The following is a 124,107-nucleotide window of genomic DNA, read 5'->3' as shown; positions in this document are numbered from 1 at the left end:
CACCAGCAGATGACCCCTATTGATTTTGAGGTCTGTATGTCAAAGGTCAAGGTCACAGTGACCCTGAATAGTAAAACGGTTTCCGGATGATAACTCGAGAACACTTGGGCCTAGGATCATGAAAGTTGATTGGGAGGTTGGTAATGACCATTGGATGACCCCTATTGATTTTGAGGTCAGTATGTTAAAGGTCAAGGTCACAGTGACCCTGAACAGTAAAACAGTTTCCGGATGATAACTCAAGAACGCTTAGGCCTAGGGTCACGAAAGTTGATAGGGAGGTTGATCATGACCAGCAGGTGACCCCTATTGATTTTGAGGTCAGTATGTCAAAGGTCAAGGTCACAGTAACCAGGAACAGTAAAATGGTTTCCAGGCAATAACTCAAGAACGCTTTGGCCTAGTGTCAAGAAAATTCATTGTTAGGTTGGACATGACCAGCAGATGACCCCTATTGATTTTGAGGTCATTAGGTCAGAGGTCAAGGTCACATTGGCTAGGAACAGTTAAATGGTTTCTGATCTTCTTGTCCAAAACCATAGGGCCTAGGGCTTTGATATTTGGTATGTAGCAAAATCTAGTGGTCCTCTACCAAGATTATTCAGATTATTTCCCTGGGGTCAAATATGGCCCCACCCCTAGGGTCACATGGTTTATATAGACTTATATAGGAAAAAAATTTGAAAATCTTGTCCAAACCACAAAGTCTGTGGCTTTGGTATTTTGTAATGTAGCATCATTTAGTGGTTCTCTACCAAGTTTGTTCAAGTTATCCCTCTTGGGTCAAATATGGCCCTGCCTCAGAGGTCAAATGGTTCATATAGACTTATATAGGGAAAAACTTAGAATCTTCATGTCCATAACTTACATCTTTCAAATTTGGACCACATGTATAGTTTTGAGTGGCAAGATGAACCTTGACATGAGTTGACCTTGATCTTGACCTAGTGACCTACTTTCACATTTCTGTACCTACAGCCTTCAAATTTGGACCACATGCATAGGTTTGTGTACTGAAAAAAACTTTGACCTTGTTATTGACCTAGTGACCTACTGACACATTTTTGAAGGTACAGGCTTCAGATTCGGACCACATGCATAGTTTTTTGTTCCAAAATAAAATTTGACCTTGATTTTGACCTAGTGACCTACTTTCACATTTCTCAAGCTACAGCCTTCAAATTTTGACCACAAGCATAGTTTTGTGTACTGAAATGAACTTTGATCTTGAGATTGACCTACTGACCTACTTTCACATTTCTGAAGGTACAGGCTTCAAATTTGGACCACTTGCATAGTTTTGTGTTCTGAAATAAAATTTGACCTTGATTTTGACCTAGTGACCTACTTTCACATTTCTCAAGCTACAGCCTTCAAATTTGAACCACTTGCATAGTTTTGTGTACCGAAATGAACTTTGATCATGAGATTGACCTAGTGACCTATTTTCACATTTTTGAAGGTACATGCTTCAAATTTGGACTGCATGCATATTTTTGTGGTCTGAATTGAAATTTTACATTGATTTTTATCTATTACCTACTTTCACATTTCTCAAGCTACAGCCACCAAATTTGAAGCACATGCTTAGTTCTGTCTACTGAAATGAACTTTACCTTGAAATTGATCTAGTGACCTGCTTTCACATTTCTCAAGCCACCGCTTTCAAATTTGGACCACATACACATTGTTTTGTACCTAAATGAAATTTGACCTTGATTTTGACCTTGAGCTAGTATTGAAATTTGGAACATTCAAAAATGGCTCAGTGGATGGCGCCAAGATCAATCTGTAATCTCTTGTTAGGTTAATAGGTTAAAGGTCAAGGTCAGATTAAACAAGAATGGTAGAATTTTTGTTTACAGTGAGCATATAATTTCTGTTCCTTGTGCAATTACTGAATGCATCAAGGGGGGCATTTTGTGTTTGACGAGCTCTTGTTCTCATAAAGCTTATCATCATGGTTTCGACTTGCTTTAATGCCTTGTCAGCATCAAAGGTCAACAGTATGTTCCCAAAATCATTATTTTCTCAGGCAATCGTTATTGATAAACTTTCTTCGCTAAGGCAAATGACACCATTTGAGACATCCTAGCTGGACCTTACTCTTAAATCAGGAGCCAAATCATTAATGTGGTAACCTTATGCGATCCTTAAAATGCAGACAACATATCTACATACACATCATGTAAAGACATAAATGAGGCATACCCTTCTCAATTCTACTGTAATTATATATAAATTACACACATTCAACTAAGAAATGGTATCAGGAAACTAAACTGAAAGTTAAATATTGAAGGCAATTAGGGTAGGGGTATCCCTGTGACCTTGACCTGTGAGCCACACCCCAAAATCAATACGAGCTTCCTCGAGCGATAACGAGTAATTGTGTAAAGTTCACAAGCTTTAGATATATATTCTTTCTTACTTCAAGAGACTGGAACAAAAAATACCAGAAATTAAATCTGGTCCCTGTGAACTTTCAGCAATTTACCCTAAAGTCAGTAAGCATCTTCCTCTAGTGATGCGTAATCACTATAAAATTTGAAAAGTACGGCTTGACTTTATGACTTGCAGTCTGGGAAACCATTTCTAGTCTTGAGGTGACTGTGACCTTTGACATACAGACCCCCAAAACAATGGAGATCCTCCTCAAGTGGTGCTTGGTCATCAGGTAAAGTTTCAAAGCTGTAGGTTATATACTTTCTGGCATAGACCCCAGAAACATAAAAATGTTGACACAGATGGATGGGCATTGCCACAACACAACAACTTTATCTTTTTTTTAATGGGCATATCAAAAACAATCTGGTTTTGGTAAGAATTTTATTTGCAGTATATAGAAATATAAAATCACATAAACAACATAAAGAAACTGAAGAGTAACCTTGATTCAGAGTAAGCGAGTACAGCTGAAACCTCGGTATCTCCAATTACAAAGGATCGAGCATTTTACTTTGAGATAACAGAAAGTCAACTTAAAAAGATATTTTGAGCACATGTTTTTGGGGCAGGAGATACCTGGAATTTTTACATGAGAGAGTTTGAGATAACGAGTTTCAACTGTACATATATCTAGAAAATGTTACAACAAAATTATGCTTTGTTAGAGAACTGTGTAAATATCTCACTAAAACTGATAATCTCCTCACCTCTGCAAACAGGGGAGGTTAGAATTTTATATTTATACTGGTATACATATAAGTAAGAATTCCTAATTGTTGTGTACAGGGATTTATTACACATGTGCTCACATATACTACCTCTCTATCTCCTGGGATAATCAAACTTTTGACATCTGTAACCATAAGTTTATAACTTATGCATGCATAAGTGTTCTTCACAGAATTATTGAATTTCACAATGAAAAATATCGAGTACATTTTTTACCTGTTGGGCTATCCATTTGGTAAAATTTAGGTAAACTGATGAAAAAAAAAATGAATATAAAATTTGTTTTACCTGCCAGATCAACAATCTTTCACATATAAACAATGTATAGTTGGAAACTATATTATTTTAAGTCAAATTTCGGTTATCTTAAAGTAAAACTCATCATCCCTTGGAATTTTCAAAAGCATCTTTCATTTTTACTGTACCCAGGTCACTTGTGAACTTACTGCATCTGATAACACCACCTCTTGACAGATATAAAAAATGTTTATTTCAGTTTGAGATCATAATACCTGTCTCGGAGTAAATACCAGATGCAATATTTTCTTGACTGACGAAAGTAAAATAAATAAAAATCAATAAAAAATAGTCATCAATGAATATTAATTACTTCATAGTATGTTAGACAAAAACACTGACTACAATATCCAGGTATGTTACCATGTATTCAATTCATACAATATAAATATTTCTGTCTAAAATTTATGTACAAATACAACTAAAATACAGTCAGTTTGTTCGCTTGAACTTTACTTTGTTCGAGTTAGCAGTAGTTCGAGTCATAGAACAATATACATTATAGAGGGATCTTGCCAGGGCCTGATGGTTTGTTTTGGGTTTAACACCGTTTTTCAACAGTATTTCAGTTATTTAACGGTGGGCAGTTAACCTAACCAATGTTCCTGGATTCTGTACCAGTACAAACCTGTTCTCCGCAAGTAACTGCCAACTTCCCCACATGAATCAGAGATAGAGGACGAATGATTTCAGACACAATGTCTTTTATCAAATCATCACGGAGAACATACGCCCTGCCTGGGATCAAATTCACGACCCTGCAATTCGTAGATCAGCACTCTCCCTATTGAGCTAAGTGGGCGGGCTGTCTGATGGTGAGTTAGAGCAAAGAGAGGTATTCGATTTATCCAAGTTCAAGAGAACAAAGTTTGACTGTTGGTTTAAAATCAAATGAATAAAGTGATATTAAAAATATTGGACAGTTCTGACTAAAATAACTGTAATACAACAATAGATCAACTTGTCTAAGTGGTCACAAGTATTAAGCAGCCATCTGCCTTCAGCAGCTAATAAGCTTACTTCCCATACTGACTTCTTTCTGGTATCAACTTGTCTGCAGCAACCACCTGCCTTATGCAGCCACTTGTCTTAAACAGCCAGATTGTGTTTCTACCTTGACTGCCTGCTTAGTACAGGTTTGACCGTTTATTATGCAGGTATTGTTGCGTTTCCACAGAGCTATTAAAATTGCACCAACTGATAAACAAAATTGCACAATTCATGTAATATTTACATTAATGCGAGTATATCATACAATAATATCCATAGGCAATCTATAAAAATTTACCTACAAGAAGACCACAGTATCTTAATGGAATGTAAATGATTAAATTCCAGAGCTTTACCAGGACATCATTCTCTGTTCCAACAATGTGATGTTGACTGGTAAATTTGTAGCTAATTTAACCAAACAGCTATCAATGTATATAAATAAGAAAACGTAATGAGAAACAATTGGTATATAATGAATGTTACATATCACACTGAAAACTATAAGCGGTTAACAATGGTGGCATAAAAGAAAATAAGTTATATCAATTCAAGCTCTGTAGTAAGTTCAACTTATGACAACTCCTTTCTGTAAAGTTCACATTTTCCTTTGTAATACCGCATCTTACAACCTGGGACACAAAAATCTTAGCACATACAAAATTTACTATATTCCATTAAAAATATACGCTCTTCTTTTCTATGGCACAAACTAACTGTTGCAATACAAAACACATTTCATACAGTAAAGAGTTTATAACTAAACACTGACAGACAAAACACTGACACAATAGATACTTGACCAGAAATAACCACAGGCACCCGATTTTTTTGGCTATGCATCTGCATCACAGATTACATGCACACCCATATGTATCGTAGCATGTCATGCACTGCCACTCAACCTACCTATATAAAAGCTGAAAAGTCCATAAATCTTCTGTTCGAAAAATAACTGACAGGAAATATTTTGTCGACTAACTATCACAGTCTGACTGAAATATATCATTTTTATCTAATTTCAAATCAACTATATTTTTTCTGTGGTGACACACAAATTGTTCAAAAAAAGAACAGAGAAATCAATTATCTTTTATTATTTTCTAATCAAAATTAATTCCCTTACACACCCCATGGCACAAATCAAAACATTGTACATATTTTTAGCCCACCATCATCAGATGGTGGGCTATTCAATTCACTCTGCGATTCTGTTGATACTTTTTGTATGACTGAATGTGTAAATATCTGTGTGTTACAGTTTTGTCACGATCCCCAACTATATTTGTTACATCAAGGCTAAAGCATCCAGTAAAGATGATAATCTTATTCCTAAACAACAAGTGGTAAGTCGCCATATAAGCTATAATTGTGTCATGTGACGTTAAACCAAACAACAAAAATAAGAATAACTGTACCATGATACCTCCAGTTGTGGATTGGAAACATCTTTAGGTCAAGATTGCTTCCAAAAACAAGGTTCCAAGGATTTTGTTTGTTTGTTTTGGGTTTAACGCCGTTTTTCAACAGTATTTCAGTCGTGTAACGGCGGGCAGTTAACCTAACCAGTGTTCCTGGATTCTGTACCAGTACAAACCTGTTCTCCGCAAGTAACTGCCAACTTCCCCACATGAATCAGAGGTGGAGGACTAATGATTTCAGACACAATGTCGTTTATCAAAAAGTCACAGAGAACATACGCCCCGCCCGAGGATCGAACTCACGACCCTCCGATCCGTAGACCAACGCTCTTACCTACTGAGCTAAGCGGGCGGGCAGGTTCCAAGGAAGGGATTTTAACCACAACTTATAGAAAATTAAAAGTTCCGACTGTATTTAACCTATTATTCTAAGAGCCGCATAACTGGAATAATGTTCCAGACTATAATAGTGACATCATATAAAATGAAGTCATCAACTTGTAGATATAGTCTGAGAAATGAATTCATTTAAAAAACAAGAGCTGTCGGAGGACAGCAACGCTCGATTATTCAACAGCCTTGTCAATTGAATGAATACAAAAGTCGAAAAAGGGGCATAATTTTGTAAAATGCAAAATAGAGGTATTGAACCTCTGTACTGCATGTCATATCATGACAGTGAACAAGTGTGTGAAGTTTCAATCCTTTCCAATTTGTGGATACTGAGATACCAGCTTACATACAAAAACTTAACCAAAAACTGCTAAGTCAAAGGGGCATAATTTTGTAAAAATGCAAAGTAGAGTTATGGGACCTTCACAGTGCATGTTAGATCATGACAGTGAACAAGTGTGTGAAGTTTCAATCCAATCCAATTAGTGGATACTGAGATATCAGATTACATACAAAAATTTAACCAAAAACTGCTAAGTCGAAAAAGGGGCATAATTTTGAAAAAAAAAGAGTAGAGTTACGGGACTTGCTTAGTGCATGTCAGATCATGACAGTGAACAAGTATGTGAAGTTTCAATCCATTCCCATTAGTAAGTACTGAGATACCAGCTTACATACAAAACCTTAACCAAAAATTTCTAAGTTGAAAAAGGGGCATAATTTTGTAAAAAAAGCAAAATAGAGTTATGGAACCTGTGCAATGTAGGTCAGTTTGTCACAGTGAATAAGTGTGTGAAGTTTCAATCCATTCCCACAAGTGATTACTGAGATACCAGCTTACATACAAAACCTTAACCAAAATCGGGACGCGGACGCCAATGCAGACGCCGACGCATGGGCGAGTCCAATAGCTCTACTATTCTATGAATAGTCGAGCTAATAAACTGACAAAAATGTCTAAAGCAGTGAAGCAAAGGTAAATAAAGAAGAGATTAATATACATGTATCGTTATTGTCTTTGTTGTGATAAAAGTACAAAAATGCATTATACTGTCTAAACCAGTTTTCATTTTCCAATTAAGTGTGATAGTCCAAAGGGAAATAATTACAGACAGTACTTGATTATACTAAGACATCAGTTGTCTTTCTTTAATATAAAGGACATAGAATTAAGTTTAAAGAAACTGAGGTTCTATCTTAAGATGTAGTAAGGTAATGTAGTCAACCAACAGAGGGAGACGAGATACGTTAAAAAGAATTTCTCACATCGGTATTTAATCTGAAATATTCTTGTCTCATTGGGCAGAAAACGGTGTGTAGCTATGCCACAAGACTATCTAACGGAGATTCTTGTTTGAAACAGATCTGATCTCTACATGCAAACAGGTAGTTGAGCGTCCGGTATAACAATGAAGCTGTATGACATTGCTGGAATGCTGACAGTAGATGTGGTTGTCACGGGACGTAGTAAGTCTGGTAACGTCTTATCATCTACCAGCTGTAATGTAACTCCATTGAGATCCACATAGCTGAAACCATGTAAAACAATGTATACACTGTAATATAACTTTGGAAAATTCATGAAAATCTGTATACTGGTGCTTACAAACCATTATTTGGCTACAATATCTACCTTGACTATACAAAGTATATAGAGAGCTATCCTACTCGCCCAGGCATCTGCGTCCACACCTTCGTTAAAGCTTTGATGCAATTTTGCTTAATCTCTGTTATTACTTGATAGATTTACTTGAAACTTCATACAGTTACTCCATCATCATCACTCACATCATATAATACAAGAACCATAACTCTGGCAATAATATTTCAAGAAGTATTTGCCCTTTTACTTAAAATTTTAGGTTAAAGTTTTGGTGCACTTTCACTCTATCTCTGTTCTTACAAAATGGATTTGATTAAAACTTAGAAAAACTGTTCCACATCATCACCCACATCGTATAACACAAACGTGCCCATCTCTGGCGCCAATTTGTCATGAATTATGCCCACATTTTATGCAGAAAAAATAGAGGTTGTATTTGGTGAAGTGTAAGTCAATTTTAGTAGTAACAGTAGTACTATCATGTCACAGCAGTGTGATTTTGATGTGATTTTACAGTAAGCAAATGTGACAAGAGAAATCTCTTAGAAAATACATTACCCCTACTTTTCTCTTCATTTTATATCAGTTTTATCATAACTCTTTAGAATAAAGTAACTAAAGGATTTGTTCTCTGAAATGGGTCTAGCTATGTTTGGCAGCTCTTTAAAAATTGTCAGTTTTATAAGGAACATAATAGGGAATACTAATTAGGTGTATGTGACCTAAAAAAAAACTTGTGTCAAATCTCTGACAAATCATTGGTGTAAGTATTCTAAAATAGTATTTGTTCCATATCATTAGATTAAATTGAAATTAACTTACTGTGATAATATGCTGTTCTCCTTTCCAAGCATATTGTACACATCAAACTTTGTGCTGCTTGAGAACTTTGGGAATTCAATACTGACAGGAGACTGGTCAAGGTTCATCACATACACTGTCAGACTGCCAGCAGAATAACCTGACCTGAAATATAGGAGTAATAATAATAATAATAAATAATAACAATAGGAACGAATACTGAAATCAATATTCGAATATTCGGTTTGCCTTATTCAAATATTCGGTTGTTTTAATGGAAGCTTTAAATTCTTACTGAACCCGCCGACTCTAGCATTTTATTTCACAATTCTGTCAGTATAATGATAAACAAATTTTCCTAATTCTGTATTTTAGCTTCTAAATGATACAAAAAAATCAAAACGATTATAATTTAGACTGTCGCATTTTAATCTAAAAATAGCAGGTCGTCCCATTTAAGCACTTGTCGCTGCCATTTTGAAAGTTTTCGGCATATAAAAAGAAAGTAAGGCAGACTTAAATTTCTTTCAACATGATCTTTTGCATCAAACATATGTTATTTCTTGATTTTATTATAAACTACTTAAATATTTATTTCGAATTTGGCCGATTGCGGATGAAAACCGATTCTGCAAACGGTCTGAAATGTCATACAAAATATTGTAAAAAGATCGACAATATCTACATGTTTGGTATGGTTTTCGAAAAAAAAAAAATCTAAAACTTGTTACATAAGACAGGTGCCAATTAAAATGAACAAAAGATAAACAAGAGCTGTCCGTAAGACAGCCAAGCTCGACTATTCGAAATATTGTCACAGAAGCAGGAAATTATTACCCAAAATGTTAAATATCAAAAGAGTTTTAAGTTCGAAACGGGACATAATTTGACTAAAATGCATATCAGAGTTATGGGACTTGATGCTATCAACTAGTTTAATAACCCCGAAGAAACATGTTAAGTTTCAATTCCATATCTGCATTAGTTTTGGAGATAGTAACTTGCATGTAAAACTTTAACCAGAATTTTCTAAGTCCAAAAGGGGGCATAATTTGCTCAAAATACATGTTAAGAGTTATGGAACTTGACCCAGTGAGGTTGGTAACTGACCTAGAAAAAAAATAAATAAGTTTCAAAGCTATATGCCTTTTGGTAATAGCTGTATGTACTTGCACGCAAAACTTTAACCAGGATTTTCTAAGTCCAAAAGGGGGCATAATTTGCCCAAAATACAAGTCAGAGTTATGGGACTTGATTCTATCAACTAGTTTTATAACCCCGAAGACACATGTGAAGTTTCAATTTAATATCTGCATTAGTTTTGGAGATAGTAACTTGCATGTAAAACTTTAACCAGGATTTCTAAGTCCAAAAGGGGGCATAATTTGCTCAAAATACATGTCAGAGTTATGGGACTTGGCCCAGTGAGGTAGGTAATTGATCTAGAAAAAGAAAAAATAAGTTTCAAATCAATATGCCTTTTAGTAATAGCTGTATGTACTTGCACGCAAAACTTTAACCAGAATTTTCTAAGTCCAAAAGGGGGCATAATTTGGCCAAAATACATGTCAGAGTTATGGGACTTGACCCAGTGAGGTAGGTAATTGATCTAGAAAAAGAAAAAATAAGTTTCAAATCTATATGCCTTTTAGTAATAGCTGTATGTACTTGCACGCAAAACTTTAACCAAAATTTTCTAAGTACAAAAGGGGCATAATTTGGCCAAAATGAAGGTCAGAGTTATGGGACTTGGTGCTATCAACTAGTTTTATAACCCCGAAGACACATGTCAAGTTTCAATTCAATATCTGCATTAGTTTTGGAGATAGTAACTTGCATGTAAAACTTTAACCAGAATTTTCTAAGTCCAAAAGGGGGCATAATTTGCTCAAAATACATGTTAGAGTTATGGAACTTGACCCAGTGAGGTTGGTAATTGACCTAGAAAAAGAATAAATAAGTTTCAAAGCTATATGCCTTTAAATGATAGCTGTATGTACTTGCATGCAAAAACTTAACCAAGGTGTGACGCCGACGCCGACGCCGACGCCGACGCCAGGGTGAGTAGAATAGCTAGACTATTCTTTGAATAGTCGAGCTAAAAAGGTATCACATTTATGCCCAGTGCAAACTGTTAATCCGTAACGATGACCCCAGCTAATTATGCTTTGCAATTTTCTTATTAATTGGACATCTTTTGACATGAATCTGACACATTTACACCTGTTGCAAACTGTTAATCCGTAACGGTGGCCCCTGCCAATTATGCATTGCCATATCTTGTTAACTGGAGAGCTTTTGACGTGCAATAGCATTTATGTATTGCCCAAAATCAGTGATTACAATAATTAACGAATATATTCGATTTTGATTTTATATTCGAATATTCGACCAATTTTCAAATATTCGAATATTCGTTCCCATCCCTAGATAATAATAATAATGATAATGATAATAATAAAGACTTTATTTAACAAGGCAGCATACTTGCCGAAGCAATCTTCCGTATGGGCCTGATACATTTTACATTATTTACAACAACATAATACATTTTACATATTACACCATGACCAAAGAACAAAACAGACACATTTTACAAAACCAGAAGTACAGGAAATTTCCATAAGGGTCTTAACATAATAACATAATACATTCTACATATTAACAACATGAACAAAGAACAAAACTGATACATTTTACATAATCAACAGTACAGAACAAAAACAATTTATTTTAATTATCAGTTTGTCCAACCAGGAAACTTCCATTTGATATAATATTCCTTTGAATTCTGCACTAGATGCGTGTGTGTGTGTTCTGGTTTAACGTCATAAGACAAGGATGCCCCCATATACTGCACCATCGTCTAAATTGCAATGTTTTTAGTAAGAGTGGGCCATAATTCCAGAAAAAATACCACCAGACAAAAGTCTATTATTTATGGTCATCTTTACATGAAGGTCCTTCAACTGTGAAACTGCCAAGCATATCCTTTCAATAGTGTTTTCTGGGTGGGAGATTATATGAATACTACTGGTACATCAGTACACCACAGGTATGATCAGTAAACAAGTGTTTCTGGATGCCAACAAGTACTTGGTTGTTCTCTGCTATTAACTGGAGGACATATAACTTCTGGCACACTGTCTTTTGTCAAATGGCCACAAGGAGTTTACTGCTTTGCCCAGTGACTGAGCTTGAACCCGCTGGATTGTTAAGAATTGTGATCTACGCAACAAGGTAAACTATTACGAATACTTTGTTACTTACTTCCTAGTTTCTGTACAGTGGGCATATGCTCTCACTTTCCCTCTACTATCAGGGGAGGTAACTCTCAGCACTTTGTTCCCAACAAGTAGCTTGTACAGCAGTGTCAACCAGTAGTCCTGAAACAATACGATAGCAGAGTAATCAGGGTGGACAATCCACTTGACTTTTGAATACCATACACACAGGAAAAATGTCCCAATTTACTTCATGGTATAAAACACAAATTAACATGGTTATTTGTATAAACAGTACTGTCTGTTTGGTTCGAAATAGTACACACCTGAGGGACACATGTACAGCTTGTGTGCGTGTGCGTGCGTGTGTGTCTGGTTTAACGTCTTTTTCAACAATTTATCAGTCATATAAACGATGTTGTCTACTTGTAGCAGTGAGCACAATGCCCAACTTAATGTTGCTGCCTCACTGGAATATCATGCTATAGACATGTGACATGATACTCCACCCAGTCACATTATACTGACACAGGGCTGACCAGTTCTAGCACTATCCTGAGTGCCAAGCGAGCAAGCTATTAGTACCATTTTTACGTCAAACCCATGGCCTCCCACACTCGAAGCGGGCACTCTACCACTAGGCTACCGAGGCAGTACATGTATAGCTTAGCACAGTATGATTGTGTACTACCACTAAAAGAACTTGAAGTGTTTTTGTAATTAATTACTGTTATACCTGCCATTTAATTGTGAAACATTATGAAGCACTATAAACATTGTACATTTATATATCTAGTCAAATTAAACTCATTCAATGAGGATTTTCTTCATTTAAAGCTAGTACCTAACAAGGCAATATTTTAGTGAAATATGCACATTTTATTCCTTTAAATAAAAACAAAACTTATTTATATTTACAGGGTTTGGATCACATGTCTCATGATCTAAAAGAGAATAGTGACCTCCGTAGAATGTCTGTCTGATTAGAGCATCAATACCATCTCTCGCTGACATTCCTAGCTTGTCCAACCACCTACATATACATAAAGATATAACTGTACATTTACGAAAAACACAAGTAGTATCAAGATTTGGAGTGCAAAGTGGTTTCTGTAGAATGTCTGTCTGACCAGAGCATCAATACTATCTCTCGCCGACATTCCTAGCTTGTCTAACCACCTACATACATGTATATATAGAAATATAATTTTATAAAACAAGAGGGTCACTGACCCTAAAGCGCTCACCTGTGTACAAGGCTTCAAGTGTGTTTGTATAAGTACAGAGTTAGGTTTCTTCTATGTTAGCCTATATTATATACATGTCATACACACTTTTGAACCTAGGGTAATAATTTAAACAATTATGGTAGACATTACAAATCTGATATGACAAGCTAAATATCACAAGGTTCTAGTAGCTATTATTGATTCAGAGAAGAAAGTGACCACGCCCCCTGGCAGCCATGTTTTTTGATGAATCGGAATTATTTGAACAATCTTGGTAGAGGGTCACACAAGAACCATTTGTGCAAAATTATTTTAAAATCGGGCCAGCAGTCTCACATAAAAAAGACTTTTAAAGTTTCCACTATATACATATAGGGAAAAGTGACCACGCCCTCTAGCGGCCATGTTTTTTGACCAATCGGTACAATCTGAACAATCTTGGGAGAGGGTGACGTAAGTACCCTTTGAGTGAAATTATTTCAAAATCGGATCATCGGTTTAGGAGGAGATGTTGTTTGAAGGTTTTTCTATTTTTAGCAGCCCCTATGTGCAACCAAGCAAAACCGTTTGAACAACTTTGGTAGAGGACCACCCAAGGAACATCATGGCCAAGTTTCATCAAAATCCATTCAGTGCTTTTGGAGGAGATATCGTTTAAATACAAATTTTGACGACAGACATGACACACGCACGGACACACACAAGGACGACGGATGACGGACACAGCATGATGACAATACCTCACCATGAGCACTTTGTGCTCAGGTGAGCTAAAAATATAAAGTTACAGGGCAAGGAGGTCAAGGAATGAAAAGTGGCTTCTATAAAAGGTCTGTCTCATAACAGCATGAAAACCACTTGTCAAAGACATTCTTAAGTTGTCCAAACATATACAATGAATGTTGAAAACTCATTATCTCGAAATCACTTATCTTAAAATTCCTGTTATCTTGACAACATTGCACAAACGTGCACAAAATTTCATATCAAGTCGAATTTTGGTTAGCTCGAAGTAAAAAGCTTGATCCCTTGGAGTTCGAGTTATTGAATTTCAACTGCATTTATAAAGTCAAATTTCTACATTACCATAACACATTCAACTCAAGTGTTTTGGGGTAAGGAGAGTGGGTTGTCTGATATAATAATCAATTGAATCAACATATGTACATTATAACACGGCAAAACTGTACCCCGGTACACCGGCAAATCAATGTCACCAACAAGTTTACCAAATAGGGAACTGTTTAATCATTCCGTCACTAATTTGAAATTATATATTTAGAAGATTGGCCACTTAATGATTATGTTGTATGTTATGAAGTAATTCTTGCTTATAAACTTACCAAATTTACTTACTGAAACTTTGACCTCAACTTCAAACAACAGCATATGGAAATAGCAGATAATTCAGCAAAACATTTGGGTACAAAAAGTTGATTGACTCTTACTGTATTAATTCCAGTATAACAGGACTATGTCATCAATCACATCATGAAAATGGATATCCTTTGAATTCACACATAAAAGTATGACAATTGAACTATTGAGCTACGAACTAGGGAATTGTGCAGAAAGTAGATTTAATGTGAACACAATTTATGACAAGACTTAAGGCTTTGCATGAATCAATGACATTCACTGTGGCAAAGATACTGACGACAAACCATTTCATAACCACAGACCAAAAACATCAAGGGTAATTACCTTTCATTTATGGAGGTGCATGGGGTGTCCCGCCCAATGAAATTTTGATTCTGGGTCAAAAAGCCAATTTTTACTAATTCTGAATGACAAAGAGAGTAAGGAGGTTACAAAGTAAAAAATAGCACACCTTCAAACAGCAGAACAAGAGACCATGATGGTCCTGAATCGCTCACCTATCCCCACGTGACCCAGTTTTGAACTGAGTATGACATCGTTATTCTATTATTTGACATAGTGACCTAGTTTTTGAGCTCATTTGACGCAGTTTTAGACTTGACCTAGATATCATCAAGATAAAAATTCTGACCAATTTTCATGAAGATCCATTGAAAAATATGCCCTCTAGAGAGGTCACAACGTTTTTCAATTATTTGACCTAATGACCTAGTTTTTGAAAGCATGTGACACAGTTCTGAACTTGACCTAGATATCATCAAGGTGAACATTCTCACCAATTTTCATGAAAATCTCATGGAAAATATGGCCTTTAGAGAGGCCACAAGGTTTTTCTATTATTTGACCTAATGACCTAGTTTTTGACCGCATGTGACCCAGTTACAAACTTTATCTAGATATCATCAAGGTGAACATTCAGACCAATTTTCCTGAAGTTCCATTGAAAATATGGCCTCTAGAGAGGTCAAAATGTTTTATTAATTTTAGACCTAATGACCTAGTTTTTGAGTCACAGCTGACCCAGTTTTGAACTTACCTAGATATCATCAAGATGAACATTCTGACCAAAATTTCATACAGATCCCTGCAAAATATGGCCTCTAGACAGGTCACAATGTTTTTTTATTATTTGACCTACTGACCTAGTTTTTGACCGCATGTGACCCAGTTACAAACTTTATCTAGATATCATCAAGGTGAACATTCAGACCAATTTTCCTGAAGTTCCATTAAAAAATATGGCCTCTAGAGAGGTCAAAAGGTTTATCTAATTTTAGACCTACTGACCTAGTTTTTGATCACAGCTGACCCAGTTTCAAACTTGACCTAGATATCATCAAGATGAACATTCAGACCAACTTTCATACAGATCCCATGAAAAGTATGGCCTCTAGAGAGGTCACAAGGTTTTTTTATTATTTGACCTACTAACCGTTTTTTTTTTAGGGCACGTGATCCAGTTTCAAACTTGACCTAGATACATCAAGGTGAACATTTTGACCAATTTTCATGAAGATCCATTCAAGGGTATGGCCTCTAGAGAGGTCACAAGGTTTTTCTATTTCAAGACCTATGATCAGACCTACTGACCTAGTTTTTGATTGCATTGATCCAGTTTCAAATTTGACATATATATCATCAAGATAAACATTCAGACCAACTTCATACAGATCCTGAAAAATTAGGCCTCTAAGTGGTCACAGTTTTTTCATTATTTGACCTACTGATCTACTTTTGAAGGCATCGTGAACCACTTCTAACTTGGGCCTAGATATACATACAAGATGAAACATTTCATCAACCAAAATTTCATACAGATCCATAAAAATATGCCTATTAGAGAGGTCACAAGGTATTCTCATTATTCGACCTACTGACCTAGTTTTTGACGGCACTGACCCACTTTCAAAACTTGATCCTAGAAATCATCAAGATGAACATTCCGACCAATTTACAAAAATCCCATGAAAAGTATGGTCTCTAGAGAGTCACAAGGTTTTCTATTATTCGACCTACTGACTAGTTTTTAGACGGCACGTACCCACTTCAAACTTACTAGTATCACAAGAGAACATTCAGACCAACTTTCATACAGATCCCATGAAAAGTATGGCCTCTAGAGAGGTCACAAGGTTTTTTTATTATTTGACCTACTAACCGTTTTGTTAGGGCACGTGATCCAGTTCAATCTTGACCTAGATACTCAAGGTGAACATTTGACCATTTCATGAGATCCATTAAGGTATGCCTCTAGAGAGGTCACAAGTTTCCTATTTTCAAGACCTACTGATCAAGACCTATGACTAGTTTTTGATTGCAGTTAAGTTTCAACTGACCTATAATCATCAAGATAAACATTTGACCAACTTTCATACAGATCCATAAAAAATGGCCTCTAGAGTGGTCACAACGTTTTTTCATTATTTACCTACTGACTTTTTTTTGAAGCACGTGACCACTTTCTAACTTACCTAGATATATCAAGATGAACATCAGACCAACTTTTAAAAGATCCCATAGAAATATGGCCTTTAGAGAGGTCAAAGTTTTTCTATTATGCGACTCACTGACCTAGATTATTGACGGCACGTGACCACTTTCAAACACCTAAATCTTGATAAATTCCGACACTTCATACAGATCCATGAAAGTTGTCCCTCGTAATCAACAAGGTTTTTTCTATTAGTTGACCACACCTATTTTGAAGGCACGTGACCACTTTTCAACTTACCTATATCACCAAGTGACATTCTGACCAATTTCATTAAGATCTCATGAAAATGGCCCAGAGACACAAAGTTTTTCATTAAATGACCAAGCTTTTTACTGCATACCCAGTTCGAACTACCTAATACATCAAGATGAACTTCGTACCAACTTCATACAGATCCATGAAAATATGCTTAAGATCACAAGTTTCATATTATTACTACTGACATAATTTTTAGACATGACCAGTTTCGAACTTGACCTAAAAATCTATCAAGTGAACGTATTGACCATTTCATAAGATCATGAAAATGTATGGCCTCTAGAGAGGTCACAAGGTTTTTCTATTATTTGACCTACTGACCTATTTTTGCGCACTGACCCAGTTTCGAACTTGACCTAGAAATTTACCAAGATGAACTTCTGACCAATTTCATAAGATCTGCTGAAAATATGCCTCTAGAGTGTCACAAGCAAAACGTTGAGACACGCACGACGACGGGAAACGCGATGCGCTGATCACAAAAGCTCACCTTGTCACTATGTGACAGGTGAGCTAAAAAAATAGCAGCACCTTCAAACAAGCAGGAAAAAAAGTAGGAAAAAGTAGGAACCCTGGAAAGCCTGCTTGATGGATTGAACAGTTACTGAGCACACGCAAAACAGACTATGTTTACCTTTGATCATCTTGTATGATCTTGACTCTTGAGCTATAGGTTTGGTTATTGTGTACAACATGTTGTGCTGATATGGTGAATCTTTGTGCAAAGTTATTACAATATCAATTTTTCATGGCAAAGTTGTTAATCAAACAATTACATAAAACCTTTGACCTCCTACTGTGACCTTGACCTTTGAGCAATGGGTCTGAGATTGGCATATGGCACATCACCTCTATTTGAGAAAGATTTCTGCCAAGTAATATTAAAATCCCTTGATGCATGATTGAGATATAGAGCAGACATAAAAATACAGCCAGACTGACAGAATGATGGACAGAAAAATGCAATCATGGTCCCTGAAACCAGTTTTAGGAGTGTAGGGGACTAATAAATTTACTCACATAAATCCTGCCACATATCTATCAGATAGCCCAGGAGCCCCTCCCCTCCATGCTGAGCTTGTCTCCCCTAGCCACACCTTGGCACGGGACCCTGCTGCCCTGGTCAGGTTCACGCCGGTTTGAATCTCATCATACAGTATATTGAGGATATCAGGATTGTAGAAATCTTCAAGTTTGGCTACTGCTCCATCTTCATAGTACCTGAATAAATACAAAACTGCATGTCAGACGGTTCAAGAAAAACTGAATACCATTCTGATGCTCTACCAACTGAGCTACCAGGGCATTGATATGTTTTGCCCTTAAACTGTGAATGAAGTCTAAAACTGTGACATCAAGTTACAAGGGTTGTTCCAGAAGTAATGTCACTATGCCCTTGGCGCATAATTTCATTGTTGTATTTTTATAACAAGACATTGAAAGCATTTTGGTCCAGAAGTTCAAGAGAACCTTGCTTACATGCAGAATTTTAAACAAAATGTCTACTTGCTTACATGCAAAATATTAAACAAATGTCTAAGTCAACAAGAGGACCATGATGGTCCTGAATTGCTCACCTGTCCCCACATGACCCAGTTTTGAACTGAGTATGATGTCGTTTTTTCTATTATTTGACATAGTGACCTAGTTATTGAGCTCATGTGACCCAGTTTTGAACCTGACCTAGATATCATCAAGATAAAAATTCTGACCAATTTTCACGAAGATCCATTGAAAAAAATGGTCTCTAGAGAGGTCACAAGGTTTTTTATTATTTGACCTTCTGACCTAGTTATTGACAACACATGACCCAGTTTCGACTTTAACCTAGATATCATCAAGGTGAACATTCTGACTAATTTTCATGAAGATCCATTCAAAAGTATGGCCTCTAGAGAGGTCACAAGGTTTTCCTATTTTTAGACCTACTGACCTAGTTTTTGATCGCAGCTGACCCAGTTTCGAACTTGACCTAGATATCATCAAGATGAACATTCTGACCAACTTTCATACAGATGCCATGAAAAATATGGCCTCTAGAGAGGTCACAAGGTTTTTTTATTATTTGACCTGCTGACCTAGTTATTGATGGCACGTGACCCAGTTTCGAACTTGACCTAGATATCATCAAGGTGAACATTCTGACCAATTTTCATGAAGATCCATTCGAAAGTATGACCTCTAGAGAGGTCACAAGGTTTTTCTATTTTTAGACCTACTGATGTAGTTTTTGAACACAGTTGACCCAGTTTCGAACTTGACCTAGATATCATCAAGATGAACATTCAGACCAATTTTCATACAGATCCCATGAAAAATATGGCCTCTAGAGAGGTCACAAGGTTTTTTTATTATTTGACCTACTGACCTAGTTATTGATGGCACGTGACCCACTTTTAAACTTGATCTAGATATCATCAAGATGAACATTCTGACCAATTTTTATGAAGATCCATTCATAAGTATGGCCTGTAGAGAGGTCACAAGGTTTTTCTATTTTTAGACCTACTGACCTAGTTTTTGACCGCACTAACCCAGTTTCGAACATGACCCAGATATCATCAAGATAAACATTCTGACCAACTTTCATACAGATCCCATGAAAAGTATGGCCTCTAGAGAGGTCACAAGGTTTTTCTATTATTTGACCTACTGACATAGTTTTTGATGGCACATGACCCAGTTTCGAACTTGACCTAGATATCATTAAGGTGAACACTCTGACCAATTTTCATGAAGATCTTGTGAAAAATATGGCCTCTAGAGAGGTCACAAGGTTTTTCTATTTTTAGCCCTACTGACCTAGTTTTGGAACGCACTTGACCCAGTTTCGAACTTGCCCTAGATATCATCAAGATAAACATTCTGACCAACTTTGATAAAGATCCCATGAAAAATGTGACCTCTAGAGTGGTCACAAGCAAAAGTTTACGGACGCACGCACGGACAACGGACGCCACACAATCACAAAAGCTCACCTTGTCACTTTGTGACGGGTGAGCTAAAAAGGGTATAATGTTGAAAAAGTAAAAGTTGGGAGTTGTGTAACTTGTCTTATGAGATCATCTCACAATACAGAACAGTTACATGTGTGAAATTTGAATGCATTTTGCTGGTAGTTTTTTGGAAATCTCCATAATATATGCAAAACTTCTGTAGGGTGTATGCTATCAACAACACCGATGCCAACAAAAGGGTAACAACAAAAGCTCTATAAATACTTACTGAGGTTCCACTGTGCATAATGGTATCATAATATTAACTGAAGATCTACTGTGTACAATGGCATCATACTTACTGAGGTTCCACTGTGCATAATGTATCATAATATTAACTGAAGATCCACTGTGTACAATGGTATCATACTAACTGAGGTTCCACTGTGCACAATGGTATCATACTTACTGATATTTCACTGTGTATAATGGTATCATACTTACTGAGGTTCCACTGTGTACAATGTTATCATACTTACTGATATTTCACTGTGTATAATGGTATCATAATTACTGATATTTCACTGTGTATAATGGTATCATACTTACTGAGGATCCACTGTGTACAATGGTATCATACTTACTGATATTTCACTGTGTATAGTGGTATCATACTTACTGATATTCCACTGTGTATAATGGTATCATACTGATATTCCACTGTGTATAATGGTATCATACTTACTGATATTCCACTGTGTGTAATAGATCATACTTACTGATATTCCACTGTGTATAATGGTATCATACTTACTGATATTCCACTGTGTGTAATAGATCATACTTACTGATATTCAACTGTGTATAATGGTATCATACTTACTGATATTCCACTGTGCATAATGGTATCATACTTACTGATATTCCACTGTGTATAATATAGATCATACTTACTGATATTCCACTGTGTATAATTGTATCATACTTACTGATATTCCACTTTGTACAATGGTATCATACTTACTGATATTCCACTGGGTACAATCGTATCATACTAACTGAGGATCCACTGTGTACAATGGTATCATACTAACTGAGGATCCACTGTGTACAATGGTATCATACTAACTGAGGATCCACTGTGTACAATGGTATCATACTTACTGATGAAATGTTGCTGCTGTTACCGCTTCTCCCCCACCAGAGCTCAGGAAGCTGAAATACAGAGTAAACTATAGTAACATGACCTTATAATGCACAAAACTAGATTGATCAATACATTATTCTCTCTTTTAAATAAGGAGTTCAACTAGAATATAAATATATGAATAATTTTATATTTCCCTTCTAAATTATCAAAAAGCAAATTTTACAGAATATCACAATTAACAAAAATTTCTGAAAGTACATGGAAGTTCTTTTATATAAGAAAACTACAAAACACTCAACTTAACCTGTCTTATGAATAAACACTGATATAGACTTGCATAATGATAATGTTGATGCTATATTTATAAAATATTCACAAACAAATGACTATACAGTTAAAACTCGGTGTCTTGAATTCCATAGGATCTAGTGTGTTACTATAAGATAACCAAAATTTGACATTAAATGATGTTTTGTGCATGTGTTTTCGGGATGGGACGTGAAAATGTCTTCGAGACAGCTGGAATTTTGAGATAAGCGAGTTCGAGATATCGAGTTGCAACTGTATATTAAGTGTTAGTTGTGGGTTACTTCCCTTGTTAAACGGATGCTTTTAACAGATGCCATATAGTGAAATAATTAATATTCATACAGCATTAATTCTCAAATAAATTACTTTCATAAGAGTTTTGGTTCTTAAGACTTTCACTTACTCTTTCTGATATTTATCATTGTGTTTAAAAGTTTCATTACAATCTTTTCAAAAAAGCCATTTATAGTCGGGGGTTTTCCCAGACATAACAAAGCCTTTCATTCATTTCTTGTGTTACTCTCCTGTAATTTTCATGACATTTAATAAAATATGTTTTACAAAGTGGCTAATAACCAAATTTTTAGTTAATGTACATGTAAATTACAAAATAAAGTTACCTATCCCCAACCCCCATACTCTAAAATGCCATGCAACTGCTTTGTTGCCAATTCACAAACATAGTTCAAAAAGCTATCTTAATCACCTTTCAAAATATTTATCTGTACGCTTTTTATTTAACTGTGTAACAGATGGCCCCAGTAACTCTGTATTTACAAACTGTGAATAATCTCCCAACATTTTGTGCAATGTTAAAAAATCCTTTGCAAGCTGCTCGGCTTCCACCCGATACCCTATCTTATGATAATATGCATTTGGCTCTGAAAAAGAATAAAACAACCTTTTCTGTTTCTATGAGTAAAACCTAATACTCCAGCTGAAGAAAAAATTCCCATTTTTGTTTGGAAAATATAACTTCCAGTACCCCTCAACCCTGAGGCACCAAGACCAAAGCCTGATGGTTCACAAGTGTCAATCTCTGATGAACGAAGTTGAACCATTCACAAGTGCAGTCCTCCACTACACACTGAGGAACCAAGACCAACATTTCATTGTTGTCAGTCCTGCATCATGCCAAGGAAAATGCCTGAGAATCCAATTCAAGCTATTCATAAGTGTCAGTCCTCCTCCACCTCAAAGAACCAAGACCAATGGTTCACCAGTGTCAGTTCTCCACCATACTGACAAACCCCAAGGCCAACTGTTCACAAGTGTCAGTTCTCCGCCATCTCAAGGAACAAAGACCAATGGTTCACCAGTGTCAGTCCTCCACCAGCCTGAGAAACCAAGGCCAACTGTTCATAAGTGTCAGTTCTCTGCCACCTCGAGGAACAAAGACCAATGGTTTATCAGTGTCAGTCCTCCACCAGCCTGAGGAACCAAGACCAAAGGTTCACAAGTACAGTCCTCCACCACTCTGAGCAGCTAAAACCAAAAGTTCACAGATGTCAGTCCTTAAACACGCCAAGGAACTTTGACCAACTATTCACAAGTGCAGTCCTCCACCACCCGGAGGAACTAAGACCAATAGTTCACTGATGACAATCCTGAGATTCCTCCAACACCCCGAGGAACCATGACCAACTATTCACAAGAGCAGTCCTCCACCACCCGGAGGAACTAAGACCAATAGTTCACTGATGACAATCCTGAGATTCCTCCAACACCCCGAGGAACCATGACCAACTATTCACAAGTGCAGTCCTCCACCACCCTGAGGAACTAAGACCAATAGCACACTGATGACAATCCTGAGATTCCTCCAACACCCCGAGGACCCATGACCAACTATTCACAAGTGCAGTCCTCCACCACCCGGAGGAACTAAGACCAATAGTTCACTGATGACAATCCTGAGATTCCTCCAACACCCCGAGGAACCATGACCAACTGTTCACAAGTGCAGTCCTCCACCACCCTGAGGAACTAAGACCAATAGTTCACTGATGACAATCCTGAGATTCCTCCAACACCCCGAGGAACCATGACCAACTGTTCACAAGTGCAGTCCTCCACCACCCTGAGGAACTAAGACCAATAGTTCACTGATGACAATCCTGAGATTCCTCCAACACCCCGAGGAACCATGACCAACTGTTCACAAGTGCAGTCCTCCGCCACCCTGAGGAACTAAGACCAATAGTTCACTGATGACAATCCTGAGATTCCTCCAACAACCCAAGAAACCATGATTAACTGTCTCCACCACCTTCGGAACAAAGACCAATGGTTCACTGGTACGAATCATGTGATTCCTCCAACACCCCCAGGAACCATGACCGACTGTTCACAAGAGCAGTCCTCCATCGCCCTGAGGAACCATGACCAACTGTTACAAGTGCACTCCTCCACCACAGAGGAACCATGACCAACTGTTCACAAGAGCAGTCCTCCATTGCCCTGAGGAACCATGACCAACTGTTACAAGTGCACTCCTCCACCACTGAGGAACCATGACCAACTGTTACAAGTGCACTCCTCCACCACTGAGGAACCATGACCAACTGTTCAAAGTGCAGTCCTCCACCACCCTGAGAAACCATGACCAACTGTTACAAGTGCACTCCTCCACCACTGAGGAACCATGACCAACTGTTCAAACTGCAGTCCTCCACCACCCTGAGGAACAAAGACAAATGGTCCACTGGTGTCAGTCCTTAAACGCCCTGAGGAACTATGACCAACTATTAACAAGTGCAGTTCTCCATCAATGGTTCACTGGTGTCAATCCTGAGGCTCCTCCAACACCTTGAGGAACCATGACCAACTGTTCACAAGTGCAGGCCTATATTGCACTGAAGAACAAAGACCAACAGTTCACCTGGGCAATTTCTGCAGTCTGTATCTTTCATGTATAAGTTTTTGCTGAAAAGATTGGGAGGGGAAAGGATTTTTAGTATATGATAAATATCTATACAACAGATATAATGGTAAGGCCATATGAAATTAACTCCTAGTTTATCAATCATATTTGTCAAATGTTTTTCTTTTTCCATAATTATGCAGGAAAATTTTTTATAAGAAAGTCAAGAAAGTAACCCAACAAGGCAAGATACTCCCACTTGCAAGTGGAAACGGCCATGGCATGTAAAAAAGCCAAACATTTTGTTGCATTAAAGTCTGACAATCTAGACATTAATTTCACATGACCTAAATGCTAGAATGGAGTTCTTTGATACAGAAGCAACACAAGAGAAAATAACCTGTAGAAAAATCCTTTTCTCCAATAGGAAGCCATGGCTGCTATAGAGGGTCCTAAAATCTCACAGTCACTAAAGGAAGGATAACCTCTTGCAAGTTTCCTAAGATATACAAAATCTTTGGCCAACTGTTCTGGTTGTACCGGCTTGTTTATCGTAGGATCTGCATACTCATCTGGTTCTTTGTAAGAAGAAACAACAGCTGTTCTTAATACAAACATACAAAATACAAACCCCTACCCATGCCCGCCTCCATTTCCAACCCACATGATGTCATGTCATGAACTTGGTTTTTAACTGTCAGTACCATATGACCCAGATCTTTGACAAATGGGTCATCTATTGACCATGGGATATCATCCTGTAAAGTTAAGACTACCGTAGGCTCATGGATTCTCCAGTTACTGATTGGAAACCAATTGGTCTACTGACAGACAGACTGATCGGCATGACAAAACCACATACCACTTCTTCTTCAAAGGTAGGCATAATTACACACTTGAGCTAGCTATGCAATATCTATTATGCTGCATTACAGAATTAATTACATGTATTTTGTTTCATTTCAGAAGATGCTTCAGTCTGGAGTTCATACAAACGTAAGTTGGTGATTATCCTTATACCAGCTGATGAGAAGTGACTGTTCACTGTTTTACCTATATCTAACTCTGGTTTTATTAAATGGAGCCTTAATACTTGCCTAGACTTGAGAGATTATTTTGGGCAAAGTTCTGTGAAAATCAAGCAATCAAACAACAGTTAGATCTAGTTAAGGATGACAAACTAGGAGTTCAATCTATATAGCCACAACCAGTGGAGTGAAATATAGCTTAAGATTGAGCTGGGTAGGGACCAAGGACTTCATGTGAAGAAGTTGTTCATGAAAGTGTTTGTAAGTACAATACTAGTATATTAAGCACATGCTCAGCTTCCATCCGATACCCTTTCTTATTGTATGTGTTCAGATATATAAAAAAAAAAAAAAGAGCACAGACAACCTATTTTCATTTCCATTGAGTCTTGTGCCAAAGAAATAAATCCCAGTTTTGTTTGGAATATAGATTACAAGTACACCACCCATGAGCCTGAGAACCCAAGACAAACTGTTTTAGGACATCTGATGTTTCACTCTAGACAGTTTCCATAGTTTTTACCTAACTTTAATGAAAATGAGATTTTTTATAAATTTGTTGAAGACAATTCCATACTGTTTAGGAACCAGATTCTGGACAGGACCAGTTTCTGCACAGTCAAGTAAAATAACTGCTTTATTTTAGCATTATTTATGAAATAGTTAAACATCAATCATTCATGTTCCATTTTGTTATATACAATGAAACATTTTTGCAAAATAAGTATTGAATGACTTATCACCTGATCTACCAAAGCATTGTGCAAGCAAAACAATTTTAACTTGTTGAAGTACCAAGTGAGGTAAAAAGAATCAACAATATTTCTTTCATACTTATGGCAAAGTTGCTTTTTAATTTCATGGTATACTATTAATTTTTTATACACAGTTCCAAGGATTTTGGGCTATTTCAATGCAATAACTATTTGAATTACCGACTATTTGTGTAGTTCAAAATTTGTAGTATAGGGAGTTGGCTTCTATGGCTTACATTGGTGCTTTTAAGTCGGATTACCATTTATATATTGTGTTGGAAAGATTTAAGACTAAAGAAACTTATTTGCTTCTTGAAAATAACTGTCCATTATCCTTGAAATATATGCCTGGTTTCTGGCTTACCCTACAGAGAAAGTTATCACATTTAATGACCTCACTGGAGCCAGTAGAAAAAGTAATTTTTTGTTACTATATCTGAGTGGTCAAATTTTTGGTTGTAATAGGAGCTGAAGTTTATGTGGTGTAAGTCTGAATTTTACTCAATGATGTCTATAAAACTAATGAGCGAAAAAAAGTTCGTCTCGTTATTGGTTCCCTACCAATAATTAAAGTAAGATTGGAGGGAAGAGAGTAGTATCATAAGAATAAAAGAGAAATATCTACAACACCAACACAATGGGAAGGTCATATAAATCAACTCCTAGTTCATCATCCCCATTTCTAAAATCACTTTTTTTTCTCAATTTATTTAATTTTTTTCTGTTTTTACTAAACTTTTAAACATCTTTTTGGATCTGTCTTACCACTGGCCGAAGCAAATAATTAAATCATAAGCCTTAAAATTATGACAATCTAGGAACCAAATTTATATGGCCTAAATATCATAACAGAGCTATCAGATGTACCATACAACAGAAGGTATTAACCTGTAGAAAAATCCTTTCCTCCAATAGTCTGTCATAGAGGCTAATGAAGGCCCAATTATCTGACAGTCCTTAAATGAAGGGTGACTTCTTGCAAGTTTCTTAACACGTGCAAAATCTTTGGCCAACTGTTCTGGTGGCACAAGCTTGTGTTTAATTACAACACCGGTGTACTCGTCGGGCTCTATATAGAAAGAAATAATAAACGGATGGGAGACCAGTGTCCTTGACAGATTTTTTTCATCCAGTTCATACATACATGCAACACGAGTGATGAGCTCCAATTACTCAGATGAGTCTACAGTTGCTAATATATAACATTGCAAAATCATTTGGTTTAAGTTCAGGAGGCGCGTGTCATGCTTGTACAATTACAGTTGGTAACGATCCTTAAACATGCTGATTAGAAGAGGCTGCTCATGGTTTTACCTATTTCTAGCTCTGGCTTTAAACAATCAGGTAGAAATATTTGCACAGACTTAAGAAATTTTGAGATAAGGCTTAACACTAAATCACTACTTGTATCTTGGGGCAATTGTAAAAGAGACAAATGACAAGATTGCATAATAACACTGGTCTTAAACCAGCTAAATCAGCCCTCCCTGTACCAGGAGTTAAAACATCCGCATAAAGATACACACACAATTCTGTCTAAAGTCATGTAATTTCAGCTTGTACTGCTATAGGGAAGCTGTTAGTTGTTCACAGGGAACTGAAGTCCAGCAAATTGACAGACATTACATACAAGACATACAGATGAAAAAGATTTCTTAGCCCCAATCCCCAAAATCCCAAATCATAACCAGCTTTATTCAAATTTACTCATGACAGAAAAACAAAATTCAAATTAATCTTTCTTAATTTGATAAAATGTAACTGTAAATATCCTATGTTTAAGTGTTGCCGATGTGCCTTGTATCAGGTGCCGCTAACACAACCAAAAATTGTCAGTTCAAACCCAGCTAGAGTCTTACCACATAATGAGGCACATGGTCCTGAAATTTTGCTGAAGATAAATTACATTAATTATTTAAACTTTGCTATAAATTAACTCAAAGAAATCATAATGAACTGAAAAGAGTAACAAAACTGTAACAGTAATGAAGAACCAACCATTTCCCAATTCCCAGCCACCCATCTTGTATCCTGACTGTACTGTATAGTTTATGAGCTCTATGGCATTGGTTGCATCCCAGGCACCACTTGGTTTGCGTAGTAATGAGTTCAAGTCAAAGATTAAATCCCAACCTACACTTGATACGAACTTGTGTATCTGGTCATAAAATGAAGCTGAAAATTAAAAGAACATGTTAAGGTCCATGGTTATGAAATTTGAGTTTTCAGACTGGTCTGAAAAAGCAACCTTGCCATTGGTCAATTTCAGACCAGTCTAAAAAAGCAACCTTGCCATTGGTCAATTTCATGTCTGAGCTCATAGCAAGAGCTGTCAAGACAGCACACTCAACTTTTCTCAGTGCTTGGCTCTGAATAAGAGCTTTGCCAGTAAAAACTTTTTAAAACTTTAACCAAAACATTTTAAGTTAAAAAGGGGCATAACTCTGTCAAAATTCAAATCAGAGTTATGTGAACTGTTCTCCTGGTGTAGACTTTGATAGTAAATAACTAAAATTTAAGTTTCAAGTTAATATCTTTTAATAGCAACAGAGATATTTGACTTTAATAAAAACTTTAACCAGTGTTGACGCCGCCACTGACGGCAGGGCGAGTGCAATAGCTCTACTTTTCTTCGAAAAGTTGAGCTAGAAAAGTGTTGTTAGCCTTGAAAATTTAGTCAGCCAAAAAGACTACAGTAAAGACTTCTGCAGCTTTCTGCACCAGTTCCATAGCAGTGTTTTAGTATATAAATTAATTTATTTTAGCTCGATCGTGATGAAAGCTTCAAGCTTATATGGACCACTCAAGAGTTCGCTTCCTGGAAAAGCCAGTACTGGTGACATATGAGAAGTGTGGTTGTGACCCCAGTGGGACTCGAACCCACAACTCCTGCCTTGAGCGTCCAACACCATAACTACTTCCCCTCAAAAACAGTATTTGCCAGTTACTTTTTAAATATTTACATTATAAATGTACTATTCATAAGAATTCAACATGTGGAAATAGACCATTCCTTGAATTTGTTATCAATTGATTAAATTGAAGGTATATTTTTGTTTTTGTTCAGTTTAACGTCACACCAACACAATTATAGGTTGTATGGTGACTTTCCAGCTTTTTGTGGTGGAGGAAGAAACCAGGTGCCTCTCCATGCATTATTTCATCAATGGGCGGGCACCTGGCGCGTAAAATCACTGACCTTCTGTAAGCAAGCTGGAGGGCTTCTTCACATGAATACTTCTACACCCCAAGTTAATTGAAAGTAAAGTATATACACTAATTGAATTACATAAACTCCTACCAGTCATAGTAAAGTTGGTGAAAGGCTCGTCATAATAGCCAACATCTCTTTTCCTCCTCCGCTGGATTTCCATCTCCATAACATTTGCTGCAGCATTTCCTATTTTTAATTTTTGTTGACTTCTGGTTGAGTCTTCATTTTTCAGACTTTTGTAACTGGTTTTACTTGTTGACAATTTGTCATTTCTGAAATTTATTAAGTGTATGAAAACACCAAAAGAACTGGCAGTAATCAGCATTCATTCAACTAACAAAACATCTACCAATATAAGAAAAGAAAATTTTTGAGATGATGTGACAAAACTGGTCTGAATAATTCTGTTTTTCTTTTGGGGGGGGGTTTAACGCTGTTTTTCAACAGTATTTCAGTCATATAACGGCGGGCAGTTAACCTAACCAGTGTTTCTGGATTCTGTACCAGTACAAACCTGTTCTCTGCAAGTAACTGCCAACTTCTCTACACGAATCAGAGGTGGAGGACTAATGATTTTAGACGCAATGTCGTTTATCAAATAGTCACGGAGAACATATGCCCTGCCCGAGGATCGAACTCACGACCCCGCGATCTGTAGACCAACACTCTTACCTACTGAGCTAAGTGGGCAGGTCTGAATAACTCTGAATTCTGAATGTTTTAACCCTTATCATGCTGAACACAACTGATTCTGTCTTTGAGACCAGTGTAGATCATGATCAGCCTGCACATCCATGCAGTCTGATCATGATCTGCACTGTTTGCCATTCAGTCAGTATCTTTTTGGTATGCACCTCTTTTTAACAGTTAATGGTACTGTCCATATTGAAAGATAGACAAGTTCATTATAGAAATTTAGCAAGGTAAGGGTTAACATGCATATTTTAAAATGGCAAAACAGTACTCAGTATCAAATATGTGTCGCTGTAAATTAACTACCCTCTACAGGGCTGATGAATCGGAACAAGAAAACCAAAGATGAGGGACATTTTACTGACAAAAACCTAAAAGCCTCCTGTAAAATCATTACAGAAACCAACTTGTCTTGTCAGATTATCATGCAACAATACACCTTTCCTCTTGGTTTAATGTAATGAGAAAATGTGATGTTAACCCTAACCCTGCTAAATTTCTATAATGAACTTGCCCATCTTTCAATTTGGACAGTATCATTAACTGTTAGAAGGGATGATTACCAAAAAGATACTGGTTGAACAGCGAACAGTGCAGATCATGATCAGACTGCATGGATGATCTTGATCTACACTGGTCGCATGGCAAAACCAATATTGTCCAGCATGGTAAGGGTAAAGAAATTTTTAAAAATAGTCTAAAAAGGAAGAAAATGTTGTAGAACATTTTTAATAGTGTCGAATATATTATAATACTAACACAAAAATGAGGAAGTCTGCACCAGTGCCTCCAACTCTCATGTAGCTTGGAGCTAACCCTGCAGCTAGGGTCTTTACCCTCGTTGAGCTAAAACAGAAGACAAAATGACATGATAATGAATGGTTGTAAATAAACCATAGTTTATTAGAGCTGTAGACCTTACTAGAGCTGTTGCAATAACTAGAGCTACAGAGCTTATTATAGCTGTGGCACTTACTATAGCTGTGGCGCTTACTAGAGCTTTAGAGCTTACTAGAACTTAGAGCTTACTAAAACTGTAGACCTTTCTGGACCTGTAGAGTTTATTAGAGCTGTAATGCTTATTGGTGATAACAGAATTTACCTGTTGAGCTTATTATAACCACTGAACATATTACAGCTGTAGAGCTTACTAGAGCTGTCGACTTTACTTGAACTGTTGAGCTTACTAAAGCTTTAGAGCTAAATACAGCTGTACTTGAGCTGCAGAACGTATGACCTAGAGCTTATTTAGAGCTGTTGAGTTTATTACAGCTGTACAGCTCACTACAGCTGTAGACCTTTCTATAACTGTTGAGTTTAACAGAACAGTAGAGCTTATTACACCATTAGAGTTTATTATAATAAGCTTTTTAGAGTTTTCACAGTTTACTAAAGTTGTAGACCTAACGTGACCTGTCAAGCTTACTAAGTGATTCCAAACCTTATGAGTGATTTTATCATTTACTTTAATATCTTCACATATTGACAGTTTTTTTCTTTTTATATTTGTTCTTCAGAATTTGCCACTTATTGTGGCATGATGAACTTTTTTGTATACTGGACCGAGACTTTATTCTATGTTATCAAGATAATTAAATGACATTACCCATAATGCCATGAGTTCCACTTACAAAATCAAATAACTGTGCTACTTCCACCCTCATGTATGTAGTAAACATGTGGGCATCATTTTGTTTTAAATTATTCATGCAGCTTCCTCAGCTTTTACAAAATGTATTTTATTGATCTGACTTGAAGCAAATGCCTCAGCTTAATGGCAATTGTTTTGAATAATGTATGACAATGTAAGTTCCATAGAATTTTAAAAGGCATTTATTATGAACACAGCCAGAATAATATTGTTCTCAAGTATGTGCAGGGGCAGTTCAAGGATTTTGGGGGTTAGTGGGGAATGAACGTTTGGTGCTTTTTAAGTTTATTTTTGCATGATATAGTAAGATGTTAAACTCTTTTGCTCTGGTCATTCCCTCTGGTATTAAAAAGTACTTAAAAGTACTAAATGAAGACATGTGAATGAAGTGAGCTAAAGTTATTGAGCTGTTAGCTTTCATTTGCAGGAATATCTTTCCCCCTGCAAAATGATTGTACCTAATGACAACAAAAATTAAAAGGGTCACTTAAGGTAGTTCGCGGGTTTCCTACGAAAATTTCGAAGTATGAGATATAAGACTGATATTAAGTCTGTATGTACTAACATATCCTGTCTTTCATTTGGAGAAAAAAGAAAATCGTTCCGAGTCCACATTTCCTTTGAAGAGCGCCACCTAGCGGCACATGTATTTTTCAAGGGAAAACGCTGTTTTTCTGTAATAATCGCATTAAAATTAATGTTATTACACTTTTTCAAACTCAGAGATATATTTAAATTCAATGTTATTGTTTACATGTCGCATTTTGTAAATTATTTCATTTAGAAAATGCTTAAATAAAGAGATATCCGTAGTAAGGGTGGGCAAAAATGGCGAAAATATTCAATGTGTTTCTTGGCCGTTTAGCCGAAATAAAATAAAACGGAACGGTCAAAATTCTTGATTTTCAAATATATTCTTCTTAAATCAGTTCTGAACAAGAAAATAAAATAAAAATAGGGGGTCTTCACGGCAGATTTTTTGTAAATTTACTTTTTACTTGTTTTGGTAATGTAAATATTGTGACGTTGATACGTCATTTATGGTGTTAACGTCACACAAACGTTTTGTTCATTATGTCCTTTAAAGATACGTTTTTGTATAAACAGGATGATGAAAGTACACAAAAATGAAATATTTTTACTAAATAGATTCACATTATTTACAGTTTTAAGTAATTTACAATCTAAGTACATCATCTAGAAATATACTTCTATGTAAGTTCAACAATTTCCTTAAAGACGCTAATTTTTTTGTTTATATTATTATGTAAAATGTCATTTAACAAGAGCTGTCCGTAAGACAGCCAAGCTCGACTATTCGAAATATTGTCACAGAAGCAGAAAATTATTACCCAAAATGTCAAATATCAAAAGAGTTTTAAGTTAGAAAGGGGACATAATTTGACCAAAATACATATCAGAGTTATGGGACTTGATGTTATCAACTAGTTTTATAACCCCGAAGAAACATGTTAAGTTTCAATTCAATACCTGCATTAGTTTTGGGGATAGTAACTTGCATGTAAAACTTTAACCAGAATTTTCTGAGTCAAAAAGGGGGAATAATTTGCTCAAAATACATGTTAAGAGTTATGGAACTTGACCCAGTGAGGTTGGTAATTGACCTAGAAAAAGAATAAATAGGTTTCAAAGCTATATGCCTTTTGGTAATAGCTGCATGTACTTGCACGCAAAACTTTAACCAGGATTTTCTAAGTCCAAAAGGGGGCATAATTTGCCCAAAATACATGTCAGAGTTATGGGACTTGGTGCTATCAACTAGTTTTATAACCCCGAAGACACATGTGAAGTTTCAATTTAATATCTGTAGTAGTTTTGGAGATAGTTACTTGCATGTAAAACTTTAACCAGGATTTTCTAAGTCCAAAAGGGGGCATTATTTGCCCAAAATACATGTCAGAGTTATGGGACTTGACCCAGTGAGGTAGGTAATTTATCTAGAAAAAGAAAAAATAAGTTTCAAATCTATATACCTTTTAGTAATAGCTGTATGTACTTGCACACAAAACTTTAACCAGAATTTTCTAAGTCCAAAAGGGGACATAATTTGGCCAAAATACATGTCAGAGTTATGGGACTTGACCCAGTGAGGTAGGTAATTGATCTAGAAAAAGAAAAAATAAGTTTCAAATCTATATGCCTTTTAGTAATAGCTGTATGTACTTGCACACAAAACTTTAACCAGAATTTTCTAAGTCCAAAAGGGGGCATAATTTGGCCAAAATACATGTCAGAGTTATGGGACTTGACCCAGTGAGGTAGGTAATTGATCTAGAAAAAGAAAAAATAAGTTTCAAATCTATATGCCTTTTAGTAATAGCTGTATGTACTTGCACGCAAAACTTTAACCAGAATTTTCTAAGTCCAAAAGGGGGCATAATTTGGCCAAAATGAAGGTCAGAGTTATGGGACTTGGTGCTATCAACTAGTTTTATAACCCCGAAGGCACATGTGAAGTTTCAATTCAATATCTACATTAGTTTTGGAGATAGTAACTTGCATGTAAAACTTTAACCAGAATTTTCTAAGTCCAAAAGGGGGCATAATTTGCTCAAAATACATGTTAGAGTTATGGAACTTGACCCAGTGAGGTTGGTAATTGACCTAGAAAAAGAATAAATAAGTTTCAAAGCTATATGCCTTTAAATGATAGCTGTATGTACTTGCATGCAAAAACTTAACCAAGGTGTGACGCTGACGCCGATGCCGACGCCAGGGTGAGTAGAATAGCTAGACTATTCTTCGAATAGTCGAGCTAAAAATGATGACCACGGACACCCTTGTTGTTTCTGTCAGGGTATTAAAATTTCAGCCTGTCTCAAATTCTATAAGACTAGCTGTCTGCAAGAACAGAGTCTATATTCACATGGATTTCTGAATACTGGCGTCGTAATTAGCATTGCGTGCAACCAATACGCATCTGCTAAATTGTTTTATCCATTTTTGAAACAGTTTTAGAGCTAACTTAATGCATGAAGACTTCACTGTTATCAATCCATGGTACAGTTTAAGCCGTGGATCTCCAACGCAATGATCACAGTAATTCATTAAGGAATATATCCAGTCGGTGGTTACTTGTAGACTTCACTATAATCATTTTAATTATGATACATTTGTAATCCATGATATGCAAAACTGTGAAAATAAAATTAACAGAAAAATCTGACAAGGCACTTCAAAACGCATAAATGTAAAATCCCATTTGATGCTTGCATACCGTAACTTCTGTTCACTTTGTGCTCAATGTCACGGACATTCTTTATGCGATGTTGCTCATTGTAGTCTGTCATAGCTGGAGCGGTCTTCTGCGTCTTCTGCGCATGTCCTGAACAGATTATCAGTCGGAGCGCACGGCAAAAATACGCAAATTATTGTACGACAGCATGCATTTAGTGTATAATATGTATAATATACTGACAAAAGGTTAGGGTTAGTATTACAATGGTCACAAAATATATACATTAAAGATAATTTTCATTCAAATTGCTTGAATCCGGTTTATACCGGGGTCTGTAATTTATACAGGCGTTCTAGGTCTGCAGTGAGTTGCAGTCCTGAAATATCTGAATTTATTCGCATCTGCGTCAAAATGCACTTTTACACTAAATACCAGTCAAATATTTTGTTTTCAGCATTCTGGCGAAAACATTTCAAAGTACATGTAAATGGTGGTTTTATTTATTTCTTAGTTTTATCCGTCTTTTAAAATTTTTGAAACACCAAAAGAAATGCACGAGATGAAATCATAGTGGTTATTTTTTTTGATATTACATTCAGCACTGGAATACCATACTTCGATTTTGGAATAAAACCTTCATCAAATAAGAATGATCCCAATTTGCCGCCAAAATTCTATAATCGAAACTTTTGTATGTACAACAGTGAACCATGTCGAAAGTGCGCTTCCTTGAAAATATCTGAAAGAAACAGCGGGTCTGAACAATGAACGCATGCCTCTAAACCTTTCGCAAGAGCAGCCTCAGTTAAACCACCCTTCTTCCATCATTCCATCCTAAAATATCGTCTGCGTCGACTGTATCTGTTTTATATTATTTTCTGAATGTTTTGAAGCGAAATAAATTAGAGTTTTATTTTTGTTCTGTCATTTCGAAGCAAGTTTTCCCTCAATACAGTTTGCATTGTGCATTCACGTTGACGTTATAAATTTAATGCACTAAGCGGCACCAAAATGAGCTTTATTCAAGTAACGGTTTCAAGTTCACAGACTGAAGTACATTTTTACCGTAAGAGGCATTATCTCATTTATCCATCATCTGCTTAAGATTCCATGATTTTATTTATTGAAAATATTCAATATAGGTTTAAAAAGCAATAAATATAATACACAATTAGAATTATAATGAAAATCAAAACCTCTAAATAAAGTTACATCTCATAACAAAAAGAAAACATAATGATGATTTAGCCACCCTTCAAAATGTTCCTTTTCGTTAAAAATGTATTTCATTTTTGTCTGGAAAACAGTTTCACCACATACGTATCTTGTATCTTCGTTGTTAGCTAGTCACTTGAAATATTGAAAAACAATAAGGAATGTCGTTCAGTTTCGCACTTAAACATTTCATACAAAAGGTAAAATGAGCCGCGCCATGAGAAAACAAACATAATGGTTTTACATCTGCGCAGTCTGGTCAGGATCCATGCTGTTCGCTAACAGTTTCTCTAATTGCAATAGGCTTTGAAAGCGAACAACATGGAGTCTTGACTGGCAGAGAGACGGCAAAGGCAAAACAATATGTCTCTCCCACCTATGGGGGAGACATAATGATACATTGCATTTGTATATTGTGCAGGGAGAAAATGTAAAAAGATGCATAAACAAGAGGACCATGATGGTCCTGAATCGCTCACCTCTTCCCACATGACCCAGTTTTGAGAATGACGTCGTTTTTTCTATTATTTGACATAGTGACCTAGTTTTTGAGCTCATGTGACCCAGTTTTGAACTTGACCTTGATATTATCAAGATAAAAATTCTGACCAATTTTCATGAAGATCCATTGAAAAATATGGTCTCTAGAGAGGTCACAAGGTTTTTCTATTATTTGACCCATTGACCTAGTTTTCGAAGGAACGTGACCCTGTTTTGAATTTTAACTAGATATCATCAAGGTGAACATTCTCACTAATTTTCATGAAGATCTCATGAAAAATATGGCCTCTAGAGAGGTCACAAGGTTTTTCTATTTTTATACCTACTGGCCTAGTTTTTGACCGCACATGACCCAGTTTCGAAACTGACCTAGATATCATCAAGATGAACATTCAGATCAATTTTCATGAAGATCCATTGAAAAATATGGCCTCTAGAGAGGTCAAAAGATTTTTCTAATTTTAGACCTACTGACCTAGTTTTTGACCGCAGTTGACCCAGTTTCAAACTTGACCTAGATATCATCAAGATGAACATTCAGACCAACTTTCATACAGGTCCCATGAAAAATATGGCCTCTAGAGAGGTCACAAGGTTTTTTTTACTATTTGACCTACTGACCTAGTTTTTTAAGGCACGTGACCCAGTTTCAAACCTGACCTAGATATCATCAAGGTGAACATTCTGACCAATTTTCATGAAGATCCATTCAAGGGTATGGCCTCTAGAGAGGTCACAAGGTTTTTCTATTTTTAGACCTACTGACCTAGTTTTTGACCGCACATGACTCTGTTTCGAACTTGACCTAGATATCATCAAGATAAGCATTCAGACCAACTTTCATACAGATCCCATGAAAAATATGGCCTTTAGAGAGGTCACAAGGTTTTTCAATTATTTGACCTACTGACCTAGTTTTTGAGGGCACGTGACCCACTTTCGAACTTGACCTAGATATCATCAAGATGAACATTCAGACCAACTTTCATACAGATCCCATGAAAAATATGGCCTCTAGAGAGGTCACAAGGTTTTTCTATTATTTGACCTACTGACCTAGTTTTTAAAGGCACGTGACCCACTTTCGAACTTGACCTAGATATCATCAAGGTGAACACTCTGACCAATTTTCATGAAGATCTCATGAAATATATGGCCTCTAGAGAGGTCACAAGGTTTTTCTATTTTTAGACCTACTGACCTAGTTTTTGACCGCACGTGACCCAGTTTCGAACTTGACCTAGATATCATCAAGATGAACATTCAGACCAACTTTCATACAGATCCCATGAAAAATATGGCCTTTAGAGAGGTCACAAGGTTTTTCTATTATTTGACCTACTGACCTAGTTTTTGAAGGCACGTGACCCAGTTTCGAACTTGACCTAGATATCATCAAGATGAACATTCAACCAACTTTCATACAGATCCCATGAAAAATATGGCCTTTTTAGAAGGTCACAAGGTTTTTCTATTATTTGACCTACTGACCTAGTTTTTGATGGCACGTGACCCAGTTTCGATCTTGACCTAGATATCATCAAGGTGAACGTTCTAACCAATTTTCATGAAGATCTTTTGAAATATATGGCCTCTAGTGAGGTCACAAGGTTTTTCTATTTTTAGACCTACTGACCTAGTTTTTGATGGCACGTGACCCAGTTTCGAACTTGACCTAGATATCATCAAGGTGAACATTCTGACCAATTTCATGAAGATCTTGTGAAATATATGGCCTCTAGAGAGGTCACAAGGTTTTTCTATTTTTAGACCTACTGACCTAGTTTTTGATGGCACGTGACCCAGTTTCGAACTTGACCTAGATATCATCAAGATGAACATTCTGACCAACTTTCATAAAGATCCCATGAAAAATGTGACCTCTAGAGTGGTCACAAGCAAAAGTTTACGGACTGACGCACGCACGCACGCACGCACGGACGGACGACGGACGCTGCGCGATCACAAAAGCTCACCTTGTCACTTTGTGACAGGTGAGCTAAAAATGTTGTCCAAAACTGTATAAGATCTCCAAATTTCATTGCTGTATCTTAAAAGAGTTTGTCAAAATCAAGGTCACTGATAGTCAGTTTTGAGATGTGTGTTCAAAACTGTACAAGTGGTCCAAATTTTATGGCATTATCTTAAAAAAGAAGAAAGTAGGTCAGTAGGTCAAAGTCATAGTCAAGGGACCATGTAATCAATAAGGGTCATCAACTAATTATACTTAACAGCATATTAAATATACTGGAAAATTATTGATTGACAGAAGTTTTTTCCGATGTAACACTACTAATATTTGAAATAAAGGGCTATAACTTCATGAAAAATAATTCAAATGGAACATGCTTCACACATGCATAACTACATTTGGTACTGATGATAATAACAAGGTTTGATAAAAGTCTAGCTGAGACTGAGAAATAGCGGGGACAAATTTTTTCCATATAAATAATTATGAAGAAAAAATTAATAAAGGGCCAAAACTATGTGAAAAATAATTCAAATGGAACATGCTTTGCACATGCACAACTTGACTTGGTACAAATGACAATTACAAGGTTTGATAAAAATCTGGCAAATAAGGACCGAGAAATAGTGCGGACAAATTTTTTCCATTTACAAGAAAAAATTAATAAAGGGCCATAACCAAGTGAAAAATCATCCAAATGGAACCCGTTTGCACATGCACAACAAGGCTTGGTACTGATAATAATTTCAAGGTTTGATGGAATCTGGCAAATAATTGCTGAGAAATAGCGTTGACAAATTTTTTCCATGTATACATATAAAGAAAAAATTAATAAAGGGTCATAACTAAGTGAAAAATCATCCAAATTGAACCTGCTTCACACATGCACAACTAAGCTTGGTACTGATAATAATTACAAGATTTGATGGAAATCTGACATAAAATTGCTGAGAAACAAGTCTGTCTACAGACGGACCGACCGACGGACATACGGACCAGAATCCAGTATAGCCAATACAGAACCTAGGGTTAACTTTAGTGTTAGAGGTTTACAATGCACTCTAAACTTATAATGGTGATATAGAGAACTGGCACAATGTTCTCTTTAAACAGCATTCAAGAGAGCCTGGCTTCTCCCACTGACTGCTCTGGGTCATTGGGCAAGGCACTTTATCGTGACTGCCTCAGTTAACCCAGCTGTAAATGGGTACCAGCATGTTGTTGCGGGTAAGGTATACATGATTTTAATTGTTCTTAAAAATTGGGTCACTCAAAAGCTCTATCAAAGCTCTACAGAGCTTAATAATATGTTCTTTGTTTCACAAGTTGCACTGGAGTGCCTCAAGGGTCTTTTTAGGCTCCATATTATTTCTGATGTTTGTGAATGATATTCCTTATCAAGTCAGTTCCACTGTAAAGATGTTTGCGGACGACACTAAGGTGTAAAGAGAAATGAACAGTGCACATGACTGTGAAGATTTACAGTCTGATTTAAATTCACTTGGGGCATGGGCAGACCACTGGCTTCTTCGTTTCAAAGAATCAAAGTGTGTGGTACGAAGTCAGGCTATACAATTCCAGTACTCATTAAATGGAACACCATTGTGTGAAGAACCTTGTCAAAGAGATTTGGGGGTTACTATTACAAGTATGTTAAAGTCAGAAACTCATATAAATGAATGTGTAAAAAAGGCTAACAAAGGAATTGGACTTATCAAGAGATGTTTTACATGTTATACACCCAAGAAAATTAGAACTTTATATACTACCATGATACTACTGGTATTAGAGTAATATGGTTCACCTATATGGTCACCTTATCTAAAAAAAGATTCAAATCATCTAGAGTCAGCTCAGCGTCAGTGCCTTACACTTGCTAACAACACGTTTACTTTACCTAGCTTAGAGCAGAGAAGAAAGGAACAGGATTTGTGTGAAATTTAAGTTGACTCACAAGCTTTATAGAACAGATAGTGATAATTTCTTTACGCTAAGCCAGAATGTTTAAACTAGAGGGCATGATCAGAAACTTGAAAAGAAACATACAAGAGCTGATGTAAGGAAATATTTTTTTGCAAATCGTGTTGCTGACCCATGGATTAAATTAAACCAAAGCATGGTCTCAGCGCTGTCCTTGAGCAGTTTCAAAAAGAAACTGAGATCCACAGCAGATGGCAAATTTGATAATCCAGAAAAATAAATAGATCGGCAACTTGAAAGGCATATAGAGCAAATCTCGCTAACATCTCGTGGGAACTGAATGAGATCTCATTTTACCGTTGTATGAAACAGACAGCTGAAGGATAAAAAATTTTGTTGTGAAAAACTTTCTATCAGATTGTTTGCTTATAATGATATTGGGCTTTTTTAATGTTATTAATATTTTCTACATGGCGAAGGAATGAATTTATGATTGGAAGTCTGAGAAATCAACAGATGTCGTTTGAAAATTGGACCCAATAAGGCCAATTCGGTTTATAACGTGCAGGCCGTATCACCAGTGTAATAATTTAATAAGCGTCTGTTTGATAACGATTGATCAAGTCGGCAAACACTTCAATAAGATAGCGCGCTGACACGAGCTTACGCGAGACTATTTACTGTTGCCATTCTGTGTATTTTATATCAATACTTCTTTGAATTTAGGAAGTATCTAGTGGTCTAAGATATTTTATTACGCCTAACGTAATCTACATCTACATCTACATGATACTTCCAACAATCATTAACGATTATGACTGGAAGGCGCTTGTCTGGGCAGTGTTAAAAATGAGAAAACTCATTAGGTGCTAAGAATAAAAATTACTACAGGTGCTAAGTTAAAAAACATAGTGAAGGAAGTTACTGCAGATGTACAGTGGCCAGCCGCTCAGCAAATATGTTGAGGCTGGGGCTGGACTGTACATATTGGGGAAGGCCATTCCATAGTCTGATTGTACGGGGGAAGAAGGAATTCATGTGGTATTGAGTACGTGACTGTGGAATTAGGTAGTTCAGGTTTCTGGTCGGAGTTAGATGGTTATGGTCGACGCATACATGATTCGTTGGGATTTTGTAAAAATAGATGAGAGAAGATTGTATGCGCCGTTGTTCTAAAGTTTGCCAGTTTAGGGGTTAATCATCTGGGTTACACTGCTTGTATAGTTATAGTCGTTAAAGATAAACCGTGCAGCTGATCTTTGCACTTTTTCGACTTTGTATGAGAGGGACTTTTGCCAGGGGTGCCAGATGGATGAGCAATACTCGAGTTGTGGACGGACATAGGTGTTATAGGCTTTCTCTTTGACCTTTTGTTTGTTGTCTGAACATTTCTTTTGATGAATTTAAGAGAGTTGTTTGCTTTAGAGGAAATAGTATTAATATGTTCAGACCAGTTTAAGTCTTTAGTTAGTGTAACACCTAAGTATTTAGCGGTATCGGTAGATTTCAGTTCAATGTCATGCAGGGTGTAAGGAAACATGACAGGGTTTCGTTTGCGAGTAATTCTCAGCACCTCACACTTGTCTGGATTGAATTCCATTGACCAGTCCTGTTCCCACTTTTCAAGGGCGTACAAATCTTTTTGTAGTGTTTGGGCATCAGATGAGGACTTGACTGTAAGGTATACTATGGTATCACTTCAAACAGTCTTGCCTTACTTCTAATAGAATCTGGTAGGTCATTAATGTAAGCCAGAAAGAGACAGGGCCCTAGGACGGATCCCTGAGGGACACCGGACAGGACAGGCAGGGTGTCAGAAGTGCAGCCGTCTACAACTACTCTTTGGGTTCGACCCTTCAGAAATGACTTTATCCACTGTGATACCAGAGGGTGGACACCCAGCTCATTAAGTTTAAATATCAATTTATTGTGATCAACCTTGTCGAATGCTTTACTAAAATCCATTACTATTACATCTGTTTGTTGACCTTGCTCAAGGTTGTCGTAAACTTCTTGTGTAAAGCTGATCAGTTGTGATTCACAGCTATGCTTAGATCTGAAGCCATGCTGGTACTGGCTTAAGAGGTCATTATTGTCAAAATGTGTCATGAGTTGGAGACTAGAATGTGTTCCAATAATTTTGGAAGCTATGCAGGTGAGAGATATTGGCCTGTAGTTACTGGCCTTGGATTTCGGGCCTTTCTTATAAACAGGGGCGACAACTGCACTTCTCCAATCTGGCGGGACACAGCCAGTTTCCAGGGATGACCTAAATATAATTGTAAGGATGGGCGCTATCTCGTGGTGTAGCTCTTTAGAACTCTTGGTGAGAGTTCATCTGGGCCAGAGGCTTTGTTTGGAGAGAGCCCCTGCAGGAGTTTATCAACACCCTCTTCTGTAACGGAGATCATGGGCATGTTGGGTGCTGAAGTGTTTGTAGTAACTTTTTTGCAGAGTTGCTTCAAACTGAGTGGTTGTGGTTTTGAGAAGACCGACTCAAATTGCCTATTTAGTATATTGGCCTTGGTGGCAGGGTCAGTATATGTTAGACCCTCATGCTTAAGAGGTGCTACACCACAATTTTCTGTTTTTTATGTTTTATGGAGGAATAGAATTTCTTATTTTTACCTGGTTGTGAATCGTCCATGAATATGACTGATTCTAGGTAAGACCAGTATGAGTTCCTTAGCTGTTTTTGGATGCTATATTTAAGGCTTTGAAGGTGTTACTTTTACATGGGGATTGGTTGGATTTCCTCAATTTAGTGTACATTTTATCATGCTTGCGGATTTGCCTAAGGATCTTGGGAGTTAACCATGGGAGGTCGCAGCGTGTCTTAGTAGTTTTAGTTGGAATGTGTAGAGAACTAAGTCGATTTAGTTCATCTTTGAACAGATTCCAATCTGAGGCGGGGTCAGAGTGGTCAGAATCAGCGAATTTCTTTCCAAACTCTGAAGGTCCCTTTTGAAATCATCCCAATTTGCTTTGTTAAAGCATTTTATTGACCTTTTGGGCTGGAGGGGACGGCCTATCTTTATGTTGATTTCATGGAAAACAATGTCGTGGTCAGATTTACCTAGACAAGGGATTGTTTTAGTACATTGAACTAGGGAAGGGAAGTTAGTGAGGAACAGGTCCAGAATATTCTCATTTCTGGTTGGGATCTTGACCATTTGCTGTAGATTAAAGGATTAATTAATTAATTAATTAATTTTCATGGATCAGTGTATGGTTCATATCACAAATCCTACAAGTGGTATTATTTTGGGCGCCTTATTTTGAAATTTATCTGCCAGTGACGGAAACCTGAAACCAAATCCCTATAGTCACCCATAATTAAAAATTTCTTCTTACTTGGGACGAAATTTTTCCCAGTGGTTTTTCACTATTCCAGAGTCGATAGCAACATTAATAAACTTTTCATTAACAACGGAGTGAATTTTTGTTGTATCAATGTTCACGTTTATTGCATATATATGGCATGACATTAACAGAGAAAGTAAAATATTGAGAAAAACTTTGGAATTCATTTTCAAAGCATCCGAAAGCTGTCCTATTTCGTTTCCGGGCCATGCATAGTTCCCGTCAAGTACCGTACTTCGTATCTGTACGGATCAAACGTTCTGGGTCTCAGGTTCGGTGTTGTTTGTACAAGATTTTCTTGAACTTTTTAGGCTGAAAATGTAATGCTCCTCTTAACAACACGAAGTATTTATATTTGAACAAAGTCTGGAACAAATGTATTGTCTAAGAAGTGGCGGCATATTTTTCTTCTTGTCCTGAGTAATTTGTAGGGCCCACACTGTAGCATCATCGCAAATGAGTGCATTTACAAAGTCGTTGTGAGGTGAACGAAACAGTGTAGTGATAACGGAGATAAAAGCCTCATCATATGCATCTAGTGTAAGCTCGCCAGCCCTGATATGAAAAGGTCCAGGATGTTAGCAGTGGCTATGTACTATAGGAGCTCATCTACCTACCTACCTACCTACCTACCTACCTACCTACATTTTTCTTCCAGATAAAGTACAGGGCTCACTCTGGAGCATCGACGCACTTGGTGAACTACATACAAGGTGACTGTGAGGTGTAACATTGTGCAGATTAAAAACGATAAAATCAGCCCTGGAGTCCCGCCATGAAGCTGTCTAAGGTCTGGGACATGACAACTTCTTCTGGAAGCCGATTCCAAAGTTAACTGGCAGATGAAAAGAAGGAATGGTGGAGTAGTTCTGTACGACAGAATGGTAAATAGCACTTTGAGGTACGACATCGAGTTTCGAGTGTGGCAGGGTGGAAATATGCCGATGCAGGTTTGTCTACGAGGCAATGCGTGATCCTGTATACTAGGATCAGCTTGCTGTCAGCTCTACGTTGTTGGAGTGATTGCCATCCTAGAGTGGAAATCATCTGGCTGGTACTACTTGTCCGGTGGTAGTTACCAGTTACCAACCGGGCCGCACGTCTCTGGGCCGCTTCAAGCTCATTGATTTTATTAGTGGTATGTGGGTCCCATGCAGGAGCTGCATACTCCATGATTTGTCTGACCAGGGACTTGTAACATTGAGCCTTGATGTTGGAAGGGCAGCTGGTTAGGTTCCGCCTGAGGAACGAGAGACTGTTGTTGGCTTTCTTGGATATAGAGTCAACATGGTCGTTTCAAAGGAGCTTCTCGTTTATGGTGGTTCCAAAATGTTTTCCACTAGGCTAGTAGCTCACCATGGATCTTGTAGTTGGTGACAATTGGGGATCTTTTTCGTGTGATTCTGATAGTTTCGCATTTTGATGGGTTGAACTGCATCTGCCAGTCAGACTCCCACTTTTCTAGCTTCTGAAACAAATTGTGCAGCCCTTGTCGCAGATTTGTTTTTATATTGTTATGAAAGAGACTTTATGTTGAGTCTTTCTCCAGATACGCAGGCAGATATTATAACTGCATTTAATAATACATCACGCTATCTGGATGATATTCTTAATATGGATAATTCGTTTTTTGGTCAATTGGTGGGTACTATTTATCCTAGGGAGCTTCAGTTAATAAAACTAACAATTGATACTGATCTTCGTTTAGATCATTCTCTATTATGACATATATACTAGCAAATTTATGACAAGAGGATGATTTTAACTTAGTATTGTAATTCCCATTTGGATGGGATTCTCAGGCTACATCTATGGGTTAATTTCTCAATTATTCGGTTCCAGAGCGTGTTCATGTCAAGCATTTAATGACTAATCTATATAAAAGTAACTCTTCAGCAGCTACGTTATACAAATTGCGTAAATATTTTCTAAATTTTAGTATCGTAATTCTGATCTAGTTTTAAAATTCAATAGTAATTTAAGACACTTCTGCGAGAAGGTATTTCTAAACCCGTTTTTTATGGGGATGTGGTTTACAAACTTCGTAAGATCTTGGGTCATGGTAATTTTCCAAATGTATTTGGTAAAATTATAAAACGTTTCATTGAAAGAGGTTACGACCCAACTGTTTTGAGACATACCGCATGTTTAGTGTTCAACCCGTTTACAGTTGGACACTACGCTTCCCTCTTTGATTGTGTCTGACGGAAGAGGGGGAGGACTCTATGATAAGCAGTTTTTAAATCCTACCAGGACTGAACTGTTTTGATATCTGTCTTCTGGCCTGTTTCGTCGGGCCCTTAAGGGTGTTTCTCTTGTTGCTCTGTCTTCTGAAAAGGCATTGAGTACATACGTTTTTGGTTCTAAAGGTTTGCTTTTTATATTTTTATACACGAGCATTTTTGTGTTTTACATGCCATGCCTTTTTGTTTCCATTACGTGTGTTAGAGATTCACCTGGAGGGGATTACTTTTATTTACACTGTACCGTGTCTTTGGAACATGGTGGGGGTAAGAGTGAGGTTGGGTGCGCACCATAAACCGGTTTAAGCTCCCCAGTGGTGTTTTTGCCACTGACCGTTCCAAGGAGGTGCCCCACTGTGTTCCTTTGTCTGTTCGTTTTGTCCTCTTGTGTAGGTTTTGTGTATACATGTGTGTTCCTTTGTTTGTCCGTTTTGTCCTCGTGTGTTGGCTTTGTGTGTGTGTTTGTGGTGTGCGCGTCTGCGTGCTGTAGGTTTCGTTTTGGGGAGGCTGCGATTTTGGTACGTGGCGTTCCCTGTTTGATATTTGTCTTTGTTTTTTTCTTGCAAGACGCTTGCGTCGTGATAGCTCTTTATCCTTCTGTGGAGCAGGCTGTCGTCTGCAAAGAGTTTTGATGTCGAAGCTGCCTTTCCTGGCATGTCATTTATGTACAGGAGAAAGAGGAGAGGGCACAGGACTGAACCTTGTGGAGCCCCTGATGTGACAGGATCAGTTGGAGACGAATGGCCTTCGACAAGGACTTGCTGGCTTCTGCTTGACAGAATGCTCTCAGTCCAGTGTAGGAGGCTTCCTCTGGTGCCATAATAAAGTAACGTCTGTGCTAGGCGGCGTTGAGGAACTTTATCAAAAGCTTTGCTGAAGTCCAGCAAGATGGCGTCAATCTGGTTTCCATCTTCCATGGCCTTTGCCGGATCTTGTATTACGAGTACTAGTTGGGTCTCGCATGAGTGCTTCTTGCGAAGCCGTGTTGTGAGTTTGAGAGAATGTTGTGAGACTCCAGGTGTTTCATTACCTAACTATAGATGACATGTTCTAGGAGTTTGCTGCAAACAGAGGTCAGCGATAAGGGTCGGTAGTTGGCTGGTAGTGTGTGGTCCCATTTTCTGAACACGGGTGTGACAAGGGCTGTCTTCCAGTTGTCTGGTACGAAACCCTGTTTGAGTGATGCAGAAAATACTAGGATTAACGCCGGAGCTATCTCTGCAGCAAACTCCTTCAGTAGGCGAGTGGGAATATTGTCTGGCCCCTGTGCCTTGTGAGGGTCCAAGTCAAGTAGGAGTTTTTAATGCCATCTACACCATTTGAGAAATTGTCTATAGTAGGAAACGGGTTTCCATCCATAGAGGGAGTGCGAGATTTGTCCTCTTGAGTAAACACGCTACTGAAATGCTCATTTAGGGGTCTAGCTTTGGTTTTTGGGCCACTGTGCCCAATGCCATCTTTCTTCAGGAGTGGGACCCCGCTACTCTCACATCGTTTCCCATTGATGAAGGTGTAAAGCTTCTTTACGCTCTTGTGTGAGGAAACAATGTCGTTCACGTATGTGTTGTAGGCCTTCTTGCACTCTCTCTGAGCTTCTTTCTGCAATTGCGTGTAGGCATCTTTGTGGGCTGGTGTTTCATTTTCCCTCATCCTCTTGTATGCTCGTTTCTTTCTGTGTGGTAACCTCTTTACTTTACGGTTGATCCATGGCTGGTTGAAACGGCTGGAGGTTAGTTTGATAGGAACATTTTCTTCCGTAATGGAGGAGCAACTGGTCTTGAATTTATCCCAAAGCAAATTTATGTCAGTGTTTTGATCAAAGTTTTCAGTGAAATATATGGAAAAATGTATAAGTCAGATCTCATGTTGTCCAGTTTAGCATTTTTCCAGAGCAGGATTTTTCGCTTCGGGAGCTTCTTCCTGGCGGCTAGTGCGCTCGCCTCGACAAATACGATGTCGTGATCACTGACTTCCGGCATAGGCCTACATTTTACAACCAAAGACGGTCTGTTCGTAATAAATAGGTCAAGTGTATTTTCGTTCCTAGTTGGAAACTTGACCACTAGTTCTGATCCGATGTCGTAGGCCATGTCGAGGAAGAGCTGGTTTACCTCGTTGCTGTATTGGTTGGACTTGATGGTGTTACCGTCCAAATCTATGTCTGGCAGGTTGGTGTCGCCAGCAATCCATATGGCAGCTTTGGGATGTTGGAGATGTAACTCGTGGATCTTTTATTTCATCTCCCTCAGCTACCTGGTAATCAGAGGTGATCTGTACTTGTCTGAAACTATGCGGGTGCATCTGTCTAGAAAATCAAGATGGTATTTGAATGTAACTTGGGAGGCTGATGGCAACAAGATGATGGTAGATTTTATATAAAAAAAACAAGACGGGAATCTAATCTTCTATGTTCACTGGAGAGAAGTGAGAAATTACTTGTGACCCATCGAAGTGCACGATGTTGAACCATTTCTACTTTGTGTGTGTTTGCTTGGATGTATGGGTGTCAGATGGTAGATGCATTTTCCAGCTGTGGACGGACAAGAGTTTTGTATGCAAATGTTTTAACGTTTTAGTTTAGTTGTTTGGTCCGTGGGCCAAGGCCAAAAATTTTGAAAGTCGTAACCCAGAAATTAGGCAAAGGTTGAGCTATACCATGATGTTATACTATCATTCAGGAAACTTTTAAGGGTGGATGTCGGTCTGAGCGACATGTCAGTAAAATGTAATAACGATTTTAAAAACGTTTATGTCTAATAAATACGATTTAGCATTGCATAGGGATATCGCTGATTTGGATAGTAAAAGAGACATTTATGCGACATTTCTTATAACAAAGCTTATCATTTAATGCCTGAAATAATCAATAATTTACTTTTGTTGTCAAAGAATGCTACGATATGTATTATATACTGAATAAAATGTAAAAAGTAGGGGTTGATGTACCCCACCCACCACATTAGTACATATATTTATGCGGGAAATCTTTAGAACTTTTAATCCTTTATAAAGGAACAGAATCCTAATGTAAACAGTAAAGAAAACGAAAAGAATGAATAATTAACTAAAATTTCAGACACCTTTACACTTTAATGTCAGTTGGCTAAACCTATGGTTTATGTTTTATTTCTGGGCGAATTGCATACTGACAGACCTATTCTTTGCTAGTGCAGTAGAAATGATGAAAGTTTGCAAAAACTAAAACGACCGCAAAAGTTTTATGGAAGTTCCCTATGGAGAACATCAAAAATGAAAGCAGATCCAGCAATATAAGTCTTTATTCAAGATGACAGCTATTTCAAATTAATCCAAAATTATTATACATATGAGTTAATGCAACAAAAGTTTTTATATTTTGATGACTTTAGTTCTCTTCTATGCTAGCTTAGGTCTTCTTAGTAGTCATTTTGTACGTAGTTATTAAATCACCCAAAATTTATGTTTGTTAAACTACCAACAAATTAGGTTATTTAGTTACGCAGACTATACAAATTAAGACGGCCACCACTTTTAAAATTTCCAAATAACTGCTTTAAATTTGATCAAACATGCACATATGAAAGAGGCGTAGCTCTTTAAAAGTCAAAACTATAACACGAATCACTTGATATTGATTGAAACATGTTAGAGAGGATTTTACCGCTCACAAAATGACCACCTGAAATCGGCTACATGTACAAATATTGATAAGCTACTACTGTTTAGATATTCAGTATTATAAAACAAACCAAATAAGTTTCCAAGGATTGAAGTTTGGTTATCCAGGTCAATCTAATAAAGATACTGTCCTGTCATTTTCAAACTGGTCGCCAAAGGTAAGTTTGCAAACATACATATGGATAAGATTTAAGTAATCATTGCTGTAATAGAAGTTAAAATAATTTCAATTGAAAACTACGTTACCAATATGAACTACTTCTATTGTTTTAATCAAGATGGCACCATTTTCAAAATGCGTACCATAAAAGACATCACAGTAATATGATTTAAATACTGCTTTTATTTCTTTTAAATCTAAACATGTTACTCTCAATTTTCATTCAAAGGATTTTGAATGCAGTTAAAATGTAATACTAATTTGTATCAGAATGGCTGCCTGATAGATGTTACATATACAGTGTATCCTAGTAGAATAATGAGAAATGGAGAATGGAACATATAATGAAATTGTCACTTTCTTCTGAGGTAGTGAAAAAGATCATTGTACAAACACTTATGTCTTTTTAAACATTTAAAAGGATTTATAATGATCAATTGAAAACTACGTTACCAATATGAACTACTTCTATTGTTTTAATCAAGATGGTGCCATTTTCAAAATGCATACCATAAAAGACATAATAGTAATATGATTTAAATACTGCTTTTATTTCTTTTAAAACTAAACATGTTACTCTCAATTTTCATTCAAAGGATTTTGAATGTAGCTAAAATGTAATATTACTTTGTATCAGAATGGCTGCCTGATAGATGTTACATATACAGCGTATCCTAGAAATGAGCATATACAGTTCTAAACCTATCAAAGCAATTTAAGATGCATATATATTGATGTACCTTTAGGTTGTGCTTGAAAGTTTTATCTGTTTTGTTTGAAATAGAAATAGTCAGATATATCATACATCATTCAACAAAATCCTTTCAATGCGTATTCCTCTGAAATAGTACAAAACTGTTATGAATATATCTGTAGTCATGCATTTGCCTGAGATAATGAACAGGTAGTACAGAGCTTCGCAGTATAAATTGAGCAAATCCTGGAATCAAAAAGTCGTGTATCGTATCTGTTTTTTTTTTTTGTTTTTTTTTTTTATTTGGTTGTATGAGCAATAATTATTGGTATTGTTGTAATTAATATTTAAAGTAACGTATGTTTCAATCCCTTTTAGGATGTAGCTTAATGATTTTACTACGGAATAAAGCACTTAACTAAAAAGAGTTTTTACAGATATGTCATGCAGATATCAATATACCACTGGCGTTTTCCAAGCAAATAGTACAGACTGTAAGTATGTACATATGCATTTATACCTGTATGATGAACTTTTTCTGATACTGATACCGAAAAGTGACTCCCCGCAACCTCTCATATCAAAAGTTAGAGTATATTTCTGTCATATGGTGTACATAGGTGTTATAATGTGTCCTCTTGTGTAGTTCTGAAACATACGTTACCGAAATTAGATTAAGGTAGTTACTAAAATTAATGGTTGAAACACAGTTACATACCAAGGTAATCTAAATGTAACAGTTGAAATACACCAATTTTTGAACGAACTAGTTTCTTTGTATTTGTTAATAGTTTTGAAAATAGAATATTGAATTTTAGTAAGAACGCAGAACTGACAATAATGATACCACAACCAGGATATGAACAAGGAGTCTTATCTATGTTTCCGTTAACGGAATGTTATATGAATTCGTAGTTCAGTAATTCCGTCCCACATTTTAAGTGATATTTGAAAATCATCATGGTCAGAAACAGAACTATTTTAAAAAGCATGTTTTACAAAAAGTGTCATTTGTTTCACTACATGTACCCATGTTGTACTGTATATGTATGATGCTCCATAAGTTCAAAATGTGCCGTGTTTATTTACTTCAGGAATTACATCAGCAACTTTGAACACATAATGCATATAAACCGATAATTTCAGAGGAGAATACAATCTTACCTTCCGTGAATATCAAAACAACGCATTAAAATATAAAATCCTCTGTCTTGAAACCGCCTAAGTTCATCGAAACCCCAAAACTATAATAGCTTTAATGTTACTTAATGTAGCTTTAATATTACTTAATGTTCTGTGTAATCTTGGTAACGTATGTTTCATAATATATTATACATTTCATCTTTGTAATGCTGTAAAAACTGACTGAGTTGGTGCTTTGCGATGTCAGTAAGCATGATTTATGTATTAGCCTAAAATAATTATATACGACCATGACCTCTCATATGGCACCAGTATTCTCAAGGAAGCGGACTCAAAGAATGGTCAAAGGCTTGAAGCTTTCATTACAATCGAGCTATTAACAAATTATGTATAAACTAAAACCTAGGTAGGTAATTTGATTCTTAGATACCTCAAGTTATTTTGAAATAGAAAACAAAATACTCAGACTGCGTACAAACTTAACCAAGTTATTGTAATATTCAAGATGCTATCTTTTGAAAGCATTGAATCCATAAAATGCTATTTGAAACCATATAATGCTATACTTTTGCTATCTATCTATTTAAAGTATCTTTATCAAATAAAGGTCAAAATTATACATGTAAGCTTACTTTGACATCTAAAATAGAAGAAAGTTATTGGTACCCAAAACCTTTCTGAATGAAACACAAATAGGCTTGATTTATTGAGAAACAGCATGTGATTTATATGTATTACATTTGCATGCACGTTGTCTATAACCTAAAATGATTGCAATATTTTATATTTTCTCATGAAAATATATAAAATTGTGAATCTTAACACAATTACTTGATGATGTCTTATTAAAAGATATAGTGATTTTGATAAATTTATGAATTATTTAAAATGGAAAAAATGTTGCTCGGATGGGTGGGGTATTTTGACCCCTAAATTTTGGTAGAAATCGTCAAAATTTGGAAAACATTGTTACAGTGAAGCTTTAATTGATTTAGAACAGTTACATAAGCAAAACTCTAATAACTGAAAGTCAGTATTGAAACAATCTGTTAAGAATTCGTGTGTAGCCAACAATACTTTCAAAGAGAGAGAATTCCGCATTTTTCATACACAAGGTTTACTAAAATGAGTATAATTTTTATTTGACATACGACAGAAAGCGACATCCGGTCTTAAACAATCCCGGAATGAATGTATTAATGGCTGAAGTGGATGAACCTTTGCCTGATTTCTGGGTTACGAAATCGAAAAACTAGAGGACTTTCAGAAACTGGCCCACAGACCAGTTGTGATGTTTAGTTTTATGAAGCCAAGAGTTTTATTAGCATTTGAAGATATTCTAATGATACGTGTATTTAGATCTGTAGTTAGGTCAACACCAAGATATTTTGCAGTGGGAACTGATTCTAAAATATGGCCATGGAGTATTTTTTTTTGGTTTTGATGACAGTTTTGTTTTTTGTGATGTGTAGTGCTTGGCATTTAGAAGGATTAAACTCTATGTCCCACTCATTTTCCCATTTTTCTAGCTTGTTAAGGTCTTCATAGGGGATTTTGCTGTCATTAGGAGAAGTGACAGTAAGGTAGACTACAGTATCGTTGGCAAAGAGTCGGACTTGAGACTTGATTGAAGATGGGAGATCGTTATTATAAATTAGAAAGTACAGAGGTCCAAGGTCGGAACCTTGTGAAACACCAGATATCACAGGTACTTCTTCGGAGTGGTCGCCATCAAAGACTACAGATTGACTTCTGTCAAGTAGAAATGCCTCAGACCACTTGAGGACTTGTGGAGAGACACCATAATTTTGAAGTTCTAGAAGAAGTTTAAAGTGATTTACCTTATCAAATGCTTTACTGAAGTCGAACAGAATCAAATCAGTTTGTTTACGATTGGACTTGTTGTTAATCAGTTCATCTGTTAACTCAATCAGTTCTTCTTGTTCTTGACATTCACCGGACTCAATCAGTTGAGTCTCACAAGATCTCCTGTCACGAAAGCCATGTTGGAGGTCTTAAAGAATGTTATGTTTAGAAAACAGACATTATGGGATATTGGCAATGTTTAGAAGGTTATAGACTTCTGAGAAGTTTCCACCTTTCTCTATTTTCTAAGTTTTTGAAGGCAATTTGTTTCAGAGAAAGTGGGGATATGTTGGTGAATACTGGTTATTTGATCAGTTGCATTGTTTGATTTCAAGACTTCTGACACTGGATCTTTAAGAGGGGCCACACCCTGGGAGTCTTGTTTGGAGTTTTTTTTATCAAAGAATATAACTTCCTTGTTGCACATCTGTTTGAAGTTTGTCAGGGTTTTTGTTACTGGCAATTTCAAGGGTATTTTCTAAGTATTGAATGGTTGCGTTTTTAATTTTGTTTTAATAACTTTTTTAAGTGTTTCAAATTTGTTTCTAATGACAGGGTTGGACTAGTTGTTTTTCATTTTCTGATAAAGTTTGTCACGTTTGTGTATGAGTTTCTTGATCTCTTTAGTAATCCATGGCAGACCTCTTTTGCATCCAACCTTCTTAATGGGACCAAACTTAGAAATACAACATTCGAGTGCCTGTATAAACCTAGCCCATGTCACGTCAACTGAATGAGAATCCGAATCCTGCAAAATAACCTGTTTCAACTGGGTCATGAAGTCTCTGAAATCCTGCCAATCGTTTTTTCTGTAGAGGGGTATATTTCGAGGTTTTTGTTTAAGTATGTTTAGTCTTGCGTTTACAATGGTTGATATGATGTCACGGTCACCAGTTCCAGGCAAGATATTACTCTGTTGACAAATGTTGGGTTTGTGGTAAGGAAACGATCTAAGATGCTGTCTTGTCTGGTGTTTTCAGAAACTATTTTGGGTCATGTTATGGTCAGTTATAATATCAAGGAATTTGTCATAAACCATGGGTGAACTGAGGCCTCATTTGATAAACGTTGTATGATCAGGATCCCAGTTAAGCTTCGAGAAGTTGAAATCGCCAAGAATCAACTTATTACCCTTGAGTTTATGTGTCTGGCCCAGAGACATTTCCAGTTCAAGGATGCTACGAATGTCATTAAAAAATAGAAAAGTGGAAAACCACAGGTCGCCTACAACACGACATAAACGAAAATATTGCAGACTCGGTTTGATTGAGCCTGTTCATGGACGGTTGTGGAAAAGCAAGCTACCGTCCACGCCCTCTAGCCCCCGGGTTAAGCAGAACGCAACATTTACACATGTCATAAGTATCCGAATACAATTTAGAGATATCCGCAGATATTCATACGGCGGTGCACATGGAACCTTCAATGATGCACAGAGTGCAATTCCATGAAAAACGACGTATTGTCCCCAGACATAATAATGGCTTTGCCCTAAACAAGAAAACAATGGGCAGATTTAAATAAACTGGAATTTAGAGAGGTGATCTGTGGTTTTGGAGTCTGCATATCACAGAAACTGCCAAAAGACAAAATTAAAAAGCAGACACCATATCCAAGGGGTGATTAAACAATACCCAAAACTTTTAAAGCGGAGTATTGGAATCACCCAAGCTGAAATGTTCAACCTGAAAAGTTAAAGAGTACACTTACACAACATAAATGTCGTGCTGAACGATCTGAAGAGATCGACATAAAATAGTTGCGAGTGAATAAACCTGTCCCATTACTGATTATATGGCAGAAACATAAGTCCTGTGAATAGTTGTTTAAAGTGAGATAGTTCTCATGAGTGCAAGATTAACAGAAGAAAAAGACTATCTTGCTATGGTTAAGAACAAATGAAATACCTAAAATAAGGGGTACAGTAACCAGTCGCTCACCCGATAGACTTTGACTAGACTGTACATTACTTGGGTAGGTATTCCACTTGAACAGCTGGCAGTCCACCCTCTATTGTCACGGTGGATTAAGTCATTCTTAATGGATCACACCCTAAGAGTAAGCTCCTCTGTGCGTCTCTTTGCAGATGCCTTTGTATTTCATAAGAATACATGGAGTGGTGTAGATTGATCTGTGTTTCTTTGTTTGTCTTAATTAATCCCCCGCCGTGGCGGAGGGATTTTAGGAATGGTCTGCGTCCGTCCTTCCGTCCGTAAAAAAATCGTGTCCGGTCCATATCTCCTAAACCCCTTGAAGGATTTTCATGAAACTTGGGTCAAATGATCACCTCATCAAGACGATGTGCAGAACCCATGAGTCACCCTTGTCGGTTCAAGGTCAAGGTCACAACTCAAGGTCAAAGGTTTGAGCCTGCCATTTTGTGTCCACTCTATATCTCTTAAACCCCTTGAAGGAATTTTATAAAACTTGGGTCAAATGATCACCTCATCAAGTCGATGTGCAGAACCCATGAGTCAGCCGTGCCGGCTCAAGGTCAAGGTCACAACTCAAGGTCAAATGTTTGAGCTTTCCATTTTGTGTCCGCTCTATATCTCTAAAACCCCTTGAAGGAATTTTATAAAACTTGGGTCAAATGATCACCTCATCAAGACGATGTGTAGAACCCATGAGTGAGACATGCCGGCTCCAGGTCAAGGTCACAACTTAGGGTCAAAGGTTTGAGCCTTCCATTTTGTGTCTGCTCTATATCTCCTAAACCCCTTGAAGGATTTTCATCAAACTTGGGTCAAACGATCACCTCATCAAGGCAATGTGCAAAACTTATGAGTCAGCCATGTCGGCTCAAGGTCAAGGTCACAACTGAAGGTCAAAGGTTTGAGCCTTCTGTTTCGTGTCTGCTCTATATCTCCTACACCCCTTGAAGGAATTTTATAAAACTTGGGTCAAATGATTACCTCATCAGAACGATATGCAGAAATTATGAGTCAACCATGCCAGCTCAAGGTCAAGGTCACAACTAAGGGTCGAAGGTTTGAGCCTTCCATTTGGTGTCCATTCTGTATCTCCTTAACCCCTTGAAGGATTTTCATCAAACTTGGGTCAAATGATCACCTCATCAAGAACTCATGAGTCAGCCATGTCAACTCAAGGACAAGGTCACAACTGAAGGTCAAAGGTTTCAGCTCTGTGTCTCCTAAACCCCTTGAAGGATTTTCATGAAACTTTGGTTCAAATGATCACCTCATCAAGACGTTGTTCAGAATTTATGAGTCAGCCATGTCAGTTCAAGGTCAAGGTCACAGCTAAAATCAAAGGTTTACCCTTTCACTATCCATAGCAGTGGCGGGGGATTTAGCTGTCTTTCAGACTGCCTTGTTCTTTATATTATCGTTATTTGACGCCTCCACAATATTAACGTTTTTACGAAACGAACTAAAAAGCAATAAGACCTATACATTTATCAAATTAAGTAACTGGTGCACGTCTAATAATAAGGATCTCCATCCGAATAAGACAACTAATATGTTAATTGGTACCAACAAGAAATTAAATAAAGTAAGAAACATAAATCTTATTCTAAATGATAACTGTATTCAAAATGTATCATGTCAAAAATTGTTAGGTGTTTATATTGATAAAAATTTAGGTATGGATCAACATGTAAAAAGGGTGTGTGAAAAAAATGCACTCTAAACTGTATCTTTTTACAGAATATCAAAATACCTAAAAGCTGATATAAAAAATATGTTTTATAACTCATACATTTTACCGAATTTTGACTACGCATTAGCTGTATGGGGAAACCGCTCTAAAGGACATATAGAAAAAATCTTTAAAATTCAAAAGAGGGCAGCTCGACTTATATTGAAAGCGCCCTTCCAGACATCATCCAATACTCTCTTCTGTGAACTTAAATGGTTAACTTTCCCAAACAGGATAAAATACAATATTGGTGTTTTGGTTTATAAAGCATTAAACAAGTTTGCACCTTCTTATTTTGTGACACAATTGAAATTTGTGACAATACATACTATAGCCTTCGTTCTAAAACGAATTTTGATCTACAACACCTTCGACCTAAAACTAATTTTCTTAAACCTTACTCAAATAGAAATGCTAGCACAGTAAATTCATTTAAATATTTACTTAAACACTTTCTTTTAAAAAATAAAGTGTAGAGATTCCATCCAAGTGGAAATCCGCATGCCCCCATTTTTAAAAAAGGTGATAGGTCAAATCCAGTAAATTATAGGCCAATTTCATTAACATGTGTCCTGTGCAAAGTTCTTAAGAACATTGTTTCCTCATCTATTGTTAAGCACTGCACCAACCATGGTATTCTGTATGACCTCCAGCATGGATTTAGGGAAAAAAGATCATGCGTTACTCAGTTAGTTATGTTAGTAAATGATCTGGTCACTTCAGTCTACAATAAGAAACAAGTAGATCTTATACTACTGGATTTTAGTAAGGCTTTCGACAAGGTTAGCCATGAGAAAGTCCTTCTAAAAATGCACGAATACGGAGTCAGAGGTAACATACTAAGATGAGTCAAAGGCTTCTTAGATAATAGGATCCAATCAGTAGTCCTAAATGGCACTACCTCTGATGCCATCCCAGTATCATCAGGTGTCCCACAGGGGTCTGTACTTGCTCCCCTGCTTTTCCTAGCTTACATAAATGACCTCCCACAAAACGTCAGTTCCAAAGTCCGTCTGTTTGCAGATGACACGGCAATATAACTAACTCTGTCATCTGCAGACCAATCTGTCACTCTCCAAAATGACCTCAAACTTCTAGAAAAGTGCGAGTTGGAGTGGGATATGGAGTTCAACCCCTCCAAGTGTCAAGTGATCCACGCCACTAGAAGGAAATATCCTATCCCTACTACATGGAGTCCAGCTTGAATCGTTCAGCTCAGCTAAATACCTAGGCGTGGATATCTCAAATGACCTATCATGGGACATTCAAATAAACAGGTCAACCAAAAAAGCTAACCAAACCCTAGGGTTCTTACGAAGAAACATTAAGGTCAAATCCCAACCCATTAAGACAATTGCTTACCAGACTCTAGTCCGACCCCAGCTCGAATATGCCTCCGAGGTATGGTCGCCCCACACCCAAACTTAAATTGACCAAATTGAAAGCGTCCAAATACTACGTTCGTACTTCCAGTGTAACAGATATGCTACACTCCCTAAACCTTCGTCGACTGGATTTAAGGCATATAGATGCTAGGTTATCACTCGGGTTGCTATCCCAATCGTAGATTACCTGACCCCAATGACTTGTTGTGTCCGCTATGGCCATTCCCTAAGTTATAGGTTAATTACTGCAACCACTGACTAGTCTATTACAAGTTTTCTTATTTTCCGAGAACAGTGTACCATTGGAACCAACTCCCTCGCCCCCCTCCACCCAGTGTCGCCCACCTCCCTATCCTAGAGCAGTTCAGTGCTGCAGTTTGTAGCCTAGAACATGTCTCGCCCTAATTATCCTGCATACTTCAACTTTTTATATCACCAAAGTTATTTTTAGTTTCTTCCACTCTAAATTTGTATCACTATATTCTTTCTCTTTTCGATTTTGACGCGCAAAACGTCTACGTTCCCGTAAGGGGTTTGACGTCAACGACAGTTAGATAGATAGATTCACTATGTAACATACGTTTTATCTTCATTTACAAGTCTGCTCGATGGAATGACTGTGACATTTTTTATTTGTATGTGTAAATGGTTTTGTGTTTGTTAGAGGGCCTTATTGAAAATAAGATTTGTATGTTATGGAAACAGGCTGATTCGGACCGTGGCTGATTCGGACCATGGCTGACTCGGACCAAATATTTTGGCTGATTCGGACCACATACTTTGAATAAAAGTAGATAATGACTATATATTTTGGCTGATTCAGACCTCAAACTTTTAATTAACAGTCAATAATGACCATGAATTTAGGATGGTTCAGCAATTTTCAGAAAGTAATGTTGATTATAGCTTATAATGAGGTTTAACTTGAAGAAAGGACATAAAAATTTTAAATATACACCGTACAAGCAGGTAAGAAGTTTTGACAATCTAAAATGCATCATTTATGCATTTAAATAAGGACTTTAATTATTCTTTGCATCAGACATTAAACTTAATACTCATAAATTTTATTTTTACTCATGACATCAGTGTCAGGAAAACTTAAACAATTAGGTCATCCCTGGAAACTGGCTGTGTCCCGCCAGATTGGAGAAGTGCAGTTGTCGCCCCTGTTTATAAGAAAGGCCCGAAATCCAAGGCCAGTAACTACAGGCCAATATCTCTCACCTGCATAGCTTCCAAATTATTGGAACACATTCTAGTCTCCAACATCATGACACATTTTGACAATAATGACCTCTTAAGCCAGTACCAGCATGGCTTCAGATCTAAGCATAGCTGTGAATCACAACTGATCAGCTTTACACAAGAAGTTTACGACAACCTTGAGCAAGGTCAACAAACAGATGTAATAGTAATGGATTTTAGTAAAGCATTCGACAAGGTTGATCACAATAAATTGATATTTAAACTTAATGAGCTGGGTGTCCACCCTCTGGTATCACAGTGGATAAAGTCATTTCTGAAGGGTCGAACTCAAAGAGTAGTTGTAGACAGCTGCACTTCTGACACCCTGCCTGTCCTGTCCGGTGTCCCTCAGGGGTCCGTCCTAGGGCCCTGTCTCTTTCTGGCTTACATTAATGACCTACCAGATTCTATTAGAAGTAAGGCAAGACTGTTTGCAGATGATACCATAGTATACCTTACAGTCAAGTCCTCATCTGATGCCCAAACACTACAAAAAGATTTGTACGCCCTTGAAAAGTGGGAACAGGACTGGAATTCAATCCAGACAAGTGTGAGGTGCTGAGAATTACTCGCAAACGAAACCCTGTCATGTTTCCTTACACCCTGCATGACAAGGAACTGAAATCTACCGATACCGCTAAATACTTAGGTGTTACACTAACTAAAGACTTAAACTGGTCTGAACATATTAATACTATTTCCTCTAAAGCAAACAACTCTCTTAAATTCATCAAAAGAAATGTTCAGACAACAAACAAAAAGGTCAAAGAGAAAGCCTATAACACCTATGTCCGTCCACAACTCGAGTATTGCTCATCCATCTGGCACCCCTGGCAAAAGTCCCTCTCATACAAAGTCGAAAAAGTGCAAAGATCAGCTGCACGGTTTATCTTTAACGACTATAACTATACAAGCAGTGTAACCCAGATGATTAACACCCTAAACTGGCAAACTTTAGAACAACGGCGCATACAATCTTCTCTCATCTATTTTTACAAAATCCGAACAAATCATGTATGCGTCGACCATAACCATCTAACTCCGACCAGAAACCTGAACTACCTAATTCCACAGTCCCGTACTCAATACCACATGAATTCCTTCTTCCCCCGTACAATCAGACTATGGAATGGCCTTCCCCAATATGTACAGTCCAGCCCCAGCCTCAACATATTTGCTGAGCGGCTGGCCACTGTACATCTGCAGTAACTTCCTTCACTATGTTTTTTAACTTAGCACCTGTAGTAATTTTTATTCTTTGCACCTAATGAGTTTTCTCATTTTTAACACTGCCCAGACAAGCGCCTTCCAGTCATAATCGTTAATGATTGTTTTAAGTATCATGTAGATGTAGATGTAGAGATGTAGAATTTGGGCCAAATAAGCCAAGTAAATTTGGTCCGAATCAGCCATGGTCCGAGTCAGCCTGTATTCGTATGTTATGTATAAAACTTAATGCGTTTTACCTTCTTTAAATAAAGAATTTATTATTATTATTATTATTATTATTATTATTAACCGCTCGTTTTTTGTCAATGCCGTATATCGGAATTTATCCAAGATTAAGGTGCATGGCAGATTTAACTCCCTTCTTTTATGTTTTGTAGAGGGCGCGCTAACGAAATAGACGGAACCCAAAATGTCAAAATATTTCTGTATTTGTGAAATAAATTGTGGCAGTTGATTCTTTAAGAGGGAATGACTTGATATTTAAATTACGTTGAGCTATTTTTTTTATACATATCACCCTGCTCCATCTCACGTGCATCGTTTTAGTGCTTGCACATGCAAAAGATGGAGGGTGAACATACAAAACTGCTGCTTGTCACTGCAAATGTTGGCTCTATTTTCGAAGATGTAAGTGTTTTTATTTTGAATACAATTATGTTGTCCATCTATATGTTATTAAGTAATTTCAACATTACAAGAGCATAATACTTTCATGCTAGTATTGTTTTAGAGGTAGTATTTTTAGTATGGAAATGGGTCATCGCGACTTATCCAGGTAGAGGATTTCAGTGTTTTTAATTTAAAGACATTTTGGTAATATACCGGCAGTGCTTGTCAGTCTGGAAATTTACTGGGTTTGTGAAATTAGTTAAACTGCTCGGTTTAAAAGAAGGCCAAGGATATCAGCATGATGGTCATGTTGATACATTTCTTTATCCGCACAACCATTGCCGATTATTTTTGTTATTCACACGGTGGTTATGCCGATAATTTATATTATTCGCACGACGATCCTGCCTGGAAAGTCATGCCAGTTATTTTTGTTGTACATGCAACTGCATACATGTAAAAATTAGTTAAGATTTTCTGTAGTTTTAAAAGTGCCTGCTTATCAGATTCCCTTAAGGAAGTGTCTAGGGGTACGGATCCGTACCTCTAGAATCTGATTCTAGAAGTACGGATCCGTACGTCTAGACAAGCCTGTTAGGGGTTTTCTAGGGGTACGGACCTCCGATTTTCTAGAAATTAAGGGTCATTTACATTTCAAATTTTGTTGAAAATGAAATAACAAATAAGACATCATCAGAATTCACTTTAAACTTGGATCTAAATTGTTTACAGATAACACCGTTCACCCGATTTGTTACATTTTCTTTCGAAAGGTAAATAACCGAGGAACACCAAATAATTAAATCATGAGGATTCGAACTGGCAGAAAAATATAAAGATTAAACAAAATAATGTTAAATATGTTAGGGAAAAACTATTTTTAATGATAATTTTATGTTTTCCACACATTTGGTAGCCGTTACGAGATACAAGAGACGTTTTCACAAACAGTTTCCTTTACTTAATGTCGGTTAATTGATTATTGAACAATCAGTTCCATGCCGATTATCATTATATCTTGTTAAATAACAAAATTAATAGGTGCATATTATTACGCTTATTTGATTTATTTTTCTGCTGAATTTCATTTAACATGTTTAAGGGTTACATGCACACATTTATCTGTTATCAACAGTTTTTTTACAACAAACTAATCGGCACGGAACAGTGTATTCATTTGGAGTTCCTCGGTTATTTAGGTTTTGAAAGAGAAGGTAAACAATCGGGTGAACGCTGGTATCTGTAAACCATTTAGATCCAAGTTTTAAGTGAACATTGGTTAAGTGTTATTTTTTTTATTTCATTTTCAACAAAATTTAAGATATATATAACCCTCAATCTCTAGAAAAAGGAGGTCCGTACCCCTAGAAAACCCCTAACAGGATTGTCTAGAGGTACGGATCCGTACCTCTAGAATCAGATTCTAGAGGTACGGATCCGTACCCCTAGACACTTCCTTCCCTTAATGCTGATTATTTGACTATTTTTAGCATGCACCTTTGGTAAGTTAACAATCCGTAACAGCATGCGTTTATGATGCCTATATATAATTTTTATTACTTAAAATTATATCATAATATGAAAAGTAAGAAAAACAACATAAAATAAAGGTATAATAATTAACTTTTTAAAGTAATAAAGGTATACAAGTATAAGTTTGCATTCTTTTGATTTATTTGTTCTACAGTTGATCAATTAATTAATTAATTTAACTAATAAAAAAAACGGTAAATTAATGATGTCATTTGTTGCAGTGTTGTTTTAATATGTAATGTTTATTGATTTAAATAATATCTTAAAACAATGACAAGCTGCTATAGGAGAGATCGTGTTGTATACAAATCCCTTGTATTTTCTATTTTTAGAACTGATAAGACAAAGTTCGGGTGGGCAGATGCCGAGCGTCCATGTTTTTTTGTAAACAGTGATGTTTTTCTAACGGCTTAAACTTTCTTAAAACACAAATGATATCAATAATTTTTTGATCAATGGAAAGGATATAAAACAAGCAATTTATTGATTACTTTTAATTATCGTTTTGAAATAAAATTGCTTTATTATGAACACTTGACTTACAGTGTTTTTTCTAAAAGTTTGGAGCATCGCTACGCCGCTATTAAAATCATATGTCATTTAAAATGGTCATTCATTTCAAAAAGATATTTAAATGAGAAAATATGAAAATCGTAAGCATTTTAAAACTTTTTGAATTTTTAAAATCCATAAATTAGCAAAAGAGTTATTAAGAATTCCGATCCCATACACAAACGGTGTAAAAAACATTTGTTTTGCCAACCACCAGATAAACAGGTGTTAATGCGTGACGTCAGGGCAATCTCTCCTATTAGTCTTTTAACTATGATATTACACCGAAAATAGAAACACCTGTCATATGTACAAGGATATACTTACCCGCACGATGGTCGTGAGAATAAAAAAAAAATCATTATAGCCTGTTCATGCAGATTTAATAAGATCTTACAACTCATGCACACACTGAAAGAGATTGTAAGTAATTCTAATACAATATGTAGGTTCCTGGCAAACTGGACAGAAAATGGGCCATATATGTCATGCCGATAGACACTTCCTTAAATGAAATATTTTACTTGTTGCGTGCTTAGATGAAATTAATGAAAGTGTTTAGCCATCAGGTTTCAGGATGACTAGCCTGCTTTCTAGCCGTCCACTAACCAGATGCCAGGCCTGTCCTCTAGTGGTGTTCTAGGGATGCGGTATGAATCAAGTATTTTTCAGTGAATTTTTATACTGTACATAATAAGTTGCTGAAAACAAAGTATCAGGGGTTCCACTAGACCTGAAAACCCAAGAGTCCCAGGACCCTTGGGCCCAAATTTTGACGGGTCCTTTTCCAAAATACAGGAGTCCTGTCCCAACACGTCCATATAATTGACTATATTTTTTAGCTCACCTGTCACAAAGTGACAAGGTGAGCTTTTGTGATCGCGCAGCGTCCGTCATCCGTGCGTGCGTCAGTCCGTAAACTTTTGCTTGTGACCACTCTAGAGGTCACATTTTTCGTGGGATCTTTATGAAAGTTGGTCAGAATGTTCATCTTGATGATATCTAGGTCAAGTTCGAAACTGGGTCACGTGCCGTCAAAAACTAGGTCAGTAGGTCTAAAAATAGAAAAACCTTGTGACCTCTCTAGAGGCCATATATTTCACAAGATCTTCATGAAAATTGGTCAGAATGTTCACCTTGATGATATCTAGGTCAAGTTCGAAACTGGGTCACGTGCCATCAAAAACTAGGTCAGTAGGTCAAATAATAGAAAAACCTTGTGACCTCTCTAGAGGCCATATTTTCACAAGATCTTCATGAAAATTGGTCAGAACATTCAGCTTGATGATATCTAGGTTAAGTTCGAAACTGGGTCAGGTGCCATCAAAAACTAGGTCAGTAGGTCAAATAATAGAAAAACCTTGTGACCTCTCTAAAGGCCACATTTTTCATGGGATCTGTATGAAAGTTGGTCTGAATGTTCCTCTTGATGATATCTAGGTCAAGTTCGAGACAGGGTCACATGCGGTCAAAAACTAGGTCAGTAGGTCTAAAAATAGAAAAACCTTGTGACCTCTCTAGAGGCCATATATTTCATGAGATCTTCATGAAAATTGGTCAGAATGTTCACCTTGATGATATCTAGGTCAAGTTCGAAAGTGGGTCACTTGCCTTCAAAAACTAGGTCAGTAGGTCAAATAATAGAAAAACCTTGTGACCTCCCTAGAGGCCATATTTTTCATGGGATCTGTATGAAAGTTGGTCTGAATGTTCGTCTTGATAATATCTAGGTCAAGTTCGAATGTGGGTCATGTGCCGTCAAAAACTAGGTCAGTAGGTCAAGTAATGGAAAAACCTTGTGACCTCTCTAAAGGCCATATTTTTCATGGGATCTGTATGAAAATTGGTCTGAATGTTCATCTTGATGATTTCTAGGTCAGGTTCGAAACAGGGTCATGTGCGGTCAAAAACTAGGTCAGTAGGTCTAAAAATAGAAAAACCTTGTGACCTCTCTAGAGGCCATACTTGTAAATGGATCTCCATAAAAATTGGTCAGAATGTTCACCTTGATGATATCTAGGTCAAGTTTGAAACTGGGTCACATGCCATACAAAACTAGGTCAGTAGGTCAAATAATAGAAAAACCTTGTGACCTCTCTAGAGACCATACTTTTCATGTGATCTGTATGAAAGTTGGTCTGAATGTTCATCTTGATGATATCTAGGTCAAGTTTGAAACTGGTTCAACTGCAGTCAAAAACTAGGTCAGTAGGTCTAAAATTATTAAAATCTTTTGACCTCTCTAGAGGCCATATTTTTCAATGGATCTTCATGAAAATTGATCTGAATGTTCACCTTGATGATACCTAGGTCAGTTTCAAAACTGGGTCACGTGCGGTCAAAAACTAGGCCAGTAGGTATAAAAATAGAAAATCCTTGTGACCTCTCTAGAGGCCATATTTTTCATGAGATCTTCATGAAAATTAATGAGAATGTTCACCTTGATGATATCTAGGTAAAGTTCAAAACAGGGTCACGTACCTTCGAAAACTAGGTCAATAGGTCAAATAATAGAAAAACCTTGTGACCTCTCTAGAGACCATATTTTTCAATGGATCTTCATGAAAATTAGTCAGAATTTTTATCTTGATAATATCTAGGTCAAGTTTAAAACTGGGTCACATGAGCTCAAAAACTAGGTCACTATGTCAAATAATAGAAAAAACGACGTCATACTCAAAACTGGGTCATGTGGGAAGAGGTGAGCGATTCAGGACCATCATGGTCCTCTTGTTTTATTTAGTAATACGTAGATCTTTACCTAAGAAAACAATAAACCTAAGATCATGTTACAGCATAATAAAAATGTCAGTTTCAGGTCATATAGTCTCATATTGTAACTAATATTTATCAAAGTTCATGTTATTTTGATAAGGTTTTTCTTCTATATTTCATTTAATTTTTAATAACAGAACAGTGCTATAACACTCTATAAAAATGTATCCAAAATGTACTATCCGGATACTGGTACATTTTCGGAATGTCATCGGAAAGTAGTTTTTGCTCAGTTTACTTGGCCAACTAAGCTAAATCAGAGATAGTTCCTCAAACAATGATGCTACTTATCATTAAAAGCTGCATTGAAAGTCAGTTTTTTTAAGGAATTTTGGAAATATGCATATGACATCGGGTGTAATTAGACTCGTGAACGGACATTCTAAACTTATTTTTGCTTTCAAAAATCATCAAAATTTGTGAAGTTTCTTGTTGAAATTACGGTATGATCACTAAACAATGGTCTAATTTAAAGTTGGCATGAAAAAAATCTTGCAGTGCACTTTTCACATGCTCAGTAATCAGCTGCTTACGATAATTTAATAATTGGCGCCTTTTTTGACAGTACACAGGATCAATACTCTTTATCAATTAATTTCAACACTTCATTGATTCTTCTTACCTATGTGCACTCACCGTGAAGTAACTTGCTGATAAAAAAATCAGCGAGGCATGTCTACAGGAGAAAGGGCGGGATTTAGCAGAAGATCAAAGTCAGGAGGGTATGACCGTGAGTGTTTATTTTGGAATACACGTGTCTATCGTGGAAATAGTTTTACTGAAGGAAATGAATGATAAGAGAAAGGATTATCAAAGGAAAATGCCTCCAGGTCCCGAAGGACGCACAGGCAAGTATCATGCCGGGTCCTTTGAGCGTCTTTTGAAAATCTCCCGGGTCCGGACCCGGGGTCCCGGGTCAAATGGAACCTCTGAGTATTGCATTAAAAATTCTGCTATTCAAAATTACATGAAGTTACTTTTGCAGTTTAAATGCGATGTAGTTGATGCACCAAAAATTTCAAAATGTAAATTTTAAAAGATGGCAAAGATGGAATGTTGTGTTTAAGGTAGAGGGAGCCTAATGGAATCGGCAGTAGTCGAGCAAAGTCGTTATTTTCCATGGCGTGATCGGAACTTTTCGTCTATGGACGGCAGGTCATACTTAGAATATAAATATATTTTCGAAATGAAACGTTGTTTTTGTGAAAGGATTATTGAAATCAGTAATTGTCTCGGTAATTCATAATGTTACGCTGCAAGAGATAAAACAAAACCGGAACTAAACATTGTTATTTATCTTTGAAACGTCATGATGACTTTCCTGTTTATGGACGTTAGTTTCCTGCGCTTTGTTTAAATACGCTGCTATACAGAAGTTCTAAAAAGAAAGTTGATTGAATGATTTTATCATTGTTATTATTATTTCTTGAATATGTAATGCAAGAAAAATATTCTATCACTGGTTGTCGGTGCAGATGGGAATATCCGGCTCTCAATTTCTCAAGGAACTGTTTATGCGGTAACAAGGCAGAGCCTTTGTACCACCTAAACAGTTACCCATGATGCAGGAAATCCATGAAATGAAGTCATACCATAAATAAAAAGGGTGAAAATTCAGTAAATAATAGTCATTTTTGTAAATATACCCCTGGTACAATTAAACGGATTTTCTGTTATAGAGGGTGGGCGTATAAAATCGCTAGATTTCTGTAACTGGTGGTGAAAAGTTCCTAATATTTCACATACAATCCTGTATTTGCACATAGATTTTAAAAATGTTATGATACAGAGGATCTGGAGACTAGTCCATTAGGATCCCACTTTAGATATTTTTAACCGTCTTCTTGAAAATACTGTAATGTTTTTTTTTACTGTAATTTTAACATTTATAAGCTTAACCCTTATCATGCTGGACACGATTGGTTCTGCCTTTGCGACCAGCGTAGATCTTAATCAGCCTGCACATCTGTGCAGTCTGATCATCATCTGCACTGTTGGCTATTCAGTCAGTATCTTTTTGGTAAGCACCCCTTTTAACAGTTAATGGTACTGTCCAAATTGGAGTCATGACGGGCAATTTCATTATAGAAATTTAGCTGGGTAAGGGTTAAAGATCATTGAACACCTATGGATTGTCAGAATACAAAACAAGTGTCTGTCTTTCAACATAAATTCCAAAATTTTATGTTTTTATGTTTAAAATCCAGCTTTCATTTTGCAATTTCTTTGTGACATCATTTTAAGATGTTTGGAATGAATAATACCATGATTATTTTACTGAATGTAAATTGGACAGTAACAAGTGGATTCTGTTGGGTAAAAATGACTTTATAAAAAATGACAAGGTGTCAGCTTTCTTTGTCCTTACATGACAGTATTCTCAGCAACTTACACTGGCCACAAACATGCATAAAAACACAACTTTTCATCGGATTTGAGAACAAGACATCACTTATCAAAAAATTGTCTCAGTGTCTCTAAGACACGTCTAACAAGCTTGATACCTTGATTTCAAAAATGTGTCCACAAAAAATTCTAAAATTAATGCTCACAATTGCCTTTTAAACCTAATTTATTATGTTGAAGTGAGTGTATTTATATTAAATACTAGGCTGGAAAGTAGTAATGTGTCTAAATTGATTCGGGTTAACCGTTATGGAAGAAGGACCAGCAGTCGCCACTCGCCATGTTTGATACCCAACCAGTACTAGCAAAGTTTGACCAAATGAAAAAGAGAAGAAAGTGAACTGTGTTTAGTTGTGAAAGTGAGCACTATCAAAGTGCAGTACATAAATAATAGTGTCAAAATGCTTCATGTATGTGAGAGTGTGGGTAGAAATGCTACGCTCAACATTATGCTTTTATCATTACATTTATTAAAAAAACATAAAAAAGTTTTGTTAATACTTGGTTTTAATTTATGCAAGTATTTATATATTAACAATTTAATTATGTATACATCCGGTCTGTTACAGCTGATAAATTTGTGTTTTGTTTGCCTGTATTAATTTAATATGTGATACATTCTTGTAATAGTTTATTACAATGTACTTAAAACTAAATAATGTTTTAAATATTAAGAAACAAATATTAATAAAACAACTTATGGTTAATATTATTGTATCACCTGAGCTGCATATTACTATATAAAAAAATTTAGTCAATAATATTGACATCTTGGGAAGGATTCCTGTATTTTGGAAAAGGACCCTTCAAAATTTGGATCCAATGGTCCTAGGACTTTTGGGTTTTCAGGTCTAGTTGAACCCCTGAGAGTGCAGAGTATACTGCATTTCCAAATGACAAACTACTGCTTAATGGATGTTTAACAAATGAGCCCCACCAAGTGAAAACCAACATAGTGCATTTGCGACCAGCATGGATCCAGACCAGCCTGCGCATCTGCGCAGTCTGGTCAGGATCCATTCTGTTCGCTAACGGTTTCTCTAATTACAATAGGCTTTGAAAGCGGACAGCATGGATCCTGACCCGACTTCGCGGATCCATGCTGGTCACAAACGCACTATGTTGGTTTTCTCATGGCGCGGCTCAAATTTAGTCGGAAGGAAGGTCAAAATGTATAGGTTTAGTGAGTGACTACGGGCCTCATGGATTTTTGTTTAACATTTATCCTGGTAAATTTCTAAAATGGACTTGTCCATCATTCAAATAGGGCATACCATTTATTATTCGAATGGGATGTTCACTGAAATGTTACTGGTAGAATAGCAAACAGTACAGACCACGATCAGCCTGCATGGATGTGCAGGCTGATCCTGGTCTGCTCTGTACGCAAAGAATCACTTTCCGCCAGCAGACTAAAGGTTAATTGCCTCGACAGATAAAGTACCTTCAGATTTCATTTAACTACAAGAGTCTTACGATTTTTATACTAATTGTATGAAAATGAAGAATCTGTCAGTGAACTTCTATAACATAAAAAGCTCCAGTATTCAAAACCCACCACAAGCTCCTGTATTCAAAACCCATCACATGGCTCATCCATACAACTCTGGCATAATAACTCAGGACTATCTGATTTTGTAGCAATCTTGATTAATCACACAACAGTTCACAATTGATAGATTTTCAAGAGCTATCTATTGTCTGTGGTGTACATTGATTTTCCTGTTGACAGGAAATCCTTAATTCTCTGGTATATAAGTAATAAAAATAGAAAGAAGCTAACCATGATGGACAGTCGTGTATTAGCCTGGTACATGTATATATCTGGTACATATATATTTAACCTTTAGCCTGCTGGCAGCAAGTGATTCTGCCTTAGTGACCAGTGCAGACTAAGATCAGCCTGCACATCTGTGCATGCTTATCTTTGTCTGCTCTGTTTGGTATTCAGTTTGTAAATTCTCAGTGAATACCCCTTCAAATGATAAATGGTACTGCCTAAATTGAATAGCAGACCAGTCCATTGTAGAAATTGAGCAGGGTAAAGGTTACTGGTATTAAGGCTAGGTTATGTGGCCATTTAGAAAAAGAAACACTTTGGGATACCTGCAACGACACTGTTACGACAGTGCTCGGAAAACAAGTTTGAATAGTCACTGCTTAAGGTGCAGAGCCGTAAGTGACAGATGGTTTAAGGGAGTTTGAATACTAATTATAATTATGCCTATCACCTTGGCTGGTTTGAATCTCAGTATGGTCATATTTATTTGCGGACACCATTCAGCTGGTTTTTGGAAGCTTCATTGTTGTCTCCAAGTGTTAGGCAATGGGTAAATAAAGTTAGGTGCTTTGTCTTCCATAGAGCTAGAATGCGGACATTAAAACCAGCTGATCAAACTGATAATTTCTGAGCATTTGTGCACAGGAACATTGCTATCTTTGATGGGTTAATAATCACATTCAGTAACATTTAGAATAAAAAAAAAAAGTGAGGTATACAATTTATGTGGTACTGCTTTAAGCACAATAATTTTCATTGTGGATGAAATATTCCTCGGGTAGAATTTTGTTAAGATATAAAAGTATATCCAGTATATATGAAAATTCTTGCAACATTTATTGTAAATATCATGCAGTATGGCAGACACCTATAAATGTTACAATTATTATTTGTAGGAGTGTTCATTGCCAAAGAAATAATTAGGATATTACCATTAGCTTTGTTATTGGTATTCCATTAGTGTTTTAGCTGTTTAATTTACTGCACAGCAGTAGATATTATATAATCAGTTGTCTATAACTGTGGCTCTGCCACTGATCTGTGCTCATTCTTGGGGAAAATAAAAAAAAGAAGCATCATATTTTGTCTTAATTTAGTACTTGTTGAAAATATGATGACATGTAGGTGGGGAGACATACTGATTTAGTAGGACACTGCTGCTGGTTGCTGTTTCCTGTCTATGAAATATCAGTAAATTCAGTATTGTAGTATACAGTAAAACACCGCTCGCTCTAGGTCGCAAGGGGATGAGCAAAATGCTCGAGTTATCCATGGTTTCGAGCGACCCAAACATTGACCAACATACGAAGAAAACTAAAGTTTGTTTTACCAACTGTTATTGGGACCGTTTGCAGAGTAAACGGTGATGCGTAATAATAACATACTTGTGACATTTTTCAAAAACAAACGTATAACAAACGTTATCTATTGATAGACGTTTCAATACATAATTTGTAAATGGCACATGTGAAGAAACAACTAAGATTTTTTTTTTATTCATCAACAAGTGCATATCATAATTATCGTCTGAATTTTATGAAACGGCTATATTATTTCCTTCATTTGCATGCAAACAATTGCTGATTAAAATACTAAGATCTCATAACTATCTTCTCGATCCCGCAGACAAGATGCTTTAAGTAATCAGTAATTGATCGATGTTTGATCAATAAAACTTTTCTTTAAGATTTTATCAATAATTATTCTCATCATAAGATCAACTATACCGACAAACAAACATTTAAGATAGTCTGGGAATAGACTACGCAATTTCTACGGTGTGTGAAAATGTTTAATTAACCGACACATTCTGACCGCCGAAGGTGTGAAAAATTTTGACACCACTGCTCGAGTTAGTCAGAAGTAACGAAGAGTAAATTAATACACAGGGACCAGGTGTCATGCTCGAGGGATCGAGTTATCGATGCTCGACCCAGCCATGGTAATATCACATAGAAAATAGAAGGAAATGGGCCGGGACCACATGAATTGCTCGAGCGAGCCCGGGTGCTCGAGTCATCGATGCTCGAGCGAGCGGTGTTTCACTGTATAGTGAGTGAAAGGGCTCCTTGTAAAATCAAATGTTTATTTTATTTTATATTTTCAGCCTGAACACATGTTGAAGATATGGCTCAAGGAATTCCTTGCAGTAAGTTCATTTGCTTAACATTAAATTTATGCAATATATTTAGGACATGCCCTGAAACTAAAAAGTATTACAACTTATACTACTGTTGTTAGTTATATGTAGGATCATTCACACCACAAAGATGTTGCACAGCGTTAAATATAAAGAATAAGTGAGCTATCCTATTCAGCTCTGCGTTGGCATTACACCTTTGTTAAGTTCTTCATACAAGTCCACATCTTGACAAGACCTTTTGAAATAAAGCTTTAAAACTTTCAACACTTGTGTACCATCACATTGTCCAGTTTAATGCAAGTGTATATAACTCCATGAAGGATTTTGGCTGAATTATGGCCCCTTTTAACTTACAAATCTTGGTCAAGTTGTTCGTACCAGTTCATATTTTGTGTAAACTGTATGACATATATGGCTTTGAAACTTTTATCACTTGTTTATTATAACAATCTCTATCTGTAGGCAAGAGTACATAACTCTGTCAACTATTTTGGCTGAATTATGATCCTTTCTGGACTTGGAAATCAGTTAAATTTTTCATACTATGCAATATTATTTTGCCTGAGAACCTATTTGTCATATGGCTTTGAAACTTTGACCACTTGTTTACCATCATAGTCTACACATACATTTGTATTGTAGGCAAGATTACATAACTATGACCATGACTTTAGCTCAGTTATGGCCCTTTTTTGACATAGAAATTAGTTAAGTTTGGCATACCATTACATATTTTGTCTAAACTGTTTGATGTATGGCTTTGAAACTTTGAAAACTTGCTTACCATCATGATCACACATTGCCATATAGTGCAAGACATATCCAAATCCACAAATACAGGTACATTGTTTGTCTTAACTATTTTTCTTTTTTTGTCTGAAAATCTCTGGTAATATTTTGACTACATACTTCCATCAATTCTTCGAATAGTCGAGCGCGCTGTCAACGGACAGCTCTTGTTAAACAGAACCTGTTGGCATGATACAAAGTTTGAAAAACCTGGTTTTCATGGAATTTCCATGTTTCTTGTTTGCCACAGGAAAAGTAGTCCGGGCTTCAGACCACTATAGCAGGTGAACATTCCTGTTCCCGGGCCCTTAATGAAACCCTTGTAAGTAGGTTGTTAATATTGAGTGTCCAAAGGATATAATTATGATTTCTTGGATACTTGGAAATTATTGTACCCCCCGACAACAAAGTTGTAAGAGGGGGTATACTGGTTTCAGGTTGTCTGTCTGTCCGTAGACACAATCTTGTGCGCACCATCTCTCCTCATCCCCTTGACACAATTTAATGAAACTTCACACAAGTGATCAGTAACAACAGTAGTTGTGCATGGGGCATGTTAGGTTCTTTCAACAACAAAATTGCAGAGTTATGGGACTTTGTTTTTTGTTACTATACTATATATACATAGACACAATCTTTTGCGCACCATCTCTCCTCATCCCCTTGACACAATTTAATGAAACTTCACACAAGTGATCAGTAACAACAGTAGTTGTGCATGGGGCATGTTAGGTTCTTTCAACAACAAAAATTGCAGAGTTATGGAACTTTGTTTCTTGTTAACATACTATGTACATACAGTCTGCATATGCTGTCTTGTGTGCGCCTAATCTTCCAAACCCTTGCACACAATTTAATGAAACTTCACACAAGTGATCAGTACCAACCCTAGTTGTGCACATAATTATGCAATCTTGTGTGCGTCAAATTGCAATGTACTGTGTCAGTGCATGGGGGGGGGGGGGGGGGGGGGGGGGGGGGGGGGGGGGGGGGGGGTACATCCATCACCTTAAGTGATAGCTCTAGTTAAAATTTGGGAGCATAAAATTTCGTGGTTTATGTCGAATGACAAGCTTTTTCATGGGAATAGGAATTAGGGCATTTTAACTTTTGAAGATAAAATGAATGGACACACAAACATGAAACTGATCCACAGATATTAATGATTTCACTTTAAACTGTTCATATTTCTATGTGATTTTAATGAAAATTCTATAACATAGTTTCGAAGTCTAAAATTATGAAGTTCTGTTGACAATTAAAATAATCATACTCATTAATTGAAGATACAGCACACCTGCAGATGATTTTATTTCACATACTGTAAATCTGTTGTGCTAACAGATTCCTCCTCTTAAAATGAACATGGATTTAATAGCACATTAATCGGTGATCTTTTCTGTTAGCCAGGAAAATTTAGGTTGCAGGTTATGTTTATTTCAGTCAGAGATTTTGTTATATATAAAATTAATTGATCAAACACCTGTGCTACCTGTTGAATGAGCCTTTAGGTATGTTATGTGTGCCATATGGTATAACTGTTTAGTGCCAGATTTATGGCACTGGTATACAACAGAGTGTCATGTGGTAATAGTTAGATCAGTAACTGGCTGCAAATTACTGCTTTAACAGAATAAATACATGATGTCTTGCATAGGAACTACTTTGGTCTTTAATATTTGCAGGGTATTAATTTTCATGCCTTTCATTGTTGTTTGGACACAAAGTAATGTTTCCAGTCAAACAAGTAAAAATTACTACGGTAGTAGTTTTTAAAAAAAATTAAGATTTCATGCCATTCTGACTGAAACCACAAAATTTCTGTCAACAAAATGAACTGTTTATACTGTAGAGATAGTACCTAAGTTTTTCAAATCATAGGTTTGAAGTTAAAAAGCTTTGAAATGAAGACAAATGTCCATATATTTCTCAAAAACAGAAATATAGACAATATTTTAACCAGAAGTGCGGAGTTATGAGCATTTAAGATTTTCATGATAACGAAAATTTTGTGATCAAGGACATGTAACTCTTCTTGAACACGGAGAGCATAAACATCAAAGGGACATAATATAGTCAATATTTTCTAATTGGGTGCATTTGATTTAACATTCAACTTTGATCTGGATTGCTAAATACTGATCCATGATACTGTGTGCTAAAAATTTAGAACATCTGGAACAGTCTATTAACAGAAAAACTATGCTTTAGCAGAATCTAAATAGTTAAGCTCTAACTGGGACTCGAACCAAGGACCTCTCACACCTAAGGCAGACACTCTACCACTTCCCTATGACAGCAGTAGCTAATAGCTATGCAGTTTAATTGCTGGATTACATTGCGTGAACTGGAACAATAATCGGTGAACTCCGGATTATCGGCGTATTCGCTTTGTTTCCTAACGGCATTTTTTGTGTAAAGAAAAAATATAATCTAATGCTGCCAATGTCATAATTGGTCAAATCTGCCCAAATTTCTCTGACGTGTTGTTCAGAGTATGAACTTACTAACTGGCAGTACCAGTGAAATATTACTTACACTGAATATATTTTATATTTGCCCTTTTTGCAGCTGCCGAACGGCAAAGACGATAAGATTTGTCCAAATATAAGTAATTATTTTACCAGTTTTGAGAGAATTTCAATTAATGGGAAATTACAGTTACAAACTAAATACCTTTCTGCAACACATGCAGTCATTAGCATTCACTGTCAATCAGTATTATGACAAAGATCGACTGTCATCCATTTATTTCAAAGTTTCATAGACAGAGTCCGTTGTTTACATTTTTATTGTAACCGGTGCACTTGTAAAAATCACTTTAGTTTGAAAAATCAAAGTATGTGAAGAGCTATGGTACGGTCTCTATATACTGTGCCTGACTGAAATTTTGCCACAGAATAGTAACTTAGTTGTGAAATTGCCCAAGACGTTGTACAATATAACAGAAGTTAGTAAGAGCACCTCTATAAGTGTAGACATCTCTCTACAAAGGCAAATATTTTCTTTCTTATTTAATGAATTACTGGTAACAGCTTCAGAGCATCAGTCTCTCTAATACAAACATATTTCTATTTTTCCTGCAGTTTTCTCTCACTGTACTATAAAACCACTGTAACAGCCTTGGAACACCCGCTTCGAGTGTGAGAGGGTGTGGGTTCACACCCGGGCCATACTGGTCAGCCTGGTGTTGTATCATGCACATGTCAGTGGCATGATATTCCATTGTGGCAACACTATAAAGTTGGGCATTGCACTCACTGAGCTACAAGTAGACAAGGTCATTTTATATGGCTGAAAAATAATTGAAAAAGATGCTAAACCAGGGGCTGTATTCATAAAGCATCTTAAGTATAAGAAATTGATTATTTACTTAAGTATATTTGTTATTCATAAAACAACTTAATAAGTAATTCTTGGCTTTTATTGTGGACGAAAACATTAAAAAAGACAACATTAATTTCAGACAGATACAACATGCACAATTATGTTTGAAGTGCTTTTATCTGAAAAACAACACTTTAATCGTACTCATGATGCCATTTTGTTTTCTGACTTAAGTCATTTCTTACGTATCTTAAGTTTAAGCTGTTTTATGAATAGGACTTAAGTTTTTTACTTAGACTTAAGCTGAAATCACCACAAACTTAAGTAAAATCTTCAACTTAAGTCAAAACTTATACTTAAGATGCTTTATGAATACGGCCCCTGGGCTGTTTCACTCAATTTACCTTGTTGTTCTCTGCAGTGTTAATTTATTACTGCATGATAGCTTACAGTAACATTTATTTTGTATTTGAGTAATGATTGAAGATTAAGTTAAGTAAACATAGTAAACATATATAATTACATGTTAGACAAAATCGTCCTTGAAAAAGAAACAAAAATTTATGACAAATATATTGACTGAGAGGGAGAAGAGGACTCCCAGTTATTGTCCAAAGTTATTTACTCTGTACAAACTTATCAGAGAATGAATTATAATTCCAATGTATGTTATTTTTGGTACATTTTATGTACCTGAATCGTGAATTTGAGACAGTTGTCTCTACCACCTCAGCAGCATATTGGCAGAGTGCCCCCTCAGGTGCAGGAGGTTGTGGGTTTGCTGTGTATGTCGTATGTCGTACCATAATGATGTGAAATATGGTGTACTGTGGCTCCCTTGCTTGGTGCTCTGTATTAAAAGGGGGAAACTGGTGAGTCTTTTCTTGTACCCTTGCGGCTGTCATCACAGGATTCCTGTGGGAATGTGGTGTTGAGAGTGGTTAATATAAGTTGTAGAACAGCCATCCTAAGATAAAAGCAGAACTTTATTCACTCAAGGTCGGATAATTTGAACACCCCCCTTCATTCAAACTCATTGTCGGGTCCTTGCAAAATCCTTATATAATGTATATTGCTCAATGGCTCAAACTGCCAATAAATCAAACAATTTTTATGCCCCCCGGCATCTACTGATGCGGGAGGCATATAGTGATTGTCCTGTCTGTCCGTGCGTGCGTTCGTCCGTCCGTACGAGGTTAACCAAATGGGACTTTTTCGTCTAGCATCAATACCCCTTACTAGAATGACTTGATACTAATACAGATGTAACCTGTGACCATTCCTCATCTTCAAACATCACCTGACCTCAGTTTGACCTTGACCTTGTTTTGGACTTAGGTTGCTTTGTATCGACAAGGATGCCACCGGGGGCATCAAGCGGTTATCGAACGCAGCTCCTTGTTTTCTGGCACAGTTGAGTTTGAGCGACAAACTTTGGCTATAAATACATTTGTTTAAACAAAACAAATTGAATGTATGAAGTTTGATTGAAATAGTTTCTTACTTGCACATCAAGACTGTATCAGATGATTATACACCTGCTTCAGGTACTCATTTTCTTCCAGAATTTTTGGTTTAGTAAATAAAGATCTTGAAGAAAAGCTTATAATACATAAATCTTTCATCTTAAGTGTGAAAGTAATTACCAGTTTTAAATCAACTGATTCATGATGTTTTTCAGGATGAATGTCTGACAGCTCTTTAAATATAGATTGTTAATTCAGTCTGTAAGACTGTTTACTGTAATGCAGGTTTTATTCCCTTTCACACTGTAAAATCATTTATTCATTTTCCTTGAGAAAGTGAGACACTAAAGTATTGGGTCTTTAAGGTTTTTGTAGCACATTCTTCAGTTCTACTTTAGGAAGATTACAACATTGCACAGGAAATTTAATGCAAATTATTTCCGTAAAAGTGGTCACAGTCTCATTTAAGCAACATTTTATGAGATTTTTCACGTTTCATATATTGTAAACTTTTTAATAATCAGCAATTGAGGGACAACATATATTGTATTGGTTCTTATATTGTGTTAGATTAAGAGCAGAAAGGTCCATTACATATAGTAAGATCCCTTTGAGAAATGTGTGTGTTATTGACTTGTATAAAATTATTGTAACAACCCCACCCCCACACACCCACAGCCACTTTAGTATGCAAGTATTTTAAATTGCTGATTTTTTATATCAGTATGATTACTGGTTTCACATTTCCATTTGCTAGATGTCAGGATATTCAAATAATCTGAATCAAAAAGGAAAGTTCCAAAACCACATTGTTTTGGAATTCATTATATTAGGTAAAAGGGAGGTAAATTAAATAATGATTTTTCAATCTTGCATTCATAATTGAATTGTTCTTTGATGAAATATCTTCAGTGAAAATCTAACATGCATTAAGCATGTACTAAACATAATTGTAAATGATCAGACATTTGAATTTAGAATATAGCCATTACCAGGCTGGTAACATTGCCCGATCGGGCTTATGACACAAAAAGTAATATTTCTTGACAAATAATGAAGATATTTCTTTCAAACTTGGTCCATTTATTAAGCATTACATATAATGCTTATCAAGATAGAAATAACTTTGTTGCCTTCAGTTTAGTTAGAATTACTTCCCTTTTTCAGATTTTTAAGATGCATAATTTTTGAAGTCCAAAAATATTATGTTTTAATGCAATGTTTAAAACAGAAAAGGGTTCAATGGCTTTCTAGTGCTCCAAACTTGTGCGCCAATACCTTTATTCTATATATTTAGGGTAAATACTTTGTTTCTAGTGCAGATGTATGAGCAATTTTTTTAGGACTAACATTTCTCTATAATGTTGTAAGTGAAAGCAGAGTAAAATGTTTACATTCATGTACTGGCGCAATAATATAGAGCATTAGAAAGCCATTTAACCCTTTTTTGTTTTAAACTTAGCATTAGAACATTGTTTTTTTTGGACTTCAAAGATTATGCGTCATAAAAATCTGAAAAGGGGAAATAATTCTACCAAAACTGAAGGCAACCAAGTTATTTTTATTCTGATTTGTATCATTTGTTATGCTTAACAAATGGACCAAGTTTGAAAGAAATATCTTCATTATTTTCAAGAAATATTACTTTTTGTGTCATAAGCCCGATCGGGCAATGTTACCAGCCTGATTACTTGATCAAAATCAGACTCATTACCATATCACAAAGAAGCCGCTTAATAACTTTTTTTTCTTTTCAAAATGAAAACAACAGGAAATTGAAATCTAGGAAAAATGGGTTCAGAACTCACCTTGGTCTTAACTGCCTCCTCCCCCACAGTTAAGTTTGCAGATGCTTAAATTATTTCATTAGGATTCAGATTTTCTGTGTTAAAGATTATAAAGTTAAACCAAATCAAATTTTACTGAAAGGAATTTGAGGTTAAACACTAGTCGCTTGAGCATCAGTAACTCGAACAACTATACTTAGGCTCTTGTGGTCCTCAGTCATTTTTGTTTGGATTGCTCGAAAACTCAGGATAACTTTCCTATTGAGCAGTAGGCGTTTTACTATGGTTAATTTGTGATTTTTTTCATCAATGTTTACTTTATTCTTAACTTACTTATGGTTGGATTGTGAAGTATTATGCACAATTAAAATACAAAGGCATTTAGAATCTTTTCAGTTATTATGCTACTGAAAGCCCACTAAGAAATTCTATGTAATGCATTTAATTTTGACTGTTAAACTTGAGTTTAAAATAGACCTATAGGCAGTTTTGTTTATTTTAAATCCATTTTATCCTCTATGTAAGTAATAAATCCTACTTGAGATCTTGAGGTGATGTTAAAATTCCTGATTTTTATGAAACCTGACAGTTTTGAAATTTTTATGATTATGGAAGTTAAAAATAAATATTGTTGATTTATTTTGACAGTTTAGTATACATTTGTATTTAGAAATGTAAGACTTAAAGCTAGAATAGATTTACATGGGCTGGCAGTATAAACTGTATGGATTCTATTAAAATAATAAAACTTTTTGTCATTTCTCGGTCCATACATCCACTTACCTTAGAAACAACTGCTGTTACTTCATAGACATTTTATGCTGTTTATATGATGTTTGTTTTACATAAAAAACAGTTGCATTTGTAACAGTTATTTTGTTAAAGGTAATGGTAAACTTGTATTAAACATGATCTTTTCGGATTAATTAAACCTTATACACACCATATAAGGTAGCTAGTAGCTTAGTTACCTATTTATACCCTGAAAGGCCTGGGCCTGCACATAAATTTCACAAGCATTATTATTAAATATACAGAATGGTATAATTCCTCTGAGTATCACAATATTTTGACTTTGAGTTCTGTCTACTTAAGTTTTATCACTTTAGCAGATTTTTTTTTCGAATCGTTTCGAGAAATTACTTTATGGAAATTCGAGTCAAAATTATTTAGGTTATGCTATAACATGCAACTGTATTTTATTACCACTCCACATGTTTCTGAGACAGAAATAAGCAAATAATCGGTCGTTTTGAGTATTGTGAGATGATTTCTCTAAAGTTTGACGTCAATATTTCCTTACTAGGATAGAGTGTATCGTTTATGTTCTTTTCAAATGATTTTAAGTATGATGCATAACAATTTCTTTAAATGTACTGTGCAAATTGAATTGACTTAAATGAACTGTTTGAAAAATAGATAAATTTTGAATAATGCCCATTAACACACATTGTTTTTTGCTATGTTTAAAAACAATGGATTTACTTACATGTGTCATTAACACATTTATCATTTCTTAATAATTCATGGGAAATCTTGCTTTTATTAGTTGCTTAACACTCCTATACAGTTATTAAATTTGATTATATCATCAAGGAGTCACTCCAAAAAATCAAATTAAGTCAATGATTGCCTTGAAAATAACAAAACCCAATACAGGTGTCACAGAGTCAGAAGACAGAAAATGGACAGCTGTGAAACTAAGGCGGAGTTTTTGTACTCATTTTGGCCATCTCCCGAGGATCAATTTGCTTCAGATTTTCTATTCAGCTGATCTGTATTACAGTAATATTAATTTCAAAAGGAGGAAACTGTATTTTCAAATTTACTAGAGCTGTTTTGCAATTAAAAATTTTCCTGGGGAGCAAATATCCCCACACCCCTCCCAGTTTGTCACTGCACTTGTGTGCCTTCGTTTATGGCAGGTTATACCTAATTTATTTTTGTAGTGTTGGTCATAATCCATATAAACTAGTAACTTCAAGAAAAATCCCTGGCCCCACCACAGAATATCAAATGGTCGGGCCCTTTTAGTTGTTTATAAATTTCCAACAACAGGCTGATTTTCTACAATAAACCATGTAGTTATAGAATTTCTTTCGTTCCTTAATTTTACAATACATCAGAAATTGAAATCTATAATGACTTACTTTGAATTGTAATAAAAGGTTTGGTAACTGGAAAAGAATTATTTTTTTTATTCATATGTGTTACAGCAATAGATAGAAAGTCAGTTTTTAGCTCATCTGTCACAAAGTGACAAGGTGAGCTTTTGTGATCGCGCAGCGTCTGTCGTCCGTCGTCCGTCCGTCCGTCCATGCGTCCGTGCGTAAACTTTTGCTTGTGACCACTCTAGAGGTCACATTTTTCATCGGATCTTTATGAAAATTGGTCAGAATGTTTACCTTGATGATATCTAGGTCAAGTTCGAAACTGGGTCACGTGCGGTCAAAAACTAGGTCAGTAGGTCTAAAAATAGAAAAACCTTGTGACCTCTCTAGAGGCCATATATTTCTCAAGATCTTCATGAAAATTGGTCAGAATGTTCACCTTGATGATATCTAGGTCAAGTTCGAAACTGGGTTACGTGCCATTAAAAACTAGGTCAGTAGGTCAAATAATAGAAAAACCTTGTGACCACTCTAGAGGTCAAATTTTTCACGGGGTCTTTATGAAAATTGGTCAGAATGTTCACCTTGATGATATCTAGGTCAGGTTCGAAACTGGGTTACGTGCGGTCAAAAACTAGGTCAGTAGGTCTAAAAATAGAAAAACCTTGTGACCTCTCTAGAGGCTATATATTTTACAAGATCTTCATGAAAATTGGTCAGAATGTTCACCTTGATGATATCTAGGTCAAGTTCGAATCTAGGTCACGTGCCATCAAAAACTAGGTCAGTAGGTCAAATAATAGAAAAACCTTGTGACCTCTCTAAAGGCCAATTTTTTCATGGGATCTGTATGAAAGTTGGTCTGAATGTTCACCTTGATGATATCTAGGTCAAGTTTGAAACTGGGTCACGTGCGGTCAAAAACTAGGTCAGTAGGTCTAAAAATAGAAAAACCTTGTGACCTCGTTAGAGGCCATACTTTTGAATGGATCTTCAAAAAAATTGGTCAGAATGTTCATCCTGATGATATCTAGGTCAAATTCGAAACTGGGTCACGTTCCTTCAAAAAGTAGGTCAGTAGGTCAAATAATGAAAAAACCTTGTGACCTCTCTAGAGGCCATATTTTTCATGGGATATGTATGAAAGTTGGTCTGACTGTTCATCTTGATGATATATAGGTCAAGTTTGAAACTTGGTCAGCTGCGGTCAAAAACTAGGTCAGTAGGTCTAAAATTAGAAAATCTTTTGACCTCTCTAGAGGCCATATTTTTATGCCCCCAAAGGGAGGCATATAGTTTTTGAACCGTCTGTCTGTCTGTCGGTCTGTCAGTCTGTCGGTCTGTCAGTCTGTCGGTCTGTCCGCAATTTTCGTGTCCGGTCCATATCTTTGTCATCGATGGATGGATTTTCAAATAACTTGGCATGAATGTGTACCACAGTAAGACGATGTGCAGTGCGCAAGACCCAGGTCCGTAGCTCAAAGGTCAAGGTCACACTTAGACGTTAAAGGATAGTGCATTGATGGGCGTGTCCGGTCCATATCTTTGTCATCGATGGATGGATTTTCAAATAACTTGGCATGAATGTGTACCACAGTAAGACGACATGCAGTGCGCAAGACCCAGGTCCGTAGCTCAAAGGTCAAGGTCACACTTAGACGTTAAAGGATAGTGCATTGATGGGCGTGTCCGGTCCATATCTTTGTCATCGATGGATGGATTTTCAAATAACTTGGCATGAATGTGTACCACAGTAAGACGACGTGCAGTGCGCAAGACCCAGGTCCGTAGCTCAAAGGTCAAGGTCACACTTAGACGTTAAAGGATAGTGCATTGATGGGCATGTCCGGTCCATATCTTTGTCATCGATGGATGGATTTTCAAATAACTTGGCATGAATGTGTACCACAGTAAGACGACATGTCGCACGCAAGACCCAGGTCCGTAGCTCAAAGGTGAAGGTCACACTTAGACGTTAAAGATCATTTTTCATGATAGTGCATTGATGGGCATGTCCGGTCCATATCTTTGTCATTCATGCATGGATTTTAAAATAACTATGCATGAATGTGTGGCACAGTAAGACAATGTGTCGCACGCAAGACCCAGCTCCGTAGGTCAAAGGTCCTAAACTCTAACATCGGCCATAACTATTCATTCAAAGTGCCATCGGGGGCATGTGTCATCCTACGGAGACAGCTCTTGTTCAATAGATCTTCATGAAAATTGGTCTGAATGTTCACCTTGATGGTATCTAGGTCAGTTTTGAAACTGGGTCACATGCGGTCAAAAACTAGGCCAGTAGGTATAAAAATAGAAAAACCTTGTGACCTCTCTAGAGGCCATATTTTTCAAGAGATCTTTATGAAAATTAGTGAGAATGTTCACCTTGATGATATCTAGGTCAAGTTCAAAACAGGGTCACGTACCTTTGAAAACTAGGTCAATAGGTCAAATAATAGAAAAACCTTGTGACCTCTGTAGAGGCCATATTTTTCAATGGATCTTCATGAAAATTGGTCAGAATTAATATCTTGATGATACCTAGATCAAATTCAAAACTGGGTCACATGAGCTCAAAAACTAGGTCACTATATCAAATAATAGAAAAAACGACGTCATACTCAAAACTGGGTCATGTGGGAACAGGTGAGCGATTCAGGACCATCATGGTCCTCTTGTTCTAATAAAATGTTGGTGTTAAAGAAGATATATATTCAGTCAGCCATACATTTGCAGGAGGTTCACAGTTTATTTCTATAAACCCAAGAAAATCAAGAAATCAATTTTCATAATGCATCAGTTGGAGTCATTCAGTATTACAAGAAAGTGAGATTGGATTCCTCCCAATAAAAGATTTATCAGAAGATTGAAAACTACTGTAAACTTGTAGATTTTAAATTGGATGCTAAATTCAATGAGCTTCTGACTGTTATATGTTGGCTTATTAGATTTGTCGGAAGACTCCGGCAGATGTTGTTGTATTGAACATAAACAATGACTGAGAAATGAAGTTGAAGGATTTGTGTATTGGAGAGAAAAATGTTTATGAAATTGAGGAGAAGTTTTGCTCCAATATCTATTTGAAATAATTAGATTGACATATTCTGAGACAGTTCTTTTAGGTCACCTGAAGCAAAGTTCAATTACTATAATGTATTTGTATCTGTTTGTAAAGCACTTTTTTATATTCTAGTCCAAACAAAAATCCGTCATTTAGTTTAATCTAACATTAATTTGACACCCAGGGATGGACTGATTTCAAATGTTGGTAAAATTTGTGGTCCAACCCTTTTGTATTGCAAAGTTACCGAATGTATTTTGATGTACTGTAGTATTATATGTCTTAATGTGCTGATATCCATGTCTTGATGTACATTTACTATCATGTCTTGTGTGATAATTGCAATGAAATATGATTAAACTGAAGTTCAAGGTGAGCTATTGATATAGGTGGATGGTTTGGCATCAGGCGTCCATTGTCTGTTATCATCAATTTATATTAACACCTTCTTTTCCAAAACTTCTGGTCAGAGTTACACCAGGCTTGGTCTGTAGCATCCTGGCAAGGCTCTCTCTCATATTTGTTTAAATCAGGGTACTTGACTCCTTTTAGGGGCCGCTAGATACCTTTAAATGAATTCTTCATGAACTGCTAGGTGGATCTTTATGAAACCTGGTTGGTAGCATCATTGTAAGATCCTTTCCCTTTGTCCAATGGCGGCACTTGGCCGCTTTTTGGGGCAACTAGCTTATATCAAACACAGTTCTTACCATTCATGATTCAGTGTGTTTAACAGTCAATGTCAGGTGAGCGACCTGGGGCCACTATGGCCTTCTTGTTTTAAGAGTATTATCGAAGTTACTTGTTTATAGTTTTGTTGAAAATTTTGAATCTCTTCACTTACACAGCCCCCCCCCCCCCCCCACCCCACCCCTCTGACATTGAGAAATATCTAAAGTTACAATTTGAAAGGAATAATAGCAGTAATTAGCATTTGTGAAAATCTATGCATGACCTAAAAGATCTGGAAGCGCCATCCAGTGTTCAGAAATATCCATGGATAACTTTCAAAAGTTTTTGCAGTTTGTGTACACCTAGAAACCAGTTTGTTTATAATTAAATTTGCATGATTGAAAGCCAGGTATTTATGTCAGGAAGTTAAGACTGTACTCCAGTGAGAGGTATTCTGTCTGTTGAAAACTTTGTCTGCTGTTTCCCCGATCAAATCATTTTCTGAGTGCTTTATTTATTTCTTTTGGTTTTCACATAATTAGATTGATTAAAATTGATACCAGCCCACTCTTGCCTGGTTGTATTTAAATATTTGGCTTTAAATCTACAGATTTTAGAAAATACCTTGGAGTTTAAGTATCATAATCTTTTGAAAGCTTATTTTCTTGCAGTTATCTTACACAAATCTTCCTTTGCATTTAAAACCTAATGGTTGTTCTTCAAAATAGATTGATTGTGAGTTTCTAGAAGTTATGAAGCAAATTATTTTTTTGTTGAATGGTAAGGTATTATATATTTGACTGTTGAATAAGCTAGAAATATCTCATGTTCTCCCTGATTTTGTTTTTGAATTCCATAAGTAATGAATTTCTTCTCGAGACCATGAGTTTGTGAGCTTTCATTTGATAAGGAAAGCCCAGGAGTTATGTCATATGAACTTGATACCTTGATCTTCGGGCTGGGCTGTAATATTAGCTGCGCTATCCTGGCCCCCCTTGTTAAGTATCTCAAAACTTACTTATTTCTAAAGTCTCTGTTATGAACTCTGAGTGCACACTTATTAAATGTTAATATTAACAACTTGGCACAAATTTCTTTGTGTTCCAATGTTAATTATTCAGCAACGATTTAAACTCATTCACTGACTCTGCATTTACAGTTCGTGCACTTAAAGCATTCCAGTAAAGAATGGATCTTTGGCTGAATGAGTTTAGCCTGATGTTATGGTGGCACTTTTTCTTCGTGAATTTTAAACATGCTTGAAATCCAGACCCCACAGAGATGTTGGACAGTTTGTTTTCTATTCTGTACAACAGAAATCTAACATTTCCAGCATAGTCGATAATATTGTCCCCTAAATGAATTAAATAAATAACTATCGCAAAATCACATTTTTTTCTTTCCAGGCTGTACAGGAGATGGAGCCAGGAATGGTAGCTATACATTGTCAGGAAGTTGGAGGGAAGAACTATGAGGCTTCCATGCAACATGTGAACCAGTTTGTCAAGTATGAATCCAGTTATTTGTATTATCTACATTGCAGTTTTGCCTACTGTTCTCACACTTGTCTTAAAATTCATAAAAAAGTGGTGAAGAAAGCTTCACTTTTTGAATCAGGCTTTATTGTACTTCTTGAGAAAACCTACATGTCTCTTGCGTTATCTTGCGTTACAATGAATGGTTGTAGTTAATTTCTGTCTGGGTTCATACACACAGTCGGGGTTAAGCAGCAAACATTGCATCCACTGCAGATTTACACCTTATTTTAACAAAGTGATCATTGCTTTATGGGCATTTTCCAGTTTCTTGATTTTCAGCAGAGTTACAGCCTTTGATTCATCAAAATTTATGATGTTTTGGCCACATCTCTTTTATTATTGGGCAGATTTACATTAAACCTTACAGGAGTGTGCAGTGCCAAGCCTCATTATGCATGTTCTTCAGTGATTTTCAGTGGAGTTATGGCCCTTGATTTGTTTCATTTTAGTTTTAACACTACTTGATGTAATAACTATATCACTGGTCTGAAGTTCACCAAACCTCATGATTGATCATAGTAGTGGAGCATAGTAGTGGAGCATAGTAGTAGTGGAGCATAGTAGTAGTGGAGCATAGTATTGGAGCATAGTAGTGGAGCATAGAAGTAGTGGAGCATAGTAGTGCAGCATAGTAGTAGTGGAGCATAGTATTGGAGCATAGTAGTGGAGCATAGTAGTAGTGGAGCATAGTATTGGAGCATAGTAGTGAGGCATAGTAGTGCAGCATAGTAGTAGTGCAGCATAGTAGATATCGTTGACATGTTCCTGTTTAATGATTTTCACTAGAGTTATGTCCCTTGTTTCGTTAAATCCTATTATGTCTGTGCTACTTCTCCTACACCATTAGTTGGAATTTCACCAAACTTTACAAGAGTGATTATTGCTAAGCCTAGTTGTGTATATCTTTGAAATGTTGTGTTTCAGTGATTTTTAGTGGAGTTATGGTCCTTGATTTGTAGCATTTTACAATGTCTTGCATGTTGAGTGGTGGGAGACACGTTTTTCGAGATAAACAATCTCTAGTTGTACCCCCCGACAACAAAGTTGTAAGGGGGGGTATACTGGTTTCAGGTTGTCTGTCTGTCTGTCCGTCTGGCTGTCGACGCAGTCTTGTGCGCACCATCTCTCCTTATCCCCTTGACAGAATTTAATGAAACTTCACACAAGTGATCAGTACCAACAGTAGTTGTGCATGGGGCATGTTAGGTTCTTTTAGAAAAAAATTTTGCAGAGTTATGGGACTTTGTTTTTTTGTTACTATACTATATACATAGACACAATCTTGTACGCACCATCTCTCCTCATCCCCTTGACAGAATTTAATGAAACTTCACACAAGTGATCAGTACCAACAGTATTTGTGCATGGGGCATGTTAGGTTCTGTTAGAAAACATTTTTGCAGAGTTATGGGACTTTGTTTTTTTGTTACTATACTATATACATAGACACAATCTTGTACGCACCATCTCTCCTCATCCCCTTGACACAATTTAATGAAACTTCACACAAGTGATCAGTAACAACAGTAGTTGTGCATGGGGCATGTTAGGTTCTTTCAGCGACAAAAATTGCAGAGTTATGGGACTTTGTTTCTTGTTAACATACTATGTACATACAGTCTGCATATGCAATCTTGTGCGTGCCTAATCTACCAAACCCTTACACACAATTGAATGAAACTTCACAAAAGTGATCAGTACCAACCCTAGTTGTGCATGGTGCATGTTACATTCTTTTAGATAAATATTCTGCATAGTTATGGGACTTTGTTTTTTGTTTTTTTTTGTTACTATACTGTATGCATACAGTCTATATACATACAGTCCACATAATTATGCAGTCTTGTGTGCGTCAAATTGCAATGTACTGTGTCAGTGCATGCGGGGGGTACATTCATCACCTTTAGTGATAGCTCTAGTTTGTTTTGAAATACAGCTTTTAACCAAAGCAAACAAATAAAAACACATCTCATTAGAACTTATGTTTAAATGTTACAGTCACTTGAGATGTTGAGATATCGGCAGACTTAAAATGTAATGTTGTTTTAGAGATGCACAAGGAGTATTTAATGTTTTCTTTCCATTTTCTAGAAATTATTGGTAAATTGGAAAAGTTACCCTTGTCTAGCTATTCTAAAGATAAATTGTTTGTTTGATGAAGATTTTACAGACAGTACATTGTGTGCTTTTAGTTGGTAGAAATTCATTGTTGATGATAAGATGAGGTTAAGAATTACCCTGTAGATTTACTATATCCGTTGTTGTTATTGTACATTTGAACTGCGTTGGCCTGAACTCAACAGGACCGGCAAAATTTGTCGGAGTTGTCAGTAGTTTGAGCCATTGAAAATTATACACTATTACAGGGATTTTGCCGGGACCTGACAGTGAGTCCGAGCATAGGGTTACATTTGAATTATACAAGTTAGAGTGAATGAAGTTTTACTGTACAAGATTTTGACCAAAAATTTATCTTTTCAAGTGACTTATATTAGTGTACTAGTACAAACAGATAAGATAATATTATATTAAGGATATTTTGTGTTTATTTTCAGGGCCATGTTAGGTAGTGACGAGTTGCAGAAATACGACAGAGCTCGCGTCTTCCTCGATGAAGATTATACTGCAGCTGATAAATTCACTGTACGCAACTTACCATTTGTTCTTTTTCTTTATGTTGCAAAATTCACTGTACAACAGTTATACATTTCTTCAATATTTTTTTTATAGCCCTTCCACTTAGCTAAAAAAGTAGAGCGCATATCTATGAATCATTGGGTCATGACATAGATCCTGTGTTGCGGTGCATGTTCTCCATAACAATTTGATGAAAGACATTGTATCTGAAATCCTTTGTCCGTCTCCTCAGATTCATGTGGGGAAGTTGGCAGTTACTTGTGGAGACCTGGTTAGTACTGGTACAGAATCCAGGAAAACTGGTAAGGTTAACTGTTACTGGTAAAAAAATAACTGAAATACTGTTGAAAAATGCTGTTAAACCAAAAACAAACAAACTTTATTCGTAAATAATTCCTAACTTTTGCATGTCTCATAAACATTTGTTATATGTTATGTGTGTGGGTTTTATTTTGACTGTTTTTTGTTGTCAGACAGTGCTGATGTTCAAATTGAATGAATGCCAAGCTGTTGTTTTTAAACCTTTGATTTGTAAGTCAAATGAAGGCAGGTCAGATATGACAATATTTAATACCAATTCTATGGTTATACTACTGGCATACACGTTTCTCACTGAAGAAATTTTTTTTATACTTCAGCACGTTATAATGAGTGTTTATGACTGATGCAAAACTCTGCAGTTGATTAAAGTGTTACTCAGTTTTCAGGTTGTGTTAATTGCCAAATCACTTTGCACACAATTCTTTATATTACCTATTTCCAGGGATACCTGTGCATTTACATACTCTAGATAACTGTAACTTGTTTATTACAAGAACAATAAAACTGTGTGCATTATGTACAAAAGTGTTCATAAAATATTGTATATTTTTGTTGATCCAATTTTTCTGCTTCAGGCCCTTGGAAACTTGTATTTCATCCATGAATGTGTGGAGGAGGTCCTTATATACGACTTTATAGGTAACAATTTTATAATTCAGCAGTTGTTTCCCATAGCTAAATGGAAAGAGCACTCTATCACCTATTAAAGAATGTCTACCAAATTTACTACCTATCTGATGTGTGATGTTAGGTACTGATTCCAGATTCAAACCTATGACCTTTAAGTTGAGAGAATCAGATGTATTATACCATTGTCACCAGTCCTATAGCTTCCTGTAGCTAACTCTGTTAATGAAAATCATGATAATAATGATGATGATAATGGTGCTAATGATGAGAATAATGATGATGAAGATGATAGTGATGATGAGTATTCTGCTGCTGTCAATGAATATAACAATGATAATAATGGTGGTAAAGATGACAAAACTGATTTTGAATATAATGATAATGATGATGATAATGGTATTGATGATGATGATGATGATAATGGTGGTGATGGTGGTGAATATAATGATAATGATGATGAAAATGGTAGTGATGATGGTGGTGATGGTGATTATGATGATGACAATGATGATGGTTGTCACATTAATGGTATCCATTATCTGTAATTACAGTTGCATTGATGTGTTTAATGAAAATCTTGGCCTGAATTTTACTTAACATTTAAAATAATTCTTAAAATCATTCTTATTCATGGTTTGCATGGAGCATGACTAAATGATGTCTGAGACCCTAGGAAATTAAAGGTGTTTGAAAAACTTGAAAAACATAAATTTTATTTACCAGTTTATGCATGTGTTATAACCTACCTACCTGTCCTTTAGTAAAAGGCTACTTTGTCAGAAATGCTTATGCTAAAGTTCTACCATGTTTTCTATTTTCAGAGTGTAAATTTCTCCCAGTGGAAGGCAGGGAGGTAGGTTTTCTATTTTTTTTGGCATTAATCATTTTTACATATTGAAAAAGTTTGACAATGTAGATTTTAATGAAACTTTTCATAGTTGAAGATTTACTTATTTTCAGTTGTACAAGTAAATGAAATGTTATGATCTATGTGCTTAATTTCATCAAATATAAATTGAGTCCTTAAATTACTGCTTATTTTGTGTTATTATTTTGAATTATTTCACATAATTATGAACCTATATATTATCAAAATTTACTTTAAGAAAGACAGTACCTCTGACTGTTTTATACATTTATGCTACCCATAAATGGTTGTCAGACACTATTCAAGGATTTCTAGAGATTTTTGCCATCACTATGGCTTAATCAGATGTGCACAACTACCTTAACTAAAGTTGTTTTGCTTTTTATGGTGACATGGTTTTTGAGTATTTTATCATTGTTTATACAATTACCATGATTATTATTTCAGGTACTTTCAGGGAATATAGAAAACATCCAGATCAAAGAGAAGGCCAAGTACCCGCAGAATTTCTTCCCAGAATTCAAATGGTCACGGAAAGGCTTTCTACGAACAAGATGGAATATAAATAACTGGTAATATATGACAGTCTCAGTAGGGAATATTTAAGAAATGAAATTTTTTTTTCAGTGTTCATGCGAAATGAATGACAGAGTAGGATTGGCAAATCCATGAATCCCGCTAGCGATTCTTGTTTAATTTACCTATCCTATTCTGTCATTCATTTTGCATGAACACGGGGAAAAAAAGTTTCATTTCTTATAATAACATTATATTTCCTTCCCATTTGTTAACACAATTATATTATAAATTTCACATGTTTCGTTGCATTCAACATTAAAATCAGCTTCCCGGTCATTCTGTTCACCAGACGTAACAACTGCAACATCATCTAAGGAACGTTCTCCCTGACTACACGTGAACGTCATCAAAACCGCGGCCCGCTATTACTAAGCAGCGTTGATGTAACTTTCATGCCTTTTCTTTTGTTGTTGATAGGAAATGAACGTCATTATTTTCAATGGAAAAGATTAGGGCGAATGTAAATATTTATAAATGGCAATATATTGTAACACACAGGGGACTATCGAGCAGCCAGTCTGATAAAAGAGCTGTTGGAAGTATTGTACATATTGACTGGTATAATTGGGAATTGTAATGACTTGATAAAAAGATCCCACTGGGCAGGTTTAGCATTTTATGTCTTTTAGATGATATTTCATATCAGGAAACTGTTCTTGTATACATATATTAACTTATATATTCGTTTATTGGATTATTCAAATGATATTATGTTACATAAGCTCAGTAAAAGTATTAAGTGAGGCCAACTGCTATATTACATTATATATTGATGCAATGTTTGTGTTCAGAAGGGACGACCGAATAAACTATTTGATATCCTGACAGTAGGTCACGCACTGAGGTTCTTCCACTGATATGTTATTCTTAGGGGCCTAAGTGCATTTTGTAGAAACAGGATAAGTCAAATTTGTGGTTCATGCCGAGCTGGAGGAAATTTATCCATTGCGGCAAACTTCAATTATGTTACATGATATTTTTTGCTTCTCCAAACATAATCATGCCAAAATAAGATGATAGAAACTGATTTATTAATGTTTGATCAATGTTAACATAGATTGCTAAAGTGTCAGTGAAAGAAAAAGTCAGAAATTGAAGAATTTGAAAAAGAGAAGGCCACTTGCTGCATAGTGACTTTTTACTTAAGGAGACATTGGTGCTATATTTCATCATACAAGCTTTTGCTTGGATTTTGAATGTGATATTTTATTGCAAAGCTTCTTTCCCCAAGTGTTTTAGGCAGTAATCCAGCTATGACTTCTGTAGATTCTTTGATTAAGGTAGTGCACCCCTAATGACACTCAGCAATTTCTGTGTGATTATGTATTCTTGATTAGCAATTTGGCATTCTTGCGATGTCAGTATTATATAACGTAAGGTGCACTTGGCTTTCAATAGAACATGTGGAAATCACATGGAAATCACATAGGGGGTGTACTTAATTTGTTGATTGTCATTACGGATCAACTACCTTAAATGGTAAGCTAGTAAAGCTGTGTCTTGCGAGTGCTAAAAATACGTCACAAAAATAGTGCTTACAAGATAATAGCAATTAGGACTAGAGTACAGGAATACCTTCTAAAAGAATTTATACTGAGAAACCTGTGTTCTTTGTAAATACAATAGAAAACATGAAAAAATGTCTGCACAAATATGACTTTGATAATCTGATACCATTTAAACAGTATGTAAGATCTTTTCTCGGAATGAAAATGACATGCTGCTAGTTGCTTTTTGTGTACTAATAGTGTTTTATGTTTGCTTTTTCAGTGTGTTTGACCTGATAAATATTCATCTTTTCCATGATGCTTCAAATATTGTTGCTTTGCAAAAAGTAAGTATGATCACTGACAGTATAGGTTGAAAATGCTTTGTTAATGTCTTCTTGTAGTCATAATTATCCGGCAAATCAGAGAAAAGTTTATCTGCCAGAGGCTCTGCTGAGGTGGATGAACATTTCTTTGATGAGCTAATGAGTTGAATAATGGAATTTTCATAATTGAAAAGATTAATTATGTTTTGCTTTTATCCTCTGCCTGACATTCAAGCTTATACTGTGTTCTCTGCTAATATTTTTTGATTGGGTTCTTAAAGGGACATGTCAACTGATTTATGTTGAATCTTTTTCAAATTCAGACAGTACTTTGATGAGTTATCATTGAAGTGATAAATTAACATTTAGCCTGCTGGTGGCAAGTGATTCTGCGCAGATCAAGATCAGCCTGCATACCTGTGCAGGCTGATCATGGTCTGCACTGTTTGCTATTCAGTCAGTAAATTTTCAGTGAACACCCCCTCAAATAATAAATGGTATTGCCCAAATTAAGTGATAGACCAGTCCATTTTAGAAATATAGCAGACTGGTTACCATACCCTTTATAAATTTTAGAAATGGCTGCATATTTTAGAAAAAATGACATTGTGATAAACATTGTGAGACATTGTAACATACGTACATCTAACATCAAGATGACAGTTAGACTTTTAGTTGAAATCCATAGAAATGTTAGTAAAATTATTATTACCTCCCTTTGCCTATCATGATTGTTCAGCCAAGGTTGATTGGAAATAAATGAATTCCAAAGCTATACAGAGTAAGATTTAAAACTTGCCTTTTAGTTCATAATGTTGAAAAATACCATTATCTATAGAAATTATATTGAAACAAAACAAATGCTCTGCTTGTTTTAATATTTTCATGTTAAAGAGAATTTACATTTCTTAGAGGGATCAGACTCTATAAAAGGTTGTTGAAAAGTTATTTACCAGCTTCAAGTGTAAAGTGGAAGGGGAGAACATTTTAGAAATGCTGAAATATAAGAATAATATCTTTGTCTTATTTGTTCCAGACTCCATCAGTATATAGTGAAAACAGATATAGGGCATTGGCACACACGCTACAAAGGTATATTTTTAGTGTATTGTATTTTAGCTTAATTCTGCTGGGAGAATGAGTTTATTTGAATTAAATTCCTGTTCAGACCAGTATGAGGGGTTATCAGAAAATACCCTGTAACGCTCCGATGTCTTTGTTTCATATTATGCTGAAATCTAAAAATATGTTTGAAAAGAACTTATTGAAAGTGAATACTTAGATTACTGATTTAGAATTAACATTATCTACTGTAAAATCATAAAATTTTGTGGGCATGACATTTCATTGTTTTGGTCAAAACGGCAATTCCGTGGGGATATGAATTTGTGGATTTCAACTTTGAATATAAAATGAATGGGAATTTTACTTGTTCATTGGGATTAAATTTCCTTGATTGACTCCACGATGAAATCCACAGAAATTAGTCCCCCACAAATGTTAATGATTTCACAGTACTGGTTTTAGGACAGGCCTTACGTCAATATGATGCTGACATGTCAAACAAAATCAGTGTAACTAGTGATAATCAGTGGTTCTATGTTTATCACCATTAAATACATTTTCTACATCTTCCTACAAACAAGTAAAAACTGTTATATAATTTTCCTGTGTATTATTGATTTAATGGGACGCTCTGTTGTGTTGCTGTTGATCCATAAAGAAACTTTGATTTTTGAAACATAACAGAACATTATTTTTGTCTGATATCTGAACTGTGAGTCATCAGCAATGTCCTAGGGGGCACTTTCAGATCTCTGTATTATCGGTAATTTTTTTTTTTTTTACAAAACATAACCAAACATTATTTTTGTCTGATATCTGAACTGTGATCCACCAGCGATACCCTCGGTTTCACTTTAAGTTATCTCATACCATATTGTAATAATAAATATAAACTTGATAACTCTGTCATATGTGCTTGTCATATATTCAGAGCAAGTACGTTATACTGTGAAAACTATTATCTTAAGATGAGAAAACTGTAGGAAATGTGTAACCTCATTTATAGGAATTTTTTTTTTTACATTTTAAGCAATGAAGTTCTTTGTTTCTTTCAGGTTTGAAACCGACCAGTTTGAGAAGGTTCCATACTTTTTATTTGGAGATTTCAACTTCCGGCTAGATTTACATTCCCTTTTAAAGGTAAACACTGGTTACAACATTTTCAGCCACTTGAGAAACAATCTTGATAGTGTGAAGTTATATATGAAATGGTCTGTATGTGTAGGCAAGAGTACATAACTTTTTTACTCACAACATTTTAGGGGACCATTCGAAAAATAAATAGACCTATCCTACTCTACTGTATCATGCAAGCCTGCCCGCTTAGCTCAATAGAGAGAGCATTGGTCTATGGATAGCGGGGTCGCAAGTTCGATCCCCGGGCGGGGCGTATTTTTTCCTAACGATTTGATAAAAGACATTGTGTCTGAAATCTTTCATCCTCCACCTCTGATAATTCATGTGGGGAATTTGGCAGTTACTTGCGGAGAACAGGTTTGAACTGGTACAGAATCCAGGAACACTGGTTAGGTTAACTGCCCACCGTTACATGACTGAAATACTGTTGAAAAACGGCGTTAAACCCAAAACAAGCAAAAAAATACTCTTATCATGCAATCTAAGAAATTTCATGAAAGAGCAGTTTTTATCAGGGAGGCTCATAAGAATGAAATGCCTGTCATATCCAGAGGACATCCTACATGTTGAAATCCTCCACAAGCAATGCTTTAGTGCTTTTTGATTTTAATATTTTGACACCATACCTAGATCAATTCTTCAAATAGTCGAGTGCGTTGTCAAGAGACGGCTCTTGTGATTTTTGATAACAATTTGATGTTACTGTTTGTTTGAAAATTTTGTTAATGGATTCACATCGAGAGACTTGCTCCGACTTACATAAAAAAACATTTCAAAATCAAGCTTTGTACTCATTTGACAGTAGCAGGAGAAGCTGTGAAAGTTTAAATGTTAAGCTTAAATTTCTGTTTGTTTGACAGTACATCCTGGTTTCCTAAAATAAACATGTGAAATACCTTTGAAAGATACAGTTACAGTCAAACTTTTTTTATAAAGGGTAACTTAAGTGATTCAAAAGGAGGCTGTTATTAACATGAAACTAAAGGGGGTCTTTATTCACAGGTTGATGTACTCTCGTAAATGTTTAAATGTAACAAGTGGTCTATATTCACAGGTTGATGGACTCTCAAAAATGTTTAAATGAAACTAGTGGTCTTTATTCACAGGTTGATGGACTCATAAGGTGAGTAACAGTGTCTTTATCAAGTGTTGACTCTTAAGGTAGATGTAACTAGTGGTCTTTATTCACAGGTTGATTACTCCTATAAGGTCGAGATGTAACTAGTGGTCTTTATTCACAGGTTGATGGATCTCATAAAGGTTCGAGATGTAACTAGTGGTCTTTATTCACAGGTTGATGGACTCTCATAAAGGTTGAAATGTAACTAGTGGTCTTTATTCACAGGTTGATGGACTCTCATAAAGGTTGAAATGTAACTAGTGGTCTTTATTCACAGGTTGATGGACTCTCATAAAGGTTGAAATGTAACTAGTGGTCTTTATTCACAGGTTGATGGACTCTCATAAAGGTTGAGATGTAACTAGTGGTCTTTATTCACAGGTTGATGGACTCTCATAAAGGTTGAGATGTAACTAGTGGTCTTTATTCACAGGTTGATGGACTCTCATAAAGGTTGAAATGTAACTAGAGGTCTTTATTCACAGGCTGATGGACTCTCATAAAGGTTGAAATGTAACTAGTGGTCTTTATTCACAGGTTGATGGACTCTCATAAAGGTTGAAATGTAACTTGTGGCCTTTATTCACAAGTGGGTGGACTCTCGTTAAGGGTGAAATGTAACTAGTGTTCTTTATTCACAGGTTGAGATTTAACTAGTGGTCTTTATTCACAGGTTGATGTACTCTCATAAAGGTTGAGATGTAACTAGTGGTCTTTATTCACAGGTTGATGACTCTCATAAGATTGAATTAACTACGGTCTTTATTCAGTTATGACTCTCTAAGGTTGAGATGTAACTAGTGGTCTATATTCACAGGTTGATGGACTCTCATAAAGGTTGAGATGTAACTAGTGGTCTTTATTCACAGGTTGATGGACTGTCATAAAGATTGAAATGTAACTAGTGGTCTTTATTCACAGGTTGATGGACTCTCATAAATGTTTAAATGTAACTATAGTGGTCTTTATTCACAGGTTGATGTACTCTCATAAAGGTTGAAATGAAACTAGTGGTCTTTATTCACAGGTTGATGGACTCTCATAAAGGTTGAAATGTAACTAGTGGTCTTTATTCACAGGTTGATGTACTCTCATAAATGTTTAAATGTAACTAGTGGTCTTTTTTCACAGGTTGATGGACTCTCATAAAGGGTGAAATTTAACTAGTGGTCTTTATTCACAGGTTGTCTGAGTAAATGGTGGCCTTGAGCTCAGGTTTGACAGTATTACACATAATTAATTAGATTGTGATCAGAGAATTGTAGAATGTGTGTATGGAAATTACCTGTCATCACTTAACAGATAAACAATTTATTCTGTGCCCATTAAATAAACTGTTCAGTAACATACAAAATTTTTTCTCTGATGATTGCAGGATTTAACAGAGAAAACTGAAGCCAATGAAATAAGAGGGAAAAAGAATCAAATCTCAAAGCTCACATATACAGATGCAAATAACAAGGTATGCCAACAATGTTAAAGTCTAATTCGAAAATAGAGTAGATGGAATTGTTCAGTATAAATCAGTGTATTTTTCTTTAAAGTGAGAGCATTTAACATGACTGATATTTAGTTAATTTCTTTTTTCTTTGCTGCAGTCTTGGTCATTCGTCTTTAATTTTGCAGCATTGTTGTTGATAGGTTGCAAAACATACATTCTAAGTGTCAGTAAATATGCATCACAACTGAAGGAAACTTCACGTAATTGAGTCGTGCCATGAGAAAATCAACATAGTGGCTTTGCGACCAGCATGGATCCAGACCAGCCTGCGCATCCACGCAGTCTGGTCAGAATCCATGCTGTTCGCTTTCAAAGCCTATTGCAATTGGAGAAACTGTTAGCGAACAGCATGGATCCTGACCAGACTGCGTGGATGCGCAGGCTGGTCTGGATCCATGCTGGTCGCAAACTCACTATGTTGGTTTTCTCATGGCACGGCGCAATATTTCTTTTTCAGGGTAATACCAACTTAATGACATGGAGTCTGTCACTCTTGCTGCCATTTTGATAAAAATATTAGCCTTTTTGTACTAAACATTTTAAGGGGGCATGTATTATACAGTGTTGACATAATTCTTGGTTTTTCAATAACTATAAAAATCAGTTAAAATTCAGTTGATATTTCAAGGTGAAAAGGCACAATAAAACAGACACTAGACCTCAAGTAGCTTTTTGTTTTCTTTACAGGTTGTGTTAACCATAGAGTCCAAGTACTTTGATCATCATGAAAAACATAATGAAATATTTTCCAATAAAGATAAAATAGTAAGTATGGATTTAATTTGTATAAATGTTTGGTCACTAGCTAAGTGAGGTGCATCTTATGCATTATTCACATGTAGTGTAAGTCTGTCATATCAAGGTGAGCTCCATGGTGATTTGATAAAAGACATTATGTCTGCTATCATTCGTCCTCCACCTCTGATTCATGTGGGAAGTTCGCAGTTACTTGCCGAGAACAGGTTTGTACTGGTACAGAATCCATTGGTAAGATTAACTGCCCGCCATAACATAACTGAAACACTGTTGAAAAACAGCGTTAACCCCAAAACAAACAAAAAATATCAAGGTGGGGACATACTTTCCATTGACAGAACTGTTAGAAAATCACATGCATTTAGTTAGGTTACAGATACCTGCTTTTTGTTAAAATGACTGGTTATTAACCTAGAGCTGATATTGATCCTTGCATGCAATACATACTGAGAAATGTATTTTAATCAATTGTAAAATCATTTCATGGACATGAAATTTAATGGTTTTGGATTAAACTGCTATTTTGTGGGGATGAGACTTTGTGGATTTGACTTTTGATGATAGAATAATAGAAATTGTTGGTGTTGGGATTGAAATTCATTGATACAGCATGAAATCCACAAAAATTAGTCCCTCACCAAAATGAATGATTTCAAAGAATTTATAAAAGATTTTGCAAAACCATTATCTTACGCTTGTACTTTGAAGCTGAAATTTTGGTCCTGAAAGAACACTCGTTGTTGCAGTGAGGTGAATTGAATGCTGTGATTTTATTCTATGTATGTTGTTGAAAATTAAACTTCGCCATCATAAATTTTGGTCCTGAAAGAACTCTTGTTGTTGCAGTGAGGTGAATTGAATGCTGTGATTTTATTCTATGTATGTTGTTGAAAATTAAACTTTGCCATCATAAATTTTTGTCCTGAAAGAACTCTTGTTGTTGCAGTGAGGTGAATTGAATGCTGTGATTTTATTCTATGTATGTTGTTGAAAATTAAACTTCGCCATCATAAATTTTGGTCCAAAAAGAACTCTTGTTGTTGCAGTGAGGTGAATTGAATGCTGTGATTTTATTCTATGTATGTTGTTGAAAATTAAACTTCGCCATCATAAATTTTGGTCCTGAAAGAACTCTTGCTGTTGCAGTGAGGTGAATTGAATGCTGTGATTTTATTCTATGTATGTTGTTGAAAATTAAACTTCGCCATCATAAATTTTGGTCCTGAAAGAACTCTTGCTGTTGCAGTGAGGTGAATTGAATGCTGTGATTTTATTCTATGTATGTTGTTGAAAATTAAACTTCGCCATCATAAATTTTGGTCCTGAAAGAACACTTGCTGTTGCAGTGAGGTGAATTGAATGCTGTGATTTTATTCTATGTATGTTGTTGAAAATTAAACTTCGCCATCATAAATTTTGGTCCTGAAAGAACTCTTGCTGTTGCAGTGAGGTGAATTGAATGCTGTGATTTTATTCTATGTATGTTGTTGAACATTAAACTTCGCCATCATAAATTTTGGTCCTGAAAGAAATCTTGCTGGTGCAGTGAGGTGAATTGAATGCTGTGATTTTATTCTATGTATGTTGTTGAAAATTAAACTTCGCCATCATAAAATTTTGGTCCTGAAAGAAATCTTGTTGGTGCAGTGAGGTGAATTGAATGCTGTGATTTTATTCTATGTATGTTGTTGAACATTAAACTTCGCCATCATAAATTTTGGTCCTGAAAGAAATCTTGTTGGTGCAGTGAGGTGAATTGAATGCTGTGATTTTATTCTATGTATGTTGTTGAAAATTAAACTTCGCCATCATAAATTTTGGTCCTGAAAGAACTCTTGTTGTTGCAGTGAGGTGAATTGAATGCTGTGATTTTATTCTATGTATGTTGTTGAAAATTAAACTTCGCCATCTTAAATTTTGGTCCTGAAAGAACTCTTGTTGTTGCAGTGAGGTGAATTGAATGCTGTGATTTTATTTTATGTATGTTGTTGAAAATTAAAGGTCCATTACAAAGGGAAAGTGAGTTGGCAATTTTTTTCATAGCCAGTGCATAGACTTCTGCAAGACACTCAATAATGAAGATTGGCAGGTCAAAATTTACAGAAGGTCTTTGGAACTCAAAGAAATGTATGTGTATTATGTTGAAATTTCAATGAATCGATAGAATGACCCCCCCCCCCCCGGTCTTTTTAACTTTCTTCATACTTCATAGAAAAATAATTGTACATATACTGCGATTTATTTCGAATTTCTACATACCAACTTTCATTTTCCAATAAAATGAAATAGTTTCTGTGCTTTTTAAAAGAAATTAAAATGTTCACTTTCCTTAGTATTGGACCTTTAAACTTCGCCATCATAAATTTTGGTCCTGAAAGAACTCTTGTTGTTGCAGTGAGGTGAATTGAATGCTGTGATTTTATTCTATGTATGTTGTTGAAAATTAAACTTCGCCATCATAAATTTTGGTCCCGAAAGAACTCTTGTTGTTGCAGTGAGGTGAATTGAATGCTGTGATTTTATTCTATGTATGTTGTTGAAAATTAAACTTCGCCATCTATAAAAATGTTTCCTTTATCCATTTTTTTTCAGCTGAATAAATATGACAAGGAACTAGCAGCATATACAGACAGATTATTTGAATACAGTATAGACTTCCCTCCTAGGTAATAGTTTATACATGTTACTTATATGTAATTATTAGCTTGACTATTCAAAGAATAGGACTGGTTTATTCATCTTCGTCCCTGTCCAGATTTTGGATAAATTTTGTAAGCTAGTATCTCTGTACCCACTGACTGGAATGGATTGAAACTTCACACACTAAAAAGTCTTGTTCACTGTGATAATCTGACATGCAGTTCACTGGTTCCATAACTCTGTTTCCCATTTTTTTTCAAATGTATTCCAAATTTTGGACTCAGCAAAGTTTGGTCAAGTTTTTTTTATACCCCCACCAAACATGTTTGAGGGGGGTATATAGGAGTCAGTTTTGTCATGTCCCGTCCCGTCCCGTCGCGTCCCGAAATCTATTATCTCAGTTATTACCAAATGGATTTGATTCAAACTTAAAATACATGTTCCACCTTATCACCCACATCATGTGACACAAGGTGCATAACTCTTGACACCAAGTTTTCATGAATTATGTCCCCTTTTACTTAGAATTTAGGGTTAATTTTGCTGTATTTTCACTCTATCTCAGTTATTACTAAATGAATTTGATTCAAACTTAAAATAGATGTTCCACCTCATCACCCACATCATGTGACATAAGGTGCATAACTCTGACACCAATTTTTTTTATGAATTATGCCCCTTTTTACTTAGAATTTAAGGTTGATTTTGATGTATTTTCACTATATCTCAGTTACTACTGAATGGATTTGATTCAAACTTAAAATAGATGTTCCACCTCATCACCCAAATTAAGTGCCCACATCATGTGACACAAGGTGCATAACTCTGACACCAAGTTTTCATGAATTATGTCCCCTTTTACTTAGAATTTAAGGTTAATTTTGTTGTATTTTCACTATATCTCAGTTATTACCAAATGGATTTGATTCAAACTTAAAATAGTTGTTCCACCACACCACCTACATCATGTGACATAAGGTGCTTAACTCTGACATAAATTTTTTATGAATTATGTCCCCTTTTACTTTAAATTTAAGGTTGATTTTGATGTATTTTCACTATATCTCAGTTATTACAAAATGGATTTGATTCAAACTTAAAATAGATGTTCCACCTCATCACCCACATCATGTGACACAAGGTGCATAACTCTGACACCAATTTTTCATGAATTATGCCCCTTTTTACTTAGAATTTAAGGTTAATTTTTATGTATTTTCACTATATCTCAGTTACTACTGAATGGATTTGATTCAGACTTAAAATAGATGTTCCACCTCATCACCCACATCATGTGACACAAGGTGCATAACTCTGACACTAATTTTTCTTGAATTGTGTCCCCTTTTACCTAGAATTTAAGGTTAATTTTGATGTATTTTCACTATATCTCATTCTGATTGGCTTAGAGCCAAAGGGAAGTAACCTTTTTTTAACTTTTGTATGGAGTTTCTTCACCTTAAATTCCAGGAATTAGTCTATTTTTAGAAATCCTATTTTTAGATTTTCAATATTTTAGGTATTTTTCTAACTTTTTTATTATAAGTCCTATGTTAAAAGTAAATACATTTTTCTGTGGTAACATGGGTCGGTAAGACACTTTTTGTATTCACTTTTAGTGTATCTCTAATATTAGAGATTTAATATATTTACTAGTATTACTATACTAGTATTATACTAGTATTACTTACATGTGGAAGCCCAGGATGAAGTACTCCAAAGACTAAGTATTTTTAAGATTTCTTATGGTTGCCATTCTTCTGTGACAAGACCGTATGGTGGGGGTATGAGTCACTCCTGTGACAGTTCTAGTTTTTACAGAGCAAAATTTTTGCCCCTTTTGTTCTTGCTTGTATCTATGTTGGCATTAATTTAACTATTTTAAGTGACAAGGCTTTTGAATTGTTGAGTGTTACTGTCCTTAGATAGCTGTTAAGTTTTCAAATAGTTGAGCTTCTGTTGTCAGCCTGCATTGGTGTCTGCTTCACAAAAGTTGTACATTTATGCAGGTTTCTCAAAACTCACAGGAGTGAATTCTTTCAAACATCAGATATGATTTTAGCATTATGAGGTGACCTCAGATGGTCAAAGCCCAATGAGAACATAGCTTTGCATAAAAAAAACCCAGAGAATGACGAAACCACATGCATGGAATACATAACCAAACAGAAAGTATCAATTGTCATTAGGGGTCTGCTACCTTAAGTTAACCTTTACCCTGCTGGCGGCTTGTGATCCTGCCTTTGCAACCAGTGCAGACCAAGATCAATCTGCACTGTTCGCTATTCAGTCAGTAAATTTTCAGTGAACACCCCTTGGAATGATAAATGGTACTGCCAAAATTGAATGATAGACCATTCCATTTTAGAAATTTAGCAGTGTAAAGGTTAAAGATATACCTTGTAAAGTTTCAGATCTTTGTAAATCAAGATGTTATTTCAATTGTTTTATTTCAGTTATCCATTTAGTGAAGATGTTAGTGATGGTTTATCGTACATGAAAACACGTTGTCCGTCCTGGTGTGATAGAATTCTACTCAGTAACACTACCAAAGATATAATATACTCAGTATGTACTACCCTACATTGTTACTTCAGATTGGTTTGTAATACATGTTAACTTTAAACACTACCAAATATTATATTATGTATAAAGTTCTTTCTTGTTTACTGTTGTCTTTTGAAAATTAGATCTTGTTTGGTATTTATTAAATGCTCAGGGGATCTGCTCATCAACATTTTAAGCCTGAAGCTTGTTTGCTTCCATGGTTGAGTGATTAAGGTCACTGACTTTAAATCACTTGCCTCTCACCGATGTAGGTTCGAACTTGTTGTGGCATTAAACTCAACAAAAGAAGAAAAAATTAAGGTTGATATTGCCACAATAGTTGTATCTTACCTTTCAGGTTAATATGGTCACAATTATTGTAGTATTTTATCTTTTAGGATGAGAAGTTGAAGCCAAAGTATGACATCATAGGGAAAGATCTGTGCATGGGAGACCACAAGGTAGTTTATGTATATTGTTCATATTGAATTGTTTAAATCTGTGTAGGTTCTTGGAACTATTTCTTACAGATTTACATCTATTCTTGTTGATTAATTTCTGACAATCAATCTGAGTAGATTTGACTGGTGTTATATGTATAGCTCTTACATACCATAGGTCTATCATGGTTCCATGGTGAAACTGTGATGCAATAATACACTATGTCAGTGATGCCAAATTTGCTGAAATTTTTCTCCTCTTGGCCAAACTCTGTATATAATTTATTTGAATACGAGTGACTTAACCAGATTCTGAATGATTTGGAAATTCACTGTTAGGTACAGTTAGACTTTGTTTGTTCAAACAGGGATAATTACAACACCGCCTTTTGCTTGAACTCGTCTTCAGGTCCCAGCAAAAACCCTGTATAATGTGAATTGTTCAATGGCTCTAATCACTGATAACTCAAACAAATTTTGCTGGTCCTGTCAGGTACGAGTGAGCAAAGTTTGACTATAGTTGTACAATTTCGTTCACTCTACACGGAGAGAAATGTAACCTTCTGCTTGAATTTCTCTTGTAAAAGTGCTTTAGTGGACAAAGTCATGTTTAATGCAGCAGTGATACAGAAGGTATGGAAAAATACTAAATTGAGGAATAAGATGATTTATAAGTAAGATATTTAAGTTAATAGGATAAATGAAATATGTGCATGTTCTGTTACACACAACAGTATTACAGGATAAATGAAATGCAAGAATGGTCTGTTCCACAGGACTGTATTATAGTTAATGAAATGCATGTGTGTTCTATTCCATAGGATTGTAGTATATTTATTAATAATAAAATGTGTGTTCTGTTCCACAGGACTGTATGACTGTATTATAGTAAATGAAATGTGAGTGTGTTTTGTTCCACATGACAGAATTATCATTACTTGTTATCGTATTAAATTGAATTATTATCTTTATGAGGTAATTTTTTCGCAATTCTTCATGAAAAAGTATACACGAAGTCATTTATGCCCAATTTAAAATTTAAATAGACTGCATTTGATTTTAATACGCAAAAGAGGACCTGACAGTGTATGTTGTAATCATACATGTTTTTCTTGTTTTATTCAACAGCCGGTGTATTTGTTACTGCGGTTAAACAAAGGAAAAGGTAAACAATTGCCTGTGTTTGATACTCAGACTTCGTTTGAACGTAGAAAGATGTTGGCACATAAAATATCAATAAATGGTGAGACAGTAGACTTTGCGCATGAACAGATTAACATACATGACTTTGCTGAATTTGAAAAAACCGAGCAACTGATTCCGGAATTCCGGTTCAGCATAAAGAGCAAGTCCTCAATGCCAGTGGTCAGGCAGACGAAACTCTCCGAAGCCAATGACGATGTTGTGTTTGAAGAGGATAAGCCAAAAAAGACGAAATCTTTCCAGGATATTGCGCGGCAGGTGTATCTAATGGAAAATGCATTGTCAAGGTGGCCTAGGAGACCAAGATCGAGACATCACAGTTCATCGTCAGAAGATCTTGCTGAAGATGACAAAAGTAGAAATGGGGTAGATGCTGATGACGTGTCTGTGCATACAGATATCTCAGAACTGTCTGACACAGAAAATGAAGTAAAGATTCAAGATATAGCTGTTGCAAATACCAATGCAAACTCTAAAAGCACAGACGACAGTGCAGTAAGAAAGCGATCGAGTGCCGGACCTAGCCTGACCAATGGAAATGAAAATGAGGCTGCTGGAAAGAAAGACTTATCAATGAAAAAAAACTTATCAGAAAAACAAAACATATCAATGCATGTGGAAGGTGTTGGTGTGCATGAGCATGATCCTATTAAGTTGAAGGACACGCAGGCGAGGGAAGGCAAAAATCAGGAGCGCAGCGGCCGCAAGCAGCGATGTCCAACTTGTGTTGTGCTATAGACTTGGTGTTGTTCACCCTAATTGTTGTATATTTCAGTGATGTGAGTTGTTTTATTTTTGTTTTACTTTTTTTCCATTTCGTTTACTTTGGGTTTTTAATTGTAATTGATCTCAAAAGCTACTTCCATTCCTATATGCATTTAGTGGAAACAACAAAAAATCTTACTGTCAGAAAACACTGGCCCAATATATATTATTCTCTGTGTGACTCTCTACCAGAATTGTTCACGGAGGTGATTGATCTAGGTCCATGATGGCCCTCACAGTTTTTTTTAAGTCAATATTTCATTTATATCAAATGTAGTCATACATTAAGCCTGCCCACTTAGTTGAATAGGGAGAGTGCAGATCTATGGATCACGGAGTCGCGAGTTCAGTCCCCGGGCGAGGCATATGTTCTCAGTGACTATTTGATCAGAGACATTGTGTCTGAAATCATATTCATCCTCCACCTTTGATTCAAATGGGGAAGTTGACAATTACTTGCAAGAACAGGTCTGTACTGGTACAGAATCCAGGAACACTTGTTAACTGTCGGCCGTGACATAACTGAAATACTGTTGAAAAATGGGGTTAAACCCAAAACAAACAAACAAACTAATCATACATTGAAAACCGAAGATGTTTATGAACAATATGGTATTGCATAAAAGATTTCATCTAGAGAGAAAGATTTTAAGTAGTTTTGGAATTTTATTCCTGCAGGTAGCTGATGATCTAAATGATTTATAAATGTAATAAAAGAATTAAGTTCAAAATAGTGGTTAAACATGATCTGATATTTATATATTTCAGTTTTTCACAGTATTTACAATATTTTCAAATATTACATTGCATTTGTAAAAAGTTTTGAGTAAGAACTATTTGATTTTTTAGTCAAAATATTTTTCTTCTGATTTAAAAGGTATATTGGGGATTTAAGAATTTTTGTTTGCATGAAACTAATTGTTGTAAAATGTGACTAGAACTGGCCGTACATCAATCTTTGTTGAACACAAGTTTGTTGGTAAATTTTAGATAAAGTGATGTGAAAATAATTGTCATAATTGTGTCCCAAGTAGTAATTTTCATTTTGAGTTTAGTAAGGTAGCAACTGGCATAATGTACATTTTATCAGGTATAAACCTGTGTTAAATGCTTTAAAACAATTCATACTGACAGTAATATAATTATAATGTATCTTACGATTTTGTAGGCTCACAATTTTTGTAGTTTTGCCAATAATGGCTGTTTCATAAAATCTGAACTTGTTGGTCTTTAGCTTTGAACTTGAATTTCTGTAGGAATTTTACAGCTTCATTGGAATTAAATCTGGTGAATTGACTCAAGCAAGAAATCCCTCAAAATTCGGCTTACGTGAAAATTAATTATTTCAAGCTCTATAATTGGTGTATGGTCAGAATATGCATGGATATCAATCTGTTATTACTGATTTTTGGTTTGGACAAACATATATATTTAGAAATTCCAAAGACACTAATGATTATCACTAATACTGTACTAAATATTTTTAGAACTTAAAATCTATTTTTCAAACAAATCTGTTTTTAGAACTGTAAGTGAAGGTAACATTTTCATGAAAAGAAAAATGCCAACAGTTTAGATATTATGATGATGATACCTAGAAATGAGGCACAGATTTGAAATTTATAAAGCTCTTAATCAAGACCCCTTAAACAATAGCAAGAATTTGTCGGACCCGCCCATTTAGCTCAATAGGGAGAGCACAGATCTACGGCTCGTGGAGTTGTGAATTCTGTCTTCAGGCGAGGCATATGTTCTCTGTGATGATTTGATAAAAGACATTGTGTCTAAAATCATTGGTCCTCCACCTCTGATTCATGTGGGGAAGTTAGCAGTTACTTGCGGAGAACAGGTTTGTACTCGTACAGAATCCAGGAACACTGATTAGGATACCTACCCGACATTACATTACTAAAATACTGTTGAAAGACGTCGTTATACCCAAAACTAACTAACAAAATGTGTCATTTTGTTACCAGAAGTTGTAGCTGATTTGTATGATATATACTTTCTTAATATTATGTGGATAGTTTAGCTTTCTCTGGAGCTATGTCATATGGTTGTAATTGACTTGTAAAGAAAAGTTAGCACCAGTTTGATATACTGGATGTACTGTAGCAGGTTGATTTATGGTCGTAACATATTGGAAATACTGTTGAAAACAGATTTCAGTATATCAAACGTTATAGTACATTAATTAAATCTTGAAAATTCATTTTGCAAACCTTATGTAAGTAAAAAAAAATATCACCATTGCCTTAATTTTAAAACTTATGGTTTGTGTTTTATTTTCAGCCACTGTGTCACCCTCTCCAGAACTGTCGCAGTTGCCAATGGCAACGGAAGTCATTGTTCCAAGCACCCAAGTCAAAATATCTGAAGTTGACACTACTAAATACATACATATACGACAAAATGGAACTTCTGCCAGGGTGTTTCGAGAAACTTCAGTTTGACCGTGGATTGTTTTTAGTGTCAAGACATTTATAAATGAGAATTTTTCCTTCAAATTGTGCCACATATAGAAATACTCGATAGATGAAAAGCCATATGTGTGGAATTGTTTTAACATGTTTCATGCTTTCTTCAAAGGCAGTGAAGTAGACCGGAAGCTAGGAGTCGTGCAGATGTGATCAACTCTATCTGGTTTTTTATCGAGGGATTTAGCAGAATTTAGTTAAACGTATACCTAGTATAAATAGAGCAGCAACATGACATGGATCTAAAGTTAGTCGGTAGATTTCTATAGCAACATTTAAGGAGTGTTTTTGCTCTGTTAAAAAAACACTGACGATTGGATGAGTTGCAAAACTAATGAAATTTTATCTATCTGGGAACATTGAAACTGCTGGTTCAGTTCTCACTTCATTGTATAATTTTTCATAATTTACATACGGGCCCCATGACCTAGCATTGACACGTGGTAATACTTTGTCCATGAAGGGTTCGAAACAAAAGCTATTAACAGTACTATGTTGTGAACTTACAATGTATATACATGTAGTATCTTGTTGGGATCCTTTATGGACAAAGTCCCCCTTCAGTTTGCTCAGTGTTGTAAATTCAGACAAAATTCTCATTTTGTAATAATCAATTATATAAAATTCCAAAAAATTGGAATTTGAAATTTACAGTAGACTAGGACATTTTGACAACTTGAGCCTAAGTGAGAAGAATGTTGTTGTGAGGAAGTGTTGTAAGTTTACATAATAAAGTCCACATTCAGTTCTTATAATTTGTAGTGAAAATGGAACAATATGTTTGCTAATTTGTTTCATGTACCATTGCAGAACTATTCATATGAACTTATATTTACATACACAAAAGTAAAGTTAGTATTACATGTAACAAGTAAGTGGCATTTCATATATTACTATTACATATAAAACATAAAAACATTAGACATATACTGATCTATTCGACCATATAAACATTTGAATAACACACAGTACAACCTGTTTTGGAGATCTGCCCGCTTAGCTCAATAGGTAGAGTGCAGATCTACGGATCTTGGGGTCATGAATTCGATCCTCGGGCGTATGTTCTTTGTGACAATTTGATAGGAGACATTGTGTCTGAAATCATTTGTCCTCCACCTCTGAGTCATGTGGGAAAGTTGACAGTTACTTACGGAGAACAGGTTTGTACTGGTACAGAATCCAGGAACATTGGTTAGGTTAACTGCCTGCCGTTACATAACTGAAATACTGTTGAAAGATGGCATAAAACCCATAACAAACAAAACAAACCTGTTTTGTGGGAGTCATTTTCTTCCATATATTTCAAATTTGTAATATTTGAGAGACACTTTCACTGTTATCAAGTAAATACTTGATTTATGTAAAGAAGTCATGGTGACTGTATAAATTTTACTTGTTTATAGCTCACCTGTCACAAAGTGACAAGGTGAGCTTTTGTGATCGCGCGGTGTCCGTCGTCCGTCCGTGTGTGCGTCCATGTGTCCGTAAACTTTTGCTTGTGACCACTCAAGAGGTCACATTTTTTTATGGGATTTTTATGAAAGTTGGTCAGAATGTTCATCTTGATGATATCTAGGTCAAGTTCGAAACTGGGTCACGTGCCTTCAAAAACTAGGTCAGTAGGTCTAAAAATAGAAAAACCTTGTGACCTCTCTAGAGGCCATATATTTCACAAGATCTTCATGAAAATTGGTCAGAATGTTCACCTTGATGATATCTAGGTCAAGTTCCAAACTGGGTCACGTGCCATCAAAAACTAGGTCAGTAGGTCTAAAAATAGAAAAACCTTGTGACCTCTCTAGAGGCCATATATTTCACAAGATCTTCATGAATATTGGTCAGAACGTTCACCTTGATGATATCTAGGTCAAATTTGAAACTGGGTCACGTGCCGTCAAAAACTAGGTCAGTAGGTCAAATAATAGAAAAACTTTGTGACCTCTCTAAAGGCCACGTTTTTCATGGGATCTTTATGAAAGTTGGTCAGAGTGTTCATCTTGATGATATCTAGGTCAAGTTCAAAACTGGGTCACGTTCGGTCAAAAACTAGGTCAGTAGGTGTAAAAATAGAAAAACCTTGTGACCTCTCTAGAGGCCATATATTTCATGAGATCTTCATGAAAATTAGTCAGAATGTTTACCTTGATGATATCTAGGTCAAGTTCGAAAGTGGGTCATGTGTGGTCAAAAACTAGGTCAGTAGGTCAAATAGTAGAAAAACCTTGTGACCTCTCTAGAGGCCATATTTTTCATGGGATCTGTATGAAAGTTGGTCTGAATGTTCATCTTGATGATATCTAGGTCAAGTTCGAAAGTGGGTCACGTGCCTTCAAAAACTAGGTCAGTAGGTCAAATAATAGAAAAACCTTGTGACCTCTCTAAAGGCCATATTTTTCATGTGATCTGTATGAAAGTTGGTCTGAATGTTCATCTTGATGATAATTAGGTCAGGTTCGAAACAGGGTCATGTGTGGTCAAAAACTAGGTCAGAAGGTCTAAAAATAGAAAAACCTTTTGACCTCCCTAGAGGCCATACTTGTGAATGGATCTCCATAAAAATTGGTCAGAATGTTCACCTTGATGATATCTAGGTCAAGTTCGAAACTGGGTCACGTGCCGTCAAAAACTAGGTCAGTAGGTCAAATAATAAAAAAACCTTGTGACCTCTCTAGAGGCCATACTTTTCATGGGATCTGTATGAAAGTTGGTCTGAATGTTCAACTTGATGATATCTATGTCAAGTTTGAAACTGGGTCAACTGCGGTCAAAAACTAGGTCTAAAATTATTAAAATCTTTTGACCTCTCTAGAGGCCATATTTTTCAATGGATCTTCATGCAAATTGATCTGAATGTTCACCTTGATGATATCTTGGTCAGTTTCGAAACTGGGTCACATGCAGTCAAAAACTAGGCCAGTAGGTATAAAAATAGAAAAACCTTGTGACCTCTCTAGAGGCCATATTTTTCATGAGATCTTCATGAAAATTAATGAGAATGTTCACCTTGATGATATCTAGGTAAAATTTAAAACAGGGTCATGTACCTTCGAAAACTAGGTCAAATAATAGAAAAACCTTGTGACCTCTCTAGAGACCATATTTTTCAATGGATCTTGAAAATTGGTCAGAATTTTTATCTTGATAATATCTAGGTCAAGTTCAAAACTGGGTCACATGAGCTCAAAAACTAGGTCACTATGTCAAATAATAGAAAAAATGACATCATACTCAAAACTGGGTCATATGGGAAGAGGTGAGCGATTCAGGACCATCATGGTCCTCTTGTTTGTTTAGAAGTTGGCACGGTGACCGTATTTTAGACTGATGCAGCAATTTTCAAAACTTCCTTTAAGATGTGCCATGAATCTTATATTTATTTGTATAAAATTGCCATGGCCACGACACGAACCATACACCCACCTTTGCTTACTTCTTTACTTTCAATATTCTCATATCATTCTTTGAATATTGACAAGAAACTCGTTGTCTGATGTATTTATGTTTCATTTTACTTGTATTTACATTTATTCTACATGTTTAAGATACTGTTGTTTTATAGAAATGTGACAATAACTTTATATAGAGTAACTAGTTAGTGTAACCTTTTAAGACATTTTGGGTGAGTGAGTTGGGTTTTACGGCGAATCAACACAAAAAGGTCATATATCGCCGAGTTTAAGACATTTTATGCCATGTTTCAGTACTGGTACTAAACATTTTTGTTTCTTTGAAAGAGGCAATTTTTATATAGCTAACAGTAAAACATCTGTTTATTACTGTACCAGTCTAGGTTATTTTGATTGCCCCAGCAATATGTTGCTGAGTATTGATCGTGATGTGATATAGTGCATAGGTTTAGAAAAAAAGTTAGAAAATGAAGACTTATTAAAAATTTTACATACTGATTGTATTACTTCTGTCAAACTTTGTGCTCAAAGATCAACAGCTTTAATTTTGGAAAATTCCTACACCTGTACCTCTTGTATGGGTATAGAATCAGGCTTAGAATCAGGTATAGATATAGATAGGCTTTAGTTTGATTTTTTTTTTTTTTGCAAATTACTATTTGTTTTCCTTCTACCTCTTACTGTTGAAATGCTGTAGTAAACTGGTTCATTTTTCCGTCTTACTCATGTTTATACAGTTTACGGTATAAAATGAACTTACTCATCAGGATTTATCACTTATCTACTCTACTTGGTTTTCTGTTACTGTGACTGTTACAGCATATTTTTTTTTAGAAATAGGGTAATTATTTTGTTTAAGACTTGTCATATTGTCGGCTAAGGGAAATAGGTCACAGAAACCATAGGTCAGTAGGTCATGGAAGCCATAGGTCATGGAACACACTGGTCTGTAGGTCACATAAACCATTGGTCAGTAGGTAATGGAAACCATAAGTCTGTAGGTCATGAAATGTCATGGAAGCCAAAGGTCAATAGGTCTTTGAAAACATAGCTGTGTAGGCCAAGGAATAACATTTTAATATATGAAATAGCCCAGTAGGTTTGAAACAAACAGGCCTGTACAGCCTTCTCATTCTTGAAAAATATTGAAACAAGTTGTTTTTTAGCCTGCTATTTGCAATTAAGACCATTTTTAGGAAAATCATTATAGATTCAAATTGTTAAGTATTTGCCTAACAGTTCAAAATTATGAATTATATAAGGGCAGAATCATGCTTGCCTATTGTTGTTTTAACTAGACCAGTCACTCTGAGCTAGAGGTCAATTTGATTGAATATATTTGTTTAGATACTCAAGTCTTTCTATTTCTTTGCCAAAGAACTCATTTTTTTTGTATGACATGTAGTAGAGTAACAAAATAACTTCACAGAGAGTGTCATGATGCACATTGTGTTACCAGTAATATAAAACACATTACAGTCAAACCTGTGTTAAAGACCACCTCTGAACAGAGACCACCTGGCTCTAAAGACCACATGTTTTGTTTCCTCTTTTAATATTTACGGTGTATTTTAACCTGTGAATAAAGACCACTGCTCAATAAAGACCACATTTTGGCTCTCCCAAGGGTGGTCTTTCTAGACAGGTTTATATTTTATAGAGCTGTTGATTTTAGAAGAAACACTGCCTCAATAGGTGTTACCAGAAATACCATTTCGACATTTCTCTGAAGCAAACATATCCGCATAATTTTGTACTCTCGTATATTTGATCTATTCCAGTTATATACGGCAGTTGGTGATCTGCATCCAAGTTTTCCTAACAATCTGGTCCAAGAATGTTTGTGGAATTGGTTGTTCTGTTTAGGCACTATTTTCACTATAAGCATTTTGAGTACCCTTTATTTTCAGTCAGATATAGACACATACTGGTAATGCTGTCTTGGCTGTATGGACATTCTATTTGAATATTTTCTAAAGCATACAATGTATGTTTTCATACAAGCCCATTGATAAGTACTGGTGTTCAGTATGTACAATCTTGGTGCAATAGTTGTTGTATGTTCTTTCACATTATTTCACTGTTACTTACTATTTTTATTCAGATTGTTTACATGTGAAACAGTTCATGTTGCTCTGTAAGCTGTCTTGGGGCATACTGTTTGTTTAAAACAGCACAGTGATATATTTGTTTGTGAGCTTGAATTCACTTGAACTCTCCCATTAAGGAAGCCTGATAGTTTGCTTAAGGAAAGTTAGTGGTTTCTCTGACCCAAAGGATTGCTCAAAGGGGCACTTAGGATTTTCCTTCATCAGGGCACTTGGGATCTTCCTCCATGTAGGGATGGTGCCTCTTTGGTCAAGAGTTACAGTCCTTGTCTTTGAATTACTTGACCCTCACCGCTGTGGGTTCAGAACCTTGCTTGGTGTGTAAAATCATTTCATTTGAGGAAGCCATCCAGCTGGCTTACAGAAGGTTGTTAGTTCTACGGAAGTGCCCACTTTTGCCTGAAATAATGGTCTTCCTCCACTATCAGAAGCTGGAAAATAGCCATATGACATTGTGTCAGTGTGACGTTGAACCAAACAAAAAAGAAAACAATACACAAGGGGCACCTAGGATCTTACTCATCCATGGAACACCTGGGATCTTTCTCTACCAAAAGGTAACTGTGATCTTAATCTATTGTGAGGTACCTTCCTCCACCAAGGGGCATCTAGGATCTTTCTTTACTGAGGGAGACATGTAGTATCTTTCTCCACCTTGGATTTTCTTCTGAGGAGAAATTAGGATCTTCCTCCACCGAGGGGCATCTGGGGTCTTTTTCCACCAAGGGGCACCTAGGATCTTCCTCAGCCAAGGGCCATATAAGATCTTCCTCCACCAAAGGGGACCTAGGCTCTTCCTGGGATCTTCTACCAAGAAGGGGGACTTAGGCACTTGCTTGAACCTTCCTCCTCTGAGGAGTATATAGGATCTTCCTCCAACAATGAAGCTGGCTATTTGTCATTTAACGAGAGCTGTTTGGTTGACTTTAAACTCAGTTTTAAAGAGGATGAATAAGCATTTTTACAAATCACAGGATAAGTGTCATAATGAACTTAAGCAAAATTCTCATTTCGTACAAAATTTTCATTTCATACAAAACACGCACACACGTAGGTGCAATACTCATATGGATAGAATGCACTAAACAGTCTTTGTACAATACTTGAGTTCAGGTCTGCAATACGGCTAATTGTTCTGTACATTTATTATCTTCATTAAATTAATATATATTCTTTGTACAGGAATGTAATTTTGTGAAATGATCTACAATGGTAATGTTGTGGAAAATTTTGCCATATTGATATACATGTATGTACATATTGTTTAAGACATAAAAATGCAAAAAGTATGCTATCTTGTAGAAACTCGTTCATATATTTTGTTCATTCTTTAATTTTAAGTTTATTATCCAATAAAGGAATATGTTTTGTATGCTTGTTACTAAATTTACTCTATGTATACAGTATGTCTCCACAAAGTACATCATTCTAATGGCAAAAAAAAAAAATTGTTTGGTACATGTATTGTTTAACAGAACTTTTGTGAATGTATTTTTCTATTTTGGTGAAAATATTGAATTGTCTCCCTTATCAGTGACAGTGTATTTTCGATATCTCACTGAAAATGAACAAATATCCTCCATGTACACCATTTTATAAAACTCAAATGATGGTGATATTTTTTAAAATCATTTTCGATCATCAGAAACCATTTAGTTGTGGTGTATTCGGTAGTACGAATATATCAGCAACTTTTTAACGACAAATTTTTTATTTGCATTTTGCCAATATTTGTCAGGTTCTTATATGACTTTCAAAATATCCAAGTTAGCATAAAAACAGCATTTTTTAAAGTCTTTGTAAATTGGAAAAAAAAAAATTATGAACAAATTTTTTATGTGCAAAGAACAGTTTTGCTGAAAATTAGATTGTTAGCTTCAATATTGAAAAATATAGACAAATAATATAGATCTCTGATCACCATACATTAAAGTTGATGTGTGATTTATTTTAGATCTTAAAAAATCGGTGGTGGGGTGGGGGGGGAATCTTGGAAATAGAAACCATTACATAATTAGAAAATCAAACTAACTAAAATCAAATTCTTACATTCTTTTATTGTGCCCTCCCATGAGTAGTCCGTGCATCGGTCCGTCTGTCGATCTGTCTGTCCGAAGTTTGTGACGCGCCTAGCTCAAAAAAAATATAAAAAATTTTGATGTAAATTGATGAAACCTTGCATGAGTCTTTATCATAATATGAACATGCGCACCACCTTTTTTTCGTCTGGCTCCATCCCCTATTTCCAGAGTTGTGGCCCCTGAAATAGTAAGAAATGCTCATTTTCACCTTGTGACATGCCTAGCTCTAAAAGTATTTGATATAGAATCATGAAACCTTGCATGAGTCTTAATCATGATATGAACTTACGCACCTCCTATTTTTCATCTGGCTCCGACCCCTATTTCTAGAGTTATGGCCCCTGAAATAGTCAAAAATACACATTTTCACCTTGTGATGCACCTAGCTCAAAATGTATTTAATATAAATTGATCAAACCTTGCATGAGTCTTTATCATGAGTCTTTATCATGATATGAACTTGCGCACCTTCTATTTTACGACTGCCTCCGCCCCCTATTTCCAGAGTTATTGTCCCTGAAATAGTCAAAAATGCACATTTTCACCTTGTGAAGCACCTAGCTCAAAAAGTATATTATATAAATGGATAAAAACTTGCCCGAGTCTTTTTCATGATATAAACTTGCGCTCCTCTTATTTTTTGGCTGGCTTCACCCCCTATTTTTAAAGTTATGGTCCCTGAAATAGTAAAAAAATGCACATTTTCACCTAATAATGTGCCTAGCTCAAGAAGTATTTGATGTAAATTCATGAAACCTTGCTTGAGTCTTTATCATGATGTGACCTTACAAACTTGGCATTCATGTTGGGAATCTTAGCTCTTATTACAGAGTTATGGCCCTTGAAATAGCCAGAATAGTGGATTTTTTGTTTGTGATTCTCATAGCTCTAAAAGTATATGACCTAGAATAATGAATCCTTTTCATAAAATGTTTGTTGAAGCTATACCTCCTTCAGACTGCAGACATTTGAATTATTGCCCCTTATTTGTGACAGATGTACCAGTGGGGGCACACCCTGTGTCCTACAGACACATTCTAGTTTAGGTAGCCTGATTTTAGCCTGTAAAAGTGTTCCGATGTTGCTCATTGCAGAGCTGGAGCGGTCTTCTGTGCATTGTCAATGGAGCGGTCTTCTGTGATTATCAATTGGAGCGAAAGGCAAAAATACGCAAATTATTGCATGTACGCACACATTTAGTGAATAATATGTATAATATACTGACTAAAGGTTAGGATGTATTACGGTAACCATGGTTACAAAATAAAATAAAGATACTTTCTGTTCAAATTGCTTGAATCCGGTATATACCGGAGTGTGTAATTTATACAGGCGCTCCAGGTCTGCAGTGACTCACAGGCAAAGTGTTTGAGACCAGTCTCAATACTCCAGCTTCTGATTGGTCAATTCTGAGCACAGGTTTGAAATTAACCAATGGTAAAGCTGCATTTTCATAGACTGGTCTCGGCATAAATTTTATAACATAGGTATTTTAGTTTGATGTACTTTGTGGAGATTTTCCCATGTTGTTAGTGGCTGTGATTTGTTACTGGGTTTATTTTTTCATTTAGAGATCCATATTGTATAAGTTTGAATGTGCTGTCTGTATTATGTTGTTACAGAATTAACTATGTTACAGAAATATCCTTGTGTGTTTACGATATATAATATATTATGTTTAGTGTTACGTTTATATGTTATAAAAGTATTGAAATCTAATTTGTTAAAGAGCTGACACACATTCATGTGTTGAATTAGTTGTTTTTGTTCCATTTTTGCTCATTTCTTATTTATGCTTTTATTCATTTTTGTAGACAAAAATGTAAGAAAAAAAATGCTGTTACAAAATACATCACAGAAACATTTACTAAATCAGAAATTACAACGAGAATTTTTGTTTTTCAAAATATTTGTTGTGTTCCTTATAATTATAGTAGATAGAACATGTATGACTTCTAGCTTCATGTGATACAAGCGTTCATTTGCAGTATTATGATGCATTAAACAGGATTGTAGTAATTAGCATAAAAACAACTTTTAATTTCATCAATTTTAAGGATAAAAGGTTAAATCATCGGTCAGGTACGGAATGACATTTATCCTTGATTTATTTTAAGGATGGAAGTTTTAAATGTTAAATCATTTAATCAAATAAAGAACGACTTTGGTCCATGATCTAAATGGTTAAAAGGTTAAATCATCAGTCAGACAGGGAACAACATTTTACTATGATCTGTTTTAAGGACGAAGGTTTGAAGGTTAAGTAATTAAATAGGTAGTGATTAACATTTATCCCAGATCTATTGGCAGGTTTACAACAATTAATTGTTTGATAAAAATTGTACAACAATTAATTGTCTGACAGAAAGGGTTACAACTATTAATTGCCTGACAGAAAACTGTACAGGAATTAATTCTCTGACAGAAATTGGTACACAATCATTGTCTTACAGAAATGGTTGCAATAATTAATAATCTGGCAGAAATGGTTACAACAATTAATTGTCTGACAGAACCTTTTACCACAATTAATTATCTGACAGGTATTATTGTAAAAGCAATTAATCATCTGACAGAAACTGTTACCACAATTTATCACCTAACAGAAATTACAACCATGAGTCACAAGCATGCCTGCTTAGCTCAATAGGGAGAGCACAGATCTATGGCTCACTGGAAATGTTCTATACAATAATTTGATGAAACACATTAGGTCTGGAATCATTGGACATAATTAACATGGAGAAGTTGGCAGGGAATCAGTTGTCAGCAAATATTATTATTAAATTAGTAATAATAACAATATAATAAATTATATTAATTAGTAACTGTTGGTCAGGATTTAAACAATATTTCCATTACAGGTCACTTCTCAAATGTAAAGTGTTGTGTGTTTGAAAATGTTTTAATAAACAAATTATCATGTGCAGATTTTCTTTCTTTAAAGCTACAAATAGTCAACCTGTGTATGCTATAAAATTAGTCAGCAATAGATGAGTAGAAGCTTCCAGTAACATAAATCTACATTTATTTCATTAACATGGAAAGGAAAGTAATTGTTGATTATAGCATACTTTAGTTTTATCTGGGCATAATATATGCAATATTGGTGTTTTTGATCTCATAAAGGTTCATTTTCTCTATACTTAAATATTACATACACCATGTGTTGCAAGCCTGACTTTGAAATGTGTTACTTGCTTTAATTTACTGAATACTGAAATGCTTGACAGGTAAACCTAGTGTTTTATAAGACACTCAGTTATTGAAGTGGTCCAGCTTATTAAACAACATAACTTCTTCTAGCATCTAATCTCTAAGAAATATAATTCTAATGCAAGCTTTGTCCAACATTCACTTCTTAAACACCATGTAGATACTGCCCTACACATTCTGTTGATTCACAAAGATCTCGTTCCTCACTTGAACCTAGCATAATATTCAATTTTAGATAGATCTGAAGTTTCAAAAGCATTTAAAAAATTCATATTACTTTATCATATGAAATTACACTAGTAAAGATTTCATACTTCTTAGGTACTTCATTAGCTTCTGCCTTCCTGAGAGCAAACTTTTGATTAACTTTAGGGTATTGTCATCTCTTGATTGTAGGTGTTGGAATGGTAAGGAACTTTTAGGTCCACTTTTTCTTGAAAATTGTAAAAGCTATAGCTTTGAAACTTTGCTCACTTGTTACCATCATTTGGGAAGTTCGAAGGCCAAGAACCATAACACTCATTTGAGCCGCGCCATGAGAAAACCAACATAGTAGGTTTGCGACCAGCATGGATCCAGACCAGCCTGTGCATCCAGGCTGATCTGGATCTATGCTGGTTGCAAACCCACTATGTTGGTTTTCTCATGGCACGGTTCATTTGCATTTTGTCAGAATAATGGCCCTTTAAGTAGTTACAAAAAAATTGAATTTCTTCATTAACATTTTTGCTTAGTTCCAATGTTTGCAAACAGCTTTATCATCATAAGGTAAGTACATAGATCAAGAACCATAACTCTGGTGCGAATTTTATCAGAAGTTTGGCTCTTTATGAACTTAGAAATTAAATAAGAAAGAAAATTGGAAATTCTTTGTTAATTTCTTTGTTAACGTCCAATTTTCATAAATACTACAAGAGCTATAGCCTTTCACACCTGTTAGTCTCATTGGATTTGTATGTAAGTGAAGAACCATAACTCAGTCTTGTATTTTGTCAGAAGTACGACCCTTTCATACATCGAGCACTTACAGGACGAGTGTTGAGTCCCATAGGTGATGTTCTTGCTTACAATGATCATAGCCATGATTTGTCTGATTTTTTTAAAAATTCTTAAGGTTTTATAGATTTGCATACTAAATTGATTATTTACCAATTAGGACACAGAAAATTTTGCCTATCATGAAAATGAGAAATTTTGATGTTCTTAGTTAAGGCTTGGACTAAAAATTTAATGATATTGTATAATTATGTTTCAAGTCTACCTTGTTTATTTGAAATATTGAAACAGTAGGTACCAGTTTCTGCTACTTATGTTAAATTACATAAATGACAGACCTGATCAATTAATATCTAAAAGTGTATTATAATAGGTAGCCCAAATCCCCTGAAGTTTAGCATTCACTTAACCCTTAGCTTGCTGGACATAATTGGTTCTGACTTTGCGACCAGTGTAGATCATGATCAGCCTGCACATCCATGCAGTCTGATCATGATCTGCCTATTCGCTATTCAGTCAGTATCTTTTTGGTAAGTACCCCTTTTAACAGTTAATGGTGCTGTCCAAATTCAAAGATGGACAAGTTCATTATATAAATTTAGCAGGGTAAGGGTTAAGATCAGAAGAGCTACAGAAACTGTTGATATCACAGGTCTTGGCCAATATTCATCAGCATTTCAATTCTAAAACTTAAGACTTCGAAATGCTAGAATTACTTTTTGCCCTAAATTTGTATATTATGTATAGATTTTAATTAAACTTGGTATGAATATGACATATGTTATGGTTAAAAGCAACGCAAAATTTCAGCAATATATGGTTTATACAAAGGAAGTTACGGAAATTTGAATTTTTAGAAATTTAGAGTCAGAGTCTATATTTCAGACTTAAGATGTTGATGAATACTGGCCCAGTGCTTTTAGATTTAAGTGGGGTAAACGTTTTTTTTTCAAAACTTTAATCATGGATAAATCTTCACTATAAAATAATCGTTGTTTTTTTATCAGTTTGATAATTGTTTAGAAATTAGATTATAAGTATGTGAATGTTTTGTTGGAATTCAAGAGTACGAATGTGCAGTGAGTGTATGCAAACGGATGTCTCCCAGTCTAGTTGAAACCCATAGACCATTCTTTTTCCCCGCAAGTAAAGTATTTTTCTTTGCTTTTGTTTTCGTCTTACAATGGAGACCAGTTCAAATGCTCATCTTATCTTTATTTTGTATACATGTCCATCTTAGGTTAGATCTTGTTGACTAGTAAGATTTCATATATTGCAATATATATATTCTATATAACATTCATTATTTGTTATATGCATTATCATTTTATATTTCTTTCTGTTTTTATAGGTGTGCAGACTCATTTTTTTTAAATATTGCAGTTGTACCAAATTTTATGTCCACATTCTATATCCATGATAATGAATAAAAGTTTTTATCAATACATCTACTTCTGAGTTTCCTTATAGTTCAAAAATATGATAAAGACCTGTCTTTTGCCAGTTGTATGTATGTGCCTGTGGAGTCAGTGTGTGCGCATACGTACGCCTAAGTGTGTGTGCATTTCTTTATTCTCACAACCGGTGAGATATAAATACGCCAATTGAACAGGACAGTAAAATGTGGATTAAAATTATTACTTTGGAGGTGTGTGCGTGTTCGTGGGGGAGGGGTCGGTATGTGGAAGAGAGACGCTGGGATACAATGTCAAGAAACTGAAATAAAAAAAAGAATGTATAGGGACAGTGAGGGGTGGGGATGTTGAAGGGATGCTGTATTTGGAATACTTAGATACATTATCCAAAAACTGGACTAAAAAACACCAGCAGGAGATGGGGGAGGGTGCGGGATGGAAATGAAGGTTGCCAAGATACAATATCAAGAACCTGATCTGAAAGTAAACAAAAATAAATGAAGGGTAG

At 35.8% G+C, this 124,107-nt stretch overlaps 2 protein-coding genes across 6 annotated transcripts; one reads left to right on the top strand and one right to left on the bottom strand.

Annotated features, from left to right (window-relative positions):
* Positions 1-2,815: 2,815 nt before the first annotated feature.
* On the bottom strand, positions 2,816-44,249 carry LOC128559614 (heparanase-like). 3 transcript variants are annotated; one of them, XM_053551909.1, is made up of 11 exons: positions 44,028-44,249; positions 30,975-31,061; positions 29,610-29,794; positions 28,307-28,483; positions 27,197-27,377; positions 21,368-21,418; positions 18,288-18,488; positions 12,825-12,939; positions 11,953-12,068; positions 8,704-8,847; positions 2,816-7,807 (listed from the first exon to the last, which is right to left on the bottom strand). In XM_053551909.1, exons 1-11 carry the CDS (start codon positions 44,201-44,203, stop codon positions 7,651-7,653), a joined length of 1,590 nt encoding a protein of 529 aa, XP_053407884.1. In that variant the 5' UTR covers positions 44,204-44,249; the 3' UTR covers positions 2,816-7,650. The 3 variants fall into 3 exon arrangements, with proteins under 3 accessions (XP_053407884.1, XP_053407885.1, XP_053407886.1); XM_053551910.1 differs by lacking the exon at positions 27,197-27,377 and adding an exon at positions 24,926-25,103; XM_053551911.1 differs by lacking the exon at positions 27,197-27,377 and adding an exon at positions 22,369-22,543.
* Positions 44,250-61,709: 17,460 nt separating this feature from the next.
* LOC128559613 (inositol polyphosphate-5-phosphatase A-like) lies at positions 61,710-123,635 on the top strand. Of its 3 annotated transcripts, none has more exons than XM_053551908.1 (17): positions 61,710-61,952; positions 73,088-73,129; positions 87,746-87,846; positions 90,433-90,520; positions 91,411-91,474; positions 92,287-92,318; positions 92,781-92,905; positions 94,683-94,746; positions 95,762-95,817; positions 96,846-96,930; positions 99,423-99,509; positions 100,236-100,313; positions 102,897-102,970; positions 105,401-105,512; positions 105,890-105,952; positions 107,060-107,096; positions 110,192-123,635. In XM_053551908.1, the coding sequence occupies exons 1-17, from the start codon at positions 61,881-61,883 to the stop codon at positions 110,350-110,352; spliced, it is 1,341 nt and encodes a 446-aa protein (XP_053407883.1). In that variant the 5' UTR covers positions 61,710-61,880; the 3' UTR covers positions 110,353-123,635. The 3 variants fall into 3 exon arrangements, with proteins under 3 accessions (XP_053407883.1, XP_053407882.1, XP_053407881.1); XM_053551907.1 differs by having other exon boundaries at positions 107,060-107,174; XM_053551906.1 differs by having other exon boundaries at positions 107,060-107,913; positions 110,192-110,330.
* The last annotated feature ends 472 nt before the right edge of the window (positions 123,636-124,107 follow it).

Source organism: Mercenaria mercenaria, chromosome 9, assembly GCF_021730395.1.
Source record: "Mercenaria mercenaria strain notata chromosome 9, MADL_Memer_1, whole genome shotgun sequence".
Classification (NCBI taxonomy): domain Eukaryota; kingdom Metazoa; phylum Mollusca; class Bivalvia; order Venerida; family Veneridae; genus Mercenaria; species Mercenaria mercenaria.
Note: the sequence above shows the minus strand (reverse complement) of the source record. Positions and strands in the feature narration are given on the sequence as shown.

Coding starts and splice junctions, on each gene's coding strand:
- LOC128559613 (XM_053551906.1), top strand. CDS start 61,881: ATGCAAAAGATGGAGGGTGAACATACAAAACTGCTGCTTGTCACTGCA. Junction 91,475..92,286: donor CCTTATATACGACTTTATAG/GTAACAATTTTA, acceptor TTCTATTTTCAG/AGTGTAAATTTCTCCCAGTG. Junction 94,747..95,761: donor ATATTGTTGCTTTGCAAAAA/GTAAGTATGATC, acceptor TATTTGTTCCAG/ACTCCATCAGTATATAGTGA.
- LOC128559614 (XM_053551909.1), bottom strand. CDS start 44,203: ATGAATTCCAAAGTTTTTCTCAATATTTTACTTTCTCTGTTAATGTCA. Junction 27,378..28,306: donor TGGCTGGGAATTGGGAAATG/GTTGGTTCTTCA, acceptor CTTTCTATATAG/AGCCCGACGAGTACACCGGT. Junction 21,419..27,196: donor AGGAAAGGATTTTTCTACAG/GTTAATACCTTC, acceptor TCTGTATTTCAG/CTTCCTGAGCTCTGGTGGGG.